The following is a 122,499-nucleotide window of genomic DNA, read 5'->3' on the forward strand; positions in this document are numbered from 1 at the left end:
CATGTGTGTGTGACTGGCCTCCCTCTGTTGGGGAAGATTACTATCTCATTATCAGGCAGGCCTGCTCTATTTGATCACCGCTCAAGAGGAAAAACAACAGAGGGAGTGCTGGGCATGAGCATGAGAGCTGGAGCGAGCCAGAGTGACAGAGCAAAGGAGAGACAGAGAATACTAACCAGGGAAGGACATGAGAGAAAATCTCCTTGTTTAACCACTCCAGTAACTTTCAATCTCTCAGCACAGCAGAAGAAAACGAATGAAAGGGGGAAAGGAGAGAGAAAATCTCATTCTTCTTCCATGGCTACAGGTCTGTAACTCTGTTCCAAAAACTTAGTGAACCTATGCAGGCAGACTTTTTACACTGAAAAAAGTGTTTTGTCAAACAAATTTTCTAAACTGTAATATTTCACAATATTACTATTTTCACTGTATTTTTTAAATGCAGCATAAATGGATTTTTTATTTATTTATTAAAATATAGATAAATTAAAAAATAATTAATTAAAATAAACACACTTTTTTTATTAAATTTTGCTCGATTTATGCTTCAAAAACTGGCAACGAGACATATAAATGTAATAATTATTTTTGTCCTATTTTCTAGTATAAACATCTAAATATTATTAAGCCAAGATAAACGTACTGAAAACGTATTTTATCAAATAAATACAGTATAAATGCAAAAAATACTTTTTTTAAATCATCCAAAAAATTTATTATTCCAAACTTTTGACCAGTTGTATGTGTTTGATAAAAATGTACATATAATAATAACAATATAAAATAAAATCTTAAAACAATATTTTTGCGTTATTTTCTAGTATATCTAAATATCCTTAAACTAAAATAAATGTTATGAAATCATTTTCAATTTCTAAATTTCACAATATTACTATTTTCACTGTAGTATTTAATCAAATAATTGTGGCATAGTTGCAAAAGAAGTGTTTATTATTATTCAAAAGTTTTGACCAGTTGTGTATGTGTGTGTGTGTGTGTGTGTGTGTGTGTATATATATATATATATATATATATATATATAAATAAAATAAATGTTGCCTAATTTATGCTCAAAAAATTGAGATATATGAGATATATCAAAATAATAAAAAATTAAAAACAAAATTAAAAACAATTTCTTAATCTTATTTTTTTCTTAATCTTATTTTCAAGTATAAATATCAAAATATCTTATAATATCTATATAAATGCAAAATAAATATTTTTTATAAATTATATATATATATATATATATATATATATATATATATATATATATAATTTTTATATATAAATATAAGATAAGTGTAATAAAAACTAATATTTTAAAATAGTAAAAATATTTTACAATTTTACTATTTTTACAGTATTTGTGATCAAATAAATGTAGCATAAATGCAAAATATAATTTTTAAAACATTAAAAAAATAAAAATAATTATTCCAACTTTAGACCGTTCTATTACTAATCTATTTCCTAATAAATATTTTGTCTTTGTTTCTAGTATAAATATCTAAATATCCTTAAACCAAGTTAAATGTAATGACAACAAACATTTTATATTTCACTATTTTCACATTATTTTTGATCAAATAAATTATTCGAAACTTTTGACCAGTAGTGTATATGTAGTATGTATATATATTATATATAATGTTACTCAATGTTGTTCAAAGTTACTCAATGTTGCTCAAAACAATTGCCAATGGGATATATAATAATATATTAAAAAAATGTGTCAATATTTTTACTTTATTTTATAGTGTAAATATCTAAATTTCCTTAAATCAAGATAAATGTGTTGAAAACAAATATTAAAAAAAAATTTAAAATGCAATTTGCATAAATGCAAAAGAAACATTTTTAAGAACCATAAATAATTATACAAGCTATTAATTATTAAATATATATACATACAAAAAATTGGCATAAGATATAGTAACTATAACTTTAAGATTATAATTTCAACCAAAAAATTAACAAAAATGTGGAATGAAGTAAAATGTTTGATAATTAAAAAAATTAAAAATAATCTATTCAATAAAGAAAAAATAATAAAACAATACAATTATAAAAACACATCTAATTAAAATGCAATATTCGTAAGTACAAACTACTATTATATATATATATTTTAATCGAACACAGAAAATATTAACACAAATAAATCAAAATAAAATACACAAAATCAATGACACAGAAATCAATGACTAAAATCAATTTTGCCTCAAATCTCCCATGCGCTTCAAAAACGAAGTCCTGTACAGGCCACCAAAATCAGTCACTAATGAGGTTCCACTTCTGTTAAGACGCTCCCTTAGAAGACACCTGCCTATCTAGGCAGTAAACATCAAAACAGCTCACTATGTTTGGGAACAGAGGTACAATCACAGCCACCTTCAACAGGACTGCAAATATACAGTCTTGTTTTGACGTGACGCCCCATTAGCAACACAGAGTGACCACAGTCAACAGCTCAAAGGAAGCACCTTTGCCCCTGTCATAGAGAACCAGCTGTATAATGGAGCAGAGACCATTAAAACAAGCCCACAGCTCTGACACAAATCCATATTCACTTGCACATGCCAATCTCACCTTTGTATTCATAGTTGAGGTTCAGGTAATTGTTGTCCCGGTTGTTCTGGGAGAATGGCGGGCTGTGGAAACACAAAGAGAGAAGGAGGAGAGATGATGGGTTATTTTTTGCTTGTTACTTCCCTTGTGTGCAGTGCTGAGGTTGGGCAGCACCGTCTGCCTGGCCTACATTCCTGCACGGCACAGTCCCCCACGTGCCAATGTGACCGCCTGCCACCTGTCGTTACATTCAGGATGGAGACTTGAGATTTTCTTTACCTGATACCTGACCCGAGATACTAACGTCTGACCATTCATTAGAGTTTTGTAAACGTTTGAATAGCGCGAAAGCGTCAGTTAAATGTGGACAATGCGGTGAGCCCAAAAAGTGATATGCAGGCCAGCATCTAAAACGCTCAAAATAAAATAAAATAATTCAAACAAATAATGCTACATTTTCACTTTATATGCCATTGTGCTTTTATGTGGTGGTCACATTTGAAGTACAGTTGAGGTCAAAAGTTTACACACACCTGCAGAATCTGCAAAATGTTAATTATTTTATTTAGTGCTGACCTGAATAAGATATTTCACATAAAAGACGTTTACATATAGTCCACAAAAGAAAATAATAGCTACCTTTATAAAAAAAAAAGACCCTGTTCAAAAGTTTACATACACTTGATTCCTAATACTGTGTTGTTACCTAAATGATCCACAGCTGTGTTTTTGTTTAGTGATAGTTGTTCATGATGTTTTTTTTAGCATTTTAACCCTTTCCAACAAAGACTGTATGATTTTGAGATGCATCTTTTCACACTGAGGACAACTGAGGGACTCATGCAACTATTACAGAAGGTTCAAATGCTCACTGATGCTTCAGAAGGAAACACGATGCATTAAGAGCCGGGGGTGAAAACTTTTTGAATTTGAAAATCAGGGTAAATTTAACTTCTTTATCTTGTGGTAAACATGTAAGTATCTTCTGTAGCTTCTGAAGGGCAGTACTAAATTAGCAGAAAATATGATATTTAGGCAAAATAAGAAAAATGTAAACAGCTTCATTCCTTTCAAAAGTTTTCACCCCCGGCTCGTGATGCATCGTGTTTCGTTCTGCAGCATCAGTGAGTGTTTGAACCTTCTGTAATAGTTGCATATGAGTCCCTCAATTGTGTTCAGTGTGAAGAGATGGATCTCAAAATCACGTAGTCTTTGTTGGAAAGGGTTCAAATACACAAAAATGTTGATAAACCAAAAAATTTGTGGGACCCGAAGGATTTTTCTGAAGAACTGCGGGCAGTTTAACTGTTCAGAACAAACAAAGGACTCATGAACAACTATCACTAAACAAACAAACAAAACACCGCTGTGGATCATTCAGGTAACAACACAGTATTAAGAATCAAATGTATGTAAACTTTTGAACAACTTTTGAACATTTTTAACTATTATTTTCTCTTGTAGACTATATGTGAACGCCTTTTATGTGAAATATCTTATTCAGGTCATTACTAAATAAAAAATAACATGCATTTTGTATCCCTCTTATTTTGGTAAAATAATTAACATTTCGCAGAGTTAGAGTCACTAAGATTGTACAATTTTTTTAGTAATCAGTTATTCCGTGTGAAAGTGAGAGCAAAGTGAGAGCAAAGAGACTTATTTCAGAACTGAAGTTTGAATTCTTTAAAAATTATACTGATAATAAACTGAAACAAAATAAATTGAATTTCTGCTATCTGTAGTTAAATTTTATATGCTTTTACATCCGCTCTCCCAAATTCCTTTATGTCATTTTTTTAAATGCCATTTAGTTTGAGATTTCATTTAATTAAATTGCACAACAAAGCATAAAATTCCTTTCATAAAAAAGTACATTCTTGTGTTCTCGAGTTCTCAGTAATGCCTCAATTACTGTTACGCAGAAAACAGATTCAGAAACAGATTAATCATACTTTCCAGGCAAACAAATGACTAAATGCAATCTGCCATCACTCGCTCAGCTGTGGGTAGTTAGACAGCAAAGGTTATTTTTTGTTTAAATCAATGCGAGCTGTAGCTGGCATTGATTCACAAAACAAAGAGGCTCTAGAACACGAGGACGATGCACAAAAATGACACTGATCCCGCCTTTGCCAATCAAGACGTGCGACTAGACATAAATCAGCAAAGCGCAACCCTTTTTTATGCGAATAATATGCATTTCAGTGTGAAACAGGATAATCAACAAGAAAGAAATGACAAAAAGAACTTGATTTTATCTGTTTAAAGGGGCAGAGTTGGATAACTTTTTGTTTTCTTGGGGACAAAAAGTATTCTCATAGCTTCATAACATTACGGTTGAACCACTGATGCCACATGGACTATTTTAATGATGTCCTTACTACCTTTCTGGGCCTTGAACGTGTCAGTTAGAAAGTTAGAAAGTTCTTGGATTTCATCAAAAATATCTTCATTTGTGTTCTGAGGATGAACAAAGGGTGATTAATTAATGACAGAATTTGCATTTTTGGCTGAACTATTCCTTTAAGATTTGACTCTAGGCAACGGCAACAACAAAAAAGTCATGAGTTAATGTGCTGAGAGACATAAAGTGATTGTTATTGCCCCGACCCTGTTATCCCTGTCTGACGGTGACGTCAGTACGGAGCGGGGGGATCGGCGAGACCCCGGATAATGGGCACACACACACCCGTATGAGGGGAAAAATTTCCATGCACTTGTTTCCTGCCATTGTTCTGAGGGCTAAAAGCCAGATAAGGCTCGTGCAGGTAGCATGGTTTTCCTTTCTCTTTCCCTCACTCACTCTCTCTCTCTCTTTCTCACTTTCCTGTCTTTCATTCGCACTCTTTCTTTCTTTCACACTGCATTATTGACTGGCTCTTTTTATAACAATAGCACACAGGCAACAGAAAGCAGAATAGATTGGTGAGATCAGCCCACTCTCTCTCTCTTTTAGTCTCATTCGTTCACTGAGCAGAGCAGAGCAGAGGTGGCGAGCGATAGCAGTGGAATCCAGGCGTCCAGATAAGCAAGCTGTCGCCATGGTGACATCAAGAGCTTCCTGGTTGGCCTTTGTGACGACCTGATTCCATTTCCTCTCTGGGCAGCTGCTACGTTTATCAGATATCCTTAGCCGTAATTATTATAATATACTCATTAAAGGTGAAGTGAGTAATTGTCGGAACATTAAAGAAACATTCTTTTATTTAAATGCAGAGACTATTTAGAACTATTTAAAAAGTTTTAGTTTGATTTCATCTAGTAGTGATAATACTAAATGACATTTCAGTAACATGACTTTTGTATTTCTGCTGCTTTTAAAACAACGCCTGACAACTAGTCGAACAGTAAGGCTATTTTTTTATTGTTTTGTTTAGTTTTGATATTTTTAGTAGCTAAATACTGAAAAAGTTACACTACCAGTCAAAAGTTTTTAAACAGTAAAATTCTTTGTTTTTTTAGAGAAGTCTCTTCTGCTTATCAAGCCTGCATTTATTTGATCCAAAGTACAGCAAAAACAGTAACATTTTGAAATATTTTTACTATTTAAAAACATTTTAAAATGTTTTCTATTTGAATATATTTTAAAATGTAATTTATTTCTTTGATTTAAAAGCTGAATTTTTAGCGTCACATGATCCATCAGAAATTCTAATATTCTGATTTGCTGCTCAAAAAACATTTATTATTATTATTACTATGTTGTAAACAGCTGAGTAGATTTTTTCTCATTTACTTGATGAATAGAAAGTTCATTTTGTAACATTACAAATGTCTTTATCATGATTTTTGATTACTTTAAAGCATCCTTGCTAAATAAAAGTATTAATTTTTATACCCCCCCCCTCCCCAAAAAAAATCAAAATAAATAAATAAATTATACTGACTCCAAGCTTTTGAATGCTATAGTGTATAATGTTACAAAAGCTTTATATTTTACATAAATGCGGATCTTTGGATCTTTCTTTTTATCAAAGAATCCTAAAAAAAATTTACTCGGCTGTCTTAAATATTGCTAAATAATAATAATATTCATAATAATAATAATTAATGCTTCTTGAACAACAAATCAGCATATTACAATGATTTCTGAAGGATCATGTGACACTGAAGAGCGGAGTAATGATGCTGAAAATAATAATAAAAATAAATAAAATTTAGAAAAACCAGCACTAAACTAAAATACATTTTCATGACTCCGATAAGCTAAACTGAAATAAAAATCCAAAATAATTTTTAAGTTTTAGCAATTTTTTTATGTGCTTTTGTTGTAGTTTTTTATATTTCTTTGTAGCTTTAACTTATTTTTGTTTCTGTTTTAGTCATTTTAGTATTTCAGTTTATTATACTACAGAATTTTTTAATTTAGGATCTTTTTTAATTTAGGATCTTTTTTAATTTAGGATTTAGGAGCAGTTATTTTAAATAGTAAAAATATTTCAGAACTGTATTGTTTTTTCTGTACTTTGGATCAAATAAATGCAGGATTGGTGAACAGAAGAGACTTCTTAAAAGAGACTTCTTAAAAAACATTAAAAATCTTACTGTTCAAAAACTTTTGACTCGTAGTGTAAATAACAATAAAACATAAAACAATAACATTTTCATGACTCCAATAAGCTAAGCTGAAATAAAAATCCAAATAACTAATTTCTGTTTAGTATTATAAACACAACATTTTATATTTTACAATATTTCATAACATTATTTTATTAATGGCACCAGAAAACACGCGACATTTAAATTTGCCAATTAAATGATATCAGTTTGCACACTAACTTAGGAAGAAAAATATTTTAGTATTATTTATAGTCTACAATACTGTTTAATCATATTTTAATTACATTTTTCAATTTTTATTTAATTTTTTGTTTAAGTTTTAGTAATTTTGTTATTTGCTTTTGGCATTTTTATAAGTTGTTGATTTTTTATATTTCTTTATAACTAACTTATTTTTTATGTCTGTTGTACTCATTTTAGTATTTCAGTTTATTATACTATGGAATTTTTAATATTCATATTTTATTTCAGCTTTATTTCAATTAATGATTCAGATAATTATTTTTAATCTTAGATTTAGTTTCTACTTAATAACAACAACACTGTCTGGCAGTAAAAAATGTTTTGCTTAAAACATTAAAAAAACAAGAAAATAGGAAAAGACAAAAAATAAAATACAAAAAAAATCAACAAAAGGAATTGGAAAAAAAAAAAAAAATCATCCCATCACTCTAGCCATTCATTCACAGACAGATTTAAGATGTTTCAAGTTAATGAAAATTAAACTTTCCAAACCAACGCATTTTCTGTTTCAATCTGCAGTGTACCGTCTAACTGTTTCTGAAACGTGCCACCGCATTACTGCAAGTATCGCTGGCTCTTGTATGATAAATTACTTGTGATATGTCTCATTTGTGAGTCACTTTGGATTAAAGCATCTGCAGAATGTAAATACCAGGCTTCCTTAAAACCCAATTAGCAGGCTGGTCTTTTGAAAAAACATCCCTAATACACACAAGTTCATAAAAAAAGTGTTTGGCCCACCTGTCCAGTGCTTGGTCCAGTGACTGACAGCTGCTGGAAAGCGACCCATTCGCACTGCCGAACGGCTCCATAATCTACAGGCAAAAAATAAATGACATCATTTCATAGCATTACATTTTTCATTATAGTTTGTGCATCTGAACCTTAGCCCTCAACAAGACTGACGTAAGATTTTCCATGAGCCAATGCCCATAATATGTCCGAGCTTCCTTTTGCCCAGACTGTTATAAAGTGCACAGAACAGTGACATCTTGAACACTTTATATAAGTCAAAGTACAGGGCAAAAGAACATGAGAGACCATAAAAACTCAGTATTGTTTCTTTTCACTGGACTTTTCACATTTTGTTCACCCAGGATGTTTATTATTATTTAGATTATTAAATTAAACAATTGAAGAAATTGTTGAATAAAGTCACAAAAAGTATTCTCGTTGCTTCATAAAATTAAGGTTTAACCACTGATGTAACATGGACTATTTTATCGATGTCCTTGCGACCTCAAGGTAGTAAGCTCTCTGATTTAATCAAAAATACCTTATTCGTGTTCAGAAGATGAACGAAGATCTTACAGGTTTGGAACAACATGAGGGTGAGCAGTTAATGACAGAATTTTCCTTTCTGGGTGAACTATTTCTATTTCTGGGTGAAAAATGGGAATCATTGCTGAAAGTCTTCATGTAACTTTAATCTACAGCTCCAAACTAACGCTTACATTGGAGTCGAGTGTTTCTGGGATGAACTCTCCTTCACTGTGGATGCTGGTGTAGGACCCCTGCCGAGCGATCTGCTGTTGTTCTTCTGGTACGCTGCCCGGAGGGGGTGAGGTGCGGCCCGTGTTCAGAGATCCTGCAGACAGACGGAGTGAGGTTAGCGTGACACATCACGCAGTCTGATGCAAAAAAAAAAGTCTACTAAGCAACTAATAACAGAGGGCAGGATGCCAGAAACAAAAAGAAGTCGAGCAGACTGATGTGAATAATGACTGGGATGGAAGCGTGGTGTGAGTGACAGGTACATGTGAGCAGAATGTGAGAGGAAAAGACAAAACAGAGCTGATAGAGAGAATTGAAGACAGTGCTAATGGAGGATGAATACAGAGTGAGGAGTTTAATGAAAAAGAAAGGCAATAACAAATATAGCTGCAAGCAGCGATTACCTGGGTTCAAGCGCTTTAAGGCATTTAAGCACATTTTGAAACATTATTTAGTAAGACTGTAACCACCTCAATTAAGTTTTTGGCAAATCCAGGTAATTTACCGTCAAAAAAGGATGTTTTTTAACGTTTATGACTGCTATATCGCCAGCTGTGGTCTGATCTCCTTAAACCTTTGCATGCTTGTTTAGAATTACCTGTCGCATGTGCTCACCAGGTTTTGGAACATTTTGAGGTAAAATTTGGAAGGCCATAATTTTAGGTAAATTTGGACAGGCCCCTTTTCTAAACGACCCTGTTATAGCTTTCCAAAGGGTACATTTAAAATCTATTGATAATTATTGACCTAGAGAGTTCAGAAAATTGTACTACAGTGTTTTTTTTTTTTTTTTCAAATTGAGCAAAAAACCTAGGACTAGTTTGCAAAAGTAGTTTTTTACATCTTCTCAAAATCATTTAACAAACGGTTTGACTGGCAGCAGTGGTTCTAGAGGCAAAGTTCAGTCCAGAATGAGGAATTCTATTTTATGATTTGAATATCACGTGTATGTGTTAAAAAACACGCTTGGATGTGCAATGAAAACTGTGATATTGCCCCCTTAGTGGCTGATTTCTTTCAAATTTTTCACAGACCTTTACGGTTGTGAGTCAAACAGGCAGAGTTTCGTTCTGATCGGCCTCCGTTAACCTTGTCTAATAGGTGCTCAAATTTCATCGGCCAATGGCGTCCATGTTTTCTTGAGATACGCAAATGTCCTTATAGACACTCGTGGCACTTTGGACCAAGACCATGCTTAGTGATTTTCATTTTGATGAGACAAATGATTTTAACCTTATTTTCATAATTATTGACCTAGAGGGTCCAGAGAATTGTACTGCAGTGTTTTTTTTTTTTCCAGATTGAGCATAGAACCTAAGACTAGTATTCAAAAGTAGTATGAATGTAGAAAGTAGAGTTCTCCAGAATGAGGAGTTCTGTCATATGATATGAATATCGTGTGTATGTGTGAAAAACTACGCAATGCACAATCATTTACGCCCTTCAAAAAATTTAATATCGCCCTCAGTGGCCGATTTCTTTCAAATTTCTCACAGACCTTTGGGGCCATGAGTCAAACAGACCATGTTTCGTTCCGATCGGCCTCTGTTAACCTTGTCTAATAGGTGCTCAAACTTCATTGGCCAATGGCGGACATGTTTTTTGAGATACGCAAATGTCCTTATAGACATTTGTGGCACTTTGGACCAAGACCATGCCAAGTGATTTTCATGTTGATAGGACAAATTATTTTAACATTATTTTCATAATTATTGACCTAGAGAGGGCAGAGAATTGTACTACAGTGTTTTTTCCAGATTGAGCAAAGAACCTAAGACTAGTACGCAAAAGTAGTTTTGTTTTTTTACATTTTCTCAATCATTTAACAAACGATTTGATTGACAGCAGTGGTTCTAGAGGCAAAGTTGTCGAAAATGAGTTTTGTCACATGATATGAATATTACATGTATGTGTGAAAAACCACGCAATGCACAATCGTTTACTCCCTTACAAAAATGTGATATCGCCCTCAGAGGCCGATTTCTTTCAAATTTCTCACAGACCTTTAGGGCCGTGAGTCAAAGGACGAGTTTCGCTCCGATTTGCCTCTGTTAACCTTGTCTAATAGGTGCTCAAACTTCATTGGCCAATGCGGACATGTTTTTTTAGATACGCAAATGTCTTGTGGCACATTGGACCAAGACAGTTTTCAGCGATTTTCATGTTAATAGGACAAATGGTTGTGTAGGCATAGCTATTTTTATGATTTTTTCCTCTTTTAGCCAGGTCTTTTGGCCAAGCTTCGCGATTTTTGTCCTGTGACCTAAGATTGAGCTCTTACACAAGTGTTCAGAGTTTGGCCAAGAAATCTCATTCTGCATTTTGGCATTTGGCCCTTTGCGATGATGAGTCGAAAGTAAATTATTGATATTCACTCTCCAGAAAATCTTGCTGCACTGGTTTGGCTCAGATCAGACGAAAAACCCAAGACTAGTTTGCAAAAGTAGTTAAAAAAAAAAAAATCCGAAATAACTTAAAATTTCGCCAGGGTTATGATCGAATCTGAGGCATGCATTTTGTAACAAGGATTCCAATGACATAAGACACTTGAGTCTGCGATTGACGGTTTAGAAGTTATGAGCGACTTTGTATTTTTGTTCGCTGTAGCGCCTCTGTCAGGCCGACTGGGATGAGCCTTGGTGACGTTGTTGGAGGTATGAGTACTACCATTCCTCAAAGTTTCAAGTCTCTACGACTTTCGGTTTGGTCTGCATGATCAGTTTTACATGGAGATTGCTGATCCTTGGCCATTCTGACAATTACAATAGGGTTTCAGCGTTACACACTTGAACCCTTAATTATAAGAGCAAGGATGGGGACTATCGCTCTCATTTCTATATCCATTTACATTTTCTTTTACCTGTATATGACTGCATAACATCATACAAACCCACTGCAAAACATCACACAAAACTGCTATGTATGTATGCAGTGCACAAGCATTTCTCCTTCACCCCATTATAATGACAAATGCTGACTGCTCTGACATACTGAAATCTGTAAAAATACATCCTTGACATTCAGCCAGCAAAAACCTACAACTGCCATCATTCAGTATGCAACGGGAAGCGAGCTATCTCCTCTCTCTCGTCTCGTCCTCAGGTGTGAAAACAAAGCGATGGTGCCAAACAACAGAAAAAAATGTGAGATGGTGAGAAAGCGAGTGCGTCACTGAGCTCTCTATCTCTGAAAAATGCTTCGCTATATTTGGAGATGACACTCGTTCTTGTTTTGTATAGTATTCATGTTATAAACTGTACTTCTATCACTGTTTATAAGCTGCTGAATGATGTGTTAATGACGCGATTATACCTACATCTAATTAATATTACCTGATGAAAACCATGCTGCCAGATTTAAAACACTTAACATATGAAACTGAAAGCAACAAACATGTTTTATGTCACTGCTGTTCAGTCACTGGTGGTGTATGAATACGAATTCACTGATACGAATTATGCTGACAGAGCAAAAAGCTTTGAGAGATGCCTTTTCAAACATTACAAACTCGTTCCACTAGTTTTTGCTCAACCATCTTAAACTGACAATTAAATGACAAAATGTGGCTCCTAACAAAGCCTGAATTAAACTCGAGACAGCCTTGATTGTCCTCAAGGTGTCCTAAAATCTACATCAGTCAAATATGACTTCTGACAGACTTCTGTCATCAGTTTTCTGCAAGAATTTGCATAAACGTACATTTCATAGACTGCAGAAACGCAGAAGGACTTGTGGAATCCAGTCATAAAAATAGAAATATAATGCAGAATCTCATGGATTTGCCAAATTTTGGATGAATATATCAAAAGTAGGTGAGTACACTTAAATCAAAACACAATATAACCTAGTGTCTGTAAAATTAAGCTGCCAAAAACACTATTTAAAAACAAATCATTTTTACTACTACGTTTAATACACACATACTGAAGCACTCGATGCTCACTGTGTTTTTAGTCTCTGCCGCCTCAAAATAAGAGTCATGAACATAAACAATCTCTAGAACTGCTTTGAGAGTCACCTTGTGAGCATTTTACCATTTCTTTTTGAGAAAATCTATCGTCATATCATATTCAAATCATATTAAAAAAAAAGGTCCTCACAGCAACCCGTCAAAATAAAAGGTTGGTTTAAATTGAATAAATTGTGACAGAAATATATTACTTAATGAAGTGATAGTACTAGATGAAAAAAGTTATTTTAAGTTAAAGTAAAATTATTTACCAGAATTTATTTACCAGAAAAATGTAAATACACAACACAGTATTTCTGGAATAAATAAATAAATATTTTTTTAAATAAAATGTATTAATTAAAATTTATTTTTTTAATTTAAGCATTTAAAGAGAGTCTATACAAATTAAAACGGACTAATTTCAGACTAATACTCCATTACTATGTTGAAGTATAAAGATATTTAGCGGTCTAGACCAGTACTAAATCCACCGGGAGGCACAAAAATACAAATGTAATGTCTCTGAAAAAGAGCATTCTACCTGATTGACATGTAAACAAGCACCTACAATGATATTCCAGAATGTTTATTCAAGTAAACTGTTTATTTAGTACGTGCATTTCAAGTGAACTGATTCCAACTAGTCAAATATTATGTAAATGCAGTCGCACAGGGAAGCGGTATCAAACCAATGATTTTAATCCACTCCTCTGCCATTCAAAACATCCTAAATTACTTTTCCAGGCTTTCTCTAACGTCACTGCGCTCTTTGATGCCATTCTCCAGGCTTGATAGAGAAAGTGCAAACAAAGCATATGATAAAGCCATTATATACTGCCGTTTTGACTGCTGTGTGTGTGTGTTAGGGGTGTGTGTGAGAGCCAGCGTGACGCACCTGTAGAGTGTTTGCGCACTCGTTCAGAGCCTTTGAGAACCGAGGCTTTGAGATCTCCCAGGGACCTGGATGACCTCATCTCGCTCTGCTTGTCTTGGCCGCTCACCTGAAGGAACTGTGGTGAAAAAGATATATATGAGAAATTCTGTGAAAACTATGAGTGAATTTAACTTATTTTGTCTTCTGGGGAACATATAATCATATTCTGTAGCTTCTGAAGGACAGTACTAAATAAAAAAAAATATGATATTTAGGCAAAAAAAGAAAAATGTGCACATCTTTTTTCTGTTCAAAAGTTTTCACCCCCGCTCTTAATGCATTGTGTTTCCTTCTGAGGCATCAGTGAACTTTTGAACCTTCTGTAATAGTTGCATATGAGTCCCTCAGTTGTCCTTAGTGTGAAAAGATGGATCTCAAAATCAAACAGTCATTGTTGGAAAAGGTTCAAATACACAAAAATGGGCATTTCTGAGGAACGGTGGACAGTTTAACCCCTCACGACAAACAAGTGTATGTAAACTTTTGAACAGGGTTAATTTATTTTTATAAATGTAACTATTATTTTCTCTTGTGGACTATATGTAAACATCCTTTATGTGAAATATCTTATTCAGGTCAGTACTTAAAAAAAACATGCATTTTTTATAATCCCTCTTATTTTGATCAAATAATTAACATTTTGCAGATTCTGCAAGGTGTATGTAAACTTTTGACTTCTATATATATATATTCTTTATTTTAACTGAATGATACAAAGGTCTTAAGAGTAAAGGATGTGTGGTTGTACTCTTGTGGTCTGAGAACTGGTTCATGCACGGGTTAGGGTTTCCTTTTGGGTTTAGATGTTGTTTTGGTTTTGGCTTTGGTTTGGGTTTAGTTTGGGTCGCTTTGCTTTGTTTTGGCTTGGACTCACTTGGTTGTTGGGAGGTGTTTTCAGAATCACTCGCAGTAGGTTGTTCATTCCAGAGCTGGAGTTCAATCCCTGAATTGCTCGGTCCAGATCCTCCTGACACTTCAGAGCCACCAACATCTAAGACCAGACATATCATTAATAATATTCAGAGTTTAAAAACGAGACATAAATGAAATGCACAGATACTTACTGCAAAGTACACATGCTAATCTGATTACAAGTAACTGAAAAGTAATTGATACAGAGTGTCAAAACCGACATCTTGAGACAAAGGTCAGGTAAAAAGCATAAAATTAATATAAATTAATATTAAATCTGTTCCCAGATTGCATTCTTTTATAATTTAACTAATTTTCATTACACTATCATTTGAAGGTTAGAATTTGTTAAATGTTTAGAAGTCATTTTTGCTCACCAAGTCTGCATTTATTTGATAAAAATACAGTAAAAATAGTAATATTGTGAAATGCAGTATCATTAAGATTTGACATACCTGTTTCCTATTTAGATTTTTTCCTATTTAGATGTCATTTATTTCCAGGTTTCAGTGTCACATGATTTTTCAGAAATCACTGATTTAATACTAAAGAAATATTTCTTAGTATCAATGTTGAAAACTGTTGTATTGCTTAATATTTTTATGGAACTATTGATGCATTTTTCTGGATTCTTTGATGAACAGAAAGTTTATAAGAACAGCATTTATGTGAAATAGAAATCTTTTGTAACATATTTTTGCTTACAGCCACATTCAATCAATTTAATTGCTGAGAAATATTATTAATTAAAAAAAATAAATGTAATAAAATAAATAAATAAAAATTAATTTAAAAAAGTAATTTATTTTTTATTAATTTTTTTTTTTTTTTTTTTTTTTACATATATTTACCATACTTACTCAAAATGTAAAAAAAAAATGGAAAACAGAAAATTATCTGTATTATTCGCGGACAAATTAGTGAATACATTTATCTTAAATTCACTGTAAATTTGTCATGGTCCTAAAATTGTATATAATAAAATGCAATTATAAGGAAAAACAGTTTTAAATTAATTACATTTATTTATTTATTTTTACAAAAAAAAATTCATATTTACTCAAAATTCACTAAACGGAAATTGGAAAAAAACTGAAAATTAGTGAATATATTGATCATAAATTCATTGTAAATTTGTTGTGATCCTAAAATTGTATATAATAAAATGGAATTATAATCAAAAATAATTTTTAAATTAATTAATATATTTATTAAAAAAATCTTTAGGAATACTTGCCATATTTACTCAACATTCACTAGACGGAAATTGGAAAAACTGAAAATTATCTGTATCATTCACTGACAAATTAGTAAATAAATTCATCATAAATGTATTGAGCTCCTAAAATTGTATATAATTAAATGCAATGATAAAAAAGAAAAATAGTTTTTAAATAATTTATTATTATTATTATTAATTTATTTTTTTTAATTTTTTTTTACAAATATTTACCATATTTACTCAAAATTCACTAACCAGTAATTGGAAAAACAGAAAATGATCTGTATTATGAAAAAATTGTGAATTTTGGAAGTGAAAAACATCAGTTTTTGGCTGATGCAGATAATCCCAAAATGACTAAATATGGGCCGATTTATTGTCCTGACTGATATATATTGACTTATTAATACGAAAAAATTACAAAAAGCTACTAGGATCAATGCAGCACCTCTTTATCAGTGTAGTACAGGTCCATTTGCTGGCCGAAGGCCTCTGTCACCTTCTGAAGCAGATCTTTGAACTTCAGCGGCCTTTGGAATGGAATGATTCTAAAACAAGAGAGGAAAAAGTCTGGTCAAACCAAAACAACTTTAAGACAGCTGCAAAATCTTTTTGTTAGTTACACTGTCCATACATAAGCGGTATGTAAACATGGCACTGTGGACGTGCATGATGGCACCCTTCCAATCACGGGACACATCCTGACACTAGAGGGTCATCGCCATAGCAACAGAGGTGATGAAGGACAGGTCAGTTGAACATCAGTTGAATCATTTATCAGCATACGGAAAAGGCGTCACCGCTGATGTGTGCGAGTATGTACTTCTACAACCATTTATGGTGTATTCACGCATGGGACAGACCACAAATGGTATGTCTGTTTATTAACCGAGCGTGACTATGTTTGGAGTGTGCGTCAACGTGTGGGGCGAGAGAAAAAAGGAACTGAGAGTGTAAATTGGTTTGTGTGTTTGCATGATGATAATAATGCAAGGCAAGCATGATGAGTTTGAATGCGCACAAGTGTGTGTTTGGCCTAATCAAGCGGAGCGGACCACTGTTTCAACACCGGGGCCCACATCACATCGCACACAAAGGCAGATGGAGCGCTTCCTGAGAGGAAAGTGGGAAAAAAAAAAGTGGAGCAACGCTGGAAGTAGCAGGAAGTATGTTTTCCCCTCCTCCAAAGAAGCCAAATTTTGCTGCAGTTCACTGCAGTTCATATCTATGACTTTTGAAGAAGCATGTGACTTTTATGTATTAAAGAATAGAAAAAAACTTCATTTATTTAACATAGAAATTTATTTGAGGTCATCCAAGATGTCTTTCATTCCAATGTCTTTCTTTCTTCAGTCGAAAAGAAATTAAGGTTTTTGAGAAAAACATGTAAGAATTGTCTCCATATAGTGGACTTCAATGGGGGTCAATGGGTTGAAGGTCCAAATTGCAGTTTCAGTGCAGCTTCAAAGGGCTCTACATGACCCCAGACGAAGAATAAGGGTTTTATCTTGCAAAATGATTGGTCATTTTCGAAAAAATAACTTTTACTTTACACTTCTTAACTTTTTCATCTGTGTACTTTGGTTCAAAAAGGTAGGCTAGGGCGAAAAGCCCATCTCAATTTCTCCTCCAACTTTAAAATTGTTTTACCTTTTTTGTAAAAGGCGTTTGACTTTCTTTGCACGCTCGCTTTGTAAATACTGGGTTGGTATTTCCACCTACATCACGCGTGACTACGTAATGTAATCAAAAGTTTAAATACACTTTATTCTTAATACTGTTGTTACATGAATGCTCCACATCTGTGTTTTTTTTTCATTAGTGATAGTTGTTCATGAGTCCCCTGTTTGTCCTGAACAGTTAAACTGTCCGCTGTTCTTCAGAAAAATCCTTCAGGTCACACAAATTTTGGGGTTTTTCAGCATTTTTTGTATTTGAACCCTTTCCAACAAAGACTGTATGATTTTGAGATCCATCTTTTCACACTGAGGACAACTGAGGGACTCATATGCAACTATTACAGAAGCTTCAAACACTCACTGATGCTCTGGAAGGAAAAACTATGCATTAAGAGCTGGGGTGAAAACTTTTGAACAGAATTAAGATGTGTACATTTTTCTTATTTTGCCTAAATATCATAATTGTTTTATTTAGTAATGCCCTTCAGAAGCCACAGAAGACACTATACTATGTTTCTCAGAAGGCAAATAAATTAAATTGATCCTGATCTTCAAATTCAAAAGTTTTCACCCCCATCTCTTAATGCATTGTGTTTCCTTTTGAAGCGTCAGTGACCGTTTGAACCCTCTGTAATAGTTGCATACGAGTCCTTCAGTTGTCCTCAGTATGAAAAGATAGATCTTAAATTCAGACAGTCAAGGGTTCAAATACACAAAAATGCTGAAAAAACAAAGAATTTGTGTGATCTGAAGGATTTCCTGAAAAACAGCGGACAGTTCAACTGATGAGGACAAACAAGGGACTCAAGAACAACTATCGCTAAACAAAAAACACAGCTGTGGATCATTTAGGTAACAACACAGTGTTAAGAATCAAGTGTATGTAAACTTTTGAACAGGGTCATTTTTATACACTCAACTATTATTATATTAATCCTTGTTTTTCCTTAATTTCCTTTGGACTGAAGAAAGACGACATGGGGGTGAGTAAATTATCAGTAAATTCTGCTTTCTGTATCTCCAACTTAATGACAGCTGGTTCTCTGAATCTAAAGACGTTTATGGGAAATAACAAAGCTAGGGTCATCTGTCATGGGTGAACTCAAGCTTTTATGCTGATATGAAATCAGCTGTATGTTGTTTAGCACTCAGATCTTCTGTAGCTGTAGCTTGGGTTTTGAGCGATGGCTGTGTTTACACTGGCCGATCAGTGAGATAGTGATGGAAGGAAAATCATAGCGGAAGACTGGAGAAATGGAGGATGTAGAGTACGAGATGATTTTCCTTCCTTGGCGCGCACAGATAAGCTCCTCGTTTTGGCCGCGTCTCTCCACGCTTGGCATGGCCTGCGGCGCTCTCCTCCTTCCTGTCTCGGTGTTGCAGCCGCTGCCAGAGGAAGACAGTTTTGACTGTGTCCAACTAGGCTGGTCGGTTAACTAATGCCTGTTCTGATGAGTTTTTTATTACTGTAGGCGCAAAAGTGTTGATTTATGATGTGCGCTGTGAGATATGGAATTGTACGCATACAAGTATAACGCATGTTACATTTTACGACTTTCTGATGTAATGCAATGAAAACAACGTTAATGGCACTGGGGAAAAAAACAGTGATGCTGCTATGTTGCTGTGGAAATAGACTGAATAGATTTGGCTGTTCATGCGCTGTTTGGTGTTGTGAAACAATAATATTGTAGTACTATATTATAGAAAGTATTATGGTTTAAAGTAGCTGTTTTTTTAATTTTAATATATTTTAAAATGCATTTTTTTCATTCCTATAATGCTTTCAGTGTCATTACTCCAGTCTTCGAAGTCACATGATCATTCAGAAATCATTGTAATATGCTGATTCGGTGCTCAAGAAACATTTCTTAATATTATCTTTGTTGAAAACGGTTGTGTTTCTTAATATTTTTGTGGAAACTGATGTTTTTTATGAATAAAAAGTTGAAAAGAACTGAATTTATGTGAAAAAAAAAAACTGTCACTTTTAACCGATTGGATTAGTCCTTACTTATTTAAAAGTATTAATAAAAAAAAAAAAAAAAAAACTTTCTGACTGTTCGACTTTTGAACAGTAGTGTTCTTATTAAACACTTCATTTTTTTAGCTGCACAGTGCAATTTGCATAGTGGAAAAAAACTGTTATGCATATTCATGAGAGTGGATGGAAGTCCCACCATCTGGCCAGGCTGGTTTATTAAGATTTACTGATATCATTGTTTACCCAAACAATAATATACAGACAGATTTTAATACTAATTTGTGTCTTATTTTTTTTTCTCTCTTAAAGAATAAATACTGTGCAAGGGGAGAGTCCTGGCCAGTTAAGGAAATGCCAAAATGTTAAGCTTCCTTAAAAACAAAGTCCATTTAAGGCAAGTCAGGGGGGCCGTGAGGGGGATGCTGGGGGTTTACGGAAAAACTTGAGAGAGAGAAAATAAACCTTTTTACCGTAACAAAAAAAAAAAGAAAAAGAAAAAAGCTTTGTATAAAAACCACAAACAGGATGTATTTGTAAGTGTTTATAAATATTCTCCAGATAATTTAATCAATTTGCTTGAAGGGATAGTTTTCCCATAATTGAAAATGACCCCATGATTTACTCACCCTCAAGCCATCCTTGGTGTATATGACTTTCTTCTTTCATACAAATGTAATCTGAGTTATATGTGACCCTGGACCACAAAACCAGTCATAACGTTAAATTTTACAAAACTTAGATATATACATCATATGAAAGCTCAATAAATAAGCTTTCTATTGGTGTATAGTTTGTTAGGATAGGACAATATTTAGCCGAGATACATCTATTTGAAAATCTGGAATCTAAGGGTGCAAAAAAATCAAAATACTGAGAAAATCACTTTTAAAGTTGTCCAAATTAAGTTCTTAACAATGCATATTACTAATCAAAAATTACATTTTGATAGGTTTACACTAGGAATTTTACCAAAAAATCTTAATGTAACATGATCTTTACTTAATTTCCTAATGATTTTTGACATAAAAGAAAAATCAATAATTTTGACCCATACTATGTATTTTTGGCTATTGCAACAAATATACCCCAGCGACTTAAGACTGGTTTTGTGGTCCAGGGTCACACATTAAAAAATGTCAAGGCTCTTCCAAGCTTTATAATAGCGGTGAACGGCTGTTGAGATTTTGAAGCGCAAAAAAATGCATCCATCCATCATAAAAAGTACTCCACGCGGCTCCGGAGGGTTAATAAAACCTTCTGAAGTAAATCAATGGGTTTGTGTAAAAAAAAAAAAAAAAAATCAATATTTAAAACTTTATTAACTGTAATCTCTAGCTTCCACTAACTGCCGTATGCGAGTCCATGAGAGATTGGCGTTCCAGCCAGTGACGTAGGATGTAGGCATAGCGTAAGCTCCAGTAATGCTGATGATACACTGGGCAACTTTTTGAGCAATGTTGCCGGGCAACTTTGGCAAATGTTGCCGTAAACGGGCAGCCAGGTGTGATACAGAACCCACAACAGATCTAAATTTTCCAGATAGAAATGCGTTACCCATTTTTAATGAGAAAGTGCCCAGGCAACATTGCTCAAAAAAAGTTGCCCGATAAAACTGCTCAAAAAGTTGCCCAGTGTATCATCAGCATAAGAGTGCGCTAGTCTTGCGAGAACCAAGTTTTGTTTACAGCAAAGGAAAACCTTTCCTCTCCTCTTGGCTTGTATCAAAATCCTCTGACATTTGTCTTTACAAATCCTCATTTTGCACTTCTAATTCATGACTGGTGTTTTGTTTTGCGTCACTTCTCACCGGAGCTTACTTCAACGTCTTACGTTGTCTGCTAAAATGCCATTTTCTCGTAAACGGGAAGCTAGAGATTATGGTTTATATAGTTTTAAAATATGGAAAATGCACTGATTCACATCAGAAGGTCTTTTTAACCCCATGGAGCTGTGTGGAGTACTTTTCATGATGAATGGATTCACTTTATTGGACTTCAAAATTGGAAGAGCCAGGATATTTTTTTAATGTAACTCTGATTGTATTCATCTCAAATATAAACATTCATATACATCTAGGATGGCTTACAGGAGAAGTTAATTTTAGAACAAAAATTTACAGATAATGTACTCACCCTCTTGTCATCAAGGATGTTACTGTCTTTCTTTCTTTAGTCGTAAAAAAATATATGTTTTTTGAGGAAAACATTTCAGAATTTTTCTCCATATAGTGGACTTCTATGGTTCCCCCGAGTTTGAACTTCCAAAATGCAGTTAAAATGCGGCTTCAAACGATCCTAAATGCGGTTGTAAACGATCCCAGCCGAGGAAGAAGGGTCTAGCGAAACGATTGGTTATTATTATTTTTTTATTACAATTTATATACTTTTTAACTCAAATGCTCGTCTTGTCTTGCTTCGCCTGAACTCTGTATTTTCCGGGTCAAGACAGTTAGGGTATGTCGATAAACACACATCTTATTCTCAACTTCAAAAATCATTTCAAAATCATCCTACATCGCTGTAGAAGTACCAACCCAGTGTTTGCAAAGAGAACAATCAAAAGGGAAAGATCAAACACCCTTAACAAAAAAGGTAAAACAATGATGTAGGACGATTTTGAAGTTGAGGGAGAAAATGAGATGAGTTTTTCGACATACCCTAACTGCCTTGAACTGGACAAAACAGAGTTCAGGCAGAGCAAGACAAGATGAGCATTTGAGGTTTAAAAGTATATAAATTGTAATCAAACAAAAAAAAATAGCTAGATAAGACCCTTCTTCCTCGGCTGGGATCATTTACAACTGCATTTGAGATCGTTTGAAGCCATATTTAAACTGCAATTTAGAAGTTCAAACTCGGGGCACCATAGAAGTCCACTGTATGGAGAAAAATCCTGAAATGTTTTCCTCAAAAAAACAATTTCTTTACAACTGAAGAAAGAAAGACATGAACATCTTGAATGACAAGGGGGTGAGTACATTATCTGTACATTTTTGTTCTGGAAGTGAACTTTTCCTTTAATGGGAAATAAATCATGAGGTAATTTTCATTTTTGAGTGAACTATCCCTTTAAGAAGTTTTAATGCAATTACAATTTTTGTATATCTTCTTGGAATCTTGGAAAATTTCTAGAGCAAAACGACGTGACATAAAAGCGAATGGCTATTCTGATTGAAGGTAGGGTGTCGTTTTCAATAGCCCACCCAATTACTTCCATCGACTTATCCACTAGTGGTCCGTCAGCTCTTCCTCATACATCTCTGCTTAAAGCCGAGGCAGAACAGAAGAGAGTTAAACACAAAGATTTTGTGCCACAGCAGCCAATTAGAGCTGTGAAAGCAGCACACCCGGCTGCCTGTCACCTCAAATGCAGCGTGTGACGCTGCGTCGACTTCCTGTGACATAACCCACCGAGGCATTTCACACAGACAACGGACCTCTGAGGATCTTTAAGACGAAAGTGTGACTTCTCTCAGGACGCATTATGGCTTTGCGGTACTGACTGACAATAACGTTAATTCACTTTCTTCTTCTAAACAAAGCTTTCTCAATGTCACAGATTATTCCTATGCAGAAACACTGGCTTGATATGCGGGAAAATACTGACTTTTTATGAGTACCTTAGTAAGACGTTAGGTTTGCTAAACCACATATGGATATACTTTGCAAAGACTCACGTGGTGGCATTTGGCAGTCTTGGGATGGGGAAAAAATGACATGTTCTGTGTGTGGGTGTATGGATGACCTACAGGACATTGAAAATTAATATTGGGTGTGCCACTGAGCTCAAACACTTGGCTTCACCTCCTCTTTCCCCTGCCTGCGTCTGCCAAACTGTACCAGAGTGTGTGTGAAACGCCGCATCGAAATGTCAAAATACTTTTATAGGAACGTTCCGGTTCTTTTGGGCAGCTTGGCATATTTTCCGTCCTTCGACGTGCCGAGAGATCTTAGAAATGGCGTAACGAGAGCTGGGATAAGACGAGAGGAATGCGATCAGGGACGGGATAGAGAGCTGCAGAAATAATGAGAACGTTCCGACTCACCGTTTCTCGCGTTCATGCTCCAGCTTCACCCGCAAATCCTGAGAGAAGAAAACAACAACATGAAATGAATTAATTCAGCGGATCAAATACACAAATGAATTCTGGCAATCTGCTCTTCTGTGCAAACTATAAGTAAAATCAGTACGGTGAACAAACAAGAAAACAGCATTCAGAAACATCACAGGAGATATATGGAGATAGAAACTTACATGTCTTTACTTTTATCTCATTGTGATCTTTTCTTGGTTGCTTAAAGGAATAGTTCACTAAAAAATGAAAATTCTGTCAATAATTACTCACCCTAATGCCGTTCCAAACCTGTAAGACCTTCCTTCATCTTCGGAACAGAAATTAAGATATTTTCGATGAAATCCAAGAGTTTTTTGAACTGACACGTTCAAGGCCCAAAAAGTTAGTAAGGACATCAATAAAATCAGTGGTTCAACCCGAAATTGTTGAATAAAGCTATTTTCTTTGCACACAAAAAGTATATTGCTTCATAAAATTAAGGTTGAAGCACAGATGTTACATGATCTATTTTACTGATGTTCTTACTACCTTTCTAGGCCTTAAACATGTCAGTTGCATTGCTGTCTATGCAGGGTTAGAAAGCCCTCGGATTTAATCAAAAATATCTTAATTGGTGTTCTAAAGATGAACGAAGGTCTTTTAATCTGCACTTGCTTTGCATTCAAAAACCATAAAATGTGACACAGAATAAATATTGTAAATAGTATGTTCCTGTGTCCTTGTATGTATCTTTCTTCCTGTCTGTCTGTCATCAGTGCTTTACAGTTTAGTTTATCCAGTTTTACAACTGCTGTCTAGCCGATCTGAAAGCATGTGTGGCATGTACATAATAACAGGATGAGGCTTCTCCTCTCGAGTGGGAGGTCAGGGTGAAACCTTGTGTATCATCAAATAATTTTGTAAACCATGTAATTGTCAATTTTATTATTTCACAATGAGTTTATACCTGAGGTAGAGAGAAAAAAGAAAACTCGAAGACTGAGAAAGAATAAATCATAATGGTGAATGTAATATAATAAGACAGTTACAATCATCACAGTTTCGCATATTAAAGGGATAGTTGACCCAAAAATGAAAATTCAGTCCTTAATTCCTTACCCTCATGTTGTTCCAAATCTGTAAGACCTTCGTTTATCAGGGAACACAAATGAAGATATTTTAGCTTTCTGACCCTGCATAGACAGCAGCACAACTGACACGTTCAAGGCCAAAAAAGGTAGTAAGGACATTGTTAAAATAGTCCATGTGACATCAGTGGTTCAACCGTAATTCTGAGAATACTTTTTGTGTGCAAAGAAAAAAAAAAAAAAACTTTATTCAACCATTTCTTCTCTTCTGTGTCAGTCTTTACTACCTTTCTTGGTCTTGAACGTGTCAGTTGCATTGCTGTCTATAGAGGATCAGAAAGCTGTCGGATTCCATCAAAAAAGTCTTAATTTGTGTTTCGAAGATGAAGGTCTTACAGGTTTAAATTGGTTTGGTTTAATGACAGAATTGTCATTTCTGGGTGAATTGGACCTTTAAAATGGGTTTATTACTAAATAGTTTTCAATTAAGTCAGTCAGAAATAATGCGTTTAAAGCAAAAGCGCAAACTACATTATAATTATTGGAAAATCTCAAAATTAAATATTTGAAAATATGAATTGTTTGTTAAAATTTTGTTAGAAAGTGAATCAATGACAGAGGTAGGCAGAGAGAGAAGTTTATTAAGAATATAAGTGTTATCTTTCTTTCAAATTTCTTACAGATCTTTAGAGGCATGAGTCAAACAGGCCCACCGTGTTTCAATCCGTTCGGCCTTAGTTAACTCGCATTTCTCAAGGGCGTAAACGATTGTATATTGCGCTATTTTTCGCACATACACGCAATATTTGTATCATATGATAGAACTCCTCATTCCAAACAACTTCTAAAATTTCCAGTACAATTCCCTGGACTCTCTAGGTCAATAATTATCAAAACAATGTTGAAATTTACCCTTTGGGAAGCTATAACGGGGTTGTTTAGAAAAGGGGCCTGTTCTAATTTACCCAAAAGCCTATAAATCCTAAAGGAAAACTCAAAACTTCACAAAACCTGCTGAGCACATGTGACAGGTGATTCTTAAACAAGTATTCAAAACATGTTTTAAAGAGATCAAACCACAGCTGGCACTATAACAGTCATAAATGTTAAAAACATAATATTTCTGTGGTAAATTACCTGGATTTAGCCCCAAATCCTTTTTTTAAATAATTAATTTAGGTGGTTACAGGCTTGCTAAATAATGTCTTTTTTCATGTGCTTAGCGGCTTGCAGCTATATTTCAGTGTTCTTTTCACACTGCAAGAGCGGAATAAAATAAAAAATGCTTGGTAAAATTGAAAGAGCTCTTGCAAAGTTTTTTTCTCATATATCAATGTCACATTAAAGTACCAAGCATGACAATATTTTACTGACAGATCCAAATACAGCATGACTGAAAACGTAACACCTAGTTGGTAGAAGTGCCAGATAATGATTTGTAGCACAACTTCTTGTCTATCTTGTTTGTCATTGGAAAAAAAGAAAAAAAAGAAAAACTGCCCCCGGTCTCCCCTACTGTTCTGAAATCAGCACTGCTCTGAATTTCACTGTTTGGTTGAAGCATTAACTGCACCGTCTCCCCTGAGACGCCACAGCGCCTTCCACCGCTGAAGATAATGAACAGTCTGAATACTGTTTACACCGATACTGTTGACATTGTGACGTCATCTCCATTACGAATGCAGCGAGAGAGGCTGAAACAAGAGGTAATCTGCAAGTTTATGCGCTTCACGTGCGTCTTCATTATGCATGCGTTTTAACCTGTCAAGACTCCCCGCGAGTTGCTGGGTTTTTTTTTTTTTTTTTTGGATGGTTGTTGTTGTTACTATAATGACGTTTGGTTAGTTGGGAAAGTTGCTTCTGGCATTTTGTGTATGAGAGAAAAAAAAATGAGAGGTGAAAGTGTGAGAAAGAGCAACCAAGAGCGAGTCAGACCAAAACAAAAAGAGTGTGCGTGTTTGTGTGTGTGTGTGTGTGTGTGTGTGTGTGTGTGTGTGTGTGTGTGTGTGTGTGTGTGTGTGTGTGTGTGTGTGTGTGTGTGTGTGTGTGTGTGTGTGTGTGTGTGTGCGTGTACAGAGTGCATGCCAGCCGTTTATCTTGAGGTCTGACTGGTGTCCGGTGTGGACTGACAGCATTGTAGTGAGAATTCAGGCAATGAAAGAAAACTACAAGGATACTGTTATTTAATGCTGTGTGGGACATAGGGAGCGGATGTTAAATGTTAACAGTAGTGCGTCTCTCAGCTGTATCCTGTTTAAAACTGTATCTTACAATGCAGCTCTGGCTGGGATTATATCAGGTCAGGTTGAAGGTTACCTTGAAAGTGCTATTGAAAGGTTTGACTTTGTTTTCTTGTAGCTTTGTAAAATTAAGGTTGAACCACTGATCTCACGCTATTTGACTATTTTAACAACGTCCTTACGAGATTTCTGAGCCTTGAACGTGTCAGTTACATTTCTGTCTATGCAGTGTCAGAAATCTCTCAGATTTCATCAGAAATGTCTTAATTTGTGTTTCAAAGATGAACGAAGGTCTTACAGGTTTGGAACAACTTGAGGGGGAGTAATTAATGACAGAATTTTCATTTTTAGGTGAACTAACCCAATAATTCCACTTTTAGAAACAGTGCATATTGTCTTTTGTCCAACGTTTGAAAACACAACTTGCACATAGTTGCTGCTGAGTGGTGCATTGTGGGTAATCACCTGTCTGTAGGATGGGGTTCTGCTCTTGGGCTTGTTGCTGTTGTTGCTCTTGAGATGGTAACAGAAGCGTAAAGCTGCCAGGTCCTTCATTATGGAGGTGAGCGCCTCTTCATCATCTGGAACAAACAAACAAAGGCAAGTTTATGCTATGCTGTGAGTAGACCTTCAAAAAAGCATTGCTGAAACAGCTGCATGACTGTCAAATTAAATGACCCGGTGATATGAAAATTAAACCAAAACATTCACTTTTTCCATCTGTTTTGTTTCAGCAGCATCGCCAACCTTGACCAGACCTTGACATAAATTTATAAAGAAAATGTGAGTGGTGTTTACGGTGCGCAAAGCTATAGGGTGTTGTTCGTGGTTGCCAGCTCGTTGCTGGCAAGTGGTTCTGAGTGCTTTTTAGTGCATTGTAATGTGTGTTTTGAGGGTATTTACAGTGATTTTTAGCATGCTTTAGCATGCAAATGGTGTTTTAGTTGTTTGCTTACTGACCAATGTTAAAACATCCCATCCTCAAGCTAAATGATACTGTGGTTTCTAGACTCGGGTTCCTCCTTAAATCATTAGTTCACATCTGAAGAACCTTTCTGTTTTACTAAAGGTTCTTTGTGGCGAAAGAAGGTTCTTCAGATTATAAAAAGGGAAGAAAGGGATGGTTCTTTAAAGAACCTTTGACTGAATAGTTCTTTGTGGAACCAAAAATTGTAATTCTACTACATCGCTGTGAAGAACCTTTTAAAGCACCTTTATTTTTAAGAGTGTACATGATCCCAGCTGAGGAATAAGGATCTTATCTAGTGAAACGATTGGTCATTTTCTAAAAAACAAAACAAAAACCAGTGTTTCCAACCAATTTTGACAACAACTGAAACACACATGCATCTTTCGGCACGAATACAAATATTTTCCACGACCAGAGTCTCCGGCGCCATCGCTTAGATTTTTTTCCCTTATAGCGGAACCAACTTAAAATGTCATTTTTGGTCACATAGATAAGAATAAGACATTATTCCGAACTGTAAATTATTCAATTTTTGAATTCAATTATTCAAACTGTAATTATTAAAACATTATTCCTGGAATGTTAACTTCTATTTGTGTACACTCACTATTAAAACAAGACATTGAACTTTTGTAAAATAAAGAAAAGGTGTGGGCTTTCAGCCTTCTGTTTCCTTTAGCTTGTTGCACGGTCAGTGTAGACTTGTCGCAGTTTTTTATTTGGTTTTGACAATAAATTGAAACAGGAATTGAAACTACTATTTATTTTATTCCTTTATAACTGTTATTTTATTCTGTTTTTCTCTCTACACAGAAGCGCTGCATGTTAAGATGCGTGAATCCCATGCGCAGTGCGTGCCCGCCTGCTACGCCAGTATGTTTCTATCCAAAATGAATTTAACTTATGCTCTAAATTAGAATATGGCATAAAACATTTGCGCATAAAGCACTGTTTCCATCCAGTGAGTTGAAGAGAACAAAATGGTCACTTCCTGATTAACTTGCATTAAATATCACAAAGAAAAACAAAGTCACGTCACATTTTTGATGCGCATTAAGGAATTTATTAGGTAAAAGTGTTTTCATCGAGTTTTAAGTGTATGTTTTGCGCAATATTTTTATGCGCATTTTTAGAATTTATGCGCATCTTGGCGTTTCCATCCAGCGTTTTTTAAGCAATAACCCAAAATGTGCATAAAAATGTCGGTGGAAACGCTTAGTTATTAGCTTCATATTAGGTTACCGTTGTAGAAATTAGTGCTCCTTTAGAGCTAGATGATTTGTTTGGCAGTATTTAACATTAGATCTGGACAATTAATGTTTTTCCTTATCAAAAGTAAGTTTACTCGCGATCATTTGCAGGGGGGATAGTCGAGTCATTTGGGGGCGGGGGGTTACGTTCGCTGTGCAAAAAAAGAATAGCATCCACTGTACCAGGGTTTAATCTATTTCGCCTAGACTCCACCACTAGGCCAGCAGAGCTGAATGTCCGCTCGCTTGATGCGCTCTTGGCTGGCAGCGGGAGCTGCTTGGCACTTTCGTGACGAGTCACATGACGCTAATAGTTTGGGGACATCACGCAAGTTACTTTGCTACATACTAGGGCGTCAAATTATAACCTTGTCAAAGAACTTAATAAAAATAAAAAACAGATATTCCCAAATATTTAATATAGGCTATAGGGAATTGCATGCAACATACATAGATTTATTTTATTTTATTTTGTTTTAATGACCCGCCCCAACCCGCCCCGCAAATAAAGTGACAATTTCTTTACCCGCCCCAACCCGACCCGCGGGTTATGAGACGACCCGCGCATCACTAATGCATATACTGTACAAATTTTACAATCTCACACACTTTGCCTCTATTAAAACATACCTTTCACAGAGGCATACACACACAGAATAGGTTGGTTGCAAGTCATCAGTTCACACCCTCTCTAGGCCTACTGTATGTCTCTCCACATACACCCACAAATGGCCTAATACACACACACACACACACACACACTCACTCACTCACTCACTCACTCACTCTTTCTGAAACACACAAACACACACAGACACATTGATATATGTCAAGCCAACACTTTAAGGGTTCATATTAAAAAAATACAGCAGTTTTTGACTTTCTATTGTCATGTGTAATTTAAGTTACAATGTAAATATGGCTGCCATACTTTAGGTAGATGAGAAACACAGTCAGTTATGATGCCATTTTACACAAGTTTAGAATTGTGAAAATAAACATGTCTTCCCAATCTATGGTGTTTTTTTGTATTTATTTGTGTGTGTGTCTGGCCCTGAACAAGACTACAACTAAAACAATTCACACTTGTCATGTTGGTTAGATTTAAACAAACTCTGGTGCGATTGCTCTGTTAGTGCGGTTTATTTGAGTAAGTGTGAACACTGCCATCCTAACCCTGGTGCACACAAAACAAGCGGACCGAGACTGCTAAAAAGATTGGTCTCAGCTCGCTTTCACACAAACTCTGGTGCTGTTCAAATGAAATATGAACACAGCACGAACCAAATACTTCTAAAAGAAACAAAAACAGGAAGTAATGACAAGATGCAACATTATGCAACATGATTTCACAAAGGAAACAAGCTGTGTATCCAAAACAATTTAAAGTTAAAGTGCCTTTTTATGAGCTCTTTGTGAGTTTCCAGGTGGTGAAAATAAAATCATATGCACGCAACAATGAGCGTGCTTAGTCCAGCAGACGGCATTGCATGTATTCGTGTAAGTCGAATGCACATTTTCCTTTTATTTGGAGTGTTCGGTGACTTACGTCAGTTTGTGAACGTATCACTATGCCTTTAGGTTCGGTATCTTTAGGTTCGCTGTTAAAAATGCCAGTGTGAACGCTAAGCGGACCAGAAACAAATGCATCATTTTCCTTTTTGGTCCAGACCAAATGAACCAAACAAACCGAACTAGAAGTGTGAACACACCCTAAAATATGACTAAAACTAAATGCCATTTTAGTCAAAAGACTATAAACTAAATCTAAATTCGCTGTCAAAATTAATACTAATTAAAACGGCAAATTGGACTTGCACCCGTTGATCCCCATTGAAGTCCACTGTATGGAGAAAAATCCTGGAATGTTTTCTTCAAAAACCTTTTTTCTATCCGACTGAAGAAAGAAAGACATCTTGGACGACATTGGGGTGAGTAACTTATCAAGAACTTTTAATTTTGGACTGAATAACCTAATCATTTCAATGCATTGCAAGTCTAAGAATCGTTTTGGCAGTCCTCCAGGTGAAAACCATAAGTCTGATCACTTAGAAACGTAACAGCACACCTTTTCTCAACAAGTCACAATTTGTTCAGTTGACCAAGTATGAGCAAAAATATTGATGCTTGTCTTAGAATGCTTCTTGATTAGATTCGCAATTCCAATATTCAGAAAATCTACTTTACACCATGTTCACGAATTCTCGTGAAGTTGAAATCATCATCTATTTTAGAGCCAAGTGCAAATGAGGTGTCTTTCACACAGTCATCTCAAGCAGCTCTTGTGTTTTGAGCGACTATAATAGAAAGGTCCTGTTTGGTTCACTTTCCCATTCATATCGCTCTTTTCATTTGAATACCAAGATGTCATTCAAAACAGCAGAACGGCACTCGATGTTCACACAGTGTCACTTACGGTGCCGTACACAAACCGGCCCACTGTTTCCTCTTGAGATTCTATCAGGGGTTTTTCCATCACTGCAGACACAGACACACCCCTGACATATTTCCATAATAGTGCTGATGTGCTCTTTCTGTAGCGCAGACCATGATGTAAACCAACAGGCCACAGAGAGAGAAAGAGCACACAGGGATGGACATGTGGCCAGATACAAGATATCACTTTATATTAGCACTAAAGATTTGGTCCCATTGATAGGCTTGTTCTTCTCTGATGCATTAAAGGGATAGTTCACCCAAAAAGGACAATTCTGTCATTAATTACTCACCTTCATGTCGTTCCAAACTTGTAAGACCTTCATTCACCAAGGAACACAAATTAAAATATTTCTGATGAAATCCAAGAGCTTGAATCTCTTGGATTTCATCAAAAATATCTGAATTTGTGCTCTGGAGATGAACGAAGGTCTAACAGGTTTGGAACGACACAAGGGTGAGTAATTAATGACAAAATTATTTTTGGCTGAACTATCCTTTTAAACTGTCTGCATGAAAAGCGCAGCGTTAGTGTGAGAGAGAATTTTAATAATGCAACATACACTAAACAAGATGAGCATTACAGCAAGTCTAAGCTTCAAAGAGCCAGTCAAGTGAAAAAAAAAAACGAAGCACTGAATCAACCAAGAAATTTGGAAAACAAAGAGGTTTTGTTTTAACATGCCCTTTGTAAAGCAAAAGCTAACAGGCTTTCTTTTTTCCCCCCAACAATTAACGGGAAACTTTTATTCCAGCATGTTGGATAAAAGCCTCAGTGCTTTATCAGAAGGACACGGGAAGGTTTTTGCAAAGACTGTATTGGTGCAGCTCATGTGTCTTGAATTCATAACCGGATCACATGAAGAACGACTGCGGCAATCTCTGTGCAAGAAAAACATGGGAATACGAACACCAGCGGCTGCCTTTGAAACATTAAAATAGTCTACAAACTCAGCCATCATCGAAAGGGAAATGGGGAGCAATCATGCAAATGAGCATGTCAGACATTAACATATCAAGGGGCCCTAATGGGGCCAATTAAGCGTGTCTTGTAATTACAGTCTGAGTGGAAGGTCATTCACCTCTGCTATCATGGGGAGGAGATAGTGGGAGAGAGAAGAGAGCTCTTGTTAATCTCAGGTGCCTATGTGCCAATTTATTTGCTCTATTTATCCACAGATCTTAGAAACGAAGCCATTTCGGAGTTGTTTTTTAAATTTGGAAAGTCTGTTTGCATTCATCCGACAATATGATTATGAGTAAATGCTGAATGTGTTGTTTCTTTAAATTAGTTGTTTATGGCACTGTTTTTAAAAAGGTTAGTTCACCCAAAAATGAAAAGTTTGTCATTAATTACTCTCCCTAATGTTGTTCCAAACCTGTAAGACCTTCGTTCATCAAGAAACACAAATTAAGATCTAACAGCTTTCTGACCCTGCATAGACAGCAACACAACTGACACGTTCAAGGCCCAGAAAAGTAGTAAAGATATCCTTAAAATAGTCCATGTGACATCAGTGGTTTAACTGTAATGTTATGAAGCTACAAGAATATTTTTTGTGCACAAATAAAACTAAAATAATGACTTCATTCAATATTTTTTTTCTTATTTGTGTCAGTCTCCACCTACGCAGTGTCGGAAAGCTCTTGGATTTTATCCAAAATATCTAAATTTGTGTTTGGAACGACATAAGGGTGAGTAATTAATGACAGAATTTAAATTTTTGGCTTAACCATCCCTTTAAAGAAAGCTAATAAGGTCAATTTTGATTTTATGTCAAAGAACACACACGTAGATAATTTGCAGAATGTCCAGGCTGCTTTCGCGATCAAGCTGCAAATATAGTTGCAAGCAGCGATTAACTGGGTTCAAGCGCTTTAAGACATTTAAGCACATATGAAAAAAAATAATTTTTTAGCAAGTCTGTTACCACCTAAATTTATTTTAAAAAGCATTTTTAAAACTAAAAAACTATTTCACAAAAGTAGGTTTTTGACATTATCTCAATCATTTATCAAACGATTGGCTTGACAGCAGTGGTTCTAGAGGCAAAATTGTCCGGAAAGAGGAGTTCTATCATGTGATACGAATATTGCGTGTATGCACGAAACAACATGTGTTGCACAATCGTTTACACCCTTGAAAAATGCGATATCAGCCCCCCAGTGGCAAATTTCTTTCAAATTTCTCTCAGACCTTTGGGGCCGTGAATTGAACAGGCCCACCGATTTCCGTTCTGATCGACCTCTGTTAACCTTATCTAAGAAGTGCTCAAACTTTGTCTGCCAATGGCAGCCATGTTTTTTGAGATTCGCAAATGTCCTTATAGTCACTTGTGGCACTTTGGATGAAGATCGTGCACACAGATTTCCATGTTGAAAGGACAAATGGTTGTGCAGTTAGACATTTTTAAGTTTTCCACTCTAAAAAGCGCCACCAAGCTCCGCAATTTGTTTTTCCTGTGACCTCAGATTGAGCTCTTACATAAGTGTTCTGAGTTTGGTGGAGATGTCTCATTACGTTCAGGAGTTACAGGCATTTTACCAAAAGTGGTCCTGCCCCTTTTGAACGTTTAGGCGCCCCTTGCAACAGAGAGTTTGAAAAATATTGAGATTCACTCCCCAAACAATCTTTCTGCACTGGTTTTGTTCCGATCGAATGAAAAGCCTAGGACAAGTTCGCAAAAGTATTTATTTTTATTTATTTATTTATTTATTTATTCAAAAAAATGCAAAATACCCGAAAATTTCGCTACGCTCACAAACAAATCTGAGGCATGTGTTTTGTCCACCATGAGTCAAGGATTCCAACGACATAAGACACTTGAGCCTGCGACTGACAGTTTAGGAGTTATGAGTGATTTTGTACTTTTGTTCGCTGTAGCGCCCCCGTCAGGCCGATTGGGGCGTGCCTTGGTCACGTTGTATGCAGTGTGAGTACAACCATCCCTCCAAGTTTCAAGTCTCTATGACTTACGGTTTGGTCTGCACGATCAGTTTTACGTAGAGATCGCTGATCTGTGACCATTCTAATAATTACAATAGGGTTTCAGTGTTATGCGCTTGAACCCCTAAAAATGACAAAAAATATATCAAAAATAGTCCATAAGACTTAATCTTATGAGCTAATATGAAAGTTTTGAGTGATAAGCGGACAGAAAAACAGCACACGAGTTCTTTGGACTGCTTCTATGATACTTTAATGGTCCATTTTTATAATTTTCGGAGCCATTTATTTTTAGTGCACGACAATTTTTATTTCTGGACAAATTATGTTGTTAAACAAGCTAACAACATTATTACTGTCTGGTGCTCAACCCAGATTTCAAGCAGTAAGGGTGGGTCATGTGCAGCTAACGACAGTGGTGTATTTGAGGGGTTTTATTGCATCCCAGGGGAGGCAGAAGGGCATTGTGGGGCAGAGGAGTGCTGGGCGAGGCAGAGGCAACACTGCGGAGGCAGATGGAGTCTGGGGGCGATCTTTGATTCTGACACCAGCGCAAGTCTCACTCCGCAGCTGTTCTTCCACAGTGGCATCCACCATTAGACAGGGTTCAGAAAGGGTTCACAACACACACACTTTCTTTCTCCATCTGACCTCATTTCTATTTTAATACTGCCACAGTAAAGTGCTTCAGTTTCTGCAAAACAACCTCAGAAAATACTTTTTCAGAAGCTATTGATCTTGAAACACCGAGGGGGGAATTCACTAAATAGTCGTGCCACTTTTGCATGCAACATTTCAGTGCAAAACTAGGTTTTATCTACTACACACCCACAATCCCATTTGAGGTGACACTTTACAGTGAGTTTCCATTTGTTAACATAAATTAAAAATGAAAAAGTCATTCATTCTTAGTGAATCTGCCCCATATTAATCACAAATTTGACTCAAAGAGCCATTGTAGCACCTCTGCTGACCCCTGTTAGTCATGACAGAGCACCACCTTCAACTTTTCCACCCGCTGAGCACCTACAGAAGAGTCTTCAGTCGATATTTGCCGTGCATTTCACACTGAGGTTAGAAACACCAAGTCATGCGTAAATGTCAACCCCTCAGCGGCGTATTACACAATGGCATGCTCACTTCATTCAGTACACAGAAGAGCGATAAGCTAGCTGCTCTGACTTTGCTCAACCACACCTGCAGGTACAAAAAACAAAAAACAAAAAAATGGCCAGATGTCTTTCTAAGAGTGTGGCATGTGGACTATTTTTAGAGCATGATGCAAGTAACATAGCGGAGCTGAGGAAGGGTAATTTGTGCCATTATGTTATGGTTTATTAATCACTGAGCTAGGATTTTATTTTATAATTTAATGGAACAAATATAACAAGAACGCAGAACATCTCCATCTGCTGTGAGCTTCAGATCTGGTGAGTCTGCCATCTGCCCTGTGCGGGAGAAATGAGAAACTACACAAACTACATACTGTAACGCAGCATTGACAGTGTCAGTTTCAGGCTGTATATGCAAAAGGACTACATAGAAAAAACTGAATGTATCTAAATAAATTAACACCAAATGAGATTGTTATTTTAAGGTCAAACATAATCCTGGATTATCTTGATTCATGTGTCACACTGAATATACATTATGCTGGGTTAATTAATAATCCTGGGTAGTCAGGATTTAAATTGTCATACTGTACTTTTGTAAACCTTGAGTTAACATTTTCATTAGCATATTTATGAGGTTAACTGATTAATTCAGATCATAACCTGTTTTAATAACTGCTTACCAATGTGTGGAAATGCCGCAGATAAGCTTAATAAATCAAATAGAATAAAAAAAAATACCAGATGAGACCAGAATAGAATAGAAAAGGCACAAATAGAAACTTAATTCAATTAATCTAATAGAATAGAACAGAATAAAATATAATCTGAAAAGAACATAACCAAAATAAATAGAATTTTAATTAAAATGCATAGAATCTAATCAGATAAAACAGAACAGAACAGAGTAGAATGAATAGAATATTATCAAATCAAATCGTCTTGAATAGAATGTAACTGAATACAATGTGAATTTATTAAACATAATCTTTAATGAACTAAATAGAATCTTTAAATAGAATCTGTCTTGAATAGAATGTAATAAACTAGAATGTAATTAACGGAACAAAATCTTTAATAAACAATAGAATTTTAAACAAATTGCATAGAATCTAATCAAATGAAACAAAAAACTCTTTACTAAATTGAATAGAATCACATCAAATCAATTTTCCTGAACCGAATATAACTGACTAGAATGTAAATAACTGAACATAATCTTTACTAAATGGAATAGAATTTTAGTTAAAATGCATAGAATCTTATCAAATAAAACAGTTTAGTCTTTACTAAACTGAATAGAATCAAATCAATTGTCTTGAATAGAATCTTAACAATTGTCTTGAATATAATGTACTTGAATAGAATGTTACTAAATATACTGTAAAATGATCAAATATTAATGAACTGAATAGAATATTTAAATAGAATTGTCTTGAACAGAATGTATTTGACTAAAATGTAAATTAACGGAATCTTTATTAAACAAAATAGAATTGCAAAACGGTCTTCACTAAACTGAATAGAATCACAACAAATCAACTGTCTTGAAAATAATGTAATTGACTAGAATGTAAATTAACTGAACAGAATCTTTACTAAACAGAATATAATTTTAATCAAATTGCAATAGAATCTAATCAAATAAAACAAAACAGTCTTTTCTAAACTAAACAGAATCTTATCAAATCAACTGTCTTCAACAGAATGTAACTGAATACAATTTTGAATATTAAATAGAATCTTTAATGAACTAAATTAAATCTTTAAATAAAATTGTTTTGAATACAATGTATTTGACTAGAATGTAAATTAATTTAAAGGTTTCTGTACTAAACAGAATTGCATTTTAATAAAATAGAATCTTTAATGAACAGAATAGAATCTTTAAACAATCATTTTATAGATAGAATGTAAACTAATTGAGCAGAAACTACTAAACTGAATAGAATTTTAATCAAATCGCATAGAATATAATCAAATAAAACTAAACAGTCTGTACTGAACTGAATAGAATCTTATCAAATCAACTGTCTTGAATAGAATGCACTTGAACAGAATGTAACTTAATACAATTTTGCATATTAAATAGAATCTTAAATAAACTGAATAGAATCTTTAAATAGAATTGTCCTGAATAGAATGTAATTGACTAGAATGTAAATGAACTGAATAGAATCTTTACAAAACAGAACAGAATTTTATTCAAATTGCATAGAATCTAATAAAATAAAACAAAACAAAACAGTCTTTACTAAACTAAACAGAATCTTATCAAATCAACTGTCTTGAATAAAATGCACTTGAACAGAACGTAACTGAATAAAATTTTGAATATGAAATAGAATCTTTAATGAACTAAATTAAATCTTTAAATAAAATTGTTTTGAATACAATGTATTGGACTAGAATGTAAATTAATTTAACAGTTTCTTTACTAAACAGAATTGAATTTTAATTAAAAAAAAATCTTTAATGAAGAGAATAGAATCCTTAAACAATCATTTTATAGATAGAACGTAAACTAATTGAGCAGAAACTACTAAACTGAATAGAATTTTAATCAAATTGCATAGAATATAATCAAATAAAACTAAACAGTCTGTACTAAACTGAATAGAACCTTATCAAATCAACTGTTATGAATAGAATGCACTTGAACAGAATGCAACTAATTAAAATTTTTAATATATAAATAGAATCTTTAAATAAAATTGTCCTAAATATAGAATGTAATTGACTAGAATGTAAATTAACCAAACTGAATTTTTACTAAACAGAACAGAATTTTAATAAATGAGAATCCTTAATGAAGGGAATAGAATCTTTAAATAATCATTTTACAGATAGAATGTAAATTAATTGAGCAGAAACTACTAAACTGAATAGAATTTTAATTAAATTGCATAGAACACAATCAAATAAAACTAAACAGTCTGTACTGAACTGAATAGAACCTTATCAACTCAACTGTCTTGAATAGAATGCACTTGAACAGAATGCAACTAGTTAAAATCTTAGAACAATCATTTAATTGATATAATGTAAATTAACTGAACAGAAACTAAACGGAATAGAATTTGTATTAAATTGCATAGAATATAATCAAATAAAACAAAGTCTTTACTAAACTGAATAGAATCTTATCTTATCTCAAATCAACCTTTCTTGAACAGCATGTACTTAAATAGAATGTATCTGAATCAAAAAGGATGATTAAACTGAATAGAATCTGTTCAAATAAAATGTAACAGAATATAACAGAGGCACAAAAACTCAGCTTGAGCTTGTGTGCTTGCGGTTTGAGCTTTTGTATCATCTGTAAACAGTGTAAAGTGGTGCTCTGGCAGGAATGACGCAACTGTAAGAGGATCGCCGTCCCTCTATTACTTCATACTGATGTGCAGATAAGATGATTTACTGCGATAACACTATGGCAGTCAAAGAAATCCTTGAGCCTGCTTGAGTGACAATGTTTCCATTATATTTCTCGAAGAACACTGACTTGACATGATGACAAGAAGATGAAAAGGAAATTTAAGGGAAAAGTAATGTGAGGCCAGCTGTGAGAGAAAAACACATCTGATACAACAACACAACGAAACCCAGAAGTGCAAATCAACAACGTCACTCATTCCAAAACCAGCCTTCCACTTTAAAACACTGATGTACACACACACACACACACACCACAGACGCTAAATCCAGCCGAGGTCTCTCTACCAAAACTTCCCCTGATCTAAACTCACAATCTTTTGTTTGTATTAATAGTGACAGGCTTTAATGCAGTGTTACTTCATCTGTCTTTAGACACCGTGAATCAAGAGCTCCATTTGTGGAAAAGGTTTCTCAGGGCTGTTGCGTGATGGTGTGTTTGTACTGATGTTCTGCTGGCAGGGCGAGCTGGAAGAAGCCTCTGATGTGATCAGAGCTGAAGTTAGTGAAGACATAGAGGGGATTTCCCCAGCGCTGCACTACACATCACCACTAAAGCATTCAATGAGATTAGAGCAACACACGCTTCTCCGTCTCTACTACCAAAATACCCCATGTGTCCCTGGCAGTTTTGTACAAACGCACTGAAACAAAAATCTGATAAGCAGGCGGAATCTCTTAAAGCTGGGCTATATTTCATTCCAAAATACTAAAAATTCTTATTTTTTAGGATCATTTTTATTTCATTGTGTTATTATTTTCATGATAATTGAGTGTGTGCGACGAACAACCGTATAAGTCCAAAAAAACAAAAATGAGATAACCACGTGGCATTAATTGTATGTGTGAACTTTGTATACAGAAACAGTTTGGGGATATTTTCGCGCGACCAAGAGCCCGCATTTTAAACGTTAAAATAGCATCACGCGGAAAAAAACGTTTATGCCCACAAAGAAGAATGGAAATGCCGCTTGCTGTCATGTCCGCTTCGGACATTAAAAGGCAAACCTCGGCAAAAAAAAAGAGAGCCGACATGACCAAATGGAAGGACAGAGTAAGGAAGGCTTTGAGGGATGCTGGAAAACCATATTTGAAAACCATATTTGAAAAATAAAATGGAATTTGAGAAAAAAATAAGGGCCTTACTAATGCAATTTCTGTTAAACTTTTAATAAATTGTTGTTAAATTCTGTAAGTTTCATGATTTAAATTAATTAGATGTGCTTTTTGATGAATTATTTTCATGTAACCATTAAAACAGAGCCTAGAAAAATGTAAACGGACAAAAAAAACGGAAAAGAAAAATTACAACCGAAAAAAAAATGGAATCCAGAAAAAATTAAAACAGAACAAATGGAATTTGAACAAAAATACATAAATAAATAAAACGGAATTTGGGAATAAGTAAAACGCATTTCATTGGGCCTTAAAAATGTAATTTTTGTTTAACTTCATAAATTGTTGCTAAACTGTGAAAGTTTCATGATTTTAATTAATTAGACATGCTTTTTGATTAATATTTCTTTCATGTAACTATTAAAACAGAACCTAGAAAAATTACCAGGGAAAAAAATGGATTCTAGAAAAATTAAAACTGAAAAAAAAAAAGGAATTTTGAGGGGAAAAAAAAAAAAAAAAAAAAAAAAACGCATTTTATAGGGCCTTAAAATTTTTATTTTTGTTAAACTTTTAATACATTGTTGTTAAATTGTGTTTCATTGTTTAAATTAATTAGACATGCTTTTTTAATGTAACCATTAAAACAGACCCTAGAAAAATTAAAATGGAAAAAAACGGAATCCAGAAAAATTAAAACAGAAAAAAAATCTCTTAAAGCTGGGCTATATTTCATTCCAAAATACTAAAAATTCTTATTTTTTAGGATCATTTTTATTTCATTGTGCTATTATTTTCATGACAATTGAGTGTGTGCGACGAACAACCGTATAAGTCCAAAAAAACAAAAAATGAGATAACCACGTGGCATTAATTGTAGGGGTGGGAATCTTCAGGCACTTCACGATCCGATCCGATTCCGATTCTGGGAGTCACGATCCGATTCCAAAACGATTCTTGATCTACATTTTTTCCCCAATTAATTCTTCTGCTGTGCAAATGCAACTTTACAATTTTAAAAACATGTAAAATTGCAGTTTCTATGGTTTTTGTTTATAGTTGGAATCTCTGTAAAAGTAGGTGTGTCAATCTTCACCGGTTTCAAGATTCAATTTGATTACTGTTTTCATTAACAACTAAATATCACGATGGTCACATTCTCAGTTTTCAATAGTACTGCACATGGCTACATTTTCATATTTGTTTTATATCAAATTTAATTTGGGCCAACTTTACTTTATTTTTTTAAATTATGTAAGCAAGGTACTTTTTAAAACAATTACTTATTTAAAATAAGTTTTCTTCAGGTATCCGAAATTTTACAGACAATAGTTTTTTTTTTTTTTTTTCCTCAGCATTACTGCCATTTTATTATTACTGATGAGATCATAGACAGGCAGCTTTACCAAACTAATGCACAGCAGTGGCGAGAGGTGACACTTTTATTTACCAGTTATGCTGAGTGCTAAAACCACCAGTAATACCAAAAATAATAATATCTTTACATTATTTAGACACCAATAAAATCAGAGACGAAATCATATTTTAATATTTCCTCTTTTTCCTGTTTATTATTATTTTTAAATATATATATACATTTTATATAGGCTATTTTTTTCTGTGGACTTTAAACTTTTGAATTGTTGAGAAATTATGAAAATATACATATTATATATAATATACAAAAATACAATACATTTTTGGCAATCAGGATCTGGCAGCAACAGCGCGTTTTTCCGCTTGGGCGAGCGCTTCGCGGACAGCTTACCCCGCGAATGAAATCAGAAAACAGAATGCGCATCAATTCTGAGGAGTCAAGGAAGATGCGGAGAATCTGCTTGCCCAGAAGATTCAAATAAGGGATTCATAATTATAAGCATGTTTATATTATTTAACACGTGAACGCATTCTCTCTGACAGCCTGAGTATGCAGAGCATTAGCAGCTTATATGGACGGAACGCCAATGATGCACAGATCTATTTCAATATATCAGATGTTTTGTCCTGCTCTGAAAACATAACTGACTGTATAACAATTTCGTTTGAAACTATTCCAAAATGCAAGTGCATTTAACCGCATCTGCAATCGAGCTTTAGGACGAACAAACACAAAGCGCACGTGAGTCTGCCAGTGCAACAGTTTCTTGCATTCCAGACGGCAGAAATGAACGCATATCTAAAGTGAAACACGGCGGATGGAAGCACACTGTCAAGCAATGCGCACGTGTCTCACAGTGCAAATTCTGTGCGCTGTAGCCAGCCGCGTCTCTAGCGCGCACACGTGCCATATGCAAAAAAAAAAAAAAAAACAAGCTCAGAATCGATTCTGAAATATTAGGAATCGATTCAGAATCGTTGAAGAGAGAATCGCGATGCATCGATGCATCGATTTTTTCTCCCACCCCTAATTAATTGTATGTGTGAACTCTGTATACAGAAACAGTTTGGGGATATTTTCGCGCGACCAAGAGCCCGCATTTTAAACGTTAAAATAGCATCACGCGGAAAAAAACGTTTATGCCCACAAAGAAGAATGGAAATGCCGCTTGCTGTCATGTCCGCTTCGGACATTAAAAGGCAAACCTCTGCAAAAAAAAAGAGAGCCGACATGACCAAATGGAAGGACAGAGTAAGGAAGGCTTTGAGGGATGCTGGAAAACCATATTTGACTCGAAGAGGAGAACAAAAACCAGGGAAAAATCCACCGAAAGACGTGAGTGGAAGAACCGTATATGTGATGTGATCTCTCTCTCTCTCTCTCTCTCTCTCTCTCTCTCTCTCTCTGAACGCGCTGAGGAGCGCTAAACACCGCATAAACAGTTAACCTATCAAAATAAACCACATACCATATATAATATAAAGCTGCATTCATTAATATTTCCCGCTAGTCCTGTGTAAAGTACGGCAAGCAGAGTTTATTTGTTTATATATTTATTTATATCGTGAGATGGCGGAGCGCGAGAACAGTTTGAAGTTGTACATACACAGGTGCGCTGCGCCAGCTTTTCTAAAAAAACGACAAGGTGCACTATTGGAGCTATCTAAACATACATTGTATAATATTTAGCCATGATGTATGTCTGCATTGTATTTATTTATTTATTTATATATTGTTTTTTGTTAATAATTCATTGCTATTGTCTGTACTGTAAGAAGGTCTGTGTATTGTACATTGTTCATACTGTATTTTCTGTTTTTAAATAATAATAATAACAATAAGCTTGAAATAAATGCTTAATATTAACCTGAAGTTTCTGTTACTGTATTAAAACTAAGATAAAGGAATCAGATCTTTAGTGGTTTAAAGTGATATGATGAACTGGAGTTATACTGTTATTCCACACTAACTGGACATATACCGTTCTTCCACATTTCAGAAATATCAATCACAATAACTTTGATTTTTAATACTGACACTGAAAAATGTTATCTCCTTAAAATTGAGAAGCTTTTGTTGTCTATTTTCAAGTGAAATAAAAATATATAATATAATGTTCACAATCCAAATGAAAAAAATCTTATTACTCAAAATTTAAAAATATGGACTTGTATGGTTCTTCGTCTCAAGGCCTCAATTAAAGGGATAGCTCATCCAGAAATGTAAATGCTGTCATGATTTAGTGACTCACAAGTGGCTCCAAACCTGTATGAATTTCTTGGTTCAACACACAGAAGAAATTTTGAAGAATGTTGGTAACCAAACAGCTGCTGGTAGCTATTGACTTCCATAGTGTTTTTTCCTCACTATAGAAGTCAATGGGGTCCATCAGCTGTTTGGTTACCAACATTTTTCAAAAGGTCATCTTCGTTCCAAACCAGAAAGAAACCAAAGGTTTGGAACAACTTGAGGATGAATAAATGATGACAGAATTACAGTTTTTTGGGGGGTAAACACTCCTTTAAAAAAACTAAATCCACCCTGTTCTTACCTTAATATGTCCAGATGTTTCAGTTTGTTTGTCTGTAATTCTCATTATTTTTCAATTATAATTTTGATTATTTTTTAAGGATTTTTTTACCAGAATTTATTTACCAGAAAAATTTAAATACACAACACAATATTTTTGAAATAAATAAATACAGAAGTAACTAAATAAAAAACATTTTTTGAAAATAAAATCCATTAATTAAAACGTTTTTGTTTATTAAATTAATGAAACTATTAAAATGGAATCCAGAAAAATTAATGGAAATCACAGCATTTGAGAAAAATAAAATGGAATTTGAGAAAAAAATAAGGGCCTTACTAATGCAATTTCTGTTAAACTTTTAATAAATTGTTGTTAAATTCTGTAAGTTTCATGATTTAAATGAATTAGATGTGCTTTTTGATGAATTATTTTCATGTAACCATTAAAACAGAGCCTAGAAAAATTTAAACGGACAAAAAAAAAAAAAACGGAAAAGAAAAATTACAACCGAAAAAAAATGGAATCCAGAAAAAATTAAAACAGAACAAATGGAATTTGAACAAAAATACATAAATAAATAAAACGGAATTTGGGAATAAGTAAAACGCATTTCATTGGGCCTTAAAAATGTAATTTTTGTTTAACTTCATAAATTGTTGCTAAACTGTGAAAGTTTCATGATTTTAATTAATTAGACATGCTTTTTGATTAATATTTCTTTCATGTAACTATTAAAACAGAACCTAGAAAAATTACCAGGGAAAAAAATGGATGCTAGAAAAATTAAAACTGAAAAAAAAAAAAACGCATTTCATAGGGCCTTAAAATTTTTCTTTTTGTTAAACTTTTAATACATTGTTGTTAAATTGTGTTTCATTGTTTAAATTAATTAGACATGCTTTTTTAATGTAACCATTAAAACAGACCCTAGAAAAATTTAAATGGAAAAAAACGGAATCCAGAAAAATTAAACCAGAAAAAAACAGAACTTGGGGGGGGGGGGGGGCATACTACATTGTTACTTACTACATTGTTGTTAAATTGTGTAAGTTTTATTATTTAAACTAATTAGACATGGTTTTTGATGGATATTTTTTAATGTAACCATTAAAACAGAGGCTAAAAAAATGTAAATGGTAAAAAACAGAATACAGAAAAATTAAAACAGAAAAAAATGGAATTTGGGAGAAAATAAGATGCATTTCATAAGGCCTTAAAAATGCAATTTTTTTTACACTTTTAATAATTTGTTGTTAAATTCTATAAGTCTCATGATTTCAATTAATTAAGACATGCTTTTTAAATGATTTTTTTTTTCTGAAAAATTTGGAATAAAAAATAAAACTGAATTTGGAAAAAATAAAACCTATTTACAGTACAGTAACACAAACTGGTGGTGAAATGTGCTTAGCTGACATGAAAATGATGCCTAAATGCAAAACATCTTTCATTTTCTTTATGCAAATATAATTTCTTTTTTATTTTGAGGTGAAATATGACCGTACGTTTTTCTGACCGGCTTTGTGAGACTTACCACGTACCGTTGTGTCCTACTGAAACACACAGTGAGTTAATGTTCAACGAGAGAATAATGCAGATGACGTAAGAGTTTCAGAGGTGTGTTTGTGTTTGCTGTGGTAACTGTGCCATGATCCATTATTATGGCCTTTGTAGACAAGGACACTGCACACTTGACATTGACATTGACGCCTGTTTGGAATCCACATTTTTCAGTAGTAATTATTAACGAGTCTAAAAAAATTACAAACCTTGTGAGTTCTTGTGCTGTCCGGGTCCATTTTGGAGACCGCCATCTGCCAAAACAGCCACAAAGTGAAGAGTATTAAACTGACAGGAGTGCATTTAAAATAATCATGCAGTGGCAGTGATCTGCCAAACAGTTGGTATGAAATTTTTATCACAAAGATGTTTATAGATTGCTCAAGTTGTTATGAAATGTGACGTGAAATCAAACCCACATCTGAATGAAATCCTCAATGATAAATGACACCACAGCCAGTGATATCATACAACATTTCCTCAGGATTTAGTTGCGCTTCTCTTTGTTTTCATAATGCGGTGTACATTAAAATGGCTTTAGCGCGTTGCAGAGTCAATTATGCGGAACTAAGTGACACAATCACCTTTGATCAGGTAAGTTTTAGCTCTACCAGGTCAGTTTCAAGCACAAGTAACTTTGGCTATGCTTAAAAATGGGTGATATACTGGTTGACATAACTAACCGGTAGAAATTTGTCAACCGGTAGAGATTTTGGACTATCATCTTTATGGCGGCTACACACTCATGTGATCTTGCTGTGCAACATGGTCCCGAAATCTTCTCATTTGCATGTGTTTAAGCATTGCGGGTTAAAAACAAGTGATTTTAAGTTGTTGAAACGTAATCAGAAGCAAAAGAGAACTCATTTGCTATATGCATGTTGTCTTATTTTTGCCGCTTTATAGGCCTTGAATGGTTAAACACACACAGTAATTTAGGTTTTAAGTGAAAGCAAACAGCTGAGAAAGAAAACACACGTAACAGTATATTGGATGTGGGCAGTATGGAAGCCTGTTTCCGCCACTGAATAAAAAATAAAGGCAATTGCGACTTTTTATCTCTTTTTTCTTGCAATTTCGAGTTTACATCTCACAATTCTGACTTTGTTTCTAATAATTGTGAGATATAAATGCATAATTGTGAGTTATAAAGTCAGAATTTCTAGATATAAAATCAGAATTGTGGGATATAAACTCACAATTGCGAGAAATTAAGTCAGAATTGCAGTTCTGATTTTATATCTAGAAAAAAATTTTTTTCACAATTGCAACTTTGTGTCTCGCAATTCTGACTTTTTTTCTCATAATTGTGAGATATAAATGCACAGTTGCGAGTTGTAATTTTAGAATTGCAGGATATAAACTCACAATTGTGAGTTATAAAGTCAGAATTGTGAGAGATAAACCTGCAATTCTGATTTTGTATCTCGCAATTGCGACTTTGTATCTCGCAATTTTTTTCTCAGAATTGAGATATAAACTTGCAATTGTGAGTTATAAAGTCAGAATTTCTATATATAAAATCAGAATTGTGGGATATAAACTCACAATTGCGAGAAATAAAGTCAGAACTGCAGTTCTGATTTTATATCTAGAAGTTCTGACTTTTTTTCGCAATTGCAACTTTGTGTCTCGCAATTCTGACTTTTTTCTCATAATTGTGAGATATAAACACACAGTTGCGAGTAATAAAGTCAGAATTGCAGGATATAAACTCATAATTGCGAATTATAAAGTCAGAATTGCGAGACTTCTGATATTCTGAAAATTCAGATTTTGTATCTCGCAATTCTGACTTTTTTTCTCAGAATTGAGATATAAACTTGCAATTGCGAGTTATAAAGTCCGAATTTCTATTTATAAAATCAGAATTGCGGGATATAAACTCACAATTGCGAGAAATAAAGTCAGAATTGCAGTTCTGATTTTATATCTAGAAGTTCTGACTTTTTTTCGCAATTGCAACTTTGTGTCTCGCAATTCTGACTTTTTTCTCATAATTGTGAGATATAAACACACAGTTGCGAGTAATAAAGTCAGAATTGCAGGATATAAACTCATAATTGCGAATTATAAAGTCAGAATTGCGAGACTTCTGATATTCTGAAAATTCAGATTTTGTATCTCGCAATTCTGACTTTTTTTCTCAGAATTGAGATATAAACTTGCAATTGCGAGTTATAAAGTCCGAATTTCTATTTATAAAATCAGAATTGCGGGATATAAACTCACAATTGCGAGAAATAAAGTCAGAATTGCAGTTCTGATTTTATATCTAGAAGTTCTGACTTTTTTTCGCAATTGCAACTTTGTGTCTCGCAATTCTGACTTTTTTTCTCATAATTGTGAGATATAAACACACAGTTATGAGTTATAAAGTCAGAATTGCAGGATATAAACTCATAATTGAGAGTTATAATGTCAGAATTGCAGGATATAAACTCATTATTGCGAGTTATAAAGTCAGAATTGCGAGACTTCTGATATTCTGAAAATTCAGATTTTGTATCTCACAATTCTGACTTTTTTTCTCAGAATTGAGATATAAACTTGCAATTGCGAGTTATAAAGTCAGAATTTCTATATATAAAGTCAGATTTGCGAGATATAAACCCAAAACTGCGAGAAATCAAGATTTATATCTTGCAATTCTGACTTTTTTTTTCGCAATTGTGACTTTGTATCTTGCAATTCTGACTTTTTTTTCTCAGAATTAAGATATAAACTCACAATTCTGACTTTTTTTTCTCAGAACTGCGAGATAAAAATGCACAATTGCAATTTATAAAGTCAGAATTTCTAGATATAAAGTTAGAATTGTGGGATATAAACTCACAATTGCGAGAAATAAAGTCAGAATTGCAGTTCTGATTTTATATCTAGAAGTTCTGACTTTTTTTCGCAATTGCAACTTTGTGTCTCGCAATTCTGACTTTTTTTCTCATAATTGTGAGATATAAACGCACAGTTGCGAGTTGTAATTTTAGAATTGCACGATATAAGCTCACAATTGTGAGCTATAAAGTCAGAATTGTGAGATATAAACCTGCAATTCTGATTTTGTATCTCGCAATTGCGACTTTGTATCTCGCAATTTTTTTCTCAGAATTGAGATATAAACTTGCAATTGTGAGTTATAAAGTCAGAATTTCTATTTATAAAATCAGAATTGCGGGATATAAACTCACAATTGCGAGAAATAAAGTCAGAATTGCAATTCTGATTTTATATCTAGAAGTTCTGACTTTTTTTTGCAATTGCAACTTTGTGTCTCGCAATTCTGACTTTTTTTCTCATAATTGTGAGATATAAACACACAGTTGCGAGTAATAAAGTCAGAATTGCAGGATATAAACTCATTATTGCGAGTTATAAAGTCAGAATGGCGAGACTTCTGATATTCTGAAAATTCAGATTTTGTATCTCGCAATTCTGACTTTTTTTCTCAGAATTGAGAAATAAACTTGCAATTGCGAGTTATAAAGTCAGAATTTCTATATATAAAGTCAGATTTGCGAGATATAAACCCAAAACTGCGAGAAATCAAGACAGAATTGCAAGATATAAACCCGAAATTCTGACTCTTTTTTTTTTTCGCAATTGTGACTTTGTGTCTTGCAATTCTGACTTTTTTTTCTCAGAATTAAGATATAAACTCACAATTCTGACTTTTTTTTTCTCAGAACTGTGAGATAAAAATGCACAATTGCAATTTATAAAGTCAGAATTTCTAGATATAAAGTTAGAATTGTGGGATATAAACTCACAATTGTAAGAAATAAAGTCAGAATTCCAAGATATAAACCCGCAATTCTGACTTTTTTTTCTCGCAATTGCGACTTTGTATCTCACAATTCTTCTGACTTTTTTCTCATTATTGTGAGATATAAACCCGCAATTGCGAGTTATAAAGTCAGAATTGTACGTTATAAAGTCACAATTGCAAGAAAAAAGGTCAGAATTGTGAGATATAAACGCACAACTGCAAGCTATAAAGTCAGAATTTCTAGATATAAAGTCAGAATTGCGAGATATAAACCCGCAATTCTGCAAGATATAAACTCACAATTGCGAGAAATGAAGTCAGAATTCAGAAAATCAGACTTTTTTTCTAAGAATTGAGATATAAACTAGCTATTACAAGAAAAAAAGTCAGAAGTTCTAGATACAAAGTCAGAATTGCATAATATAAACTCACAATTGCAAGAAAAAAGTCTATATTTATTTTGCCAGTTTATCTCTCGCAATTCTGACTTTATTTCTTGCAATTGTGAGTTTATATAGTCCAGTTATAAAGCTATAGTTATAAAGTCCAGTTCTGAGGAGAAAACAGAGTTTATATCTCACAATTCTGACTTTATAACTTGCAACTGCTAGTTTATATCACACAATTCTGAGAAAAAAGTCAAAATTGCGAGTTTGCATCACACAATTCTGAGAAAAAAAAAAGCAAAAATTGTGAGACAAGTCGCAATAACTTTTTTTTTAATTCTGTGGCAGAAACAGGCTTCCATAGGGTAGCTCCTAAAGTGACAGCAGTCTAATATTCCTGCTGTCTGTCATTCATGTTAATCAAACAACAAAAGAGAGGAAATATCACATTTGTAACTTTAATAAGAAGAAATATATATTTAATTTACACAGTACGAATATGCAGTGTTTTTATACATTTGATTAATTTATACGTATGTAGCATTTCTTATTTGTTTGTTCTACCAGTTTTTTTGTGCTATTGCTTGTAGTCAGTTTCTTATTCTTATTTAATCGCTGACTGTTTACTTGTCTTCAGTGAGCTTAAGTTTTTTTTTTTTTGCTTTTTTTAAGGCTAGAATTAGTTTTTTGTGACACTGGTGACAAGAATTCAAAAATTTCTGTAGTATCATAATATCATAACCTTATTTAAAGCAAAAACAACTATAAGCTGTTGTTTTAATGTATCTATAATAACAATATATCAGACAAAATAATAAAATCACATATTTTAAAGGTGCAAATGATCTTACTTAGCTTCCTTTACCATAATATTACAATTAAATGAACACACAGGGGAATCTTTCAATAATTTCACTACAATGGTACAAAAGCAGATGTAGAATTTTTACCATGTCCCCTGGTGCAATGCACTAACTTTCAAAAAGAAAAGCCAGAAATTTATGTAGAAATATTCTTTTGATGTTTATGTATTGATGTTTAACGTCTGTGAGAACTACTGAGGCGTTTTAACACAACAGAGCTTTAGAAACAAATGATACCAAGATGAGCCAAGTTTAGGAATATATGCTTAAACATGTTTCTGTAGCTGTGTCTCTTTTTTTTTTTTTTTTTGCTGTTCTCTGAGGAACTGTTTACAGGAAGTGTGTACACTATGAGGGGGAAGAAGCCTGTGTGTGAGAGTAGGAGAGAGAAAGAGAGCGAGGACAGCTTACCCATGTTTACTGTCATCATCCGGAAGTGACCCTAGTGAACTCGAGCTGAACGCTCGACTCCTTTCATCAGGGAAAATCTCCACTCTGCAAACACAACATAAACAGAGTGAATTAGTAAATTAGAGACATAATTAACTTGAAATACTAACAGACAGACCAAAATGGTAATAATAGAGAGCCAAGAACCCCTTACAAGCATCTGCCAACGCTGCAACATCACAGAGGATTTACATAACATTCATGGTTCAGTGTGTCTCCACCCGATTGCAAAATTTACAGAAAATGAAGTTTAGTGACGGTAATGATGCTTGTTTGTTGTGCTATATATTACACTCATTCAAAAATACAAATATACAGTTTATGTTAAAACATGTTGAGCGTGTTTTTCATTTCAGTAATGCTTCTTGCTATAAAGCAAGTCAAAATGGCGGGTAAAATATTATAATGAAAAGCGCCTTAAAAAGCTAATATTATATAATGTCTAATATTATATAATATTTTACCCATTCTGACTTGCCCCTTGCTGTTTAGCATTATACCTTATATTATTGCGAAAATGACGGGTAAAATGTTATTATAAAGAAAATAGACTAAAAAAAGAAAAGAAATATCTAATATAAATATAAAAATAAATATTTATTGTATTATTGCACTTATAATCTTAAATTATAATTATTGTTATTTAAATTATAACTATAATATAACTATAATAAATTATAACTATAATAATTTCTATTATTATTTATTCAAATATATTTTTACAATAAAATAATATTATAAAGAAAAAAAAGCCTCAAAGTTTTTTTTTTAAATAAGAAATATAATTTAGCATAATATATTATATATAAATATATATTTCTTCTATTATTATTCTTATGATCATATCAAGTCAAAGTCAAAATGATGGGTAAAATATTATAAAGAAAAGAATCTCCAAATTTGTTTTATAATTTTTTTTTTTTTTATTTAGCATAATATATTTTTAAAATCGAATACTACATAATATCAAAAAAAGGTAGGAGTTATTGTTTATCATAGAATATTATTTATTTTATTATTCTTCCTATAATTTTAAATTTTAATTGCTTAGCTTAATATATTATTATTTCTTTTATTGTTACATTTATAATCTTAAATTAGAATTATACTTACTGTAACTTTAAATTATAACTATAATAATTTCTATTATTATTTATTTAAAAAGAAAATCGTATCAAGTCCAATTCAAAATGGTGGGTAAAATATTATTATGAAGAAAATAAATATTGTTTAGCATAATATATTATAAAAAAATCTAATTTTACATAATATTAAAAAATTGAGTTGTTGTTTATCAAAATATATAATTACTTATTTTATTAGTCTTCTTATAATCTCAAATTATAATTATTGTCCTTTCAAATTAACTATAGATGATATATAATACATTTTTATTATTTAGTCAAAGACTTTTTTCCAATAAAATATTATTATAAGTATATGTTTAAAAAAAAATATTGTTTAGCATAATATATTATTATTTCTTGTATTATTACATTTATCATCTTAAATTATAATTATTGTTACTTAAAATTATTAATTAATTAATTACTATAATAATTTATATTATTATTTATTCGAAATAGATTTTTCCAATGAAATATTATAATAAAGATTTTTTTTTTAAGCTTAGCATGATGTATTATTATTTCTTCTATTATTATTCTTATCAAGTCAAAGTCAAACTGGCAGGTAAAATATAAAGAAAAGAGCCTTAAAAAGTTTTTTAAGAAATATTATTTAGCATAATATATTATACAAATCTAATATTACATAATATAAAAATAATATAATTATTGTTTATTAGTCTTCTTATAATCTTCTTATAATTATTGTCATTTCAAATTATAACTATATATAATATATAATAATACATTTTTATTATTTATTCAAAGATTTTTTCCAATAAAATATTATTATAAGTATATATTTTTTTAAAGAAATATTGTTTAGCATAATATATTATTATTTCTGGCATTATTACATTTATCATCTTAAATTCTAATTATTGTTACTTTAAATTATAACTAGAATAATTTATATTATTTTTTATTCGAAATATATTTTTCCAATGAAATATTATAATAAAGATTTATTTTTTAAGCTTAGCATGATGTATTATTATTTCTTCTATTATTATTCTTACAATCTTATCAAGTCAAAGTCAAACTGGCGGGTAAAATATTATTATAAAGAAAAGAGCCTAAAAAGTTTTTTTTAAGAAATATTATTTAGCATAATACTTTATACAAATCTAATATTACATAATATAAAAATAATATAATTATTGTTTATTAAAATGTTCTTTTTATAATCTTAAATTATATTGTTATTTTAAATTTAACTATAATAATTTTTATTAAGATAATTTTCCAATAAAATATTACATTTGTTATAATTTAAAATAACAAAAATTATAATTTATATAATACAGTTATAAGAATTATAAGAAAAATTACACATTTGTATAAAGAAAATACATCATTCCTTTTATTTGAGATTTTTAAAAGTGGACACTCTTATAAGTCAATGACTCAAGTACATTTGTACTAATCATCTGCCTCAATTTAAAAAATAAACACACACACACACACACACACACAAACAAATGGGGTAACTTCATAGCTCAATGCACCTTTTTTCCAGAAAATAAATTCTAAGAAAATGTGATTATTTATGAAAATATGTCATAATACAATTCTATTCATAACGACCCACTGTAAGCAAATCATAGCTGGCCATAGACAGTGTGTCTGACTGCCAACAGCAAACACAGCCATCATCTCTTAGTCTTATTTCGTGTCATTCTTCAGATGAGAGAGACACTCGTGGTGTTGTCTTTGAAGACAGAAAGTGCCCTCTTGCCCTTGAGACATTGTTAAGCCACATCGAGCGGGATAAAAGTGGAGGGAACGCTAAAGGTAGCGACCACGGAGCTCTTCAAAGACGACTCGAAGAGCTTTTAATACCAGACAGCGAATCTGTCACCAGCAGCCACAGGCTGATCTGAGAGCAGTTTTTCATATTCTGACACATGAAAGGCAAGACAATGAGATCTATTTTTTTCTCCATTTATAATTGTCAGCTTCACGCAACAATATCGACGAGTCGCCCAGAGACACCGCAGAAAAGAAGAGCAATTACGGTCGTCGGCAAAGCGCGAAAGAGCCCTGAATTCAACAGGGTCAAAGTACAAAGTGCCAGCGAAAAGGTTACGAACATTTGCACGGAAAATAGCTATACAAATTGGAGCAATCTGTCTGCCCATACAAAAAAAAATGAGCCAAATATAGCGGCGCTGCTGCGGAGAGGCTGTTTCTCTCTCTTTAGATGGCTCTTGTAGTGATTATGTCAAATTACCTTGCTGGAAAAGATGAGTCTTGAGTAAACAGCACTTTCTGCAGCTGATGGGATGTGATTTTAAAAGCAGCTGAAGTTAAAAGGGGTTGACATGACAAGCTTTTTGTCAAGCTGTCTTAAATGATATGATTTCATTCGGCGTTACATGCTAACACAAGCATCACTGTTTAAAATCACTACTGAACCATGAACCATTAACCATTACGTATGGGCGACATTTTATATAAATATCCTAAGGGTGGGCGATATACTGTTGAGGTCATAAGTTTACATCCCCCTTTGAATTTTGAATTTGAAGGTCAGGGTAAATTTAACTTATTTTGTCTTCTGGGAAACATGTAACTATCTTCTGTAGCCTTTGAAGGGCAGTACTAAATGAAAAAATATGATATTTAGGCAAAATAAGAAAAATGTGTTCTGTCCAAAAGTTTTCAGCCCCGGCTTTTAATGCATAGTTTTTCCTTCTAAAGCATTAGTAAGAGTTTGAACCTTCTGTAATAGTTGCATATGAGTTGATCAGCTGTCCTCAGTGTGAAAAGATGGATCTCAAAATCATACAGGCATTGTTGGAAAGGGTTCAAATACACAAAAATGCTGGAAAACCAAAGAATTTGTGGGACCTAAAGGATTTTTCTGAAGAACAGCGAGCAGTTTAATTGTTCAGGACAAACAAGGGACTCATGAACAACTATCACTAAAAAAACACAGCTGTGGATCATTCAGGTAACAACACAGTATTAAGAAACCAGTGTATGTAAAATTTTGAACAGGGTCATTTTTATAAATTCAACTACCATTTTTCTTGTGTGATGCTGTGCTTCGTGTTTATGAAAACGTATCATTTGCATGTGTTTTTAAGCATTGTGGTTTAAAAACAAGTGATTTAAGCCATTGAAACTCAATCGACTGCGAAAGAGAACTCATTTTGCTATGAGAACCTGTTTTTAAACAAATGTCAGAGAGATTCACGCACATGAAGAACATGGGAGTACTGAACCAAGTTATTTTTGTAGGCCTTGAATGGTTAAATATACACTTGTGCGTGTCAAAATGCCGGTCTTTGTAATTATTCTCGTAAACAGTAATTTAGGTCTTAAGTGAAAGCAAACAGCTGAGAAAGAAAACATGTGTAGCAGTATATTGGATCTGGGAAGGTCTTAAAGTGACAGCAGTCTAATATTACTGCTGTCTGTCATTCATGTTAATCAAACAACAGAGAAAAAATATCTTACTGCTCATGAAAGAATTACATATTCAATTTACAAAATGAAGAACATGCAGTGTTTTTATACATTTGATTACTTTATACAATGTACGTAGCATTTATTTATTTGTTCTGCTCTATTTTTTGTTCTATTGCTTGTAATTTTTTTATTATTCTGATTTAATCACTGACTATTTACTTGTCTTCTGTGAGCTTGAGTTTTTTTTTTTTTTAATTTAGGCTAGTATTTTGTGAAATTGACACTGGTGACAAGAATTATGAAATTTGATGGTATCAAAACTTTTTGATATCATAAAGACCTTATTTAAAGCTAAAAAATTATATTGTGATATATGCTGTCACTATGAAATAAAATTACTCATTGTGATATAAGATTTTGGTCATATTGCCCACCCCTAATATACTGATGGCAATATAAAAGTAAGCAAACTTAAGATCATTTTAATTTCTTTTCTATTTGGCAATTTAAACCATGCAAGTCAATACAAAAAAGAACATTTTTATCTTTTTAAATAAAAAATTTAAAGAAAAAATTAAATATTTTAATAGCATTTCTAATTTAAAGTTTAATAGTAATAAAATTGTAATAATTTGACGTTTAATTCATTTCCATGAATCAGTTAAAACTGTCTGTTAATCAATTCAACTAATTGATTCGATGATTAATTTGACTTACTACTCAAAAAACATCCACTAAAGTGCCATTTTTCAAGTACTTGAATGTTTTAGTGAAACATTTGTAGGTAAATATTGCCATTTTTTACTATGTATTGTTGTAATGGTGCATATAATTGCTGTACCAAATGCTGTACCATCAATTTTGCGCCACAAGGAGTCTAAACGCCCCTGGATATCAAGTAAAATCCACACTGAGAAACTCCTTTAGTGGCTGCGGCATCATGACAAGTGACAGCATGTTTAGATCCTGCTAGGATGGCATCTAGCGTTACTTGTCTCTGCCATTTGTAAGCTCTTTCAGTAGCTGTGGTCTACTTAAAGCCTCAAAGGCACCAGGGCTAAAGTGGAGAGAACAAAGACTTGGGTCTTTAGAAAGTTTTATTCATCCACAGTAATTTTTCCAATAATTGCTCTTATCACTATTTAAAGCAGTGGAGACTTACATTGCTTTTCTTTTTGCCCTTCAACTATAAATGAGAAACAAAAGCCACACAATATGGCATTGTATTAGTATTTTATTTTCCGAGTTGCAGTAAAAATAGCAACAGGTAGCGGCAGTAGCTCACTGAGTGGAACCATTTTACTTCATTGAAATAATGGCACCCTCCATAGTCCAGAATATGTATTAAACAATGTGGATGTTTTAAATAACGCTAGCAATTCATGGGTTTTTGGCTGCATATTTTAAGAAGAGACATCATTTACATAATATACAAGTCTTAAAGCAAGACTTAATTCCTGGGGTTCCTTTTAATTTTGTTCATTTAGCCAAATGCAACAATGTGAGGAAAACATGCCGCTTGGTGCGGAGACATTATTGCTTTTCTAAGTTACTGTAGTTATGATTTTCGCCTGGCTAATGATAAAACACCCTAGCCTTATGATGGCAAGTTCTATTAAGATAGAACCACTCACATGTACTTCAGAAAACAGCTGTCATTCTATGAATACATCTTGTTTTCTAAAACGTTTGTTTTTAATTGCTGCTGTTCATATCTGACTGTCACATATGTTCACTTTAATAATGAAAAAACTGACACTGAAGACATTGTCTTATATCCAAAACAAGCAAAAAGACTGCAAACAGCTAAATAGCAGAGGAATGTAGGTTGAATTTGTGCCCTACATGTTTAATTACATAAAGTATCTGATAAAAGGTGCTTTTAATAGTGCAATAAAGAAAAGAGGTAATCGCTTCACAGGCATTCCTTTACGATGATACACACAGTTGCCAGTTACTACTGGAGTTTGGCTCAGTGGGAATCTTAACTCCGCCACACCTCCTCTGCCTGGCATTTCTTAAAGTGTCTTTTTCTGTCTCTAAGCCTCACTCAATGCTCTTTATTTTTCCCTCTTTGTTTCTAAAGCTCGCATGGTCCCTGAGTTTCTGCAGAAACAGTCAGCGCAAAAAAATGTCCTGGGCTCCTGACAGAAACACAAAAGGGTTTGCTGTAAGTTTCCAGAGCTCAAGCCAAGGCGTATGCTTAGTGCACACTCGCAGGGCAGAGCAGCACACAGTGTACAGCACACAAGATCCCAACGATCTCGGAGCACATTTGAGGAAGGATATTTAGTGGAGGAACACAAAAAAAAACAACACTATTGCAAAAGTATCAAGAGATGATTACAAACTCTTTACTTTGCACTTGAGGATCCTATTAACACTAAAAAACAAAACAATTCTAAGTGCATAAGGCTTTTTAAGCAGAAGACAAAAGAAAATTTATGCCAATAAAATATTAAAGATGTACAGTTGTGGCCAAGAGTTTTGAGAATTACATAAATATTGGAAATTGGAAAAGTTGCTGCTTGAGTTTTTATTAGGGATGCACCGATACGAATCGGCCGATCATGCTTGTGCGTTTTGTCAGTAAAGCCGGTTCTGTAATCAGCGGTAAATGCCATCAGGTGCGTGATTTCACGTTGAGCCGTATATACTACACACAGCCGTTGTTTACGGACGAGTCAGTGAACAACGGCTGTGTGTAGTATATACGGCTCAACGTGAAATCACGCACCTGATGGCATTTACCGCTGATTACAGAACCGGCTTTACTGACAAAACGCGCAAGTGATCGGCCGATACGTATCGGTGCATCCCTAGTTTTTATAATAGCAATTTGCATATACTCCGGAATGTTATGAAGAGTGATCAGATGAATTGCATAGTCCTTCTTTAAATTGTATAATGTTACAAAAGCTTTTTATTTCAGATAAATGCTGATCTTTGGATCTTTCTATTCATCAAAGAATCCTTGAAAAATGTGCTCAAACTGCTTTAAATATTGATAATAATAATAATATAAAAAAGTGATCACTTTGATCGCAGGAATAAATTACATTTTAAAATATATTCAAATAGAAAGCAGTTATTTTAAATAGTAAAAATATACCACAATATTACTGCTTTTGCTGTACTTTGGATCCAATAAATGCAAGCTTGGTGAGCAGAAGAGACTTCTTTACAAAACATAAAAAATCTTAGTGTTCAAAAACTTTTGACTGGTAGTGTATTTTTTAAAAATTCAATGAATCATAAACATAAATCAAATGCATGAATTATTAAGATAATTAAGTTATCAATCACTGTGCCAGCTTTTCAAAGCATCAACTGTCTTTGTTTCAATGTAGAACCATTGCATTATAGGCATCTCTTTCGATTTGAGGAATACGTACTGTCACATCTCCAACTTGGCTGCTCAAAATCCATTTAAAAAGGAACACACGCAAACACGCTGACCTTGCGGCTGCTATAAACACATTTAAGCACCGAGGGACTGACATGCTGCCAAAAAGCAGGTGGCCCTCCAACATGGCGGCGAGCATCGCGCTAAACCCCTCTGCCCTCGCTGCGTCTGGCACCAACTGCCAGCTCTCCAGCCCATCTGCTCGGTCACTCCACGCAGCACGAGAGCGGCCCGCTTACCCATGCGCCCACCGCACAAACTGCCATTCATGCCACACACGCCTGACGGCAACTCTCGAGATCGGTCTGACGTTCTGTCAAACCGCCGTTTGCTGAAGCATGTGCAGCTTGGCTCAACTCAACAACGATCCCAGGTTTTTAAAAAAAGCCACAGCGTGTGGGAAACCAATGAAAGAGCATGTGGGAAACTGAGTGTTTAGTTAAACGTAGTTAAATTAGTTTTAGGTTGTCTGACATTCACCATCTTCAAGGGTGAATATTTGGCGGGAACTGAGTCGGCTTTCATGCTACATTCTCTTCAACGTATTACATCACCCCTCCAAATAAAGTCAAGTCAAGGTGAGCCGGATTGTAGGGTATTTCCTGCTTTTCCATGAATTTTGAGGACGGCTCACCAGCTGCAGCTCCTAATGGCTTGTGGAAAGCCTTTCAGAGTGTTGAGGAGAAAAAAAACCCTCATTGATTGTAATTGAACACATGAGCAGCACTAATGTGAAACTGCATCTATTTGTAAAAGGGTTAGGAATGGCACGGTCTGTTGCAGCGAAACTCAATACTAGCTATTTTGTGGACCATGTGACATTGTCAACAGCAATAATCACAACCATATCTTCTTACAGTGCTAATATATGATAAAAAAAAAAAAATACAGTATAAACAGCGATATGTGACCCTGGACCACAAAACCACATTTTTTAGGATTTTTTAGAATAGGACAATATTTGGTCGAGATACAACTTTTTGAAAATCTGGAATCTGAGGGTGCAAAAAATCTAAATATTGAGAAAATCCCCTATAAAGTTGTCCAAAAGAAGTTCTTAGCAATGCATATTACTAATAAAAAAATTTAAGTTTTGATATATTTACTGTAGGAACTTGATATCCTAATGATTTTTGGTATAAAAGAAAAAAATCAATAATTTTGACTCATACAGGGTATTGTTGCCTATTGCTACTGGTTTTATGGTCCAGGGTCACATATTGTTACCATTTAAAATAGCTGTTTTCTATTTTAGTTTTTAAAATGTATTCCTGTGATGGAAAAGCTGAATTTTCAGCATCGTTTACTCCACTCTTCAGTGTCACATTATCCTTCAGAAATCATTCTAACATGTTTATTAAGTAAAGATCATGTTCCATAAAGATATTTAGTAAATTTCCTATTGCAAATAGGTCAAAACTTAATTTTTGATTAGTAATATGCATTGCTTACAACCTAATTTGAACAACTTTAAAAGTGATTTTCCCAATATTTCGATTTTTTTACACCCTCGGATTCCAGATTTTCAAATAGTTGTATCTCGACCAAATTTGGTCCTATCCTAAGATTTTGTATGCTTGTTTATTTATTTTTACATCCTAAAACACTTTAAGTTCATCTTAAAAACACTAAAAATGTAATGATACTGTTCAATGTCATTTTAGCAAGCCTCAAAATGAATATGCAGTTTTAAATATTCTACATTATAATGTCTAAATTAGCTCATCAACAAGGTCCAGATTTTTAATATTAGTGTACCATATGAATTACAATAAGAAAGTTAAGAGCGTGGCTAAAAACAGATCCTGTTTTGTGGCCCCTGGGCTTCCCAAAGTTGATCTTGCAGTTCTGCATTAAACTAGGAAATAGAAGACGTGACGTCAACATTACTTTGCCAAAGGATGATGTAATGCACCTGCGTGCAACTGAGTGAAAAATGTAAATGATCAAAGGTTTGAGAGAAAACCATGTGGGCAACAGAATGAAATGTTGACTCATAATGTAGTTAAACAACATTTTGTTGTTGTAATATTGTACATTTTAATGTTATGATGCCTTCATGTACTTCATGTTTTATTTTGATTCATTTAGACAAAAATTTTCATTCATCTATTCGTGACCCTGGACCACAAAACCAGCAATAAGCTGAATAAATAAGCTTTCCACTGATGTATGGTTTGTTAGGATAGGACAATATTTGACCTGAGATAGAACTATTTAACAATTTGTAATCTAAGGGTGCCTTTAAAGTTGTGCAAATGAAGTTCTTAGCAATGCATATTACTAATCAAAAAGTAAGTTTTCATATATTTAACATAGAAAATTTGCAAAATATATTCATGGAACATGATCTTTACTTAATATCCTCATGATTTTTTGGCATAAAAGAAAAATCGATAATTTTGACCCATACAATGTATTATTGGTTATTGCTACAAATATACCTGTGCTACTTAAAACTTAAAACTTGTAGCTTGCAGTTCAACATTAAACTAGGAAATATAGACGTGACATTAACCTTTCTTTGCCAGAGAATGATGTAATGCACCTGCGTGCAACTGAGTGAAAAATGTAAATGATCAAATAAAGGTTTGAGAGTAAACCATGTGGGCAACAGAATGAAATGTTGACTCATAATAGAGTTAAACATAATCTTTAGATACAGTAAATCAGCATAAATTATGCATTTTTATTTTTAAACATTGCAGCTTATAATGTTATGATGCCTTTATTTACTTTAGGGTTTTATTTTTAATTCATGTTAGGATAGGACAATATTTGACTGAGATAGAACTATTTGAAAATCTGGAACCTAAGAGTGCAAAAAAAAAAAAGAAAGAAAATCGCCTTTAAAGTTCTTAACAATGTATATTACAAATCAAATTAAGTTTTGATATATTTACTATAGGAAATTTACAAAATATCTTCATGGAACATGATCTTTACTTAATATCCTAATTTTTTTTAATATAATTTTGACCCGTACAATGTATTGTTGGCTATTGCTACAAATATACACTAGCCTTCAAAAGTTTGGGGTCAGTACATTTTTATTGTTTCTTTTTTTTAAGAAAGGATGTTTTAAGTTAATAATTAAAAGTTTATTAAGTTATTTAAGTTAATAATAAATATTAACTTATATATAACTTAATATATAAAAAATTTACATTGTTATAAAATATTTATATTTTGAATAAACACTGTACTTTTTAAACTTGTTATTCACGAAAGAATCCTGAAAAAAAAAATTACAGCTGCCAAAAAATATTTGGCAGCACAACTGTTGATATTATCCAACATTGATCATTCTAATAATAAATCCGCATATTAGAATGATTTCTGAAGGATCATGTGACACTAAAGACTGGAGTAACAGCTGATAAAAATTCAGCTTTTCATCACAGGAATAAGTTCTATTTTAAAGTACGTTAAAATAAAAAAACATTATTTTATATTGTAAAAACATTTAGCAATATTACTGTTTTTTTCTGTATTTCGAATCAAATAAACGCAGCCTTGACGAGCATAAGAGACTTCTTTAAAGACTATTACAAATCTTACTGACCCCAAACTTTTGAACGGTAGTGTATATACATTTATTATATTACGTATTGGTTAAATAATGATCACCTTATCTGTTTGGTCTCTATGAATTACTATAAGAAAGTTAAGAGTGTGTACCTAAAGAGATCCAGTTTTGTGCCCTTTGAGTTTCTCAAAGCTGTGCATGCAGTTCTGCATTAAACTAGGATACGTGACATGAACGTTTCTTTGCCAAAGAATGATGTAATGCACCTGAATTTCAAACGAAACCATGTAGGCAACAGAACAAAATGTTACTGACTCATATTAAGCACCAATAAAAAAAATCAAAAATAAAATATAACCTTTAAAATCAAATCCCCAATGTCAATAGGTCAACAGGTGCCAGACAGTACGACCAACCATCTTAACACCCACACACATCATCTAAATGACAAAAGCTTTATTTGTTGCCCCCGCAAGTGTGGTTAGATTCACAGTTCCTGCGATGAGTAAACCCAACAGGTCAGCGCTCACCGATAAGGACAACCCTCTTCCTTTGTCAGCGACTCGGTGACTCACAGGTTGTGGCGGCAGCTTTTCGGGGAAATGACACAACATCAGCTTTGCTAAAGCCAATTCCTTCTTGGGACCACCGAGGAGAGTCTTACTTGTATAATGCCAAGCCAATCTCACACCCTGAGCACATAATCTACTTTTCTGCATTGGGTTTTTTTTTTTCCACGGGTGAGGTGACACACACAGTCGCATATAAACACACTGACGCGCAAACTTCCACAGCACACTCCCTTAGCAGACAATTCATTCTGAAGTATAGATTCCTTGCCAGTGTACACACCTTGGTGTGGAGCCATGTCTGTAGGGGCACAAAAAAGCAGGCAGACCCAAGGAAGATACAAGGTTCACATGCATTTTAAAGCAAAAGGATGACTGTCATGCAGCTAAAGGAAGAGACAAACAAAAATTAATATGTGACCCTGGATCACAAAACCAGTCATAAGTAGCAAGGGTATATTTGTAGCAATAGCCAACAGTACATTGTATAGGCATATATATCAATTCCTCTTTTATGCCAAAAATCATTAGGATATTAAGTTAAGATCATGTTCCATGAAGATATTTTGTTAATTTTGTAACGTAAATATATCAAAACGTAATTTTTGATTAGTAATGTGCATTGCTTTTGTCCACCCTCAGATTCCAGATTTTCAATTCTAACAAACAATACATCAATGGAAGGCTTGTTTATGCAGTTTTCAGATGATGTATAAATATACATTTCTAAAAATTGACCTTTATGCATGGTTTTGTGATCTGGGGTCACATATGCCAATAATAAATAAGAATCTCTATGATAAAGATTATTAAAACTTTTTTTCAAATCTGCCAAGTTTTTAGAAATGTACTATTTGTATTCATGTCGTTGTTTTTTGAAAAAAAAAAAAACTTTTAATAAATAGTTGTATAACCATCAAACAAAAAGTACAATTGTATTTACCCTGAATACATTTTAATCGCTGCTTTAAAATTTTAATAGTGCTGTCAAATCGATTAATCGTGATTAATCGCATCCGAAATAAGTTTGTGTGTACATAATGTTTGTGTACTGTATATATTTATTATGTATATATAAATACACACACATGCATATGTATATATATATATGTGTGTGTGTGTGTGTGTATATATATATATATTTTATATTTTATATTTTTACTAGTTCTGGGCAATGATTAATCATGATTAATCCAAAAAAAAAAATCTGTATACATAATATGTGTGTATGTGCACTGTGTTTTTTTTATTATGTCTATATAATACACACACACACACACACACACACACGTATGTATTTAAGAAAAATATGTTACGTTTATATATTAAATATATTTATATATAATATACATTATATGAATAGAAAATATATGCATGTAAATTTTTCCAAGTATTTACTGTATGTGTGTGTCTTTATATATACATAATAAATATACACAGCACACACACATATATTATATAAACAAAACCTTTTTTTTTAGATGCGATTATCGTGATTAATCGTAGCCTAGCACTATTTTTAAAATATATTTTAAACTGTAATTTTTTTTTAGGTTTAGTTTATAAATTAAAAACAAAGACATACAGTCTGAACTAAACTTGCATTGCTACAAAAAAGAGAAAATTGTTTTAAAGAAGTGTTGATCTTGACAGTCATTTCTGGATGCTTTTGATGATATAATTTCCTGTTTTCTCTTCAAATGTTGGTTGCTCTACTTGACCTTGATTTTAGCAGGCAGAACATTTCAAATATTACTAAGCAGTTTCGTTAAAACAACAGTTTTTACAATAACAACAACACACATATTTGTATTTTAGTGGTTTGTGGTGACCTTCTTGAGAAACCCATTCTCAAAGACTTACTTTTAGTCATTATTTGGGTAGCACACATATTCTGAATGCCTTCGGCAGAATTCAAATTAGCCAATTTTAATCTAGATTAATTAATTCCAAGATTACAGTGAGATTAATCTAGATTAAAAAATGTATCTATGCCCACCACTAATATCTATATTAAAAATATTAAATATATTTAAATATAATATAAAATATATGAATATAAATATATACATGCAAATTTTATAAACGTATACTTTGTGTGTGTGTCTTATATATATATATATATATATATAATATACACAGTACAAACATATATTATGTCCACAAAAACTTTTTATTTTGGATGCGATCGTGATTAATCGCTGCCAAGCACACATTTTTACATGTACGAATCAAGTTAAGCATTTTACATTTATTAAATAATAATTCAATTTAAACAATATATTTTATTTGTGAACTCAGCTATTCTTTTTAATGGTATTTCACCAAGCTGATTACTCACTAAAAAACTCCCACAGATCATGTTTTCATGCCATTTTAAGTCTTACTTCAATGTAACAAAGTTGTTATGTGTAAGTGTGTGAGTTGTTCACTTACTTTTTTAAATTAGTCTTCCCATTAACGCCATTTTATTGTTCATTTAGACTGATTTGTGAACGTGGAACACACACGCACACAAGAGGCGGGATTCATTACATGAACCAATCACAGCCGAACATAACCAGTCCTATCCAATTATATCGCGATGGAGGAATTGCCTCCTCTCATATAATTTTCCCCCATCCATTCTCAATTACCCCCCAGAAAACTCACTGCAGGCTTTAGGGAATCTGTTAAAACTTAATGGGCTCAGGGGAGACTCCTGCTGTAACTTAACCTGCTAGTGTCGCTGTTGGACAATGTTTCTTTAGAAAAACAAGTGATATATACACGTATTAATGCTGTATTTTGTAAAAAACTGGTGTTGTTTTATTTTTGTATACACACTCACACACACACAACTACTACTTAATATGGTTCTTTTTCAAGAATTGTATTTGTTTAATTAGGCTTTTTTCTTCATTATGGTATCTCATAATTTAAATTTTATGCTCCCCAAAAATATTCCTGCCTGATCATATCTATAAATGGAGGACTGGCTAGCTGCATGTAATATAGACTGACCTGAACAATTAAATTAGACACAGCAAGCTCACCTCACAAAAAGGCATCATGAAGGAATTGTTGTCTTATGGCAATCATTATTTTCACACAAGGAATAAATTGTGACAGAAAACAAGCACCATCTGCGCAATAATATGTTGTTATCATTGTACAACGTGCACATGCACACAATTTCTTTGTTTTTCCACTCATTTGTGTTAATATATGGTAGCAGATGTCTCCAGGGCAGCTGAAATCATTACAACGGCAGAAATCTGCTCTGAACGTCAGTGGAATTTCAATGATTACCCTTCACTGTGCCTGCAGAGAGACCACTTTAGGTTTGAGCGCCACTCATGACAGGTTAAAAAGGGGATCTGACACATATCACTCGCTTTTGGTGATTGATGCTTTCGCAAGCAGAGGTTTTCACTAAGAGTCAATAACAATTCGACATGTTACAGAGTACATCCAGGTTTCACAACAATAACTGCTCTTAGATTAAATTAAACTGCCTCCGTAACACCTGACACTGGTAAACAAGAACAAGCCGAAACATTCAGAGTGATCTCTTTTAGGCATCACTATTACTATGGTATTTACTTGGTGTTAGGGGTTTGAGCTTGAATGCATTAAAGGGTATCGTTTACCCCAAAATAAAATTCTGTCATGAATTATTCACCCCCTTGACGTTCCAAACCCGTAAAACACAAATTAAGATATTTTTTATCAAAATCCGAGAGCTTTTTGACCCTGCATAGACAGCAACGCAACTGACACATTCAAGGCCCAGAAAGGTATTAAGGACCGTTAAAGGAACACTCCACTTTTTTTGGAAATAGGCTCATTCTCCAACCCCCCCTCCAAGTTAATAAATTGAGATTTACCGTTTTGAAATCCATTCAGCCGTTCTCCTGTTCTGGTGATATCACTTTTAGCATAGCTTAGCATAGATCATTGAATCCTATTAGACCAATAGCATCAAGTTCAAAAATGACCAACGAGTTTCCATATTTGTCCTATTTAAAACTTGACTCTTCTGTAGTTATATCGTGTACTAAGACCAGCGGAAAATGTAAAGCTGCGATTTTCTAGGCCAATAAGATTAGGAACTACACTCCCATTCCGGCGTAATAGTCAAGGAAGTTTGCTGCCGTAATATGGACACAGCAGGCGGAGTAATATCACGCAGCTTCACATGTTTCGGCCATGTTATGGCAGCAAACTTCCTTGACTATTACGCTGGAATGGGAGTGTAGTTCCTAATCTGATCGGCCTAGAAAATTGCAGCTTTACATTTTCCGCCGGTCTTAGTACACGATATAACTACAGAAGAGTCAAGTTTTAAATAGGAAAAATATCGAAACTCGTTGGTACGGTGGCCGAGAAGTGCAAAACACAACAACAAATCGCAACACAAAAAACAAATCTGAACACCAAATAACAAATCCAGAATCAAAATTACAAATTAGAAAACACAATATCAAATCTAAAAACAAAACGGCAAAGCATAAAACACAATAACAACTCCGGAAACAAAATATCAAGTCGGAAATCACAACGACAAACAAGAAAACACAACGACAAGTTAGAAAACAAAACGACAAATCCGTCAAAACGGAAAAGGTAGGTATTTTGTGTGACCGGCGTAGTCGCTGCTGATTGGACGCAACTCCTGTCAATCAAGACAAAACGCTCGATCGTCACGTGATTCACGAAGCCTCAAATAGTTCAAGTAAGTTCATAGCGGAATACATTGAGTTAGAGAGACAGAACTGCGATTTTTTGGTATTTAGTGACAATAAAATAATTTATTGACATTATTTATAAAATAATGTATACACGTATACGTAACTACATATGTAGTTGTAAAAGTGTTGTTTTTAAAAGATAAAATACGCTAATATTTGAGGATTAATGTGGTCAGCTATCCTCACCTGCCTTGTTAACATATTTTAGGCTGAAGTTACCATGGTAAAAGTCCGTGTTTGCTATGTAAACGACATTGTGGTCTGTTACTAAGGCAACTTCAGCCTCTCTATATAAATATAATTATATAAATATGATATAAATATATATGTGTGTGCGCGTGGGTGTTCTTACAACTTTTACGTTAGTCAAGTGCAATCACATCTTAATGTTCATTGTCGTTTTACTGATCTCATGGTAAATGTTAAGTTTGTTGTCTTACAAGTATATATATTTTAAGATTGAGTGAAAATGAATCTTGTTTAATGTTTTTAATCTTGTGCACCCCTCAATTATTAATATCTCAAATATATATTTGTGGTATATTTTAATTGAAAACAACTTAGAACATTTTTATACATTTAATCATATTTTTTATGCATGTTGACTTTTGTTATGCACTCATTTACAGCAATCAATTTAGACATTTATAATAAACTATAAAGAATGTTGTCCTTGAACAGTCTCCACTACAGTTTGCTGTGCTGCTTGGGAGTGCTCCAGTCACATAAAGCAGAGTGAATTCCCTATTGATCTAGAGAGGAGAAAAAAATGATGCATCGAGTTTTGTTAAATTTGCATTTATTTTTTAATGGCACTTTTTAGTATACACATTGTTTCTAGCAGCTTTACAGAAAATTAATGTATCTACATTACAAATAAGAGTTCTGTTAACAAGTGTATCAGTTTTAAATTATGTTAATATGGCAGAAATTTTCTGAAATTAAGCTATACAAATCATGCAGTTAATTAACGTCATGTAATAAGAAACAATGAACAAATTAAAGCATGATGTGATCATGATGATTACAATGCAAGGACAATTTATCAGTTTTGTATGTTTATTTAGAGTCTGCTTCATCTGAAGTCCTCTCAAGGGTTGGCATCATCTCTTCACAGGTGCTGGTCATCTGAAGTCTTCATAAAAAAGTGGATATATTCAGCAGGAGCAATCTATAGATTACATTAACAAATTGTGATGTAATCATACTTGGGAGCTGACACTTTTTTACTTCAGGTGGTTCTTGTTCTGAAAGCAGGATAGAAAAGGAGAATAACAGGAGAAATGGTTAAGTGATGCTCCCTCAAATTTCACTCCAGTGGCATCACTGATCCTTCACACAATAGTTCTTTAGTGGCTATAAAAATATAATAAATATAGTAATAATGTACTTACAATGATTACTGCTATGATACAATATACACAGTATACATTTTTGGAAAAAAATGGCCTACCATGAGTCCGAAATGAAAACTGCTCGCCTATTTTAACATTGTCAATCAATAAGTCCAGATCTATTAAATAACTCCCCACTCGAAAAAAAATCCCGTATTAAAAGCCTTAATTACACAACGATGGATAAAACGGCAGGAAGAGAATGCATAACATCCCGTAAATCTACTAATTAAGTGAGAAATATTCTATTAATAATCTGTTTTAATGCACAAGTTAAATTGATTAGCTGTGCTGATAGTATACAGTTCTGTTATATAAATGTCTTACCGTTTAAAAGTTGATCATTACGGTCACAGCGGTCTCTTCTGCTGCATCTCTACATCTCTTCTAGAACTGTACTTCCTGTATGTCTTGATTGACAGGAGTTGCGTCCAATCAGCAGCGACTACGCCGGTCACACAAAATACCTACCTTTTCCGTTTTGACGGATTTGTCGTTGTGTTTTCTTGTTTGTCGTTGTGATTAGGGCTGCAACAACGAATCGATAAAATCGATAAAAATCGATTACTAAAAGCGTTGGCAACGAATTTCATAATCGATTCGTTGTGTCGCGCGACGCAGAGACATTTGGTTGTTATTATATATATTAAAAAAAAAAATTGAGCGCAGAGCGGAGTGGACACATTCGGTCTCTCTCCCGCACTGATGCCAGCAGAGTTCGGCACCTCATAAGCTGTGTTTCCATCCAAAAATGCGAATTTAACTTATGCGCAAAACATTTGAGCATAAAGCACCGTTTCTACATTATATATATATGCTGCCCCGATTTATATCAAACATGTTTGATATTTAAGCCTACTTTGGCTAGCGTACTTTCACAGCAGCCAATGCTCGATCGCAAAACAGCTGCTGTATGGGTCGTTGGATAGTGGAGATGGAGAGAACTACTTCTATAGTTTTTGTAACACTGTCTGTCTGTATAATGTGTCGAAAACATACCACAACCGTGAGGAGAAAGAGGAGCTCTGCTGAGGTGAAATCGTCTCAGTTTTGAATAGGGCTGTGACGGTGGCACGTTGTTTTTTTATATATAGCCTACACTTCAGTCAGCGAACAAGCAGCCTGAAAACGCTAAAATAAATCAAAGAAATAATATATTTAATTAAGAAAGTAGCCTAAGAGTATTAAATAGGCTATTAAACAAACATTCCTTGTAAAAATGTCCGACAGCTCATCAATTTTTGGCCGACTGAATTTCCAGTCCGACTGTCTTTTTTTCTCTTTCTCTTCCTCATTACACAGCTGCTGTTTTTAATAGCAAAGTGATTACATTTATTTTCGTTCCTTTAGTTTATAAAGTTAATTTAGAGATATATTTGGAACACTTTTTGTTTGTTAAATTCAAGTTTTTGTTTTTTAAAGTTATACCTAGCAAACAGCGGCAGACAGATCAAAAGCCTGCTTAATTCATCGCGATTTAAATTTAAATCCATTGATATAAAAAACTTAAAACATATCACAATATTAGTTTAATCATTCAATCAAGATAATTCCAAAGTTTGTGCGGAGAGAAGCGCGCTTTGCAGGACATGGAGACGCCAGTGCAATGTGGAATTTCTTTTTTGCTCATAAAGGTAAGAGTAATTTACCACCCGGGCCGGAACTGTGAAGGGTCTAGCTTAGTTTGTGTGTACTCACAGTATCAACAAAATGTGCTCTTAAAGAAAACAAACAGAATACGCTTGATATCTTTGGTTTAAACAGGAGCGCTTCACAATAATTAACCGAAACCCAGGTAATTGCCTCACAAACACAATATCTATAGAAAGCTTTAAATTATTATTTTACTATAAAACGAAATAATTAAAATCGAAAACAAAACTCTTTCATTAGCTAATCCATAAAGATGCATTGGGCATTAATGAGCAGATGGCAGGATCGTCAATTTCATCTTTGCAACACTGAATCAGAAAATACTAGTTTATTAATAAGTAATTCGAATATTTTCTTAATTTTTGCCTTGACACATTCATGGTAATTACTTTTGCTGGGGCTTTGAGGCCAGTTTTGCGTGCATTTGAATGCGGAACTCTTCCAGCTGGTCGCTGCTGATGGCAGGACACTAAACACCGCCATGGCAGAATGAATGTAGCAGAAAGTTAGTCAAGTTATCCCGTTCCAGCGTGCAAAGTCACATGACTTTTTTAATGCGCACTGAGGAATTTAATTTGAGAGGCTTCTTGATGGGAAATGCCGCATGTACACCACAGCAAGCCGCTGTCTTGACGGATAGTAATTTTAGTTTATTTAGTCTATATTTGGCAGATGTAAAGCATACATGTGTATGTTTTTTGTGTTAGTCCATTTTTATTTTATTATTATTATTATTATTATTATTATTATAACAGTTCAAGGAGCAACATGTTCGTGCACTTTCTAAAGATTTTAGTTCTGTTTTTGAATAAAGGGTTGTAAATCCCTTTTTTTTTATCCGATTCATCGATTAATCGAAAAAATAATCGACAGATTAATCGATTATTAAAATAATCGTTAGTTGCAGCCCTAGTTGTGATTTCCGACTTGATATTTTGTTTCCGGAGTTGTTATTGTGTTTTATGGTTTGCCGTTTTGTTTTTAGATTTGATATTGTGTTTTCTAATTTGTAATTTTGATTCTGGATTTGTTATTTGGTGTTCAGATTTGTTTTTTTGTGTTGCGATTTGTTGTTGTGTTTTGCACTTCTCGGCCACCGTACGTTGGTCATTTTTGAACGTGACGCTATTGGTCTCATAGGATTCAATGATCTGTGCTAAGCTATGCTAAAAGTGATATCGCCAGAACAGGAAAGCGGCTGAATGGATTTCAAAACGGTAAAACTCAACTTATTAACTCGGGGGGAGTGTTCCTTTAAAATAGTCCATGTCACATCACATCAATGACACTCTAACAATGCTGGGTTATTTTTTTAACCCAACTGCTAGGTTCAGCTTGTTGGGTCATTTTATTGTTTTTAATATTTTTTACCCAGGTGCTTAGTAGTTTTTCTGTAACTAAGCTGCTGGGTCATTTATAATGGGTTATTAAATATTGGTTTATTTTTTTATACCCAAGCACTGGGTTAAGCCTGTTTCAGATGAAACAACACAGCTGCTGAGTTACAGTCAGAACACTGGCTTTTTGCATCCTCTACAGGAGAGAACGGTTCTCAGTGCCGATTTGGTGCACTTCTTCAGCAATATAATAGTTTCTATACATTTTATTTAATTTATAAAGTCTTTACTGTGCTGTAAATTGTCTTATATTTTTGTCCATGGGTGTTCTTGCATAATAATAAATGTTCATCTTTTGATTATTGTTGTTGACTCTATAATTCTACAGTGTATATGTGATTTTTTTTTTTATTTCCAGCCCATTATAAGCCAGCAATATAATACTTGTTGACTTAAACAACCCAGCAAGTTGCATAAAGACATTTAACCCAATCAGCTCAGTCAAAATAACCCAGCATGTGTCCAATACTGACCAGCGCGGGGTTGACAAATAACCCAAGTTGGGTTGTTTTTAGCCCAGCATTTTATAATGTGTACTTCCGTGTCAGTCGTCAACACTTGTTCACAGGAGTAGCATGATGCATGCCTTTGTAGGTCTTGAATGTGTCAGTTGCACTGCTGTTTATGAAGGGTTAGAAAGCTCTCAGATTTCATCAAAAATACCTTAATTTGTGTTCCAAAAATGAACAAAAGTCTTACAGGTTTGAAACAACATGAAGGTGAGTAATTAATGAATTAATTAATGTAAATAATATAAAAATGTATATAATATTAATGTTTTTATCTAATGATCATGTACACTGCTGCTCAAAAGTTTGGGATCAGTAAGGTTTTCAATGTTTTTTATAGAATTCTTATATGCTCATCAAAGCTGCATATACTTTATCAAAAATACAGAAAAAAATAATATTGTGAAATATTATTACAGTTTAAAATAACAGTGTTCTATATTAATCTATTTTTTTAAAAAAAGCTGATTTTTTTTATCAGCCATTACTTCAGTTTTCAGTTCAGTTTTTCAGTTTTTGTCACATGATTCTTCAAAAATTATTCTAATATGCTAATTAATTACTGTTATTATCAATGTAGGAAACAGTTGTGCTGCTTAATATTTTTTTGGAACCTGTGATTCTTTGTTCAGGATTCTTAATGAATAAAAGATTCAAAAGAACAGCATTTATTCAAAATATAAATATTTTCTAACAATATAAGTCTTTGCTATCACTTTTTATCAATTTAACACATCCTTGGTGAATAAAAGAATAAAACCATGTGACTGGAGAAGACTGGAGAAATTATGCTTTGTATCAGAGGAATAAATAAATATAGATTTAAAAAACATTTTTAAATATATTCACTTAAAAAAAGTTATTTTAAATTGAAATAGCCTTGATGAGCATAAGAAACATCTTTAAAAACCATTAAAAATCTTACTGAACCCAAACTTTTGAACTGCAGTGTAGTTATTTTGTTAAAAAGCAAAAAATGGTTATTGGACAGCTAAGCAAAATAATTATTTTTTGAATAAAAACAACAAAAGTAATCTGTATTATCTTGGGCATAAAAAGGCAATATCACTGTCTTGTTAAGTGCTTATCCCCATTCTTATAATAAGTGCAATTCACCTGCACTTCACACACAGGACCTAATTACAGGGCTTTCTTTCGTCTCATTAAAACAGGGAACTACCAAAGTGCTTAACTGGATGAAATTAGATAAGAAACCCTTGAATGCAACTTGTGTTATCACAATCCAGGAAAACTCTTTCTAATTAACGCACAAGTGGATGGTATCTTCGATGAACACTTTACGGATAACAGACCAGTTCTGAACTGGAAAACCCTGACCCAAATATAGACACTTTGATGTCTTCCACTGAAACCCTTTATCAAACCCGAACTCGAGGCGAAGCACCACCCCTGATCTTTCCACAGCTTTAGAGAAAGAGCCTGCAGGAGCCGCTCAAATCACCCACTGACCGCTGGCCCTCGGCTCTTTGGCGTGTGCGTGTCCAATCACTCAAGCGAGCGATAAGACTGCTGTGATTTCCTCTGCGTCTAGTCGGTTGAGATCAGGCCCAAAATTAATGATCAATCGTGAAGATCTGTGCCTGAACAGACACTTTGACTTACAGCCACGGAAAAAAGACGCTTTCTGAGGCAACAGGATAAAATACCACATTTCCCCGACATCCTAATCTTAGGTGGTCATTCATCACAGATTTCAACGTCTCTCTCCCAAAATAGTCCTTCAGGGATTCCCGAAAATATGAGTCAGGGTGAAAGCAAGTCAACATATTTGCTGTGTGTGTGATGGCAAGAGATCAAATTTTCAAAATACTTAAATCTTTAGGGGTCTAATGATCAAACTGACAGGCTAATAATTTTCTCTTTCCATTACGAGGGAGGACGAATTCAGCAATTCGATTTCCTGTCAAGATGCTCCTAATCTGAGCTAATTTAAACACGGACCCAGAGAATTTGGCTCCACGAGCGAGTCTAAAGATGATTAACTTTAAGGACAGGTGACTCACTACACTCTTAAAAATAAAGGTGCTTCAAGATGCCATTGAAGAGCCTTTCTAGTCTAAATGGTTCCACAAAGAACCTTAAACATCTAAAGAACCTTTTTGTTTCACAAAAGGTTCTTTGTGGCAAAAGAAGGTTCTTCAGATTATAAAAAGGTTAGAAAGAGATGGTTCTTTAAAGAACATTTGACTGAATGGTTCTTAGTGGAACCAAAAACGGTTCTTCTATGGCATCGCTTGAAGAACCTTTTAAAGCACCGAGTCATCTTGCATTTTTGTTATTAATCTGCTTGGATGTTTTGACTAAAATGTGAGATGAAAGGCTGTTTATGCATGAACATCACTGCACCTGAGTCTACACTCTTAAAAATAAAGGTGCTTCAAGATGCCATTGAAGAGCCTTTCTAGTCTAAATGGTTCCACAAAGAACCTTAAACATCTGAAGAACCTTTCTGTTTCACAAAAGGTTCTTTGTGGCAAAAGAAGGTTCTTCAGATTAAAAAAATGTTAGAAAGAGATGGTTCTTTAAAGAACATTTGACTGAATGGTTCTTAGTGGAACCAAAAATGGTTCTTCTATGGCATCGCTTGAAGAACCTTTTAAAGCACCGAGTCATCTTGCATTTTTGTTATCAATCTGCTTGGATGTTTTGACCAAAATGTGAGATGAAAGGCTGTTTATGCATGAACATCACTGCACCTGAGTCTACACTCTTAAAAATAAAGGTGCTTCAAGATGCCATTGAAGAGCCTTTCTAGTCTAAATGGTTCCACAAAGAACCTTAAACATCTGAAGAACCTTTCTGTTTCACAAAAGGTTCTTTGTGGCAAAAGAAGGTTCTACAGATTATAAAAAGGTTAGAAAGAGATGGTTCTTTAAAGAACATTTGACTGAATGGTTCTTAGTGGAACCAAAAATGGTTCTTCTATGGCATCGCTTGAAGAACCTTTTAAAGCACCGAGTCATCTTGCATTTTTGTTATTAATCTGCTTGGATGTTTTGACTAAAATGTGAAATGAAAGGCTGTTTATGCATGAACATCACTGCACCTGAGTCTACACTCTTAATAATAAAGGTGCTTCAAGATGCCATTGAAGAGCCTTTCTAGTCTAAATGGTTCCACAAAGAACCTTACACATCTGAAGAACCTTTCTGTTTCACAAAAGGTTCTTTGTGGCGAAAGAAGGTTCTTCAGATTATAAAAAGGTTAGAAAGAGATGGTTTTTAAAGAACCTTTGACTGAATGGTTCTTAGTGGAACCAAAAATGGTTCTTCTATGGCATCGCTTGAAGAACCTTTTAAAGCACCGAGTCATCTTGCATTTTTGTTATCAATCTGCTTGGATGTTTTGACCAAAATGTGAGATGAAAGGCTGTTTATGCATGAACATCACTGCACCTGAGTCTACACTCTTAAAAATAAAGGTGCTTCAAGATGCCATTGAAGAGCCTTTCTAGTCTAAATGGTTCCACAAAGAACCTTAAACATCTGAAGCACCTTTCTGTTTCACAAAAGGTTCTTTGTGGCGAAAGAAGGTTCTTCAGATTATAAAAAGGTAAGAAAGAGATGGTTCTTTAAAAAACCTTTGACTGAATGGTTCTTAGTGGAACCAAAAATGGTTCTTCTATGGCATCGCTTGAAGAACCTTTTAAAGTACCTTTATTTTTAAGAGTCATCTTGCATTTTTGTTATTAATCTGCTTGGATGTTTTGACTAAAATGTGAAATGAAAGGCTGTTTATGCATGAACATCACTGCACCTGAGTCTACACTCTTAATAATAAAGGTCTTTATCGGCAGCAATGGTTTTATGAAGAACCTTGAACATCTATGGAACCTTTAAAATGCAGAAAAGGTTCTATTTAGTTCTTCAAAATGTAACAACTTTTTGGAACATTTATTTTTAAGAGTGTAAGGTGAGCTTTATGACTCAGAAAGGCTTGGCTGGTGTCTTCAGTTCAATGTAAACCCAGCAATAATTGCAATGAGGGTATAAAGTTCATCTAGATTCCTTTCTCGTGTCGTAAGAAACATTCTTGGCGTAGGGTTTGGCTGAGACAGACTGTACATATTGCAAAAACACTAACCTATATTCAATGACTATTAAGCAGAGGGCTCTTCACTCAAACTCAAGATATTTCAATGAGTGACTGATAGACAAGTGCAAGAAAAAGCAGAACATTCCAACACAGCTTCTTTTTTATTATAGTGGCTTTATGTCTATATTTGTATCCCTATTAATATCAGTATCATATAGGCTCTTGCTTTATCTATAGTATAACTTTATATAGGTCATTCCATGAAAAGGCTGCAAATTGTGGCCCTGATTAATATCTAATTAGCGCTAGTTATGATGAAATGAATAAAGTATAAAGTATAAAGTAACTTTGCTTTTATATATATTTTAATAAAAGAAAAATGTGACCCTGGATCACAAAACTCAGATTTTTAGAAACTGAGATTGAATAAATAAGCTTTCCCTTGATATATGGTTTGTTAGGATAGGACAATATTTAGCCAAGATGCAACTACTTGAAAATCTGCAATCTGAGGGTGCAAAAAATCTAAATATTGAGATAATCGTCTTTGAAGTTGTCCAAATTAAGTTCTTAGCAATGCATATTACTAATCAAAAATTAAGTGTTGATATATTTATGGTAGGAAATATACAAAATATCTGTGGAACATGATCTTTGCTTAACATCCCAATTATTTTTGCCAAAAAAGAAAAATCTATCATTTTGACCCATACAATGTATTATTGGCTACTGCTACAAATATACCTGGTGCTACTTATGTTTGTGGCCCAGGGTCACATATATATTTTAATAAAGAAAATAAATGCTATGTATTCACTCTTTTAATAATAATAAACTTAATAGACATAATAGTTCATAAAAAACACATTATGTTGTGTACTCAACCCTGCTAACGTTCGAATTCCCTCAGTTTGAGCTCAAGGACATGCCTTTTTTTTATAATCGCTTCATCTTTTATCATCTTTTTTCAACCCTGTTATCATCCTAATTTATACAACATACAATATAATCAGTGTACATCTCCATAAATTAGAAAAAATCTTCATGCATGTGCTTCCAAGACAACAAAGACACTTTATCTTTTATTTTGTTTTATTATAGTTTATCTGTAAAGACTAAAACTAATCGCTCAACCCTGTTACTTTAATTTTGCATAGTGAACAAATGATTAAGAATTGGATATGTGTAGAAATATTAGCATTAAATTCTTATTTCTTATTCATAATAAACAATTCATAGCTAAATATCAGTAAAATATCAACCCTGTTACTTTTTAAAAGTCTTGTGGCTATTTTTCAAGCTTTCATTTAGTTTGAGATGCCATAGTGCAAATTATAAAACACATTTATATGACAGAATGTTTGTAATCATATAGAAATTTCATTGCAAAGACACCCATTTTATTCAGTTACCTATATAATATACTTATGACATAACTATACAAACAAATTTGAGTTTTATACAGATTTATACAGATTAAAAGTGGTTATATATATCGAATTGTAGGATCAGACAGTGTCACATTTGCATGTCAAGTATTCTTTACTCACATCTATTCTACTGTAACTTACATGCAGCCTATATCCTAGTAGTGTTCAATTGTCAAGTTAAAGTGTCAAGACAAAACACATTAACTCAGAATGCTATGTTAACAGTAATGACATGATACTCTTTAGACAGGAGTCTAATGCTTTATGTGTATCAAACACAATGTCAATTTGTATTTCATCCTCTATAGCAAATCTTTGCTCATTACCCTTAATATAAGTGCAGAGAGAACTCACCTTACGTGCGTATCTTCATGCTGGTGCTGACATTTAAGATGAATTAAACCAATGTGCGATTTAAAGCGAGTTCACGAGGTTAAACGCCGTAATGAAGAAAAATCCGCAAACTGTGCTCTTGTGCGAGAGATACAGCAAAAACAGTGATATATCCGGAAGCCGCGGGCACTTGAATACAGTTGTCACGCACAAATTGTGGGGAACTGCACAAATCCACCTTCCGAAAAGCTTTGCGGATTATGTTTTTGGAGTCGAGGATGCCAGTAATCCAAACAGACGGAGCGGTGTGTGCTTGGGAAAGCTGCAAATCTCGTCGACTGCGCGCCGTCAAAGGAAGAAAGTTTCCTCTCCGCAAACATTGACTGACGCCGAGTTTTTCCACAGAGGAGCGAGTGAGTGTAATGTCAGCCTCAGGAAGCGATGACGCGCGTACTACACTGCACTCGGCCTGTGTGAGATTCTGGCGCCCTCGACCGACTGTAGTCAAGAGCGCAGGACAAACGTTTAGCGCATTCTGAAAAGGCTACAGGTCTGAAAAACGTAGGTCTGAAACTCCTTAAAATATAAAATTATTATTTTGTATTTTTGTATTTATTTTTTGTAACTAATTTTAGTTTTAGATTATGTTGACCAGGAGGTCAAACTAAATTATATGAGGAGATTTATATATTATTATTACTACAATTTTAAGTTTCGAGTAATTACATTTAGTTTTGGGCGGTAAATTACATAAACATAAAAATTAAATAAACAACTACATTGGATGACAAATTTCAAATATTGAACCACAATTAGATAGAATTCTAGATAGATAGATAGATAGATAGATAGATAGATAGATAGATAGATAGATAGATAGATAGATAGATAGATAGATAGAATGATAGATAGATAGATAGATTGAACGGTTGATAGAAAGATAGATAGATTGAACGATAAAATAGATAGATTGAACGATAGATAAATTAAAATATAGATAAATTGAACAATAGATAGATTGATAGATTGAACGATAGATAAAAAGATAGAACGATAGAACGATAGAACGATAGAACGATAGATAGATAGATAGATAGATAGATAGATAGATAGATAGATAGACAGACAGACAGACAGACAGACAGACAGACAGACAGACAGACAGACAGACAGACAGACAGATGATAGATAGATAGATAGATAGATAGATAGATAGATAGATAGATAGATAGATAGATAGATAGAATGATAGATAGATAGATAGATAGATAGATAGATAGATAGATAGATAGATAGATAGATAGAAAGAACGATAGAACGATAGATAGAGCCTTTTACATGTTTTAAAGGAAGAGTTGGAGATGTTATTCATTTATGAATAAAGAATTTGCAAGAATTATAAAGAATTCAGAATTATAAAGTTTACAAAACTCTCAATAATTATAAAGTTCACAGAACTGTCATAAAAGATAACTTGGTAACAGTTTACAATAAGGTTCGTTAGGTAACATTAGTTACCTACATTAGTTAGCATTAACTAGCAATGAACATTCTAGAATTTATTAATGTATTATTAAAATCACAAATTGTGTTTGTTAACATTAGTTAATACTCTGTGAACTAACATGAACAATGAACTGTATTTCAATTAACTAGCCAAACATTAACAAAGATTAACAAGTAGTGCAAGAAATGTATTGTTCATTGTTCGTTCGTGTTAGTTAACTAGTTTACATCAACTAATGTTTTCACGTTTTCACGTTTTTAAAAATGTCTGTACAATCAGACTGGACAAAAAAAAAAAACTCGATTCGTACTTCATTCCCCATAATTCCTTGCGATGACGCCAGAACGCTCTAGCCAATGATCTGCAGGCTGACCAGAGAAGCAAGGTTCACCAGGAAACATCATCAGAAATGTAGAGCATAGTTCATATATCAGTCCTTGTTAAGCATTTGTGTATATCTCTGTAAACGGTCATCCTTTTATTTTTTCGTGCCCAAATTTTTGACAACAAAAATGCACAGAGTGCAGGTTTTGTCGGGACAACTGTCGTCAAATGGTCGTGTGGGAATGAGGCAGTGCAGCGCTTCAGCTGCTGATTCAAATGATATTGTTGTGGTTCATGGATTACGAACAGCCATCGGCCGAGCGAAGAGAGGATCCTTTAAGGTGGGATATCGGTCAATAGGACTGCTTGACAGTGACATTAACAGCATTCTGTATTAAAGTCTGCCTGTTTGATTTTAGGACACTACCCCAGATGAGTTACTTAGTACTGTGATGAGTGCAGTCCTGAAGGATCTGAGACTGAGACCCTCTTTACTAGGGGATGTGTGTGTTGGTAAGTCAACTAGTCTGACGAAATATGAGAAAATACACTGAAACACAACAATGTGTATGACAATCATATATGAAGAGTGAAATTTGCTGAAAATGTACACCATCCAAGATGAAGATGAGTTTCTTTATCAGAACAAATTCAGATCAGAAATTCAGCATTACTAGTGGGTCTTCTGCAGTGAATGGGTGCCGTCAGAATCACAATAATCCACAAGTAATCCACACAACTCCAGTCCATCAGTTAACGCCTTGTGAAGCAATAAGCTGTGTTTGTGATTCATCTCTAAGACATTTTAAGATTAAAACCATCGCTTCTCGCTAAAATATGAGACTTCTGTAATAATGCTTCCAGCAGTGAAAAAGTCATCTTGTCTGAATCAGGAGAGAAAGATGCAGAGATCATGCAATTTATGGATTTTGTCCAGAAGCAATGGTTTAAAGTAAAAACGCAGTATTGATGACTTGGTTTATTATAAACAAATACGTTTCACAATTGAATTGATGGACTGGAGTGTTGTGGATTACTTGTGAATTATTGTGATGTTTTTATCAGCTGTTTGGACTCTCATCCTCCTGATGGCACCCATTCACTTCAAATGATCCATTGATGAGCAAGTGATCTGTTCCTATGAAGAAACAAACTCATCTATATCTTGGATGACTTGATGTTTTTTAGCTTTAACATTGATATACTTACTGCTATTTTTCAGGTAATGTGCTTCAACCTGGTGCCGGTGCTCTGATGGCTCGAGTCGCACATTTTTTTAGGTGAAATGAGTAATAAATAATAAATTGAGATATTGCTAAACATGAATTGAATCCAAAATACAAGACTTTCTTTATCTTTCACAGTGGCTTTCCTGAGTCTGTACCCGTCTACACTGTAAACAGGCAGTGCTCTTCTGGACTACAAGCACTTTTTAATATTGCAGGTAAGAATTATAATTTAACTAAAATAAGTAAATACAAGATTTTTGTTAAAACAGGCTTTTTTCTGTGTTTTAAGGTGGAATCAGGGGAGGTTCATATGACCTGGGACTTGCCTGTGGGTTAGTATGCTACATTTGTAAATGTTGATTTCAGCAATTTAACTAAAAGATACAGTGTAGCAATAATCATTGCATAGGGTTTTTTTTTTCCAGTCAAACCCCTTAGATGTAAACTATTTACTTGAAGATTTTAAGTTGATAACTGAATAAATAAAAAAAACATTCAAAGTCTCATACTGCTGCTGCTGCTTTATCCAACTAAGACCTTTTCAAAGTCTTTATTTCTATTTTTTGTTTTGACCCTAATTATAAAATGAAGACAAAAACATGTTTTAAATTATAGTTATAGTGTAAAATTACAAACATTTAGGGCCATTCTACAGAATTGGTTCAAAGTCAGAGTTGGAAGCGTCTTAAATATCTCTATCTGAGGTACAGATTTCTAGTAGTTGTGCAGTTAATTCTCATATTGTTTTTTTTTTTTTTTTCAAATTTTTGGGGAATATTTGTCCTATTAAGACCTTGACCTATTAAGAGTTTCCTTACATCTTCCTTGTAAATATATATTTCTTCTATTTTATTAAAGTTTATAATATAAGTTTTCAGAGGTAAATCAAGAACAGTTTCAATTTAAACAATATTTCAAGTATTGTTTATGAGATTTGTTGTATTTTGAATCCAAATTTTCTTTGTAAAAGGCAAGAAGTTGATCATACTGATTTCAGTATTCATTAGTTTAAATATACATTGAACCAAATACTATCATAACATCTTAGTTGATAATTCAGTATACTTTATATTTGACAAAACATCCCATGTTTCAGTAGTGACAGCACATTTTCGGTAGTGACAATAATGTTTTGGGAAAGACCACATCACATTCGAGTATTTTAACCCACATACTAAAACACTGCTAAAACATACTAAAATACTATATAACCGTACTAAATTTTTGTTTTATCCCTCAAATAAAGGATTATTTGTTTCCTTATATCACTTCCGAAAACAATGATGACATTTATGGGATAACACCCAAAATTAACCAAAGATGTCACTACCGAAACTTCACCAAATGTTTTGGTCGTGACAATTTTAGATACTTTTGAACCTAGCTCAAAGATGCTAATCAGCACATGATGAGCTAGCACAGTTGTGCACAGTTGTTATTCCATAACAAAACTAAATGTTATGGAATAACTTCCAAAAAAAAAATTAATTATAGAAAAGTGGTGTTTGGTAGTGACATTCTTTAAAGTTAGACATATATTTTTCATAGTTTTGAAAACAGCAATAGAATTAAAAACAACAAGAGAATAAAATACAAAAATTATTTTAATATCATTTTCATAAGTTGAGATTTAGGGGTTAGGGTTCGGAACAGCTACTTCCCAATAGTACCCGCTAAAGGATGATTTTATATATATTGAGCTCACTGATATTTGAAGTATTATTTATTACCTATGGGTTTCAATAGGTAATAAAAATGATCTTAGTAAACATCTAGGATTTTGAATACTTAAATGCTTTTTAAATGTGTTTTTTGGTTGTGGGACAGCAGTTTGCATCAAATCTGTAGAATGGCCCTTATATTTTTTTATTATTTATTGTCATTTTTAATTGTGTAAAATTGTATTTCTGTATTTTCATGTTGTCAATCGCTTTGTTATCAATGTAAAGTCTGTAAATCTTCTTGAATCTATCCTACAGCTCATTTTTGTTTTCTTGTTTTTTCATGCCAGTGTGGAGAGCATGTCCCTTCGTTCACCTAATAACCCAGGAGACCTCAGCCCCCGACTGATGGACAATGAAAAAGCCAGAGACTGCATCATTCCCATGGGGTATGCATGTTATTTCTTTTATACTCTGTTTCAATCTTAATATTACATTCGTTTTCTGTTTTCTTTCAGAATAACCTCAGAGAACGTTGCTGAGAGATTTGGCATCACTAGGGAAAAACAGGATCGCTTTGCTCTTAGTTCCCAACAAAAGTAGGTGGATAGTTGATACATTCTAACTGTTGCAAAAATGCATCAAAAAAACTCAAAGTACCAATTATTTGTGGACTTTTGTAACACTAGGGCAGCCATGGCACAGAAAAAGGGATTGTTTGATCAAGAGATCACACCAGTCACTACTAAATTTGTGGATGAAAATGGCACAGAGCGCACTATTACTGTCACAAAGGATGATGGGATCCGGCCTGGGACTACCTTTGAAGGCCTTGCCAAACTGCGACCAGCATTCAAAGAAAACGGCAGCACCACAGCTGGTGTGCATACAGAATTTTGAAGGAATATATTAGTTGTTAAAGGAGAAGTCCACTTTCAGAACAAAAATTTACTCACCCCCTTGTCATCTAAGATGTTCATGTCTTTCTTTTCTCAGTCAATAAGAAATGATGTGTCTTGAGGAAAACATGTCAGGAATTTTCTCCATATAATGGATTTCAATGGTGCCCCCAAGTTTGAACTTCCAAAATGCAATTTAAATGCAGTTTAAATGCAGCTTCAAATGGCTCTAAATGATCCCAGCCGATTTTGAAGTTTGGGAAGAAAATGAGATGGGAGTTTTTCGACATACCCCAACAGTATTGGCCAGAAAACAAAAAGAGTTCACGCAGACTTAGACAAGATGAGCATTTGAGGTTAAAAAGTATATAAATTGTCAATTTGTTTAGAAAATGACCGATCATTTGGGTAGATAGGACCCTTCTTCCTCAGCTGGGATTTTTTAGAGCCATTTGAAGCTGCATTTAAACTGCATTTTAGACGTTCAAACTTGGGGGCACCATTGACATCCATTATATAGAGATAATTCCTGATTTTTTTCCCTCACGAAACAATTTCTCATCGACTGAAGAAATTAAAAAGTCACAAACATCTTGGATGACAAGGGGGTGAGTAAATAATCTCTACATTTTTGTTCTTCTCCTTTAAATTCCATAATTGAAATCTTTCATTCTCATTGCAGGTAATGCCAGTCAGGTGAGTGATGGCGCAGCAGCGGTGCTAATCGGGCGGAGATCCACAGTGGAGAAACTGGGACTTCCTGTTTTTGGGATCCTAAGGGCGAGCGCTGTGGTGGGTGTTCCACCAGACATAATGGGCATCGGTCCGGCCTATGCCATCCCAGAGGCCCTCAAACAAGCTGGTGAGAGTACAGCTTCTAGTAATAATCATGCTTAAAAGTATATTGAAATAGATTTTCCATTTTCATTATTTCAAAATAATGGTTGTAAATGAGCCGTGTTATTGCATTTGCTTGTTCAGGGCTGACTGTGGATGATATCGATGTGTTTGAGATCAACGAAGCATTCGCCAGTCAGGTGACTGATCGATTTTTTTGGATCTCCCCCAGTTGTTTCAGTACTTTGCTTTGTTATTCATAAAAGCAACTTATTCACAATATTCCTAGGCTGTGTATTGTGTTGAAAAACTGGGCATTCCAATGGAGAAAGTGAATCCTAATGGAGGAGCCATCGCTTTTGGTCATCCACTGGGGTGCACTGGTGCTCGACAGGTCGTGACTTTGCTCAATGAGCTCAAACGCAGACGCAAGAGGTAAACGCGCACATTAAATATCATATGCAGTCAACAGTTTACATACACCTTGCAGAATCTGCAAAATGTTAAACGTTTTAGCAAAATAATTTGTTTTCTTTTTTATTTAGTACTGACCTGAAAAAATAAATTTTACGTGAAAGCTGTTTACATATAGTCTACAAGAGAAAATAATAGTTGAATTTATAAAAACCTGACCCTGTTCAAAAGTTTACATACCCTTGATTCTTAATACTGTGTTGTTACTTGAATGATCGTTATGTTACTTATGAGTTTATCCTGACCTTCAGGTCTCACAAATTCTTTGGTTTTTCAGCATATTTGTGTATTTGAACCTTTTCCAACTATAACTTTGTGATTTTGAGATCCATCTTTTCACACTTAGGGACTCATATGCAACTATTAAAGAAGGTTCAAATGCTCACTGATGCTTCTGATACAAACATGATGCATTAAGAGCCAGGGGTGAAAACTTTTGAACAGAATGAAGATGTGTACATTTTTCTTATTTTGCCTCAATATCATATTCATATATTTTCATTTAGTACTGCCCTTCAGAAGCTACATAAGACACTTCAATGTTTCCTAGAAGACAAAATACGTTTTTTTTTTACCCTTTTTTACCCTGATCTTTAAATTCAAAAAGTTTTAAACCTCTTTTAATGCATTGTTTCATTCTGGAGCATCAGTAACCATTTTAACCTAATGTAATACTTCCATATGATTTAATCAGTTGTCCTCAGTGTGAAAAGATGGATCTCAAAATCATACAGTAATTGTTGGAAAGGGTTCAAATACACAAAATGCTGAAAAACCAAAGAATTTCTAGGACCTGAAGGATTTTTCTGAAGAACTGCAGGCAGTTTAACTGTTCAGGACAAACAAGGGACTCATGAACAACTACAGATGTGAATCATTCAAGTAACAACACATTATTAAGAATCAAGTGTATGTAAACTTTTGAACAGGTTCATTTTTATTAATTCAGCTATTATTTTCTCTTGTGGACTTTATGTAAATGTCCTTTTTTGTGAAATATCTTATTCAGGTAAGTGCTAAATAAAAAATAACATGCGTTTTGTATGATCCCTCTTATGTTGGTAAAATAATTGGCAATAAAAAAGATTTTGATCCCTTTTCCCATTTACGAAGTTGTGTTTTGTTGCAGAGGGTATGGTGTGGTGTCCATGTGCATTGGGACTGGAATGGGAGCAGCTGCAGTTTTTGAGTATCCTGGCCAGTGATGAAAGCCCTGGCGCAAAATCCCAAGATGCAAATGTCCTGATGACACGCAGAGAAACTAACCGTCACAAATTCTATTTAATCAAGCTGCTAGAAGGCTAACTGTAAACACAAGCAGAGAGAGCACACTTCTTACGTAGTGCACATCAGTGGGTGTTTGCCTTACTTGTTTTGAGGATGTTCAACATTCAGAAGGTTCAGATCTCTCTTTAAAGTGCCTTGCATTTCAACTGTGATAACAGATCATGGAAACCGACGTAAGAGCAATCAGAGTAACAGCTTTTATCTCTTTGATTTGTGACATTAATCTGATCTGGGTTTTCCTTCTAATATGGATATAGCGGAAGAACTCTGAATTTTAGAAAGAAAATGTTTTTGACAACCAGTGTAATTTACAAATGTTTACAATGCATCTCATTTCTTAGAATAAAAATGATTGTTTAAAACTTGTTTTAAAAGTTAGGTAATACCTTTTAAAGGTTTGGGGTCAGTAAGAAATTAATACTTTTATTCAGCAACGGTGCATTAAATTGATTAAAAGTCATTTAAAGAGCATTTATAATGTTAGAAAATATTTTGTTTTCAAAAATAAATGCTGTTCTTTTGAGCTTTCTATTCATCAAAGAATCCTGAAAAAAGGTTCCAGCACAGCTGCTGAAAATTCAGCTTTGCCATCAAATAGATTAAAACAGATCAATAGCTATTTGAAATCGTATTAATATTTCTCAATATTACTGTTTTACTGTATTTCTGACTAAATAAGTGCAGCCTTGGTGAGCATTTAAAGCGTTTAAAAAATATTTCTGACCCCAGACTTTTGAATAGTAGTGTGTGAAGTCACTGTTTAACTACAACTTGACCTTTGATACTCTAATCACAAACACACACTAGGCCATCTGAAATTTGCTTATATTCTTATTATGTTGATCTTTAATTTGTATAATTAAAGAAATAAAAATTATGCAAATACAGTATTTGAAGTAAACAGAGATAAGTGTCTTATCAAACTAATTAAAATCTATACAGAGAGAGAGAGATGTTTTAGTTCTTCAGTCTTGAGTATGTGAAAGTTGTTTTATCAAGTATCAGATTTTGAAGATAGAAAACTCTCATCAAATGATCCACTTCCATTGACCTTCAGAACAAGTGGTTTCTCTCCAAGAACCCCTTGCACTGTGATAATCGCCTGGAACACTTTCTGATCGCTATAGGGAAAATACTATTAGTGTACAGTTTAAGAAAACTAAAACTTACACTTGCCTAGACAAATAATATAAATAGTAATATAATAGAGTTCCTCGAACTTCGAACTTCAAACTCAACCTGAATGTAAGCTATTGATCTACTGAAGTTATGTAATTATATTATCAATTTCTCAAATAAAAGAGATAGTTCACCCAAAAATGAAAATTACACCATGATTTACTCACCCTTAAACCATCCTAGATGTATATGACTTTCTTCTTTCAGATGAATACAATTGAGTTCCATTAAAAATGTCCTGGCTATCAGAATCAGAATCAGAATGAGCTTTATTGCCAGGTATGTTTACACATACTAGGAATTTGTTTTAGTGACAGCAGCTCCACAGTGCAACAAACTGACAGTGACAAGACAAAACATAGATTACAAAGAATAACTATTCCAAGCTTTATAATGGCAGTGGGTGGGTGTTGAGATTTTTAGTTCAATAAAGTGCATCCATCCATCATGAAAGCACTCCAAATGGTTCCGGAGGGTTAATAAAGGCCTTCTGAAGTGAATCGATGTGTTTATGTAAGTAAAATATCCAAACCTTTTTTAACATTAACTCCAACTGTATTCACCTAGAAGTGATGTCATATACATATACACCTAGGATAGCTTAAAGGAGTAGTTCACCTTCAGAACAAGAATTTACAGATAATGTACTCACCCCCTTGTCATCCAAGATGTTCATGTTTTTCTTTCAGAAGAAGTAAAGAAATTGTTTTTTGAGGAAACATTTCAGGATTTCTCTTCATATAATGGACTTCTATGGTGCCCCCAAGTTTAAACTTCCAAAATGCTGTTTAAATGCAGCTTCAAAGTTCTCTAAATGATCCCAGCTGAGGAAGAATCTCTTATGTCTTATCCAGTGAAATGATCGGTTATTTTCAAAAAAACATTTACAACTTATATACTTTTTAATCTGAAACACTCGTCTTGCTGAGCTAGACAAGACGAGAATTTAAGGTTAAAAAGTATATAAATTGTAATTTTTTTTAGAAAATAACCCATCATTTTGCTAGATAACACCCTTTTTTCCTTGGCTGTTGTAGCGAAGAGCTACCTGATACTGTTAGGGCTAGCTTGAATCGCAGTGAACCAGGGGTGTCGGTTAAAACACCACAGAGAGATGTATCAGTTTGAACAGGTTTATTCTCACATATGCAGTTTTGATCAACTCAGAGGGAGGAGACAGCCTTTACATGCACATCTGAAGCCTGAACTACAGTGGACATGAAATGGGTTAGGTGACAGAGCTGGCTAGAAAGGGAACTTCAATTAGTCTTGTCTTCGTGAGAGGGCTGAGTGTTTATCAGTTTAAGTATGAAATGTATAATTGTGGTGGAGGGTGTGTGGTTTCTCTGAAAGAAACAAAGCAAGATTATAATTAAACCACCATTACAAGTATTATTATACAGCTATAGGCTGCTCCCCTCTAACAGTAACAATGTATAACTTTGAATATAGTGCATCTACACTCATTATTTATCCACATGACTTATAGCATTATAAACATTATAACTTAGAACATTGTAATACAACAGAGATGTTACAAAAACAGCACGTAAATGACAGCATTATCATGCAGCATTGAAAAGCTAACAACTGCGTCACTGATGAAGCAAGCATCAATCTGTTACTGATTATTTGTACTCACTCATATAGGACGCACACAACACAAGATACATTCAAATGGGTCTGATATTAACTACGATGCCCGTCTCCAACGCCCGTTATGCAGAAAACCCGATCGTGAGCAGTGACTGAGGCAGTCTGATGAACTGTGTATAATGAATAGCGTCTCTTCCTCTCATCTGCGCTATGCGCGCTTTCATAATAAGAGTCCTTATTTGGCTTGCGTGACTGCGCTCTGACATTCTCTCTATCGCCTTTTGCACAGCCGCCCCCAAATTGTGTGCAATTTGTTCCTGGAAAAGGCTTATTCATCACCTGGAGCCGTTGACGGACATTCCTTGTTCTCTTCAGCATCTGGTATGACTGGAAGAGTAATAAGACGAGCAACGGGCCGAGTGTAGACTTTGTCCTTAACTTGTACATCTACGGATCGTACATGTCCATCCACACTGGGATGTACTTTAACCACTTTGCCTACTGGCCAGAGTGCTCGTGGAAACTGGGGGTCCATCAGCAGGACTACTGAACCTACTGTCAAATCCGTGGGGGTGCCATGCCACTTTTGTCTGCACTGAAGGGTGGGCAGATAGCACCTGATGAATCTCGCCCAGAAGTGATCTGCTAGGACTTGGCAGTGGCGCCATCTTCGCCGACTCAGTCCCTCACTCCTAGGGTACACCACTGGTGGTAGCGCTCCATCCAGCCGCCCCATCAAGAGGACATTAGGAGTCACAGCATCTAAGTCAGCAACACTGGAGGAGGAGTAACCCAGCGGTTTGGAATTCAGTATAGCCTCGACCTCTAGCAGAACCGTATGCAGTACTTCCTCAGAGACAGGTTCGACTCCAATTACAGTATGCAGTGCCGTCTTAACAGACTTGATCTCCCTCTCCCACGTACCCCCAAAGTGAGGAGCTGCCGGGGGATTAAAGCGGAAATCAATCTTCTGCTGGGCCAGGAGTTGTTTGAGGTCAGAGGACATGCTGTTGAACCATTCCCTGAGCTCTTTCTCGCCTCCTTTAAAGTTTGTGCCCTGGTCTGAATAGAGCTCTGCTGGACTCCCACGGCGGGCGATGAACCGTCTGAGGCTCATCAAGAAGGAGTCGGAATCCATAGTGTGCAGGAGGTCCAGGTGCACAGCCCGAGTGGTAAGACATTTATAGATAATGCCCCATCTTTTCTCTGAGCGTCGTCCTAGCTTCACTTGGAAGGGTCCGAAGCAATCGACGCCAGTGGAATAGAATGCTGGCTTGTATAGGCGCAGACGAGCCACGGGAAGATCTGCCATCTTTGGGACCGATGGCTTAGATTTCCATCGTCGACACTCCTGACATTGGTGTTGCACCCTCCTTATGGCCTCCCTTCCACGGAGGATCCAAAAAATCCGTCGCATCTCGGCAAATACACGTTCAGGGCCCGGATGACAGAGGCGAGCATCATAGTCCTGGATAAGGAGTTTTGTCGCGGGATGTGCGGGGTCCAGGACAATGGGATGCTTAAAGGCGGGGTCTAGCCATTCAGCACGTCTGAGCCTCCCTCCCACCCGTATAACTCCCTCACTAGAGTCAAGCTCCGGGGATAGGGTAAGGAGACGACTACTACGAAGTACAGCCTTTCCTGCTCTAAGATGACGCAAATCTTCTGGAAAGCATTCAGATTGGACTCTTTTGAAGATTGTCATCTCTGCCTGTCGATAGTCCTCCGCGGTCAAGGGTTCATCTTGGTCTGCCGCCCCATGCATCTCCCGCACTTCGGCTTCGACCATATTCTTCCAAGACAGGTACGGCTGCCCTTCGTGAGCCTCCTGTCTGTCCGCTCGGGATATCACTCCACACAAAGCTGTCTTCTTATACTCTGTGATATCCTGTTCTGGGGTTGCTCCAGGTGAGACTGGCCATTCAGTAGGTCCCTTGAGGAGGAAAGAGGGCCCTTGGCTCCAACGATTAGGTAGGGCTAATTCTGCCAAGGTCTTCCCCCGAGTAACATCATCGGCCGGGTTCTGCACGGAGTCAACATAGCGCCAGGTACACTCTGTCGTAAGCTCCTGGATCTCCGCAACCCGGGTGCCCACGAAGACCTTGAAACGGCATGACTCAGACTGCAACCAGGTTAACACTGTCGTTGAGTCACTCCAAAGGATGGTCTTATCTGTCTTCACCGTTAGCTCTCTTTTGATCGTCGTTGCCAATTGGGCAGCAGTCAACGCACCGCAAAGCTCGAGGCGGGGAATGGAATGTTGCCGCCGGGGCGCTACCCTGGACCTAGCTGCAAGGAATGCTAGATGCACTTGTCCCTGGACGTCTTCAGTTCTGAGGTAGGAAACTGCGCCATAAATCCGTTCGGACGCGTCGCTGAAAACATGCATCTGCCTGGAAACAACCATCTGTTCAGTAAGGCCTGGAGCATAGGATCGGGGCAAGGAGAGGTGTGGCAGCAGGTGTAACTCGGATTCCCATTCCTTCCATGCCTTCTGCAGATCTTGGGGAATACATGGGTCATCCCAATCACGAGGCTTGTCCCACATGCTCTGGACGATAAGCCTGGCACGTGTCGTGTAAGGTGAAATGAACCCCAGGGGGTCATATTGTCGGGCCAGTACCTTATAGACATTTCTCATCGTCAAAGCTCCATACTCCAGAGGTCTGCTCTTGTAGCTTAAGGTGTCCGATCCCCAGTGCCAGCTGAGACCAAGGGCTGGTTCCGACATGCCCGGTTCATCATGTGAAAGCCATTGCTCCATGCTATCAGATCTCGCCTCCCCAGGTAGATGCCGGAGTACATCTGGTATGTTACAGGCCCACTGTCTGAGCTCAAACCCTCCTGAAGCTAGTACCATCCTGAGCCGGTCCACCAATTCTTTAGCCTCATTCTCAGTATGCACACTCTGGAGGCAGTTATCCACGTAAAAACAGCGCTCCACAGAGTGCTGAACTCCTTCTCCTGGCCCACCATGCTCTCTTGCATGCCTCTGGAGGGCAAAGGTGGCACAGCACGGTGAGCACGCAGTGCCAAAGGGTAGGACCTGCCACTGGAAGACGTCAGGTGGGTTATCACGCTTCATGTCCCTCCATATGAACCTGAGGAGCGGCTGGTCCTCTGGCAAGAGCTGGACCTGGTGGAACATGCCTCTGATGTCTCCACTGACTGCCACCGCATGTTCCCTGAAACGCAATAAAACTCCCAGCAGAGAGGCCCCCAGTGTTGGTCCGGGAAGGAGGGAGTCATTAAGGCTTCGACCCTGGAATTGGAAAGAGCAATTGAAGACTAAACGATTCTTCCCGTTATGACTCACCAAATGGTGCGGTATGTACCACGACTCATCAGTGGTTGAGGCTTCGTTTGGGCAGATTCTTCTGACCGCTCCTGCTTCCACCAGCTTCCGAATTGCTCCGCAGTACTCTTCAGCTTGGAGAGGGTCTCGGGCTAAGCGTCTCTCTAGACTCCTGAGACTGGGTAGGACGGCTTCTTTGGGAGCTCTGAGGGGGGGGACGCCTTGCTTTCTAAGTAAGGGCGTGGCATATCTAAGGATGTCACCAACCTGTACTCGCCTCGTCCTGGCCTCCAGGAGCTCCAGCGCTTCCTTATCCTGCTTCGACCGCACAGCTAGTTTGTTACTCTGATATGGCAGGATGTCCGTCTTCCAGAGCTTTTCCACGTTTTGCATCAGCTCTGTCATCTGAGATGAGACACTTGTGAAGAGGCACTGACGGGTACCTGAGGCCCATTGGGTAAGATGCGCAGGTCCCTGAAGTGTCCATCCCAGTCTTGTGCGAATGGCTGCCGGTCCCCCCGGAGGTCCCAGTCTCACCGGTTCAACAGGGGTAAGTAAATGGGGGTAATCTGCACCTATCAACACGAGCGGCTTGGCGTGTTCAAATGGCTCAAGGGGGAGGTCTGCCAGGTGCTTGTACCTCCTCTTTAAGTTGGCGATGGGGTAGGAGTGGTCCGCAAGACCCAAACGTTGTGAGGTAAAGGCCTCTGCTATACGGAAGATTCTCTTGGGATTAGTCGGTGATGAGATTCTGAACGAGACAGCGGCTCCCTTCAGGGTTTGGACTTCCTGTCGAATTGTGCGGAGAGCGAGTTCTTCGGGCTTCTTATGCAGTCCCAGTTTCTCAACTGCTTCGGGGAGGAGCATTGTTCGCTCTGATCCATCATCCAAAATCGCATAAGTGTCTAGTGTACAGTCTTTGTTTCGCAGAAGAACTCTAACAACCTTTAAGAGAACGCGCGAATGGGATGATGGTCTGTCCAGGTAAAGGACTTCTGTACTGGTGCTTACCAGACAACTTTCAGCTTTCGGTTGCTCAGCCTTGGGGCGTACATTGGCATCATGCAGTACCCTTAGATGCTTCCCTTGGCACACATCACAGAGCTTCTTGAGGTCACATTGGGCTGCTTGATGGGCTCTCCCACATCTCCAGCACCTCTTGTTGACTTTGATCCACTCTATGACCTCCTCTCGGGTCAATTTCTGAATAGCAGGACACTTGTTGAGGAAATGCTCTGTACCCTCACAATACGGACAGTACGGTTTTACCCTTCCCTTCTGTCCTGGTGCGGAGGAACTTTGACCTTCTCGTCTGGTTGTTTGGTTTGATGTATAGCTCTCTGTCCCATGTAGAACCGTAGCTATGGGCTTGCTCCGTCGTTTCTCAGCTCGGTAGCCGGACGGGCCTAGAGTTCGGATGTCTGAAAGATTGTCATAACCTTGGCACCATGACTCATATCGAAGCCATTCCGCCAGGTCGAGTAGCGTATGAGTGTGTCCAGGACGGTGGAACATCTGACGCCTGAAGTTCGCTCTCAGCTCGATTGGAAGTTTGGTGAGGAGACGGGCCACATGTGAGCCACATTTCAGCTCGACGTCTCCATCTGGGCCTAGCGTCTGTAGCATACCTACAAGTGACTGTACATGCAAGGAAAACCTCTCAAAGGCTGCTATATCTCCTCTCTTAATCTCAGGCGAATCCATCACAGCAGCAATCCGCTTCAAGGCTACATGGTGTGGCTGACCAAACTTCTCGTTTAAGGCCGCCATGGTGTCCGTGTATGGCCTAGGGGAGTTAATAAGAGAATCAGCAATGAGACAGGCCTCTTCAAGTTTTACATGATCTACCAGAATTTGATACTTGAAGAGCTCTGGAGCATCTGCAGGTAGCAGATTCGACAGTGCTAATTTTAGCCGAGAGAACTCCATTGGGTCGTTCCGGACAAACAGAGGAATTTTCGGAGTTGGCCCCCTATAGTCTCCTACTCCCTGAGCCGCAGATACTGGCGAGAAGTGCCCATCTCGGGCGGAATAGGGTCGGCTCATATCAGGCCTGGCTGAGTGCTGAGTTGAGGACCCCACATCGGTGTGATACATTCTGGGCTGCGGTCGTGGTATTGGCGGACGGAGTATTGGTCTCGAGATTGGGGACCAGACATCAGACTGTTCAGGACCTCGTCTAGGCAGAGGGGGATTCAAGTTCCGAGGTGTTGAATGTGGACGAGTGTGGGACGTAATGCTGGACGTCATACTGTCCCTCATGAGTTGTAACTCGCTCATCATTTGGTCTATTGCAATGACCACTCGATGCCCATCGACAGCTGCTGACCTGGGAGGGTAGTCAGAAGCAGGCCATGGCGGAGGAGGCAGCTCATCATCTCCATCCTCTTCCTCTGGCACTCTTGAATCATCTGGTGATAGAATGGGAGGCATTGGCCAATGCTCTAAGACCTGATCATGCTGCATTGCTCTTTCCCCACTGGCTGAGGTTGATAGCTCACGCCATTCACTTCTAGTGTCATAAGGTGAGGCGGAACTGTACTGCACACTCTTACTGTGTAGCCAGCTTGGCTCAGCTCCCTCCTCAGTGTAAGTCGTTGGGGTACGTCGCCATCCTTGGCTGGTTTCGTCGTAGCTCTCCTCTAAGCTTGGTAAATAATCGTCATGTGTACTCCATGTTACATGAGGCTGTGATCCCTGATCTTCCTCTCTAGGCAGGGGTGGTGCCGGGCTGGCACATGATGGTCCACGTGTCCTCGGTCTCACTGCACTGACCTCATAATCCTTCAGATAGGATGGCTGTCTCAACTGACGTTTTGGTCGAGTGGAGGGGGCCCACGATGCTTCATCACTCTGTTGCATACTCCCAGCACAACTACGATCCGGCTCGAAGGACCACAAAATGTAGCGAAGAGCTACCTGATACTGTTAGGGCTAGCTTGAATCGCAGTGAACCAGGGGTGTCGGTTAAAACACCACAGAGAGATGTATCAGTTTGAACAGGTTTATTCTCACATATGCAGTTTTGATCAACTCAGAGGGAGGAGACAGCCTTTACATGCACATCAGTCCGTGTATACTAACAGGATGTGGACCAATAAGCCTGAACTACAGTGGACATGAAATGGGTTAGGTGACAGAGCTGGCTAGAAAGGGAACTTAAGCACAGTCTTCAATTAGTCTTGTCTTCGTGAGAGGGCTGAGTGTTTATCAGTTTAAGTATGAAATGTATAATTGTGGTGGAGGGTGTGTGGTTTCTCTGAAAGAAACAAAGCAAGATTATAATTAAACCACCATTACAAGTATTATTATACAGCTATAGGCTGCTCCCCTCTAACAGTAACAATGTATAACTTTGAATATAGTGCATCTACACTCATTATTTATCCACATGACTTATAGCATTATAAACATTATAACTTAGAACATTGTAATACAACAGAGATGTTACAAAAACAGCACGTAAATGACACCATTATCATGCAGCATTGAAAAGCTAACAACTGCGTCACTGATGAAGCAAGCATCAATCTGTTACTGATTATTTGTACTCACTCATATAGGACGCACACAACACAAGATACATTCAAATGGGTCTGATATTAACTACGATGCCCGTCTCCAACGCCCGTTATGCAGAAAACCCGATCGTGAGCAGTGACTGAGGCAGTCTGATGAACTGTGTATAATGAATAGCGTCTCTTCCTCTCATCTGCGCTATGCGCGCTTTCATAATAAGAGTCCTTATTTGGCTTGCGTGACTGCGCTCTGACATTCTCTCTATCGCCTTTTGCACAGCTGTGATTGTTTAGAGCCCTTTGAAGCTGCATTTTGGAAGTTCAAACTCGGGGGCACCATAGAAGTCCATTATATGGAGAGAAATCCTAAAATGTTTTACTCAAAAAACATAATTTCTTCACGACTGAAGAAAGAAAGACATGAGCATCTTGGATGACAAGGGGGTGAGTACATTATCTGTAAATTTTTGTTCTGAAAGTGAACTACTCCTTTAAGGGTGAGTAAATCATAGGGTAATTTTCATTTTTAGGTGAACTATCCCTTTAAGTCTTTTCTACAATGTGATTTGATTGGTTGTGTGTGCATCAGGTGAAGTCAACCGTACCTTGCAGTGAAGCTGATCTGCAGCAGCTGCTTACAGGATGGTGGATCTCCAAGAGGTTTCAACACACCAGAGTCTGGACTCACCCTAAACACTTCATTGCCACCTTCAGCGTCTAGACACAAAACAAAACATGAGCTCAAGTAGACACAAAGCAACTGCCATCATTATAAAGATCAGACATTATTACAGCAATTCATTCAATTCAGTCATTCCACTCCACAGCTGCTTCATCCAAAGTTAAAGCTTTTTACCTTTAAGTGCAGTCCAGTAGCTACAGGAGCCACCTCTATTGTAGAGGTAGACCTCTTTGATACTTATTTGTCCAACAAAACAGGTGCCAAAATCCACAGTGGAACTGGAAAGGTGCAGCGTCGGTAAAGCCAGATTAGCGCAAAGGGGCACTGTCTGAAACAGTCAAATAGACAACAGTTTTTACAACATGGTTACTAGAGGAAATTCAGTTGAGATTTTTGAGACACATCTGCTTAAAAGTTCAAATTTGACATAATTTCTTTTTCCAGTGTAATTACTAGTTCGAATGAGGCTATTGTTCCAGGACCATATGATTCCCACAAGGTGGTGAAATTTTTACCCATCTGAAGGAGCTAAAATGATGCCTGTGTACACACCTGTGCGCTGTTATTGCTGTACTGAATGTTCAAACTCTGCTGAAACCGCAGTGTCCTTTCTCCAGCATCATTGCACAAAAGTGTAGCAGAAGGCTGAGCATCTGATTCCTCACATGGTTTATTCAGACAGGTCAGGAGCGAAGCTGAATTATGGAAAGCCACCTTAACCTGCAAATGTAAAAGATGATCTAAATTACCTCTGTGTCAGATTGACAAATAGCACAGATTTAGCACAGATTCCTATAGGGACAAGCAAAAAAGAATGAGCAGGGAAACGGTATGACCTGCATGATGTGTTTAGGCTGTAACAGAAGTGATGTTTGCTCGTCTCCTGGTCCAGAGAGTCCTGTTGTGTGTCTGGGAGAAGGTGAGCTGCTGATCAGTTTAAGGCTCTGTCGAGGGAGCAGCACTGAGAATGGAGGTTGTGTGCTCAATCTGAAACTCAAGGCCATATCCGTATTGTTCTTGAGCTGGAATGACCGAGTTATCCTGGATTCCTTCTACAACCCAAATAGAAAGCGAAAACATATCCAGGTAAATCATGCATGTAATTAACTGTTAACTGTCTTTGATTTGGATATATACAGTTGAGGTCAAAAGTTTACAAACACTTTGCAAAATCTGCTAAATGTTAATTATTTGACCAAAATAAGAGGGATCATACAAAATTCACGTTATTTTTTATTTAGTACTGACATGAATATACATTTAAATCCTTTAGGTCCCACAAATTCTTTGATTTTTCAGCAACCCTTTCCAACTATGACTATGATTTTGAGATCCATCTTTTCACACTGAGGACAACTGAGGGACTCATATGCAACTATTACATAAGGTTCAAATGCTCACTGATGCTCCAGAAGGAAAAACAATGCATTAAGAGACGGAGGGTGAAAACTTTTGAAAAGAATGAAGTTGTGTAATTCTTTTTCTTATTTTGCCTAAATATCATATTTTTTTAATTTAGTACTGCCCTTCAGAAGCTACAGAAGATACTTATATGTTTCCCAGAAGACAAAATAAGTTAAATTTACCCAGGTCTTCAAATGTAAAAGTTTTCATACCCCAGCTGATGCAATTTCTTCTGAAGCATCAGTGAGCGTTTGAACCTTCTGTAATAGTTGCATATGAGTCCCTCAGTTGTCCTCAGTGTGGAAACATGGATCTTAAATGCATAGTCATTGTTGGAAAGGGTTCAGATACACATAAATGCTGAAAAACCAAGGAATTTGTGGGACCTGAAAGATTTTTCTGAAGAACAGCAGGCAGTTTAACTGTTCAGGACAAACAAGGGACTCATGAACAACTATCACTTAACAAAAAAAAAAAAAAAAACAGCTGTGGATCGTTCAGATAACAACAAAGTATTAAGAATCAAACATATAAATTCATTCAACTCTTGCGGATTATGTAAACATCTTTTATGTGAAATATCTTATTCAGGTCAGTACTAAATAAAAAATAACATGCATTTTGTATGATCCCTCTTATTTTGGTAAAATAATTATCATTTTGCAGATTCCTCAAGGTGTATGTAAAATTTTGCTCTTAACTGTATTACTTGTTTGAAGGGCACCTGTGTGTGTGATGCTGAGTCTAGTGTATCACTGGCAGCTGCTGTGAATTCCAGGACGTCTGTATCTTCTGCCATCTGCACTGACAAACTAACACACACATGCACACACACTGATTCACAGTTGTTTATACATAATGTACTTATTCACTTGTATGAAATGCTAGTGAAAGAAGCACATTGAAAGATTTAGCAATATAAATATTTTTATACTTGCAAGGCATCACTAAGTAGTTGCTATATGAAAACACATTTGTAACTCACATGGCAGGTTTTACATTAGCCTGCATGTCCAGCCTCAAAGGTTCTAGTTCGTAGCCCTGGGCTCTCTCCACTTTGCCTGGAGTCAATGATGCAAGCTACAAGATAAATAGCAGTGATATGACATTACCTTGACCGTAAGACTCCTATTTTTCATTTTTGAAAGAGATTGCGAATGTAGCACAATGTAGCCTTTATAAGGTGAGCTGGATAAGATTAACATACCTTAGAGTCCAGGTTCATGAAACCAAGAGCATAACCCATACATCTTTGATTGGTTGAACATGACAGGATCAAAGGAGTGAAAGACACATGAATGGTGCTACTGCCCCCTGCTGGAACTACCTGTAATTAAAGTATTTATTAAAGGAATAGTTCAGCCAAAAATGCAAATTCTGTCATTAATTACTCACCCTCATGTTGTTTCAAACCCTGTAAGATCTTCATTCATTCAAAAGTATTCTTGTAGTTTCATAACATTATGGATGAACCACAGATGTCACATGACTATTTAATGATGTTCTTACAACCTTTTCAGGTCTTGAACATGTCAGTTGTGTTGCTGTCTGTGCAGGGTCAGAAAGCTCTTGGATTTAATCAAAAATATCTTGATTTGTGTTCTGAAGATGAACGAAGGTTTGGAACGACATGAGAGTGAGTAAATAAAGACAGAATTTTCATTTTGCGTGAACTATCCCTTTAAAACAGATCCTAATGGAGACCCAGAGTGGTGCTGATTCCCATAACCTACGGTTTGCTGTGGAGTGATGCAGTATGGGTAGTCAGAGATGTTCCCTTCATGTGGCTTCAGAAACACAGAGAACAGCTTCTTCACTGGAGCCAGAGACCTAGAAGGGCTTCTGCCCTCCTCTGCATCACATTCTTCCTCATTCTCTCCAAAATCATCCTACAAAACAAGTTTTGAAATTAAAATTTCTGAACTGAATCTTTTTTAGTATGTTACTATTAAATTAAGCCTAGACTTACAGAATTGGTCATAAAAGTTGAGCTTGTTCCTTCTCTACTAGGGTTGTGGCTGTCATCCCATGTGGACGGGAACATGACGGATGAGTCCAGCCCTCCTAGAACCTCATTGCCATCGGCATCCTTCAGAGGAAAGGGTTCACCACATGTAACCAACAGATCTAGCAATTTCCTATCGCCAACCTCCAAGTTGTACGTCACCCAATCCATACGGATATCTGAGAAGTTTCAGAAAATGACATGATGATGTGCGTTTGTAAACTTGATGTTTGTACGTTTGTAAACTTGATGTGGTGAATGGCTCACCATATGGACTGGTGTTAATGAGCCGTAAAGAACGTGACACAGTGTCTCCTCCAGAAACATGGCTTCCAAATCTGTCAATCATAAATATCAAAGAATAGTCTTTGCATGTACCATGCAACATCTACCGTATCCTATAAGTACACTGACCGTATAATTGGACCCTGGTTCTGGTTGTCAGGCTGTGGTCCAATCATCTGAAAGTAAATTGGACAGCCCCTCACAGACATCTGTATAGGAATGGGAGTTGGATCTAGATCTCCAACCTGAAAGAAAAGAAAAGTGAGAATTCACTGTAACTCAACTGTTCGATTTGAGAAAGGCAGACATTTATAATAAAATATGTTTGATTGTTTTGTGACATACTTTGCATATGAGATTGTCTTGATAATCTCCCCACATATTGGTGAAAGCTGTGATATTGATGGTTTGGGTCTCATATGGGCTGAGCATCCCACTGTTTGGTTCAACAAAGAATGCTGCACCTCTTCCGTGGGACAGAAGACAGTTTACAAATTCTGGAAGTAAAGAAAGAGAATGTGTTTTGACTTCACTGTTTCACTGATCCTGAAGAACACAAAGGAATAGGTTCCACCAACCATTATATGCTTTCTGTTGTATTTTTTTGGCCTGGATGGAGTGGAGAGGTGCACTGCTCCTAAAAGGAAAGGACAAAGAGTCAGGTATAACAGTTTTTTATAGTATTCAGTAATAAATAAATACATAAAAAATAAGCTTTAAACAATTTGTAAATCGTTAAAAAATTGTTACACAAAATTTAAAATGTTACAATTTCTATTTCAAACCAACATTGTTTTATTCATAAAAGAATCTTGAAAAAAAGTGTTTTCTATGTTTCCACCACTGAATAAAAAAATAAAAAGAGGTAATTGACTTTTTTTCTGAATTCTGTTTATATCTCGCAATTCTGACTTTTTTTCTCAGAATTGTGGGATATATAAACTCGCAATTGCAAGTTATAGTTATATCTCTAATTATGAGATATAAACTTGACAAAATTGTAAAATTGACTTTCCTGAGAATTGTGTGATATAAACTCAGATATAAAGTCAGAATTGCAAGACATAAACTGGCAATTCTGACAAATAAAGTTGCAATTCTGAGAAATAAAGTCGCAAATCTGGGAAATAAAGTTGCAATTTTAAAAAATAAAGTCGCTATTCTGAAAAATAAAGTCGCAATTCTGGGAAATAAAGTTGTAATTCTGAGAAATAAACACAATTCTGAGAAATAAAGTTGCAATTCTGAGAAATAAAGTCACAATTCTGGGAAATAAATGTACAATTCTGAGAAAAAAAGTCGCAATTCTGAGAAATAAAGTCACAATTTTGAGAAATAAAGGCGCAATTCTCAGAAATAAAGTTGCAATTCTGAGAAAAAAGTCGCAATTCTGGGAAATAAAGTAACAATTCTGAGAAATAAAGTCGCAATTCTGAGAAATAAACTTGCAATTTTGAGAAATAAAGTCGTAATTCTGAGAAATAAAGTCGCAATTCTGGGTGATAAAGTCACAATTCTGAGAAATAAAGTTCCAATTCTAAGAAATAAACGTACAATTCTGAGAAATAAAGTTGCAATTCTGAGAAATTAAGTCGTAATTTTGAGAAATAAATTGCAATTCTGAAAGTAAAGTTACAATTCTTAGAAATAAAGACGCAATTCTGAGAAATAAAGTCGCAATTCTGAGAAATAAACTTGCAATTTTGAGAAATAAAGTTCCAATTCTAAGAAATAAACGTACAATTCTGAGAAATAAAGTTGCAATTCTGAGAAATTAAGTCGTAATTTTGAGAAATAAATCGCAATTCTGAAAGTAAAGTTACAATTCTTAGAAATAAAGACGCAATTCTGAGAAATAAAGTCGCAATTCTGAGAAATAAACTTGCAATTTTGAGAAATAAAGTCGCAATTCTGAGAAATAAAGTCGCAATTTTGAGAAATAAAGTCACAATTTTGAGAAATAAAGTCGTTATTCTGAGAAATAAACTCAATTTTGAGAAATAAAGTCGCAATTCTGAGAAATAAAGTCGCAATTTTGAGAAATAAACTCACAATTTTGAGAAATAAAGTCGTTATTCTGAGAAATAAACTCAATTCTGAGAAATAAAGTCGCAATTCTGAGAAATAAAGTTGCAATTCGGAGAAAAAAGTCGCAATTCTGGGAAATAAAGTAACAATTCTGAAAAATAAAGTCGCAATTCTGAGAAATAAACTTGCAATTTTGAGAAATAAAGTCGTAATTCTGAGAAATAAAGTCGCAATTCTGGGTGATAAAGTCACAATTCTGAGAAATAAAGTTCCAATTCTAAGAAATAAACGTACAATTCTGAGAAATAAAGTTGCAATTCTAAGAAATAAACGTACAATTCTGAGAAATAAAGTTGCAATTCTGAGAAATTAAGTCGTAATTTTGAGAAATAAATTGCAATTCTGAAAGTAAAGTTACAATTCTTAGAAATAAAGACGCAATTCTGAGAAATAAAGTCGCAATTCTGAGAAATAAACTTGCAATTTTGAGAAATAAAGTTCCAATTCTAAGAAATAAACGTACAATTCTGAGAAATAAAGTTGCAATTCTGAGAAATTAAGTCGTAATTTTGAGAAATAAATCGCAATTCTGAAAGTAAAGTTACAATTCTTAGAAATAAAGACGCAATTCTGAGAAATAAAGTCGCAATTCTGAGAAATAAACTTGCAATTTTGAGAAATAAAGTCGCAATTCTGAGAAATAAAGTCGCAATTTTGAGAAATAAAGTCACAATTTTGAGAAATAAAGTCGTTATTCTGAGAAATAAACTCAATTTTGAGAAATAAAGTCGCAATTCTGAGAAATAAAGTCGCAATTTTGAGAAATAAACTCACAATTTTGAGAAATAAAGTCGTTATTCTGAGAAATAAACTCAATTCTGAGAAATAAAGTCGCAATTCTGAGAAATAAAGTTGCAATTCGGAGAAAAAAGTCGCAATTCTGGGAAATAAAGTAACAATTCTGAAAAATAAAGTCGCAATTCTGAGAAATAAACTTGCAATTTTGAGAAATAAAGTCGTAATTCTGAGAAATAAAGTCGCAATTCTGGGTGATAAAGTCACAATTCTGAGAAATAAAGTTCCAATTCTAAGAAATAAACGTACAATTCTGAGAAATAAAGTTGCAATTCTAAGAAATAAACGTACAATTCTGAGAAATAAAGTTGCAATTCTGAGAAATTAAGTCGTAATTTTGAGAAATAAATTGCAATTCTGAAAGTAAAGTTACAATTCTTAGAAATAAAGACGCAATTCTGAGAAATAAAGTCGCAATTCTGAGAAATAAACTTGCAATTTTGAGAAATAAAGTTCCAATTCTAAGAAATAAACGTACAATTCTGAGAAATAAAGTTGCAATTCTGAGAAATTAAGTCGTAATTTTGAGAAATAAATCGCAATTCTGAAAGTAAAGTTACAATTCTTAGAAATAAAGACGCAATTCTTAGAAATAAAGACGCAATTCTGAGAAATAAACTTGCAATTTTGAGAAATAAAGTCGTAATTCTGAGAAATAAAGTCGCAATTCTGGGTAATAAAGTCACAATTCTGATAAATAAACTTCCAATTCTAAGAAATAAACATACAATTCTGAGAAATTAAGTCGTAATTTTGAGAAATAAATCACAATTCTGAAAGTAAAGTTAAAATTCTTAGAAATAAAGTTGCAATTCTGAGGAATAAACTCATTTGATACATTGATACATTTGTGACGCAATTCTGACTTTATTTCTCACAGTTGTGAGTTTATATAACACAATTCTGAGAACAAATTTTTTTAATGACATTTCATATTACAATAAATGCAGTTTTAATCCATTCAAAAACATAAAAAATCTTACTGACCCCAAAAGCAATATTAGGCTAATAGTTAATTAAAAGTTAATACATTTTTTAAATAATATTTTTGTGCTAATACAAAAAGAATACAGCAGAATCAAGATACAGTATGTACTGTACCTTTCAGAGTTTTCATCCAATAGTGAAAGACAGTACCCAGCAAAGTACTCTGCTTCAACAGTGAACGAAGCAGTAATAGCGGTGTGATTAGTTATCAGCAACTGTCGTTTGACAGATTTGCCAATAAAGACTGGCTCATGCTCACTGAAGTCCAGCGTGATTGGTTGGTGATCAGCATCCCTTGACTTAATACTAAATATAGAACAGTGAAAAAGAGGATGATATTGCAACCATGTCTTGATTTAAACAAGAAAAGCTAATAAAATGACTAACCAAAGTCCAGGAAAATGTGAATATGATGTAAAAGTGGCTTTACCAGTCAGGAGGCAGTGAGTAGGAAACTCTGAGAGGTTTAGCTTTAGAAAAAAAGCCCAGCAATAATGGATTCTCCATTCCTTTTACTTGACAAACTGCAGCCACTTCAGTCAGTTCCTCCTAAAAACATAAAAACATATTCACACGAATATATTGTGCTGGAGCTTGAATATCAACAGATGCTTAGTTTTAGGGATAAAATCTGTCATTAATTACTCACCCTCATGTCATTTCAAATCTATAAGACCTTTGTTGATCTTCACAACACAAATTAAGTTGAAAAGTCGATATTTTTGTTTTCTTTGCACACAAACAGTATTCTCATAGTTCAAGTTAAGGTTGAACCACTGATGTCACATGGACTATTTTAATAATGTCCTTACAACCTTTCTGGGCCTTGAACTTGGTAGATATTAGAGATATCTTAATTTGTGTTGAAGATGAACAGGCTTATGGGTTTGAAACAACATGAGGGTGAGTAATTAATGACAGAATTTTCATTTTTGGGTGAACTATCCCTTTAAGCTGTGGGTGTTACAGTATTACAGTGGCAGTACTTACAATAGTGTGAGCGGTGAATGATACAGAGACTTCTGTCTTAGCATCGGGCTCCAGAGAGCCTACAGAGGGGCTGAAGGTTGCAGAGCAGAGATGAGCTTGTGCACCTTGGAGCTGAGAAGAAATTGGTTGACAGACATTATAAGATGTTTATTAATTTGACTTCATTTTGGGAATTATACTGATGCCTAGTGAATGAAATATTACACAAAAGCAAAATTGCATAACATAAATGAGTTTTTTTCTCATTCTTTTCAAAGTATCAACACTGGCTTGGGTTTTTTGACTCCCAACGCATTACATAAACTGTCTCACCTTGCTCCAGTTGAAGTAGGCTGGCAGTAGTGTTTGGTTAAACAGGGTAACGCTTCCTGTCTGTGGAACACCTACATACAGATCAGTCAACACCAGCTCACAGCTCAACAAGCACACCTGAGGAGACTGGATGACTGCTTGTACAGACAGATGACTAAAGACAAACACAAATGTACACCTTCGATTAAATATGTGATGAAAGACAACATTTTTTATAAGGTAACTTTCCATAGTATTCTCTTCTTGCAGTTCAGATACAATATGAAAAAGGATGTGAGTAATTTCCTTACCAGCCAGTTCCGTTGAGCACAGTAAGCTGCAGAACTGACTCAAAACGCTGGCAGTGAAGGGCTCTAAAGACTACATCCACACTGCAGGACGCCAGGGGAGGCAGCACACCTTTATTTGGATTCATATACACCTGAACACAAATGCAGAAAAGACTCTCTCTCTCTCTCTCTCTCTCTCTCTCTCTCTCTCTATATATATATATATATATACATATATATATATATACAGTTGAGGTCAAAAGTTTACATATACCATGCAGAATATGCAAAAATGTTCATTATTTTACCAAAATAAAAGGGATCATAGAAAATGCATGTTGTTGTTTTTTATTTCAAAAGTTTCTGCTCAAAAGTTTACATACAGTTGATTCCTAACACTGTGTTGTTACCTGAATGATCCACAGCTGTGCTTTTTTGTTTAGTGATATATGTTTATGAGTCTCTTGTTTGTCCTGAATAGTTAAACTGCTCACTGTTCTTCAGAAGAACCACACACATTCTTTGGTTTTTCAGCATTTTTGTGTATTTGAACCCTTTCCAACAATGACTGTATGATTTTGAGATCCATCTTTTCACACTGAGGACAACTGAAGGACTCATATGCAACTATTACAGAAGGTTCAAACACTCCTTGATGCTTCAGAAGAAAAAACGATGCATTAAGAGCAAGGGGGTGAAAACTTTTGAACAGAATGAAGATAAGGACATTTTTCTTATTTTGCCTAAATATATATATATTTTTTTCATTTAGTACTGCCCTTTAGAAGCTACAGAAGATACTTCAATTTACCCTGATCTTCAAATTCAAAAAGTTTAAAGGCTCTTTAAGGGTGAGTAAATTATAGGGTAAGTTTCCTTCTGAAACATCAGTGAGTGTTTGAACTTTAATACATAATACCAATAAGTTTAAATCCCTGACTTGATTTATATAAGAAATGTAAATGGGGGTTGTACCAGGCCCTTGATGGGCGGTTGGGTGTGAGACAGCTCCTCTAGGCTCCAGTGGGCATCTAGCAGGCTGTTGTTGGTGATATCGATTGTAGATATGCTCTCACTTCCCATTTGCAGCAAACCAAAATCCAGACTAGGCACGTTCATTGAGCAATGCGGACCCTGAGAGACCATATTAAAAATACAGAAACTGTAAGACATAATTTGCTAAAGAGATCATTTGTGATGGCCTTCACACAACATACTGAGTCTAAATAAATGGAAAAGGGATTCAAACCTTAAATGTGACTTCAATGGCCAGTCCTATAGTTTTAGGATGGTGCTGAATGTGACACTGCAGGGTGGAGATAAAATGACCCGGATACTTTCCAGTCAGAACCAGCTCCATGTCAAAACACTCATTCATCTCTGTAAGCAAGCACATGTTAGAAATCATTGTTTTGATTTGTTTAATTAATAGACTTTTACACTACTGTTCAAGTATGGAGTCTTTAGAGTTCCTTATTCTCACCAAGGATACATTTATTGATCATAAAATACAGTAAAAACTGCAATATTGTCAAATACTATTGCAAGTATTATTATCTTCTTTAAGAAAATCTTACTGACTCCAGACTTTCGAACAGTATATCTGTTTGTCCACACATTAATTTACTGATACACTATAATGCACTGACCTATTTCTCCCGTTAAAGGCTCCACTTCAATTATGTGACTGTCAATAATACGCTCCCATTCAAAGTGAATGACTGATTTGCTGTGATTCCACATCTAAAACACACACATAGACATTTAAGCTTCAAAAACATTTTATTTCAGGGGATTTCAGGGTCATTTTGACCTCTGCACTCAGCGCTACCTTGAATCTCTTGCGTATTGTGTTGTCTATGTAGGTCTCCCCAGGTATTAAAATAGCATACGGCTCCAGAAGGATCTTATACGACTCAGCGGAACCTTTCACTTCAACCTCTAAAACAGTCACATCATTTACATGGAGAGCTGTGTTGAGACACGTCCTGAAAACCAGCACATAGAGGTTTCTACATGATGTGCTTATTGATATAAAAATCTTGGATTTATCCTAAATTCATTTTTAAATGAAAATATCAAACAGTAAGTAAAGTTCATTTTACCCATCATCACTGATTCTGGGTGGATCGGGAACATCCATGATCACCAACTGGCAGACACTGTGGTAATCTTTTAACTGAGACAGATAGAAAATTACTGTTCAGAGAGATATTTTAGTAAGATAAAGTTTTTATAGTTTGTTTACATTTTATTTTTAGTTTGCTTTTGTAATTTTTATTTGTTTTTATATATATACAGTTGAAGCCAAAATTTTACCATGCAGAATCTGCAAAATGTTAATTATTTCACTAAAATAAGAGGGATCATACAAAATGCATGTTATTTTTTATTTAGTACTGACCTGAATTTCATATAAAATACATTTACATCTAGTCCACAAGAGAAAATAATAGTTGAATTTATAAAAATGACCCTGTTCAAAAGTTTGTGATTCTTAATACTGTGTTGTTACCTGAATGATCCACAGTTGTGTGTGTGTTTTTTTGTTTGTTTTTTTGGTGATAGTTGTTCATGAGTCCCTTGTTTGTCCTGTTAAATTGTTAAATTGCATGCTGTTCTTCAGAAATATCCTTCAGGTCCCATAAATTATTTCGTTTTTCAGCATTTTGTGTATTTGAAACCTTTCCAACAATGACTGTATGATTTTGAGATCCATCTTTTCGCACTGAGGACAACTGAGGGACTCATATGCAACTATTACAGAAGGTTCAAACGCTCACTGATGCTCCAGAAAGAAAAACTATGCATTAAGAGCCAGGGGTGTAAACTTTTGAACAGAATGATATTTTCCGAAATATCATATTTTTTCTTTTAGTACTGCCCTTCAGTAGCTACAGAAGATACTTACATGTTCTCCAAAAGATAAAATAAGTTACATTTACCCTGATCTTCAAATTCAAAAAGTATTCACCCCCTTGCCCTTAATACATAGTTTTTCCTTCTGGAGCATCAGTGAGCGTTTGAACCTTCTGTAATAGTTGCATATGAGTCTCTCAGTTGTCCTCAGTGTGAACAGATGAATCTTTCGATCAAAAAAAATCATACAATCATTGATGGAAAGGGTTTATATACACAAAAATGCTGAAAGTCCAAAGAACTTCTGAGGCCTGAAGGATTTTTTTGAAGAACAGCAGACAGTTTAACTGTTCAGGACAAACAAGGGACTCATGAACAACTATCACTAAACAAAAAACACAGCTGTGGATCATTCAGGTAACAACACAGTATTAAGAATCAAGTGTATGTAAACTTTTGAACAGCGCCATTTTTATAAATAAAAAATTATTAAAATAACATGCATTTTGTATAATCCTTCTCATTTTGGTTTAATAAATAACATTTTGCAGATTCTGCAAGCTGTATGTAAACTTTGACTTTAACTGTATGTCCCTGTAGTTTTAGCTTTTCGTGTGTTTATATGTTTGAGTGCACTTACATCTTTTGGACAGAATGTGAGCAGGAACTCATGTTCTTGAGCAGGACTCAGGATTCCCATAACTGGAGTAATACTGAACACACTCTCTGTATCAAGATGATGCTGAACCCTGGAAGGGTCTGGAGTCTCTTCAGGCAAGAGACACTGAAGGTTGGGTTTCACGATCTGCCAGTGGTACGGGAGCTCCAAGTGTCTACACATAAACAAAATAATGATTTATAAACACACAAGTAAGTATCTACTGTACATTCTATTCTGTGTTTACACAGATGTGTGTAGGGAGCTCACGCATTGTTTTTCACAACCACAGTCTTCTCTAAGGTGGAATGTGGATTGGTTGGGTTGAACCTGACATAATGGTTAGCTGTGATATCACACAACTCCCCAAATTCAGGATGATCTTCTCCTCCTGATATTGAAACTAGCTCCACAGTGATCAGCTGACCCGTACCTGAGGAAAAACAATGAAACATGTACACATATATCTATCTGTTTGTTTTAAATTCAATTGCTTCCCTACCTTGCAGGGTAATGTCCTTCACTTGGCAGTTGTCACAAACAATGGTGAAGTCCTGAGAAGAGATCTCAGCATTTGTGGGGAAAAACACAACCTATACATGAAAAAAAAAACATCCAAACATACTGAGTCACAGAGTAGCAGATTAGGTAATAGAAATCAAATCTGTGCATTACTGTATTCACAACATCTGAAAATATGCATGATAAATGTATAAATTAGCATATTCATGTGTCTTAAATTAAACTGATATGTGACCCTGGACCACAAAACCAGTCTTAAGTAGCACGGGTATATTTGTAGCAATAGCCAAAAATACATTGTATGGGTCAAAATGATCAATTTTTCTTTCATGCCAAAAATATTAAGTATTAAGCATATTAAGTAAAGATCATGTTCCATGAAGATATTTTGTAAATTTTCTACCATAAATATATAAAAACTTGATTTTTGATTAGTAATATGCATTGCTAAGAACTTCATTTGGACAACTTTTAAGGCGATTTTCTCAATATTTAGATTTTTTTCCACCCTCAGATTCCAGGTTTTCAAATAGTTGTATCTCTGCCAAACATTGTCCTATTTTAACAACCTATATATCAATGGAAAGCTTATTTACTATTACTATTTTACTATGACGTAAGAATCTCAATTTTGACAAATTTACACTTATGACTGGTTTTGTGGTCCAGGGTCACATATATGTGACCCTGTACCACAAAACCACTCATAAGGGTCAGTTTTTTTTAATTGCTTCCCATTGATGTATGGTTTGTTAGGATAGGTCAATATTTGGATGAGATATAACTATTTGAAAATCTAGCGTCTGAGGGTGCAAAAAAATCTAAATATTGAGAAAATCGCCTTTAAAGTTGTCCAAATGAAGTTCTTAACAATGCATATTACTAATTTAAAAATACGTTTTTATATATTTATGTTAGAAAATTTACAAAATATCTTCATGGAACATGATTTTTATTTAATATCCAGATTTTTTACGATAATTTTGACCCATAAAATGTATTTTTGGCTATTGCTACAAATATAGCTGTGCTACTTAAGACTGGTTTGTGGTCCAGGGTCACATATTATAATGTGGAATCTTGTGGAGAATTTTTAAGTACTTTGTGTAAAACTGATTAACAATTATAAAGTTGAACTGATTTGTGTGCTCTACAGTCAGTAACATCTCACCTCTATGACAGTGGCCTGTCCAGGGTGAAGGCCGAAAATAGAGGGACTGATGGCAAAGGGAGGTTGTTCTGAGAAAGTAGACTTCACTGCAGACTGAGACACACACAGAATTATCAGTCAATGATAGTTAACAATATCCTAAGACAAAAGGTTAAAGTCGCAAGATAACAGTAAGAACAATAATTTCTTCTGTGTTTGAAACGTAGGGTGGGGACTTGGTTCTATCTATTGGTTGTTGATTGGATGAACAGGCCATGTTTAAAGAGAACTTAATGATTGGAGAAGTCTGGCATACATAAACAGTCTGTCATATTAATTTATGTTGATTTAAAAATTACAAGCTCATGTGAAATATGAAAATATTAATATTTCACAATAAGATCAATAAGATCCATTTAGAAAATCAATACAGTAAAATTTCATTTTTACTTTAAACCGTTGTTTGCATTCAAGTTTTTTTTTTTTTTTTTTTAAGACGTTTCTTCTTCTTCTTCTCACCAAGCCTGCATTTATTTGATCCAAAATACATAAAAAGCAGTAATATTGTAAAATTTTGTACTTATTTATTTTAAAATGTAATTTATTCCTGTCATCAAAGCTACATTTTCAGCATCAACATCATCTTCAGTGTCACATGATCCTTCAGGAATCATTCTAATATGCTGACTTGCTGTTCAAGAAACATATTTGTTATTAAGATGATCAATATTTTAAACAGCCGAGTACATTTTCTCAGGATTCTTTAATGAATAAAAAAAGATCAGCATTTATCTGAAATAAAAGCTTTTGTAATATTCAAAAGTTTGGAGTCAGTATAATTTTTCTTTTTTTTCTTTCTTGAGGGAAAGAAATTATAGAAATAAATACTTTTATTTAGCAAAGATGCTAAAAATGTATCAAAAGTAATGGTAAAGACATTTATAATGTGACAAAAAATTATATTTCAGATAAATGCTGTTCTTATGAACTTTCTATTCATCAAAGAAACCTGAAAAAAAATCTATTCAGCTGTTTTCAACATAATAATAATACATTTTAAATATTAAACTGATTTCTGAAGCAACATGTGACTGGAGTAATGATGCTAAAAATTCATTAAAATATAGAAAATGGAAATAGAAATTGTTATTTTACACAGTAAAATTTTGTTTTGCTGTACTTTGGACCAAATAAATGCAGGCTTGGTGAGCAGAAGAGACTTCTTTAAAAAAAAAAAAAAAAAACATTAAAAATCTTACTGTTCAAAAACTTTTGACTGCTAGTGTATGTGAGATTTACTAGAATTCGTAAATAATAATACTGTCATAGAAAAGAATCTTAACTATGAACTGAATGAGATTTCATGTCGACATTTGCTTGCTTACCCTGAGGCTTGAAGCAGGCCACTGTTTCTTAGGCATTACACAGAATGCTCCGGCACTCAGTCCTTCATTCCGACACATAACCTCCATAAACTTCACCCCTCCCACCAGGCAGTATCCACAGTCCATGACAGCAGGCACTAGCACATGAAAGAGGAGAGGGAATGATTTTGACTTTGAATTTCTTATTACTGATTATTAAAACAAGCCAACCAACATTGCACCCCATTGACTTTCACTGTTGTTTAATTATTATTTTTATATTTATCTTTTTAAGATCTAGATGTTGAGGGAGTTAAGTTTATTTTGACTCACAACTGAGTATTGGAGGAGATCTGCGGGCCTCTATTGGAATAATAAGAGGATATGGCAACTGCGTCTCCACAACCAGAACATCCTCGAAGTCGGCCAGAGAGTCTGGAGCAAAACGCACCATATATTGGCAACTCATTCCAGGAGCGACAATACCTCCTTCACCAGGGAACCTGCCTGTGAATAAATGTAAAGCTTTGTTACACAGTTTCTATCTTGATCACAGCTGAAATTCAGCTGTAGTAATTATTTCACATTTTTAACAGTAGATGTCACCGTTTCTCTATTCGGACTCCTTGAGCTGCAGGGTAAATACCAAAGTTTTATTAAAAAATTCTTCATAATCCTGTGATGTTCAGTGTTATTTTAGTATCACTGATACTCTATTACATATTTTAAATTAGATTTTATTAAAAAGATAAAAAAATTCAGTTTTTGTTTTAATTTTAGTTACTTTTTAAATGTTTTAAATGTCTTTTATTAAGTTTTACTTTATTTAGTTATTTTAGTACTTTAACTTAAACTGAAACTTAAAGTGAAAATGACAAATCCTGCCTTGGCAACAAGATAAAATAACAGTTATGTTTTATATGTGACCCTGGACCACAAAACCAGTCTTAAGTCGCTGGGGTATATTTGTAGCAATAGCCAAAAATACATTGTATGGGTCAAAATTATTGATTTTTCTTTTATGTCAAAAATCATTAGGAAATTAGGTAAAGATCATGTTACATTAAGATTTTTTGTAAAATTCCTACTGTAAAGCTATCAAAATGTAATTTTTGATTAGTAATATGCATTGTTAAGAACTTAATTTGGAGAAATTTAAAGGTGATTTTCTCAGTATTTAGATTTTTTTGCACCCTCAGATTCCAGATTTTCAAATAGATGCATCTCGGCCAAATATTGTCCTATCCTAACAAACTATACATCAATAGAAAGCTTATTTATTGAGCTTTCATATGATGTATATAGCTCCGTTTTGTAAAATTTAACCTTATGACTGGTTTTGTGGTCCAGGGTCACATATATATATATATTTTATTTTATTACAGTTGTAGGATAGTTCGCCCTGAAATAAAAATGTTTTAATCATTTACTCACCGTCAAGTTGTTCCAAACTTGTAAGATTTTTTTTCCTTCTATTGAACAGAAAGGAAGATATATGCTGGTAGCCATTACGTTCCAAATATTTTTTCCATATTATGGAAGTCAACAGCTACTAGCAACTGTTTTGAACATTCTTCAAAATATCTTTTTTTGTGTTCAACAGAAGAAAGAAACTATGAGTAAGTGATGTAAGTGATGACAGAAATCTCATTTTCGAATAAATTATCCCTTTCATTGTAGTTTTTACTTTAAGTACTGAAAATGTTTTTTAAGGTTATAGTTTTTGTTAACATTAAAGACAAAGTATGTCATTCAAAATGTTCATGTCTTTCTTCATTCAATCTAAAAGAAGTTAAGTTTTTTGAGGAACACTTTCCAGGAAATTTCTCCATATAGTGGACTTCAATGAGGATCAATGGACTTTCAATCCAGCTTCAAAAGTCAAAAGTCATTTACTTTGGTTAAAAAAGCCATTTTTTCCTCCAACTTCAAAATCGTCTAATGTTGTTTTACTTATTTTTGTAAAAGGCGTTTGACTTTCTTTGCATGTCTGCTTTGTAAACACTGGGTCAGTACTTCCGCCTAAGTCACGCGTGCGTGATTTTGTAATGCATGAAGTCGAGCAAGTGCAAGACAAGCATTTGTGCTTAAAAAATATATAAATTTGTATTTTTCTTAGAAAATGGCCAAACGTTTTGCTAGATAAGACCCTTATTCCTCAGCTGGAATTGTGTAGAGCTCTTTGAAGCTGCATTGAAACTGCAATTTGGACCTTCAACCCGCTGATCCTCACTGAAGTCATTTATATGAAGAAAAATCCTGGAATGTTTTCCTCAAAAACATTCATTTCTTTTCGACTGAAGAAAGAAAGACATGAACATCTTGGATGACAAGGGGCTGAGTAAATTATCTGAAAATCTTAATTCTGAAAGTGAACTTCTCCTTTGATAACCTTGGTGATATTCTGGCCAAGGCAGAGCCATTTTGTCTAGTAGTGCTACAAAACGTCATCCAGAGAGAACTTCTGCCAACATAAATGAGTCTTTCATGAGTTCAGCAGGTACTTTATTTTCTTTAGACTCACCCAAACCAACAGAGAAGTGTGGGGAGGTTGGAGGAATCATTCGAATGTGGCGGCTGGTTGCGGTCATGTTTTTGAGCTCCACCACAGTCTACAGAAAACAGAAGGCACTATTATGAAATGAAAACATGCTGTACTGCAAAGACACCATTTAGAAGTGGCTGAGGGAAAATCTAATGAACATTTACACTAGGGGTCATGTACAGTTGTGGCCAAAAGTTTTGAGAATGACACAAATACTAGTTTTCACAAAGTTTGCTGCTCAACTGCTTTTAGATCTTTGTTTCAGTTGTTTCTGTGATGTACTGAAATATAATTACAAGCACTTCATACGTTTCAAAGGCTTTTATCAACAATTACATGACATTTATGCAGAGAGTCAGTATTTGCAGTGTTGGCCCTTCTTTTTCAGGACCTCTGCAATTCGACTGGGCATGCTCTCAATCAACTTCTGGGCCAAATCCTGACTGATAGCAACCCATTCTTTCAGAATCACTTCTTGGAGTTTGTCAGAATTAGTGGGTTTTTGTTTGTCCACCCGCCTCTTGAGGATTGACCACAAGTTTTAAGATCTGGGGAGTTTCCAGGCCATGGACCCAAAATGTCAACGTTTTGGTCCCCGAGCCACTTAGTTATCACTTTTGCCTTATGGCACGGTGCTCCATCGCGCTAGAAAATGCATTGTTCTTCACCAAACTGTTGTTGGATTGTTGGAAGAAGTTGCTGTTGGAGGGTGTTTTGGTACCATTCTTTATTCATGGCTGTGTTTTTGGGCAAAATTGTGAGTGAGCCCACTCCCTTGGATGAGAAGCAACCCCACACATGAATGGTCTCAGGATGCTTTACTGTTGGCATGACACAGGACTGATGGTAGCGCTCACCTTTTCTTCTCCGGACAAGCCTTTTTCCAGATGCCCCAAACAATCGGAAAGAGGCTTCATCGGAGAATATGACTTTGCCCCAGTCCTCAGCAGTCCATTCGCCATACTTTTTGCAGAAGATCAATCTGTCCCTGATGTTTTTTTTTTGGAGAGAAGTGGCTTCTTTGCTGCCCTTCTTGACACCAGGCCATCTTCCAAAAGTCTTGGCCTCACTGTGCGTGCAGATGCGCTCACACCTGCCTGCTGCCATTCCTGAGCAAGCTCTGCACTGGTGGCACTCCGATCCCGCAGCTGAATCCTCTTTAGGAGACGATCCTGGCGCTTACTGGACTTTCTTGGATGCCCTGAAGCCTTCTTAACAATGCAGTGGAAAGTTTTTTTCGGGATTAAGTTCATTTTCATGGCAAAGAAGGACTATGCAATTCATCTGATCACTCTTCATAACATTCTGGAGTATATGCAAATTGCTATTATAAAAACTTAAGCAGCAACTTTTCCAATTTCCAATATTTATGTAATTCTCAAAACTTTTGGCCACGACTGTAGTACAAAGTAAAAATGCTTACATTATTGATTTAGTTAATAGAAACATTATTTCATTTTATACCTCATAGACTTGTCCTATTGTGTAGTCAGTGAAGAAGATCACAGGTGGATTCGCAGCGAAGATGGGAGCTGGATCAGGACTTAAGATAGAAAGGGAATTTTGTGATAATAATTTGTCATGTATGAGCTTATAATAAACTGAATAAATAAACTGAATAGTTATTTGTCTATGTATACTAAGCCAAAATGCCTTGATTATTACATTAATATTGTAAAAAAAAAACAGCTACACTTTATGAAGTATCTCATTCAAACAGTTTTTGTTCTGTTGTTGAATGCCAAGATGCAGAAAACAGGAACTACACAGAGCTAACTGACTTAAAATGCAGAAAGAGTCAGCTAAGGCATTTTGAGAGTCTTGTGATTCTTTTGGCCACTGTGAATGGAAAAACCTCATTTAAATGACCAGAGATATTTCACTTGGGTGAGACAGTAACAGTAATGGAGTGATTCTCTTCGATAAGGCCAATACAAGACAATAAAAAACATTATATAGTATACGTGGCTGATTATACTCATAGAATAATCCAGTTTGCTAGTTTGCAATGCCATGTTTTCAGATTTATATAAGACATATATTACAACACATGCAGGTTAGCATTTATAATACATGGCAGACAAAAGGGTGTGATCTGTTTCTTGAGTGCTCATGTGTATCATATTTCCCCTACCCAAGCTGCACAAATATTATGGCAATAATAGTTGAATAAAGCTGACCAAAACGCAAACAATGCAATAACAAAGGACAAGGCTTATAGGGATTACAAGAAAATTCATAAAGCTGTCTGTTTGCTTTGAATTTGATAGGATATTAATTAAAGGCGCTGTGTGTCATTTTTGTTGACCAATGGAAAATGGGAAACTGGTTGAAAATAATTAACTAATATACTATATTAGCTAATTATAGAGGTTACAGAAATTATACATCAAATTAATAAATATCAAGTGTCTCTTTAAGTACAGTCTTTCCAAAGAAAACATATTAAAATGAAAATCATAGGCACACCTCTCTCTGCCAGTGTTTTTCCTGTCTTTTCTCACATTCTCCGGCCTCTTCCCTGGCATGATGAGAGACTTTCCCCCACGCTGAGCATTTGGGAGCAGGAAGCGAGGGTTGCGCAGGAACTTGTGTCGGTCTTTGTGTTTTTGCAGGGATGCCCTGTCTTCTGTCCGACTCTGAGCACTGGGCTTCTCCGTCCAAGAGGCCTTATGCACCAAACCTAGCTTTTGAGTTGGAAAATTGCAAAAATAAACAATTATATATAATATATAGTACAGTTGAAGTCAAAAGTTTACATACACCTTGCAGAATCTGCTACGTGTTATTTTACCAAAAAAAGAAGGATCATACAAAATGCATGTTATTTTCTATTTAGTACTGACCTGAATAGGATATTTCACATAAAAGATGTTTACATATAGTCCACAAGAGAAAATAATAGTTGAATTTATAAAAATTACCCTGTTCCAAAGTTTACATACACTTGATTCTTCATACTGTGATACTTGATACTTTTTTGGGATAGTTGTTCATGAGTCCCTTGTTTGTCCTGAACCCACTGTGCCCACTGTTATGCAGAAAAATCCTTCAGGTCTCATAGATTATTTGGCTTTCCAGCAATTTAGTGTATTTAAACCCTTTCCAACAATGACTATGATTTTTAGATCCATTGTTTGACAGTGAGGACAACTGAGGGACTCATATGCAACTATTACAGAAGGTTCAAACACTCACTGATGCTCCAGAAGGAAACACAATGCATTAAGAGCTGGGGGGTGAACACTTTTTGTGTAAATTGAATTTATTTTGTCTTCTGGGATACATGTAAGCTTCTGAAAGGCAGAAATATGATATTGCATAATGCAATCGATGCAATGATAATGCATCGTTTTTCGTTCTGGAGCATCAGTGAGCATTTGAACTTTTTGTAATAGTTGCATGTAAGTTCCTCAGTTTTCCTCAGTGTGAAAAGATGGATCTCAAAATCATGCAGTCATTGTTGGAAAGGTTTCAAATATACAAAAATGCTGAAAGAAAAACCTAAATATTTGTGGGACCTTAAGAATTTTTTTTTAGAAGAACAGCAGGCAGTTTAACTGCTCAGGACAAACAAGGGACTCATGAATCAAAAAATAAATAAATAAAAAGTCTTTTTTATAAATTCAATTATTATTTTCTCTTGTGGTCTACATGTAAACATCTTGTATGTGAAATATCATATTCAGATTAGTACCTCTTAATTTGGTAAAATAATTAACATTGGAACAATTTAAACGATTCTGCAAGGCGTACGTAAACTTTTGACGTCAACTGTATCTCCGGACATGTGAACTACCTATAAATACTGATTATCATGTGATCTGGGGGCTGAAGTGTTGAAAGAATTTGAAAAGAAAGCAGTAATGTAACAAAAATACATAAAGGTCATTCTGCTCCCTTTGATATGAGGAAAATGGAATAAAGTTCCGAGGCAAACCTCGGTGCCCTTGATGGAGCTGGACTCTGGAGAGGAAGGGAGCGTGAGTGTCTCCTCTGATTGTTCCAGCAGGCTCTGGGCTGTATGTGCGGGCAGGGGGAGAGGACTGTAACCATTATCTTGTGGTTCACTGGAAATGTGCATATTATAGGAGACAGTTGGCTGGGCAAACCCTGGAGTGACCTTGCCTGCAAAGAATGGGAATATATGGCAGTATTATACGAAATTTGATTGTTTGATTATGTTTTTACTTTATAGGTAAGTAAAATATTACCTTTTGGGCTTTTAACAACAGGGGTGTGCACTGTTGTATAGTCCAGAGGGCAAATTAGGTTGTTGCTCCTGAGAAGCTCACTGTCCACACACCACTTGAAAGCTGATTTAACTTTAGAGACAAAGAGAATTCTACTGTTTACATGGGGTTTTGTGTCATAAGACTACTGGCTAACTGAGGGATACAGTGTGGATGGTAAAAATAATGGTTGTTTAAGTAAACATATCTAGAGAAACCTACCTGGGGGAAGACCCAGTTGACGGTAGGCCTCACCCACTTCTTCCATGATTCTGTTGTGATCATGCTCCTCCTTTGCAGCAGCTTGCAGACGGGCTTGTATGATGTGTGTCTCCAGCATGTCAGCATTCTGAATCCGTCTGTTGTATTCAGAATGCACCTGATAAAATCATAAGAATTACATTTTTAAAAAGTCAGTAAAATATATATAATAATAATAATAACAATAATAATAATAACTGTATAACAATTAAGTAGCCAACACTGCTGTTCAAAAGTTTGGGGTCAGATTTTTTATACAGTACTTTTATTCAGTTTAAAGTGACGGGGAAAACATTTAGTGTTAAAAAAATTCTATTTCAGACAAATGCTGTTCTTTTGAACTTTCTATCAATAATAGAGTCTTAAAATGTATGTTTCAATAAGTATAAGTAGATGTGAAGAGAGAGGTAGGCTACCTGCTGTAGCTCTTCCACATATTTTTCATGGTAGTTGTTGCTTCCTCTGCGTGATTTGCTAAGATTAGAAACAGTGTCCCTCCCAATCACCTCTATGGTGTAAATGTCATTGAATATGCTGGCCAGTAGATGAGAAATGTCCTGTACACACAAAATCAATTACATTTCAAGTACAAAAAAAAATATCTGACCGATTTGTTCAATGATAGCACACCCTAAAATGTAAATGACATAATTACTATACCATACTACGTAACATGTAATTTTGTGTTTTACGAAATACAGTTGAACAGGTTTGAGACAACATAAGGGTGAGTAAATGATGACACAATTTTGCCAGTTTGACATAATGTTGGTCACTAATCAAACTGTTAAAAAAAACATCAGTTGCAGTAGATTACAACTAGTCGCTCTCTTACCTGAGTTGTCTTTGATGCTGGATTGTGTCGGTTCATAGAGGGTTCAGAGCTCTTTGGTGCTTTTGGTTCAGTTTTATCGGCCATTGCTTTGTCGTGAATAGAGGTGTAAAAACGTAAGCGCAATTCAATTTCAATTTCAAGCTCCGGAACTTGAGGTGCGTATCGATGGACGTTCACGGTGATACAATTTATGCAAACGTGCTATAGATGCTCTTATGTCTAAATATAAAACGATGAGAGTAATTTTAAAAAATTAAAAACAAATACATTAAATGTCACCATGGAGAAGTTCACTTTATTACATTGACCGCCATGTTTGTTTGGGACGTCACCATAGTAACAGTGCGAGACACCCAGAGGAGCCTCCAAAGCTCCATATCAAAAGCGATTTATTTAAATTATCTGAGCAAAAGGGTTTGTAAAACTGCCACTGAAACATTTGGAAAGCGATAGAAACACAGACAGACAGACAGACAGACAGACAGACAGACAGACAGACAGACAGACAGACAGACAGACAGACAGATAGATAGATAGATAGATAGATAGATAGATAGATAGATAGATAGATAGATAGATAGATAGATAGATAGATAGATAGATAGATAGATAGATAAGATGATAGATAGACAGACAAACAAACAGACAGATATGACAGATAGATAGACAGACAGAGATATAAGATGATAGGTAGACAGACAGATAAGAGATAGACAGATAAGAAGACAGACAGACAGACAGATAGATATGATAGACAGACAGATAGATGATAGACAGAGACAGACAGACAGACAGACAGATAGATAGATAGATAGATAGATAGATAGATAGATAGATAGATAGATAGATAGATAGATAGATAGATAGATAGATAGATAGATAGATAGATAGATAGATAGATAAGATGATAGATAGACAGACAAACAAACAGACAGATATGACAGATAGATAGACAGACAGAGAGATAAGATGATAGGTAGACAGACAGATAAGAGATAGACAGATAAGAAGACAGACAGACAGACAGACAGACAGACAGACAGACAGATAGATATGATAGATAGACAGATAGATGATAAACAGACAGACAGACAGACAGACAGACAGACAGACAGACAGACAGACAGACAGACAGACAGATAGATAGATAGATAGATAGATAGATAGATAGATAGATAGATAGATAGATAGATAGATAGATAGATAGATAAGATGATAGATAGACAGACAAACAAACAGACAGATATGACAGATAGATAGACAGACAGAGATATAAGATGATAGGTAGACAGACAGATAAGAGATAGACAGATAAGAAGATAGATAGACAGACAGATAGATATGATAGACAGACAGATAGATGATAGACAGAGACAGACAGACAGACAGACAGACAGATAGATAGATGATAGATAGATAGATAGATAGATAGATAGATAGATAGATAGATAGATAGATAGATAGATAGATAGATAGATAGATAGATAGATAGATAGATAGATAGATAGATAGATAGATAAGATGATAGATAGACAGACAAACAAACAGACAGATATGACAGATAGATAGACAGACAGAGAGATAAGATGATAGGTAGACAGACAGATAAGAGATAGACAGATAAGAAGATAGACAGACAGACAGACAGACAGACAGATAGATATGATAGATAGACAGATAGATGATAAACAGACAGACAGACAGACAGACAGACAGACAGACAGATAGATAGATAGATAGATAGATAGATAGATAG

The 122,499-nt window shown here is 35.0% G+C and overlaps 3 protein-coding genes across 3 annotated transcripts; 1 reads left to right on the top strand and 2 right to left on the bottom strand.

The window, feature by feature from the left end:
• Positions 1-2,500: 2,500 nt before the first annotated feature.
• On the bottom strand, positions 2,501-79,357 carry LOC141300237 (mitogen-activated protein kinase kinase kinase 3-like). Its single transcript, XM_073830563.1, has 12 exons — positions 78,716-79,357; positions 51,103-51,186; positions 45,886-45,930; positions 27,405-27,520; positions 23,603-23,640; positions 16,343-16,442; positions 14,635-14,751; positions 13,722-13,836; positions 8,835-8,968; positions 8,122-8,195; positions 2,596-2,657; positions 2,501-2,514 (listed from the first exon to the last, which is right to left on the bottom strand). The coding sequence occupies exons 2-12, from the start codon at positions 51,119-51,121 to the stop codon at positions 2,501-2,503; spliced, it is 834 nt and encodes a 277-aa protein (XP_073686664.1). The 5' UTR covers positions 51,122-51,186; positions 78,716-79,357.
• A 1,230-nt stretch (positions 79,358-80,587) lies between these two features.
• Positions 80,588-87,274, top strand: acaa1 (acetyl-CoA acyltransferase 1). The gene is made up of 12 exons (XM_073830454.1): positions 80,588-80,866; positions 80,945-81,038; positions 81,748-81,805; positions 81,890-81,969; positions 82,044-82,086; positions 83,766-83,864; positions 83,934-84,014; positions 84,105-84,295; positions 84,997-85,176; positions 85,296-85,351; positions 85,441-85,586; positions 86,755-87,274. The coding sequence occupies exons 1-12, from the start codon at positions 80,714-80,716 to the stop codon at positions 86,828-86,830; spliced, it is 1,257 nt and encodes a 418-aa protein (XP_073686555.1). The 5' UTR covers positions 80,588-80,713; the 3' UTR covers positions 86,831-87,274.
• A 624-nt stretch (positions 87,275-87,898) lies between these two features.
• On the bottom strand, positions 87,899-120,827 carry dlec1 (DLEC1 cilia and flagella associated protein). Its single transcript, XM_073830453.1, has 39 exons — positions 120,744-120,827; positions 120,325-120,465; positions 119,870-120,026; positions 119,630-119,740; positions 119,356-119,543; positions 117,883-118,102; positions 117,184-117,187; positions 116,880-116,958; positions 115,395-115,482; positions 113,204-113,377; positions 112,892-113,028; positions 111,528-111,620; positions 110,337-110,427; positions 110,105-110,267; positions 109,817-110,009; positions 108,423-108,496; positions 108,149-108,305; positions 107,967-108,060; positions 107,567-107,697; positions 107,293-107,451; positions 106,339-106,469; positions 106,049-106,202; positions 105,737-105,847; positions 105,177-105,295; positions 104,861-105,052; positions 101,455-101,513; positions 101,222-101,373; positions 101,006-101,121; positions 100,859-100,929; positions 100,556-100,770; positions 100,320-100,475; positions 99,794-99,913; positions 99,572-99,666; positions 99,311-99,398; positions 98,019-98,231; positions 97,735-97,902; positions 97,357-97,510; positions 97,106-97,208; positions 87,899-88,033 (listed from the first exon to the last, which is right to left on the bottom strand). Exons 1-39 carry the CDS (start codon positions 120,825-120,827, stop codon positions 87,907-87,909), a joined length of 5,082 nt encoding a protein of 1,693 aa, XP_073686554.1. The 3' UTR covers positions 87,899-87,906.
• Between the last annotated feature and the right edge of the window lie 1,672 nt (positions 120,828-122,499).

Source organism: Garra rufa, chromosome 24 (genome assembly GCF_049309525.1).
Source record: "Garra rufa chromosome 24, GarRuf1.0, whole genome shotgun sequence".
Classification (NCBI taxonomy): Eukaryota; Metazoa; Chordata; class Actinopteri; order Cypriniformes; family Cyprinidae; genus Garra; species Garra rufa.

Excerpts from the sequence above, each read along its gene's own strand:
- LOC141300237 (XM_073830563.1), bottom strand. Across the intron at positions 23,641-27,404 it reads GAACCCCATCCTACAGACAG|GATTTGCGGGTGAAGCTGGA; the intron begins GTGATTACCCAC and ends TTCTTCTCTCAG. Across the intron at positions 8,969-13,721 it reads AGTGCGCAAACACTCTACAG|GATCTCTGAACACGGGCCGC; the intron begins GTGCGTCACGCT and ends GTCTGTCTGCAG.
- acaa1 (XM_073830454.1), top strand. The coding sequence starts at position 80,714 with ATGCACAGAGTGCAGGTTTTGTCGGGACAACTGTCGTCAAATGGTCGT. Across the intron at positions 81,039-81,747 it reads ACTAGGGGATGTGTGTGTTG|GTAATGTGCTTCAACCTGGT; the intron begins GTAAGTCAACTA and ends GCTATTTTTCAG. Across the intron at positions 84,296-84,996 it reads AAACGGCAGCACCACAGCTG|GTAATGCCAGTCAGGTGAGT; the intron begins GTGTGCATACAG and ends TTCTCATTGCAG.
- dlec1 (XM_073830453.1), bottom strand. The coding sequence starts at position 120,827 with ATGGCCGATAAAACTGAACCAAAAGCACCAAAGAGCTCTGAACCCTCT. Across the intron at positions 101,374-101,454 it reads ACAACAGAAAGCATATAATG|AATTTGTAAACTGTCTTCTG; the intron begins GTTGGTGGAACC and ends CTTTACTTCCAG. Across the intron at positions 97,511-97,734 it reads ACAGCAATAACAGCGCACAG|ACAGTGCCCCTTTGCGCTAA; the intron begins GTGTGTACACAG and ends TGACTGTTTCAG.